This window comes from Mesoplodon bidens, assembly GCF_964165515.1.
Source record: "Mesoplodon bidens genome assembly, chromosome: X".
Taxonomy (NCBI): Eukaryota; Metazoa; Chordata; class Mammalia; order Artiodactyla; family Ziphiidae; genus Mesoplodon; species Mesoplodon bidens.
The window spans coordinates 38,177,791-38,283,497 of NC_138163.1; the positions used below are offsets into that span (position 1 = coordinate 38,177,791).

Genomic DNA, 105,707 nt, shown 5'->3' on the forward strand with positions numbered 1-105,707 from the left:
GGAAAACCACAAAACATTGTTGAAAGAAATTAAAGATCGAAAGAAATGGAAAGATATTTCATCTTCATGAACTGGAAGTCATAATATTGCTAAAGTGGCAATATACAGATTGATCCATGAATTCAGTGTAATTCCTATCATAGTCCCAGCTGGCGTCTTGGTAGAAGTTGACAAACTGATCGTAAAATTCATGTGGAAATGCAGGGGACCCAGAATAGCCAAAACAATCTTGAAAAAAAAGAATGAAGTTTGAAGATTCACACTTCCCAATTTCAAAAGTTATAAAAAGCTACAGAGTCAAGACTGCCTGGTATTGGCATGAGAATAGATATACAGATCAGAATAGAACAGAATTGAGAGGCCAGAAATAAACCCATACATTTATGGTCAATTGATTTTTGACAAGGATAGCAAGACCATTCAGTGGGGGAGAAGAATAGTTTATGCAACAAATGACACAGGGACAACTGTATATCCACATACAAAATAATGAAGGTGGACCTCCTATCTCATACCATGCACAAGAATTAACACAAAATCGACCATAGACCTAAATATAAGAGCTAAAATAATACAACTCTTAGAAGAAATCACAGAAGTAAATATTTGTGACCTTGAGTTAGGCAAAGACTTCTGTGACACCAAAGCACAAGCAACACAGGTAAATTAGAAAACACAGATAAGTTAGACTTCATCGAAGTTTAAATATTTTGTGCATCAAAGGACACTGTCAGGAAAGGGAAAAGACAATCCATAGGATGAGAGAAAATATGTGCAAATCATATATCTGTATCTAGAATACATAAAGTACTTTTATAACTCAATAATAAAAAGACAAATAACCCTATTAAAAATTGGGCAAAAGATCCGAATAGAACTTTCTCCAGGGAAGACATAGAAATGGGCAATAAACACATGAAAAGATGCTCAACATCACTAACCATCAGGAAAATGCAAATCAAAACCACAGTGAGGTACCACTTTATACCTACTAAGATGTCTGTAATAAAAAAGACGGACAATAACCAGTGTTGGGAAGGATATGGAGAAATTCAAATTCTCAAATATTGCTGGTGGGAATATAAAATAATACAGCCACTTTGGAAAACAGTCTGGAATTTCCTCAAAACGTTAAATGCAGAATTACCATACCATGCAAAAATTCCGCTCCTAGGTGAATACCCGAGAGAAATGAAACCATATATCAACGTACAAACTTGTACACGAATGTTCATAACAGCATTATTAGTAATAGCCAAAAAGTGGAAACAACCCAAATGTCCATCAACTGATGGATAGTTAAAAGGAATGAAGTTCTGATACACGCTCTAACATGGATGAAACTTGGGAACATTATGCCACTGAAAGAAGCCAGTCCCAAAAGGCCACATATTGTATGATTTCATTTATAGGAAATGTTCAGAATAGGCAAATCCAGAGAGACCGAAAGTAGAGTAATGGTTGCTGGGAGTTGGGGAAGGAGGAAAAAGGGGGTGACTGCTAATGGGTACAGGGTTTCTTTCATTGTTTTTTTTTTTTTTGGCTGCATGATGCGGCATGCAGGATCTTAGTTCCCAGACCAGGAATCGAACCCATGCCCCCTGCAGTGGAAGCACGGAGTTTTAACCATTGGACCGCCAGGGAAGCCCCCAGGGTTTCTTTTTGAGGAGATTAAAATGTTCTAAAATGATTGTGATGATGATTGTACAACTCTGAATGTATTTTTTTAAAAAAACACGGAATTGTACACCTTAAAAGGATGAATTTTATGGATGCGCACTGTATCACAATAAAGCTGTTTTTTAAAAAAAGAATACTTATGGTATGGATCCATTTATGTAAAGCTCAAACACAGGTGAGACTATATTGTTCAGACATGCATTCAGAGATGATAAAACTAAAAGAAAGCAAGGAAATAGTAAATATATAAATATTAAATCAAGTCAAGGGAGTGGTTACCCTGCGGGTGAGGGAGAAGTTTTGATTGAAAAGAGACCTCCAGAGGGCTTCCGCAATGTTCTGCTCCTGACCTTGATTTGTGGTTACATGGGTGGTTTTTTTTCCTATTTTTAAAAATGTATATGTGTGCTTTATGCACATTTCTGTATAAATGCCCTATTTTGAATAAAACAATAAAATTAAACTCATTCTCATGAGTTTATGTGGACTACACTAAACTGTTAAAATGTTGGACTGAGCCAGGTTATTTATTCCAGATATTTAAAGAAAAGAGTTGCTGTATTAAGTGTCCGTGAGATTCAGAGAGGGTGTAGAGGTGGAGAGGGAGTAGGGTAGAGGAAGAAAGAAGAGGTTTTGACTCTCCTAAGAAGTACTACCCCTTGGGATCCTGAGCAAAGCACTAAAGATGGGGTAATAGTGGTGAAGTATCCAGGCTCTGCAGCCAAAGCAACTAGGTTCAAACTCTGCATCTGCCACTTAGTTCTTAGTTTCTGACTCCTCCTGTGCCTCAGTTTCCACATCTGTAAAGGCGGTTTATAATCGCGTCTAGCTTAAATGTTACCGTGAGGATTAAAGAGTTAACCCTTGTAAGGTCTTGAGAATGGTTTTTGACACACAAGTGCTCAGCAACTATCATTTGTTATTATTTCTTCCTAAAGCTCTTAATAAGGTGAAGAAATTAATTCTGAATCCCTGTTGTATGTCTGCTATTGTCCTACTTTCCATTTTTCGTAGATACATGAAAGTATTAAAATTTCATTTTAAAAATCTACATTGCTGGGCCTCCCTGGTGGCGCAGTGGTTGGGAGTCCGCCTGCCGATGCAGGGGATGCGGGTTCGTGCCCCGGTCTGGGAGGATCCCATGTGCCGCGGAGCGGCTGGGCCCGTGGGCCGTGGCCGCTGGGCCTGCGCATCCGGAGCCTGTGCTCCGCAATGGGAGAGGCCACAGCAGTGAGAGGCCCGCATACCGCAAAAAGAAAAAAAAAAAAAAAAAATCTACATTGCTGACGTTTCACTCTTTCAGACTGGTTCTGCTTCCTCAGCCCAAAGGAGTAGTCAGGTGTTAGACGTATGCCAACTCCCTTAATCCTCAAACCTATGCTGTGAATTGCTACATTCAATAGAAACTGACACTCAGAGAGGTTAAGTAAGAAGCCTAAAGTGGTACAGCTTGGAAGAGATAAGGTCATGTTTTGAAAACAGGTCCATCTAAGTCCAAAGTCCTTGCACTTCCCACTGCATCATGTTGCCATGGGGTTGAACATAACCATTAATCCATAGGATTAATATACTGGGCTTGATTGTTTTTTTCCCTTACCATTGCTAGTGTCAGAGTTGGCCCTTTGTGTAGCTGGAGTAGCCAGCCTCTTCCGTGGCCTGGTGTTGAAGCAGCTTCAGCGTTCCGTTAGCCTGGAACTATTTCCCCTGACATGCTCTATAAACAGGTCAGCCCTGAAATAATAATACTAACATGTATTATGTGTTTACTGGGCCAGGTACTGGGTTAAGCGCTTTGCACGTATTAACTCATTATGTCTCCAATCCCCCCCCGCCCCCGCAGGATGCCGCTCTTATTATTCCTATTTTAACAATGAGGCATCTGAAGTTCAGGTAGATTTTGATATCTTAATTTGGTTCAGGTCCAATATGTTAGAACATTTAAGACATTATGTTCTAGTTCAAATGAGTGTATATGGAGATTTTAAAAGTTGGTTTAATTCTTAAAAAAATAAAAGTGAAAGAAATCAAAATCTAGTATTTCAAGAGTTCAGGAAAATTAATATTTCTTTATCTACTTATATCTATTCTTTTCTGAAAGGGGCAGTCTAATTTGTAGTTATTTTTTAAAATTAATTTATTTAGTTAGTTTATTTTTGGCTGCATTGGGTCTTCATTGCTGTGCGCAGGCTTTCTCTCTAGTTGCAGCGAGCGGGGGCTACTCTTCATTGCGGTGCGCGGGCTTCTCATTGCAGTGGCTTCTCCTGTTGCGGAGCACGGGCTCTAGGCGCGTGGGCTTCAGTAGTTGTGGCAGGAGGGCTCAGTAGCTGTGGCTCGTGGGCTCTAGAGCGCAGTCTCGGTAGTTGTGGCGCACAGGCTTAGTTGCTCTGCGGCGTGTGGCATCTTCCCGGACCAGGGCTCAAACCTGTGTCCCCTGTATTGGCAGGTGGATTCTTAACCACTGCACCACCAGGGAAGTCCTTGTAGTTATTTTTTATCTCTATTTCTATGTTTCCTGATTTTCTGATTGTTGTTGTTGTAATTATTATTTCGATTTTAGACACACACTTTTCACTTTAACTGCCATGCCAACTCAGGATTCAAGATTCTCCTAGGGATTGTCTGTAAAGCTTGGAGTCTCCCTACTGCACTATCATTCTAGAAGACAGAGGAACCAGGAGGATGGCTCCTTCTTTGCCCGGCCTTGTGGGTTTCATATTTTTTAGAACAGTTAACTCCTAGCTAATTCTGACTAATCCTTCAAATTTCAGCTTAAATGTCACATCCTTAGAAAAGTTTTCACTCCCTTTCAAGACTCGGTTGGGTTTCCTTGTTACCTGCTCTCACTGTACCATGAACCTTTCCTTCATGGCAATGATCACATTTAGTATGATTGTTTTTCTGTCTTTACAGTTAGAGTGTAATACAACGTTTTGAGGGGTCCCATCTGCTTTTGCTCCTCAAAGTATCCTCAGTACCTGGCACACTATAGCCACTCAATAAATGTTTGTTGAACGAATGAATGAAAAGATGAAGGTCCAGTTCCATTACAGAAAAGGAGGTTAGCAAAAGAAAACATCAACGAGTAAGTGGTGCCCCTGCAGGCAAAAAGTAAGATATTCTACAGGAGTATCAAAAGTCAGAGCCAGCCAGTGACTCAATCAAAGCCAGGGATTTGGTGGGTCCAGCAAGGAGTTGCGGTCCAGGCCGGAACTTTGATCAGTAGCTACAGGATAGCAGGAGCAGCAGGAAAGATCTCAATTCAGTGCTGGGATGCCGGACTGGAAGCAGTCTGTGGTCAAGGTCAAACCCTTCCGGAAAGAAAGGATGCTACAGAACACGTGCCCCCATGGTTTCTTCATTGGCGACCGATAAATCAAGCTAGCTAAAAAGAATTTGAGGGTGAATTCCCTGGTGGTCCAGTGCTTAGGACTCGGTGCTTTCACTGCCATGGCTCCGGGTTCAATCCCTGGTCGGGAAGCTAAGATCCCGCAAGTCGCAGGGCGTGGCCAAAAAAAAAAAATTCCAGGAAGAACTGTAAAAGACTTTTGAGAGGCGAGGTCTTTCTTGCTGGCTCCAAAATATGTCCGTCACTAAGCGGCTTTCGCAAAGCTGCCATTACAGATTCTACATGCTGCCCCTAGATGGCAGCAGTGCGTTAGTCTTGAGCTGGAAGGTACTGGTGAGCGCTCTGTCTCGCTGGCAGTCCCGTGACTGTCCCATAGTAAGCTTAGATTTAGAGTTTCCTCACCCTGCGCCGTGAAGGCTTGCAATGCGTCTTCTTCTGCGAGTGCCCGCCCCTCCCCCATTTGTCTTTCCCCGGCGCCTGGCTCCCGCGACCCCAACTCTTGAAGTCCTTCTCCTCTCACTGCCATCCCTGAGTGCCCTCCACCCTGATGGAAATCATGACCCGATGGTTCCCTCCAACCATCCACGTCAACATGTCCAGAACAGAATTCTTCTCATCCCCCCCATCCCCGACCCCCCCACTCAAGCCTCCACTTCTCTCTCTCATCTTAAACATCTTCCATCCATTCCTGGTGAGCCCACCTCTAAAAGATTTCGGATCTGCACTCTCCTCTCCAATTTGCCTGGCACAGGAGATCCTCAGCACCTCTCGACTGATCTCCTAACACATCTGCTTGTCTCCATTATCTTCCCCCACAACCCAGCCTGGCACCATGATCTGTGCCTTCACTCAAACTCCTCCAAGGATAAGCATGTCCCCTTTTGTTAATCTCATTAGATTCTACTCACACTTCAAGATGCAGATCAACTAGCACCTTCTTTAAGAAATTTCTCTATCACTCTTTACCCTGCCTGTCTACAGCACTTTATTTGGACCTCTTTTTATAGCTCTAATTTCTAACATTCTGCCTTGCAGACTATTCATTATTTATATAGATGAAGATCTCCCTCCATCCCTTAGCCCAGGGTGGCAACTGTGTGGCACAAATGCTTCAACTCATCTCCCACCAGCACACAGTAAGAGACATCACTATTAGATCCTAGCTGTCTTGCTACTGGGCCCAAATTCAATCTCAAAATCCTTCTCGAAACAGTACTCTAGGCAGAACTGGTCCACAAGATTAAACAAATTTTCCATCCTTGCCCCAGACTATAAGAAACATTAAGACAGAAAGCATGTGCTATTCTTTGAATCCACCACTGCATCTTGCACATAATCTATACTCATTTCAAGGCTTCTTGAATGAATGAATTTAAAAAGTGGAATGGAGCAGACCCTGGCAGCAGGAGTGCTGCTCCCAGATTCCACAGTTCAATTTAATCAGCTTTTTTTTCACTCCAATATATCTACTATATCGTGCTGGTGATAGACATGGTGTATATCAATATTTCCCAATGGTATTCAAAGCAGCAACTTACTGAAAGCTGAATGACTAAGTGTACACTCAGCAGGTTTAAGAAGCACATACTTAACCATGCATAACTTTTCTCGGCCTAATATTCAGACCCATAAGCCTGTTTTTCTACCCTGCTTTCAGATTTTCAGTGCACTTAAAAATATCATGAAGGGGTTGCACCATTTTGGTCTTAATCCATGCTGAAATGCTCTTTCAATATCACATTTCCAATGTGCTTAAATTGGTCCTTATCCTGAGGGAAAAAAATGATACAACACACATATGCTTTGTACTGCCATACGCAAAACCATTTCCTAGACATATTACAAGTTGGCATTTGGTTGCATGTGCGTGTGTATGTGTGTGTGCTCATGCAAGCGTGCAGGGTTTTATTTTCCAAGGAAACCTATGTTCTGGAAGAGCTTTCTAATTTCAAGGCCAAACTTGAGTTTTCACTTCTTTCACAGATGTCATACTGTTCTTATAAAGAATTTCCGGAGTCCAATTGGACACTAAACTTATGTTTAGTCACAGCAATCTGGAAAGGAAAAATAAACTACTTTGTGGTGACAGGACCATATGCATTACTAGATGCCAACATGGTATGGTTTTGAGGGCCAACAATTGTTTGTTGCCAAATCCTTGCCCCTACATATCACGAAGCATCAATATTCAAAAATCCACCATGAGCCTGGTTGGATCCTGATTTGAACAAATTATAGAAAAAAAAATTATGAGACAATTGGGAAAATGTGAACACTGACTGGATATTTGGTAATATTAAGCAATTATTGTTAACTTTTAAGTGTAATAATGGTATTGCAGTTATTTTTTAAATAAAAAGCATCCTTAGTTTTTAGAGATGTATACTGATATGCTTACAGATGAAATGATATAATGTTTGGGTTTTACTTTAAAATAATTCATTTTGTTGGGGGTAGAGAATGGGTGGAGGTATAGATGAAACAAGATTTTCCATGTTGATAATTGTGGAAGCCGGAAGATGGGTACATGGTAAGTCATTTATTGTAACAATCTCTCTACTTTTATGTTTGAACTTTTCTATAATAAAAGATTTTCAAAAATCTACCATGGAAGTGGTAGCATGGTTTTGGGGAGGCTCCTTGTAATATGAACCTTATCCAGGAATAATTATCCACAAACATCTTGGACTTCCTTGACCGCATTAGCAAAGATGAACTGATCAAATGTCTTAAAATGAGGCAGAGGCCAAAAGGAAGAGGAAATGAGGCAGGGCGAGTCTGGAAAGAGAGGAAGTTGGGAAAGGCCTGGAACGTGGACTCTTGCCAGAGTGGACAAGGCACTGCCAGCCACTGAAAGAGAGCATTTGGGGGCGGTAGTAGCTGGAGAGAGAATGCTGGAAGAAAGTAGTAGACTCAAAAGAGGGAAGGTATCTTGCGTATGCATGCTGGTGAGGGCTAGTGGGATGCAGCTGGAACGTCAAAGCTGTAAAACAAACTCACCTTTTGGGTAGAGCTAGCTTCGTCTCCCCTCTAGCGCCTTTGGAAACATCATGGAGATAAGACATTTAAAATTCATTCCTCGTCCAATTCTCAAGTCAAACAATAACTCATAGAATCATTTTCTGTTTTTGTCTACATTTTCAAATCTACAAGTCTTGGGTCAGCTGCTGTTTTTCTATATCTGCTTCCACTGTTGTTCCAAAAACAATCAAACATTATCATTTTATTGATTGTGGAGGTTAGACCTGAAGGGGCTCCTGTAGATCACTTACTCCTTTTCACAGGAGAGAACCAAAACTAAGAGAAAGGAACTGACTTGCCCAGCATCGTGCAGTGCGGGGGCGTGGTAGGTTCTCAAAAAATATCTGTTGAGGGTGGAATTGTTAAACTTGAGTCTTGGAGACTAAGCTGACCGTTCACTGAGTGGAGGGGGGAGGGGCCAGGGAAGGAAGTGCAGAGAGAAGGGTTCTGCGCCCATGAGTCTTTAGACAAGTTCAGATTGTCTAACCATTGTTCTATTTGTCCATTTTAGTTAATGTTGCTGTGTATTAAAGAATAAGCAAGTCCTGGGCTTCTCTGGTGGCGCAGTGGTTGAGAGTCCGCCTGCCGATGCAGGGGACACGGGATCGTGCCCCGGTCCGGGAAGATCCCACGTGCCGCAGAGCGGCTGGGCCCGTGAGCCATGGCCGCTGAGCCTGCGCGTCCGGAGCCTGTGCTCCACAACGGGAGAGGCCACAACAGTGAGAGGCCCGCGTACCGCAAAAAAAAAATTTTTAAATTAAAAAAAAATAGAGGTAGTAAAATAATCCCTTAATAAATGCCCTTTTGTTTGTTTTTAGGAGTGTCTTCTGGGAGTGTCTATGTTAATCCACATCTTGGAGCTAGATGTAGTCCTGTACTTAGCTGAAATGCTGGAGGAGGGGTAGGAGGAAGGGTGAAGGGGAGGGCTCTTGGCTAATATCTCCATATCTAAAAGACAGTTTTAGGTTATAACCACAGGTCTATATTTGCATTTTTTGTAAAGTACCTATGTTTATTATGGACAAGGTTCATTCATTATTTTGCAACATCTAGGCTTGTTAGATGTCCTGAGGTGACAATGTATGATAAAAAGTAGAGCTAGTGAATTAACCGATTTATAAATATCTTTGTTATAGTCGATAAAAAAGCAGCACCTTGGACATGGAATTGTTAAACCATCTCTGAGAAATGTACGTCAGGACTTGTTCATTAGGTTGGCAGCAGAGGGGCAGAAGGAAGTGTAAAGGGAGGGATGTATGTGGATGTGTTCATATTTATATTTTGATGATAACCATTAACATGTATGCGTCTCTTGGCTGTACTATAGGAATACATTGTTAAGTAATTCAATGGAAACATGCCTCCTTGCTAATACTTTAATAGTTTAGATAGGATAATGAATCCTCTTAGAAGCATTATACTTTGCGTACTCTGTTGCTTCATGTCTCCTTTTTAATGGAATATTAAAGGAATGTAGTATCTTAATCATAACTCTGACAATAATTTTATCTAGAAGCCTGTTGCCATTTTTGTCTTCTGTGAAATTTTTGTCACCAAGAAAGACAGGATTGCATTTTTTTCTTCCAGATTGAGTTGGTATAGTGTATTCTTGGTTATCAAAATACTCATAGCTTTGGGACTTTGAAATGGTAAATATTCATGATGTGTGAAAAAGCATGATACATAACTATATGATCTTAATTACATAAAAATGGATGCTTAGTTGTATAAATACACAAATGAGACCTAGAAGCACACATCAAATGGCAAACTGCTTGTGAAGATGGATGACTTTGTTTTTTGCTTCTTGTGTTTTTTGGTTTCCTATTATGCACATGTTAACTTTTAAGAAATAAATGTTATTTTAAAAACCTTAAAAAAATCTGTTGAATCCAGGGTACATACTAGTATGACCCTACCAAGAAATTACAGCTGGCATCAGATCTGATTGGTTGGCGCCCATGTCACATAGTTTTAATACCACTCCTGGTTGAAAAAAATGAATAAATAAATAGAGAAAGCAAAGTTAGATTGTCCCTGACTTACAGGTTTTCTTCCTCTGTAATTCTAGTTCTGGTCTCCTCGGGGCCCCTATGTGCAGGCAGAGCAGCTCTTGGCTGTGAAGGTCACAGCTAATCCAAATCTCCTCTTGGGGCTGAGTTTTGTCAATTATCTGCTAGCCTCCTTAGTGCACTGCACTCCTATCCTGAGAAAATGGTTAGTTGGCCTCCAGACTACCTACTTTACTGTCAAGGAGCAGCTCTCCAGCATTATTTTTCCAGTTTTTAATCTAACCCAGGGGTGAGGGGAGAAAGTGGATCTGTGCAGTTTTTTTCTGACAACTTGAAAAGTAAAAATAGAAAAAAGAAAAACGGAAAAGGAAAGAAAGAAAAAAACTACTTTTGATTTTAAACATTTTTAGAAACAAATAAAAGAGTTAAGATTTGAATTCTAACATTCTAAGATTCTAATATTGCTAAATAGATTTATACCATATTTTTTCCTAAAACAGTGCAATTAGAAAATGTCATACCATTACAAACTCAGTACAATGAAGGTTAATAGTATAATAAGATATTATAAAAGCAAGATATATTGCTGCCACTAGTATTGTCATTTTCACATAAGAAGGAAAAAGGAACTGGTGCCAGAATAACAGTACATACAATCACAGCCATCATTTATTGAAGTTCACTTCACATGGTTTATTTCATCAACATCTCAAAATAATCCTATGAGGTAGGTCCTTTTATCACCATTTTACAGATGAGAACTGAGGCTCAGACAGATCAAGTTAAGGAAACCTCCAAAAAAGTAGAACCAAAAGACAATTAATTGAAACATGAGAGAAAGACATGAAAATTAAAGAATCAGTCCAGGACATCCAATATACAACCAATAGGAGTTCTAGAAATAGAGAAAACAAAAAAGAGATAGTATGTGAGAAACGTCTCAAAAATGAAAGATGAGTTTTTTGATTGAAAGGACTCACAAAAGCCCAGCCCAGTAAATGGAAGAAGACGCAGAAGAAGGCATATCGCTGTTAAATTTTAAAACAATAGAGATCAAAGGAGAACTTTTAAAGCTTGCAGAAAAAAAAGTTACATACAAAAAAAAGAGAAATCAATACAGGATTAGACTTTTCAAAAGCAACACTAGCAGCAAGAACATATTGGAATAATGTTTTCAAAATTCTAAAAGGAAATTGTTTCTAATTAGGAATTCTTCACCTGGTGAAAATGTTAATGATGTATGAAGATATATTCAGACACAGAAGGGTTTTATTAAAATTACCTCCCATGCAATCTTTCTAAGGAAGTTAGTGCAGGATGTGGTCCAGCAAAACTAGGGCATAAAGCAAGAAAGTGGACAAGCTGAGAGCTAGGAAACAGAATCTAACACAGAAGAGAAGCAAAGGGAATTCCCAGGATGACAGCTGGGCAGCAGGCCTAGAGGGCATCCATTCCAGAATGGATCAGGAGGGCAGCAAGCTCCACTAGGGCTGTCTCCAAGAAAAAGAAATGGAACTCGTAGAATCGAGTATGACTAGATTACCTAATATGCTTGACCATACTGAGTGGAGTTTAATGGTTCTGATAGAAAGTTTGAGACTGAAGTCATGGCAGGTGCATAGCAAAACAAATCGAACCAAATGTACAGTGTGGGGAATATAGTCACTAGCTATGTGATATCTTTGTATGGTCACATATTGTAATTAGACTTATCGTGGTGATCAGTTTGAAATGTATAGAAATACCGAAGCACTATGTTGTGTAACAGGAACTAACATAGGTCAATTATACTTCAAAAACAAATAAACTGGGCTTCCCTGGTGGCGCAGTCGTTGAGAGTCCGCCTGCCAATGCAGGGGATACGGGTTCATGCCCGGGTCCGGGAAGATCCCACATGCCACGGAGCAGCTGGGCCCGTGAGCCATGGCCGCTGGGCCTGCGCATCTGGAGCTTGTGCTCCGCAATGGGAGAGGCCATGGCGGTGAGAGGCCTGCATACCGCAAAATAAATAAATAAATAAATAAATAAATAAATAAATAAATACAAACAAAAAAAATAAACTCATGGAAAAAGAGATCATATTTGTGGTTACCAGAGGCAGGGGGTGGGGGGAGTGGGAATTGGATGAAGGCAGTCACAAAGTACAAACTGGCAGTTATAAGATAAAACAAGTACTAGGGATGTAATGTACAACGTGATAAATATAATTAACATGGTTGTATGTTATATGTGAAAATTGTTAAGAGAGTAGATCCTAAGAGTTCTTACCCTAAAAAAAAATTGTTTTTTCCTATTCCTTTAATTTTGTATGTATGTGAGATGATGGATGTTCGCTAAACTTATTGTGGTCATCATTTCATGATGTATGGACATCAAATCATTATGTTGTACACCTTAAACCTATACGTGCTGTCTGTCAATTATATGTCAATAAAACTGGAAGAAAAAATTCAAATCAAACCAAAATAGACTATTTGGGAAAAACAAAATAAAGGAAGTACAGTTAATGGCACTCTACACGGATCAACTGTAAGCAATAATTATATGGTATAATGCAAATATTGAATATTTAAACCAAAATTTGTTGCATCTGTGGAAGAGAATTATGAGTGCACGTGGTGTGTGTTTATGTGTTGGGACGCATATATGAAAGCTAGTTCCTCATCTTCCATAGCAGAAATTTAGAAATAGATAATTTCTAAACCTAAATAAAAATAAGAAATAGCATTAAGTATTAGGGTATTATTCCAAAGTAAAGAGTTATATGTCAAAAGAAACAGCTAAAAATGTTAAAAGCAGTTTTAAACAACACAAATTTATTAGCTCATACTTCTGCAGGTCAGAAGTGCAGCCCAGCATGACTGAATTCTCTGCTCAGGGTCCCACAAGGCTGAAGTCATGACAGGTCGGCCAGCCTGGGCTCCTATCTGGAGGCACTGGGAGAGAGTCTGTTTTCAGGCTCATTCAGGATGCAGGCAGGATGCGGTTCCCTCTGACACTTTCTACATGGCCTCTTCCATCCTCAAGCCGGAAACAGCACTTTGGGTCCTTTCCGTGTTTTGAATCTCTCCTCCTCTTCTGTTTCCAGCCAGAGAAATTTCTCTGCTTTCAGGGGCTCAAATGATTAGATCTGACCCACCCACATAATCCAGGATAATCTCCCCATTTTAAATTATGTCATCTTAATCACATTTGCAAAGTCCTTTTTGCCATGTAAAGTAACATTTTCACAGGTTCCAGGGATTAGGGTGTGAGGATCTCTTCTGGGAGGAGGAATCCGGGGTAAGGAGGGGTGGGGCAGGGGACTGTTTTTTATAAGCCCTGTGGTACTCTTTGACTTTTAAAATTATGTACATGTTTAATTTTGATAAAATGAAACCCCAAAAGTTAAATTCAATGACCAAATTTGCAAGTATTGAATTCAAATGGATTTTAGAGAATGCATCAGATGTAGTCATTATACAAGCAATCTGTATTATACAAAGTCCATTTTTGCATTTCTGGGCAAAATGACCTAAGATCTGCAAAGCATGTCAAGAAATATTTGTTAGGCACAGCCATGGCTGGGCCCTTGTGAAAATTCTGATTTGGGTGAACCACAAGGCTCTTCCAATGTATCAATTCTTTTGTTCTTACTGTTGTATTAAAGGGCCGACTTTGGTTATTTTTGGCAGCTACTGCTAATAGCTAACTACCTCCTATAGCAAGAATAAGAGGTGACCATAAACATATTTTCTTGATATGTAAAACAAAAGTCATCATCTTAATTTTTGCAGGATGTCAGAATAGAGCTAATCTAGTCCAGTCTCATTTTACGGATGAGAACCCTGATGCCCAGAGAGAGGAGGGGACCTGCCCGTGGCATTGCTAGTGCACGTAGCAAAGATCCTCACTTCTAAATGAGCTCTACGACTTATGGCCACTGTTATGAGCCTTGGATGGGATGATATATCACTGTCTAACATCTTCATTTTATAGATGGGGAAGCAGATGCAGATAGGAAGAGATACCTGCCCAAGGTCATTTGGAACTCCTACATTCTAATCCAGGTTTCTTTCCCCGTACAAAGTAGCCTCCCCCTGACTAAACACCTGATACCAAGACAAATCTTATTCACTTCTAAATTCCTAGTGCCTAGCACATTGCCTGGCTCATAGAGGAATGGACACATGAATGAATCTTGACACTGCATAAAGCTCACTTTGCAATTAAATATTTTAAATTCTCAGTCTGTCGGTTGATAAGAAATTTGGCAATAATTTGAAATAAGATGTTTCTTCTTTAGCCTCCTTAGGACAAATAAGTACATCACTGGCTATATTATACAGGCTCTAAAGCCAGGCTGACTTGTTTTCCGGTTCTCTCAGTCACGATCTGTGTGATCTTGCACACATACACTCAATCATTTTATGTCTTGGTTTCTTCATCTGTAACATGAAGATAATAATCAACCTATCTCATGGGACTCATATGGGGATTTAGTGAAATAACACATGTAACTTGGCACACAGTAGCTACTCAATAACTATTAATTTTCTCTTTTTTATATAATGGTCTACCTAATAAATGTTGAAAACTAGCAGTGAAGTATTTTCCTGTTGCTAATGGTAAACTAAAAGTGTGACCATTAGAAAACATGGCTAAAGGCCAAAGAACCTTCAGGAAGAAATCATCTTGGGAATTGATGTCAAAAATATCTAGCACATCCAAATGTCAGTAAAACTGCTCCTTCGCTTAAAGTAAAAGCATGCCAAGATTTCGCTACGGTATTTACAAAGAACTTTATTGCTTGATCTAATCATTAGGGTTTAAAAGAAAATAGAGTCTCTGAAATAAGTGTTCTTGTCCCCTTACTTTCTTCTAAAACTACTAATATTCTAGTAGCATGATATGCTACTCACATGAGCACAAAGCTGTGCTTGTAAAAGAGCAGGACTTCTTGGAAATGACAAAATGGTAAATTACCCTGGAAAGCAAATGGTCTCAGGTCATTCTGGCTCCTCTGCCCTGAGATAAGGTGAACATGTTTGTGGCTACAGGAATTTGTTTTCCATAGATCTCATACAGATGTACAATCTCAAGGGTCCTCAGTTAAATGTTTTCTGTCATAATACTCAGCGTGTTGATGTGTTGAGGACCAAAAGGTGATTTCTTATTCAAAACAAAATGAAAGTATACTTACCTGGAGATGGATTTCCAGATTCTTCTTGGATCATTTTAGATAGTTACAGAAGTAACCTGACCAAGATCAGCACCCCCTACCCATACCCTAGGGCTTGGATCCTGGAAAGATGCAGGGTAATTAACAAATGTTGGGGCTAAAGACGCACTCCTAGAACTTAATACCAATGAGAAGAACCCTCCGTGACATTCAAACCGTTTTGCTGTAGTTACAGAAAACACGAAACTACATTACCATCTCTTAAGAGGGAAGTATTGAAAACTGATTTCCTTAGTCTCAAATCTAACCTGTTTATGTGATTAATTCATAACTAGAGGTCCCTCATCATGTATATACCATGACAGTCTCCTTAAGTACACTGCACTCTATTTGAAGCTTAAAATTAGAAAGGACCAGTTCTCCACTTCCCTTAATTGTCAGAACCACGATTTAGCAAATACTTATGTCCCTTTAGGTACTGTTTGCAAAGGCTGTACTAATACTAAAACAAATGCAGGCCTTTATCAGAAAACACAGGCATGCCGAGAATAGCAGGGAAGCTTATGATACATGGTTGTAAGATAAAATAGCTGTCTTGGAATTTTTTCCCAACTTAGATTCTTTTAAATCCAATTTCTTCTGCCACCCACTCCTCACAACACTTTCCCCAAAATAAGACAAAGGAAAACATTTGGGTGACATACAAAAAGACAATTAATATTTATTTTACTCAAGCTTTTCTGTAAGAAGTTAAACAAAATGATCCCCATTTGAAGGCATTACCAAAAATGTTAACAGTTTCACGTATCCCTTCAGTGTGGGATGAAGAAAACACTTATCTGAATGAAAGAATAAGGATCATCCTTACAGTGGCTTTACTTAGATATGTGGAGAAAACAAATCCATAAAGGTTAGACATAAAATAGCACATAAACCTACTAGTTTCCTACAGGTAGTGGGAATTCCACTGATGTGTTAAAGTCTCCAAGAGCTCTCAAGACCTGGGGATCAGTTTTCAGCATTTATAAAACAGCCATAGGTACTCCCATAATTCACTGCGCACTTTTCCCTCAACTACTTTACCACTAAAAGAGCAAGATGGGAACACCCCCGCTCCCAGCCCACTCCCAGGCTGCAGGACTGGCATCAGTAGTTCTTTGGGTAATCAGAATATCAAAGCATCCCCTCCCCGCACTGCCATCTAAATAGGATGACAGGAAAAATGACTTTGGGTGAAGCATTTAGGTGTTTTGTTTCGCAGAAGTATAAGACCTGGCTAGGAGATAATCTCATCCCTATACAGGAAAGCCAAATATTCTTTCTAGAGAAGAGTAGGACAGAAGAGCACCTCCATGCCCGTCTCCCAGCCTCAATCTGACCTCAAATATAAAAGCAGGGGGAGGAAACACCTTGACATCTGCCATTGCCACGAACTCCAATTTCCTCAGGAAAGCCAGGGCACAGTGCTCCTCCACTGTGCCCAAACCTGAAAAGAGCAGGGATGTCTGATCTCCCTTCCCCTAAGAGCAGGAATTGGAAGTAGCATTATCTTATTAATACAAATGGATGAATGTTTGGAGAACTTGTGATATAGAGTTCTCAAATTTCTACCAGTAATCTGAGTCTATGTGTGTGCGGAGAGAAACATTGGAGGGGACTTCTCATTTCCACACTTTAAATATGGAGGAAGTAGAAGTAGAGGGAATATATATATATGGATACGTTGTGGGGGTGGGTGAAAATGGAGCCTTAACGTATGAAAAAAAAAATACAAACGTTGGAGCCTTGGATGGCTGGTTATCAATATAAGAAACAAAACCTACTAATTACCATTTGTGGGAGTAAGGGAAAAGAGAAAGACACAACTATTCTTTTTTTCTCAAGCAAATAGCAAAGTTCTAGGTGAAGATAATACCTGTTTTCTGTTTATAAAATGCATACAGAAACAGTAAATGCTGAAAAGCTTCAAATAAATGCAGAGTCACACAGAAGTTACAGAATATGCGAGAATTAGTCATTGTTTCTCAGTCTACTCACACTTTTCCTGAGATGCAAATTACTCCCTGCTCCTCTAGGTGCTGTGAGCAGATTTATATTCTAACTGCTCGTGAGAGGTGAAAGACTACACAGAAGAATGAGGGAGATGCAAAAGGGGAAATCGACGTGGGAAGTGGGGTGTTGAAAGGTCTGGAAAATGACTGGTGGAGAAAGAACTGAGGAGCCCCAACTAGACTGTGAATTCTTAGAGGGAGCTGGTGCCTCACACGTGGGGGCCTAACACAATCTGGACGCAGAGTAAATACTTGATTTGAGTAGCGGAGGTGAAGAATAAACAATGCATCATTAGAGACTGTGTCGCTCAAACTCTAATACCCAATAAGTCATTCTGCCTCTACTGCCCTTGAAAGCCTGAAATGGCTTTGAAAGCTCTCAGTAAAGAAGCTGCTTCTGCTTTTTCTGTAGTCACGGCCAACAAGGATGCCTGGGCCTTTCAAAGCACAGGAAAATGCTGCTGAAGGGGATGAAGATTCCGGACTATTAAAGAGTTTTAATAGCCATAGCCCTTACTCAGTGGGATCCCAAACAACAGATAACAGATTTTATCAATTTTGTTTGCTAGATGTTCTCTATGACTCAAGTTTGACTTTTAGCATTTGCACTCAAAATGAGTTCTCCTACAAATACAATTTGTTGGTATTATTTGAGACGAAGAACACAAAGCAGGCACAGGTCCCTCAGGAAGTTGTCACAACTCTTGATAAGATTACCTCGACTGCCATCATCACTTTTTGCTTTTGTCCTCTAGTTTGAAGCCTTAGCAAAAAGACGTCTGCTTTTTATAATTTAACAAAAATGACTCCACTCTTTTCTCCAAAGGGCCCATTATTATTATTAGTTTTTCGGTGCACGACTCAACATAAAGACCTGTGGCTCTTATGAGCTGCCTGTTTTTAAATGGTCCAGTAGTTTCGGATTCCATTTAACAAGTTCCCAGATAACAAATGGAAAATGGAATGAATCTTCACAAGGTCACATTGAAGGTTAAAATAAATTATCCCCATCACTGAGAGACTCTCTTCAGGCTTTCTATCAGCACTACAGAGTCAGTTTCTTCTTTGGTTTGCTTCTCATAGATGTCGTACTTCTTCCAGTGCTGGAAGGGGAGAAAAAACACATACACGATGACTTTTCTAAACAGTGTTCTTTCCCTGAGTACTCGCAGCCAATGCTTATTTTTAGGTTTGTGTGCATGGAACCCTGAGTATATGTTTTCCTGTTTTGTTTGGGGTCTTTTTTTTTTACCTAAGAATCTTCATCTATTTGAACAATCAATTAAACAAAACGATCAGGAATTAACGTTAAAGGTGAAAAACACCATGGAACTGTTATATGATATTTAATAGCTGTCTCAAAAGATAAACAAATGTGGACACCTCCAAAATTGGAAACGAAGTCTTTTGAAGAAGAATAAAAGAGCAGCATGCTTTCCTTACTTCAGCTGTTTCTATCTTTACTTTTTTACCACTCAAATTTGACCATTGCTCCAGAGATGTAATAGGCTCAAAAAGGCATCAAGGTGAATGGCAATATATAAAATGTCCCAAAAGTCTTCGTGCAGGTAAAAGTTTTGAAAGACCCTGCATTAACAGCTTCATGTAACATCATTTGCTAGACAGGGAATTATGCATATAAGGTAAACTCATCTTGAACTCAATTTAAGTGTATCTTATGGTGAAAGCCAATATCCTGGTCCTTGCCTTCCTTCCTTACAAGTCAAAGGAAAGGGTGAAATGGGAGCTCAGTCCCCTCATCTGTAAAATAAAGTTGTTAGACTAAACCAGGGGACTGCAAACCATGGTCTAAGGGCCAAATCCAGCAGGATGCCTGTTTTTTTAAATAAAGTTTTATGGGAACAGAGCCACCCCCATTTGTTTCTGTACTGTCTACGGCTGTTTTCATGCTACAAACAGCAGAGTTGAGTTGCTGTAACAGACCAAAAGGCTTGTGAAACCAAAAATATTTACTACCTGGCTCTTTATAGAAAAAGTTTGCCAATCCCTGCACTAGATTATTTCTAGGCTCCATTTCTGCTCTGTTGTTTTCTGGTTCTATAAGCCTAGAAAAGGAAATGGAAAGAAGGAAAAATAGAAACAAACACCAATGATGATTCAGCTGCCTCAGGTTGTGCAAATGGAGATGAACTCAGCAGGTAAGGAGCATCCAGTCTTAGAGAACGTATGGAGAGATAAGTTGGAAAACACTGCTTAAAATATCCAAATTCTACTCAGCCTGTGCTCTATAGAGCCCATGAGCCACAACCACTGAAGCCTGCACACCTAGAGCCCGTGCTCTGCAACAAGAGAAGCCACCGCAATGAGAAGCCCATGCACTGCAACGAAGAGTAGCCCCCACTCGCCGCAATTAAAGAAAGCCCGTGCACAGCAACGAAGACCCAACACAGCCAAAAATAAATAAATAAATAATTTTTTTAAAAAAAGAAGAAGTATATTATAGGACCAGGGTTGGCAAACTTTTTCTGTAGATGGCCAGATAATAAACATTTTCAGCTTTGAGGGCCATATAGTCTCTGCTGTTGTAGCATGAAAGCAGCCATAGACAATATATAAATGAATAGGCATGGCTGTGCTCCAACAAAACTTTATTTGTGGACACCAAAATTTGAATTTCATATTATTTTCTTCTTTATATTTTTTCAACTACTTAAAAGTGTAAACACCATTCGCAGCTTGCAGCCTGTACACAAACAACTGGCAGGCAGGAGTTGGCCCATGGTCTATAGTTTACAGAGAAATCCTATGAGGAAGGTAGTGGATGGCAGCATAGTTTTTGCATCTCCCCAAATGCCACTATAAAAACCACAAGTAGGAAAGGTAAGTAGGAAAGCAAAGCCAAAATCCACGGACACAATCTGCAACAAGACCAAATGAAAGTGATGCCCCCCTGAACCCTGAAATATGAGTGGGTAGGGACAAATTAGAGATGCTACAAGAGCAAAATGCTTTAGCTATGGGAGAGTATGGAGAGGGAATCAGCAGGGCATCTGATAGATCTGAGAATCCTAAAACAACTCACTCAAGCTTCCGCAAGCTAATTTATGAACAATAAGTGAGTCTGGCAGGGGTCTGCACTGCCAAAAGAGTGACCAAATGCAAGGAGTCCACAGAACAGCCTGAGAGCCACCTGAGCCCTATGAACTCTCAAAACCATCCAAAGCTGCCTTCCTGGGCAAAGTCCCACTCTGAAGAGAAACTGATAGGAACAGACTCCACACTGGCTAGGACACAGACAAGAGACGCAAACTATAAAGTCCAGATAAAAGTAGATGAGGTGAACAGGCAGAGCCAAATTTCAGAAAGGAATTCACTATAGTTTTGAAAAATTGTCAAAAATAATAGAAGATGGAACTCTATAGCCATGAAATTAGAAAAAAAAACTATCCTAAATCAAGTCTCCTTCTAAAACTTTAGGGAAACTAATTTCATGTAAAAATAAGCAACAGAATAATATTCTTATGGAATAAAAGATGCCAGAAAGATGTCCACAAAATATACACAGATGAAAATTATAATCTAATATTTCAAAACTAGCAAAAGTATATTAGGAAAAAGTTATGTGATATGAAAAACTGTGCATGATGTCAAAGAATATAAAAATTCAGAATAAGAACAATTCAGAAATGACATGGTAACACCCAAGAAACAATTAGAAGTAAAAGAAAATAATCATTTCAGAAATGAAGACTAGCTAGAGGAAACACAGGGGCAAATAAACACAACAGATAATACCTTAAGAGAAACAAAAGATGAAAAGAAGGATTTTTTAAATCAAAGAGAAATAAAGATAGATGAAAATTATTTGAAAGGATGTGACAAATATAGAAGACAGGCAAGGAAAATAAGGGAACAGAATAACAAAGTCTATAAGTGAAGACATTTTCACTGAAAAATTTTAAAAAGATTTGAAACTACATACTGAAAAGGCACACTATATACCTTGGAAAATCAACCCAGAATGACTAATACCAAGACATATTCTAGTAAAATTATTGGACTTTGAAGGAAAAAATCTTTTGACAAGCAGGCAAAAAAGACCAAGTGTTTTAATACAGAAAGAATATTATATTGTCAGCAGACCTTGACAACACTTTATGCCAGAAGAAAATGGACGACATATTTAAGATACCCAAGGTAAGAACACGTAAGGCATGGATTTTATATCTAGCTAAAATGAATTTCAATTATTAATGCAGGAAACTCCATCAATATGTAAATAATCCAGGAAATGCTGGTCACATGAATCCTTCCTGAGAAAACTTTTGGAGTTTCAAAAAACCAAAATGACTGGAGAGACATCAACATAAAGATCGGGGGTTAGCATCAAATACATACCATACAGAATTAAGACTAAAGAGGGCTATAGGGAGACGATATAGTATATAATGGTCTTATGCACTGGAAATGTAGATCCTGGACAACTTTAAGAATGGGGAGAGAATGGGAAGAACATATGGAAAAATTGCTGTCTTTAATAATTGTTAAAAATTATTTTATAGTTTGTCAAAAGTTCAGAAATTCCTTCAGTTCCACCTGTTTCCTTTTCATCTGTTAAATTCAAATAAAGATAAATATGAGCATTTTATTAAAACATGTTATATAATTTGTTAAAAGTGTGGACTGGAGGATCAGGAAGCCTGGGTTCAGATCCCAGCTCTAACTCTTGTTAGTTAGATTTAGATACTAGCTCTGCTAGGTAGCAGCAGTGTAACCTCAAACAAGTTACATGTAACCCCTCTGGTGCTTCATTGTCTTCATCTGTATAGTGGAGATAATCCCTGTTGCAGGATGGGGACAAATTAATAAAGGAAGTGCTTCAAAGCTTTTGCACAGCAAAGGAAACCATAAACAAGACCAAAAGACAACCCTCAGAATGGGAGAAAATATTTGCAAATGAAGCAACGGACAAAGGATTAATCTCCAAAATTTATAAACAGCTCATGCAGCTCAATAGCAAAAAAACAAACAACCCAATCCAAAAATGGGCAGAAGACTTAAATAGGTATTTCTCCAAAGAAGATATACAGACTGCCAACAAACACATGAAAGAATGCTCAACATCATTAATCATTAGAGAAATGCAAATCAAAACTACAATGAGATATCATCTCACACCAGTCAGAATGGCCATCATCAAGAAATCTAGAAACAATAAATGCTGGAGAGGGTGTGGAAAAAAGGGAACACTCTTGCACTGCTGGTGGGAATGTGAATTGGTACAGCCACTATGGAGAACAGTATGGAGGTTCCTTAAAAAACTAAAAATAGAACTACCATATGACCCAGCAATCCCACTACTAGGCATATACCCTGAGAAAACCATAATTCCAAAAGAGACATGTACCAAAATGTTCATTGCAGCTCTATTCACAATAACCCGGAGCTGGAAACAACCTAAGTGTCCATCATCGGATGAATGGATAAAGAAGATGTGGCACATATATACAATGGAATATTACTCAGCCATAAAAAGAAACGAAACTGAGCTATTTGTAATGAGGTGGATAGACCTAGAGTCTGTCACACAGAGTGAAGTAAGTCAGAAAGAGAAAGACAAATACCGTATGCTAACACATATATACGGAATTTAAAAAAAAAAAAAAGTCATGAAGGACCTAGGGGCAAAACGGGAATAAAGACACAGACCTACTTGAGAATGGACTTGAGGATATGGGGAGGGGGAAGGGTAAGCTGTGACAAAGCGAAAGAGAGGCATGGACATATATACACTACCAAACGTAAGGTAGATAGATAGTGGGAAGCAGCCACAGAGCACAGGGAGATCAGCTCGGTGCTTTGTGACCGCCTGGAGGGGTGGGATGGGGAGGGTGGGAGGGAGGGAGATGCATGAGGGAAGGGATGTGGGAACAGATGTATATGTATGACTGATTCACTTTGTTATAAAGCAGAAACTAATTAAAAAATTAAAAAAAAAAGGAAGTGCTTAGAAAAGTGTCTAACACATAGCAAAAGTTCAATAAGTATGAACTGCTATTATTATTGTTGTTACTATTATTCCATTTACCAGTAAAAGTGCAGTCAGCCCTCCAGAGGATGTGCATAGGTTATGTGCACATACTACACCATTTTATATAAGGGACTTGAACATCCGTGAATTTGGGTATCCGAGGGGGTCCTGAAGCCAATCCCCCACAGATACCAAGGGACGACTGTATTTCCATTCCTCTATGCTGTTCTCATAACCTTAAAGATGATTATAGCTGGATGACAAGATTAATTTTTCTCTTTTGGTCATCTGTATTTCTCATTTCTTTATAATAAACATATTTCTTTTAAAAGAAAAATTATTTTAATTTAAAAAATGCACCCTGCCCCCTCCCCATATCCAGCCGCATAGCACAGGGAGATCAGCACCGTGCTTTGTGACCTCCTGGAGGGGTGGGATAGGGAGGGTGGGAGGGAGGGAGATGCAAGAGTGAAGAGATATGGGAACAGATGTATATGTATAACTGATTCACTTTGTTATAAAGCAGAAACTAACACACCATTGTGAAGCAATTATACTCCAATAAAGTTGTAAACAAAAATGCACCCTGGGGCTTCCCTGGTGGCGCAGTGGCTGAGAGTCCGCCTGCCAGTGCAGGGGACACGGGTTCGTGCCCCGGTCCGGAGGGATCCCACGTGCCGCGGAGCGGCTGGGCCCGTGAGCCATGGCCGCTGGGCCTGCGCGTCCGGAGCCTGTGCTCCATAACGGGGAGAGGCCACGGCAGTGAGAGGCCCGCGTACCACAAAAAACAACAACAACAACAAAAAATGCACCCTGAATGTTACATTTTCATTGGTTTCTGCTCATTAGACCCAATGCTTAACTGTGTTGGACAGGAAAAAAGCAATCAGAACAATGCAGCAGAAGTGGCTTCTAAGAAAACATTAATTTTTTAATTGCCTTTTTTCATTCCTGAAACTTTGATTACTCTCATTTTCACCCATCATCAGCATCAGGGCCTTTACCTGAGCACTGCTTCTATGAATATGTCTATGTAAGGTAAAAGGGACAAAAGCAAAGGCTCTGACCTGTTATTCAATTTTGTGAATTATAAGTCAGTCTAATTTTAAAATTACTTGTAGAAAAAAAAATCCACAAAATTACAGTCCATAATTCAATTCTTACCCTGCTGATTTTTTTTTTTTTTTTTCTTTTTGCGGTATGTGGGCCTCTCACTGCTGTGGCCTCTCCCGTTGCGGAGCACAGGCTCCGGACGCGCAGGCCCAGCGGCCATGGCTCACGGGCCCAGCCGCTCCGCGGCATGCGGGATCCTCCCAGACCGGGGCACGAACCCGTATCCCCTGCATCGGCAGGCGGACTCTCAACCACTGCGCCACCAGGGAGGCCCACCCTGCTGATTTTTTAAACAAGGTAATCAACAATAGAATAATGGCCAAAGATGAAAAACATCCTAGATGAAAAAAAAATCAGTGTTTGGGTGGTGAACACAACTGGCTTTTAGTTGTTAGTCATCCTAGAAAAATACATGTATGTATATATAATTTTTTTAAAAGAAAGAAACAAAAGTCATAGAATAATGGAACATCAAGTTTCAATTTAAGAGTACCTTCAAGATTTGGTTATTTCCCACAGCGAATTGCCAACAGAGGTGAAGTGGGTTTCATGCACCTAAGCACCACGCAAAACACTGGCCTTGTGTGTACAAGTCAGCTGATTATGTGCCCCCGTCTTCTTTAGAGCAACAGACAAAATAGAAAGTTGTACAATATGAATTGTAGATCCCCACGCCTTAAAAATCACTGCAGCTTAAAAAGAACTTGTTGAATGTGGTGTGGAGGGGACTAATTTGGTACCATTTGAGGTGGCTATCAATTCAAACCCTCACTTTAAAAATTGATAATTAAAGGGAAAGAATTAAACATGTTTCCTACCTTTCTAGCAGAAACCAAATTTCAGAACAACTAAGAAGCCTAGTTGAGGACTGAAAGCAGTGCTTTGTAGGAAAATGTTAGCTTACAAATGTAGATTAAATGATAGATGAGAAAAATCATCATTGTTTCACAACCCCTAATGAGATTATTGATTCAAGCAAGGATACAAATTGGCCAATAAAAAGCATCAGCTGGGGCTTCCCTGGTGGCGCAGTGGTTGAGAGTCCACCTGACGATGCAGGGGACACGGGTTCGTGCCCTGGTCCGGGAAGATCCCACATGCCGTGGAGTGGCTAGGCCCGTGAGCCATGGCCACTGAGCCTGTGCGTCCAGAGCCTGTGCTCTGCAACGGGAGAGGCCACAACAGTGAGAGGCCCATATGCCGGGGAAAAAAAAAAAAAAAAAAAAAGCATCAGCTGAAGAGTTGACAGGGTGCTAACATTAACACCACACAGATTATCTTCAGGTGGCAAGGGGAGGAAATGTGTAGATGGCAGGAGGGGACATGCTATTATCACCTTAAATACAGTGGTCCATCTCACTAATGGTGGGACAACTGGATATTATCTGTCTCCTGACAACTGGGACAGCTGGAAATATTTAAATATGGACTGAGTATTAGGTGATATTAAGGAATTAATAATTTTTAAAGTGCGGCCATGCTATTTTGGCTATGTAGGAAAGCGAGCTTAGCTTTTAAAGATACACACTGAAGTTTAAAAAAAAAATTCAGCAGTATTTGGAAGTCAACTCCAAGTTAAATAGCTGCTTTCCAATCAGGAATTCAAAAATGGCACAGTACTGAAAATGTAATTGGTTTCCAAGAAGCGGAGAAAGAATAGATAATATTTTATGGACGAGAAAGAAATGCAGATGCAGAAGAGAAGCAATTCCCTCCACAAAGCCCCCCTACCCCCCAAATATGGCCAGCAGCCCAATTAGTCACACAGAAAAGGCAAACAGCAAAGCAACAGGAAAAAAATGCTGCTGGCCAAAATGTTACTACAGTGATGAACAAAACATTGTCAAAACAGTAGAAACCTTAAGGAAAATGATACAGAAGATTTAATTTACTGGTGGCCACACCTAAATAAGTTTTTTTTTAACAACCACTACTGATGGTGCAGCGTGGAAGAAGAAATTGTTTAGAAAGGGCATGGATTATTTCTTGGGATTAGAAGTTAGTAAATTTGGGCTACAATGGCTTCTACTTCAGGTTCTGCAATTCTCTCTCTATGTGATAGTCCTTGAGAAATTTCTCCATGGTCCCCAATGTCCCCGTCTTTAAAGTGAGGAGTTGGACTAGAATCTAGAGTTTTGGAAATGTATAGTTAAAGACAACTAAACATGTAAACATACACCTCATTAGATGACCTCTAGGGCAATGTTCAGTCCATAATTATTCATTCCCTAATTCGATGATTCTAGAAGTAAAAGGACAGTCTTTCTGCTGCATATGCAGTTCAATTTTCGAGAACTGCTGCCATGTAGAGAAAGTAGATTATTCATTTGGTTAAAAAGCAAACATGGAAATTTGTTCTATTACCCTTTCCCCTGTCTGGCATTTTTATTATACTTTTAGTTTTAAACACTGGTTTTATTTAATGGTCTGCAACCACCGCAAACAAAAACATCTTATGCTTTTAGTGGTCCATCTTGTCAGTATATCCACCTCACTAAATTATAGAATTATCTGACTCATCAGGACAACATATTATCCTCTAGACAGCGAATTGAAAAAAAAGCAATTTTCCCATCTCTGAGAAAGATAATTGATCTGATTTCACTGTCAATGTTACCATCATTCACTCTATCACCCAGGCTTGAAACCTTGAAATTATTTTTTACTCTCGCCACCTTTCATCACCCACACAGAGTCACCAAGTCGTAATGAGTTTCCTTTAATAATGTGTCTTGCATCAATCTCCTCTGCTACCACCTAAGTTCAAACCCCTATTATCTCACAGACCTGGATGACCACAATATTCTCTTTTCCCTTAATGACTTGTACAGCGTTTCTTTTTATTATAAAAGTAATACATGCTCATTACAGGCAATTTGGAAACTTCAGAAAGGTAGAGAGAGAATAATATCAATTATCCACAATCTTCCTGTCCAGAGATGATTATTTTGACCCATTTCCTTCCACTCATTGTTCTATGTATATATTGATGCGTTTTTTATAAAAATTAGGATTGCAATACACTACACATTTATGATATGTTTCTTACGCTTACACCGTGAGTATTTTGCTAGGACATTAAATGCTTTGAAAATGTAACTTTTCAAAAAACTTATTCTTGATTGTTGATGTTTCCTTAGTTTCTAATTTTTCGTTTTAGAAACAAATGCTGCACTGACCATCCTTGTACCATTGTTGGACTAGTTCCCTAAAATAGATTCCTAAAGAAATAATTATAAGATCAAAGATTCTTGTTACATTTTACCAAGTTGCCCTCCAGAAAGAACACATACCATTTTACAGGCCCACCAGCGTTGCATGAAAAGTGCCAGTTCCCCCATCCACTTGTTAACACTGGATATTATCACTTTTTAGAAATTTATTAAGCTGGAAATTTATATCTCATCAATGCTTTGGTTGTATGTCTTGTATATATCAGTGATTCCAAACATGTTTTCACAGATACTGGACATTTGTGTCATGGCACTTTGACTGTCTTCATTCTGCTAAAAGGGGTAGCAAACTCAAATGCTTTTCAGGGGTCTGGCATGTTAGGTCAACATGTGAAACCACAGTGGGAATTAGGAATGGTAGGGCCTGAGATGAACTGGTAGAGTGCATGCCCTGCTTAAGATCCCAAATTGAAACATTTTAAATACACCATGCTGGCCAAACAAAACATCTGTGGGGCAACTTCAGGACTAGGTTCCCAGTTTGCTACTGTGCTAGCGCCTCCCCTCTCTAATCCATTCCCTCCAGGTTGTTGTCAGAATGATAGGTGTGGAGAGAAGGGAACCCTCCTACACTGTTGGTGGGAATGTAAATTGGTGCAGCCACTATGGACAACAGTATGGAGGTTCCCTAAAAAAACTAAAAATAGAGCTACCATATGATCCTGCAATCCCACTCCTGGGCATATATCTGGAGAAAAACATGGTCTGAAAGGGTACCCCAATGTTCATTGCAGCACTGTATACAATAGCCAGGACATGGAAGCAACCTAAATGTCCATCGCAGAGGAATGGATAAAGAAGATATGGTACACATATACAATGGAATATTACTCAGCCATTAAAAAGAAGGAAAGAATGCCATTTGCAGCAATGTGGATGGACCTAGAGATCGTCATACTGAGTGAAGTAAGTCAAAGACAAATATCGTATGATATCGCTTACATGTGGAATCTAAAAAAAATGATACAAATGAACTTATTTACAAAACAGAAACAGACTCACAGACTTAGAGGAGAAACTTACGGTTACCAGGGGGAAGGGTTGGGGGAGGGATAGTTAGGGAGTTTGGGATTGACATGTACACACTGCTATATTTAAAATGGATAACCAACAAGGACCTACTGTATAGCACAGGGAACTCTGCTCAATATTATGTAACAACATAAATGGGAAAAGAATTTGAAAAAGAATAGATACATGTATATGTACAACTGAATCACTTTGTTGTACAACTGAAACTAACAAAACATTGTTAATCAACTATACGCCAGTATAAAATAAAAAGTTATAAAAACAAAGAATGATATTCCTAATACCTTTTCATATAAGGTCAGCCATAACACGACTCCAAATCTGTTTCTCGGAACTCCCCTATCCCAACCTGGTACTTCTATCATACAGAACTCTAAGGAGGTAGTGAGGTTCTTGAGGACAAACATTCTATCTTACAAAAGGCAATGCAGCATAGTGGAAAGTAAGAGAAAAGTCTAGAATCAGACAGTTCTCGGTCAAATCTCACCTTATTATCTACTAGCTGTGTGGCTGCAGTAAAGTTATTTAACCTCACTGAGGCTCCATTTCCTCATCTGTGAAATGGTACTAACAGCACCTACACCACAGGGTGGTTATGAAGATGGAGCATTTAATACACTGTGTACACATGGTAGACTTCCAATCACTGGTTAGAGGAGCTGTTAGAATACTTGCACAATTCTCAACCTCCAGCATCTGTCTCAGTAGCTGGCAAAATGAAGACACACGGGTGATCCTAAGGAAAATATCTATAACAGTGATTTTCAAAGTGCGCTCCGTGAATGATCTTGCCAGGAGAGGAATCATCTTTGGGCTCCTTTGAAATATGCAGATTCCTGGGACCCATCCCAGAGCTGGTGAATCCGAACTTCTGAAGGTAGGGCCCAGGATTCTATATTCCTACAAGCATTGCAGTTGACTGTGACTCAAAGCTGAAGAAACACCGTCACCTTGGTTACAGTATACCAGCCCTTCATCAGGTACCTGACTTCTGGACCTCCCTGGCTAGTGGTGCCATATCTGGCACAGTTACCCACTGCCCATGCCCATGACTTGGTGAAAAAGTTATCCAGATGGCTCTTCCTCTGACAGCATGGGAGCCTCCCTGCCTTCCTTCCCTAGCCACTGTGTATCACCCGTTATTACAAGAATCGTTTGGGCGTTAAAGATAAATGGAAAGTATTATCAATAGTAATACTAAGCACTAACATTTACTAAGCACCTATAATGTGCCAGACACACTAAGTGGTTTCTATGTATTAAATTAATTGAATCCACATAACAACACTATGAGGCGGGTGCTATCATTACCTCCACTTTTTACAAGTGGGAAAACTGAGGCACAGGAAGGTTAAGGAAGTTACCTAAGGTCAAATAGACGGTAAATGACACAGCATTGATTTGAATCCAAACAATCTGACTCCAGAGCGCAGGCTATTATCTACTATGCTGTACTGTTTCCCTGAATTAACTGCCCTATGCCTGAAATTACTAATTTAAGATATATAAAATAATATTGATATTTATTTCATTTAGTGCCTTCATTATTTTATTTGGGTGAATGTATTTATCAGAGAAGCCTCAAACTCTTTTGTTCCCATAAGGTCTTAGCTTTTCCAGCCACAAATTCTAGCGTGAGAGTCTTCAGCCAACTAACTCTAACAGTTCGGGTGGGTTTGCTCTAGCTCCATGTCTTCGGAGGCCAGCTGTCCAGGCAATAGCATGAACACAATCTATTTCAGTTGTTTACCTTATCTTTATATTTCCCTAAATCAAGTTTTAAAAATTACTCCAGTCAGAAGACCTGCCTATTGGCTTAGTTTCATAAAGGAGGCTCCTCCCCCTGCAGGTTTAGATCAAATATGTTCCCTACCCCAGAGAGAGAATGAAGCCCCGTGATACAACACAGGCGAAGTATTCTGGGAACTTCTTAAATGGTATGCTTGGCCTGAGATACAGCATTTTAAATCAGCTCTTCTTTAATCTTTTAGGTAAAATGTAGTTTAAAATAACCAATTTTGAAATGAAATTCTGACACATGCTACAACATGGATGAACCTTGAAAATGTTATGCTAAGTGAAAGAAGCCAGCCACAAAAGGACAAATATTGTAGGATTCCATTTATATGAGGTACCCAGGTTAGGCAAATTCAGAGAGACAGAAAGCAGAACAGAGGTTACCAGGGGTTGAGGGGAATGGAGAGTTATTGCTTAATGGGTACAGTTTCTGTTTGGGATGATGAAAAAGTTCTGGTAATAGTGAAGATGGTTGCACAACACTGTAAGTGTACTTAATGCCATTGAACTGTATACTTAAAACTGGTTAAAATGGTAAATTTTATGTTTTACCAAATTTTTTTTAAATCCCATAGCCTCCCCGCCAAGAAATCAATTTCAAACTTCACAGAGTCAGTGCTTACCAGGGTATCATCATTCTGGTCTCCAAACATTTCTTTAAAAATCTTGCCAGGATCAGGAATTGGAGGGAATATAATAATCTTGAGCCTTTAAGAAAACAGAGACATTTTTGATCAAACCTTCCATTCCATAGAAATGTCCCACTTAAATACAGCCATATTAAAAGAAGGCTTGGACAAAAGACATGGTACACAGGTCATCTTTAGTGATAATGTAGTTGTGAAAAAATTTCTAAAACAAGCTGAGAAATCGATCTCCTGAAAGTATCAAGTGTGGATAAAGCAGAGGGCCCATCAGTAGCAGACTACTTATACCCTTTCAATGAAAAAAAATTTTTCCAGCTTTACTGCGATATACTTGACAAACAAAAATTGTATAAATTTGAGGTGTACAAAGTGACATTTTAATATATGTGTACATTGTGAAATGATCATCACAATCAAGCTAATTAACACATCTATCACCTCACATAGTTATAATTGTGTGTGTGGCGCTGTGTGTGTTATCCTCTATCATTTAAATAATAATGGTGCTTTACTTATCACAGATCAGATGGGAGCTTGCTGTTTATAATTTTGAAAAAAATAATCTTCCGAGAACAGGGGGCATTCTCTTTAATTTTTCTTCCTTTTTCTTACTTGTCTCCTCTGTTTTTTTTTAATTAAAAAAATTTTTAATTGAAGTATAGTTGATTTACAATGTTGTGTTAATTACTTCTGTACAGCAAAGTGACTCAGTTATACATATATATACATTCTTTTTCACATTCTTTTCCATTATGGTTTATCACAGGATATTGAATATAGTTCCCTGTGCTACACAGTAAGACCTTGTTGTTTATCCATTCTATACATAATAGTTTGCATCTTGGGCTTCCCTGGTGGCGCAGTGGTTGAGAATCCACCTGCCGATGCAGGGGACATGGGTTCGTGCCCCGGTCTGGGAAGAACCCACATACCGTGGAAGCGGCTGGGCCTGTGAGCCATGGCCGCTGAGCCTGCGCGTCCGGAGCCTGTGCTCCGCACGGGAGAGGTCACAACAGTGAGAGGCCCACGTACAGGAAAAAAAAAAAAAAAAATAGTTTGCATCTTATAATCCTAAACTCCCACTCCATCCCTCCCCCACCTCCCTCCCCCTTGGCAACCACCCCAGTCTATTCTCTATGTCTGTGATTCTGTTTCTGTTTCATAGATATGTTCATTTGGGTCACGTTTTCGATTCCACTTATAAGTGATATCTTATGGTATTTGTCTTTCTCTCTCCGACTTACTTCACTTAGTATGATAATCTCTAGTTGCATCCATGTTGCTGCAAATGGCATTATTTCATTCTTTTTTATGGTTGAGTAGTATTCCGTCGTATATATGTACCACATCTTCTTTATCCATTCATCTGTCAATGGACATTTAGGTTGTTTCCATGTCTTGGCTATTGTGAATAGTGCTGCTATGAACGTAGGGGTGCACGTATATTTTAGAATGAAAGTTTTGCCTGGACTCTCTATTTTTGCATCTGATAGTAGTACCCTTTGGTGGACCTACCTCATCTCCTAGGTCTCTAAATGTTGATGTGTCCCAGCATTCTCTTTTGTCCTCTTTATCTCCCTCACTTTATTAGTGCTCTCTTCCAGTCTTAGGGATTTAAATCCATTTACATGCCAAGGACTCCCAAAATTCTATCTCCAGCCCAAACCTCTCCTTTAAACTCCAGATTCATGTATACAAGTACCTATTTAGCATCTCTACTTAGATATCTAATAGGTATCTCAAATTTCTCATGTTCAAAACTGAAGTCCTCACCTTTTCCCTAAAGCCAGCTCTCCTCCCAATCTTCTCCATCTTAGTAAATGGCTCTAGCATTCACTCAGTTGCTGAAGCCAAAAATCTAAGAGTTACCCTTGAATCCTCAATTTCCCTCGCACCTTCGAAGACAAGCAGCCATCAGCAAGCACTATTAATTCCACCTTCAAAATATACTCCACATCAGACTATCTCTTACTACCTCCTAACTAGTCTACCAGCCTCCACTCTTGTCCAAGTCAAGTCTTCACTCAGCAATACAATGATCTTTTACGACAGTAAATCCAATCACATCCCTCCACTGACTAAAACTCTCTCATGTTTCCCCATCATGCTTAGGATAACATTTCAATTCCTTGCCACAGCCTACATGATCTGGCCCCGCCAGCCTCTTCAGCCTCATCTCCTGTTGTTCTCCCCCCTTGCATGCGCTCCTCTAACAAGACACACGGAGTTCATTCCAGCCTCAGGACCTTTGCACTTGCTGTTCCTTTGGCCTAGAATGCTCTTTCTTTGAATATCTGACTGGTTTGCTCCTTTAATTCTGTCCTCAAATGTCACTTTCTCAGAGAGGCCTTCCCTGGCATCCTATGTAAGATGAGCCTCATATCACTTCCTAGCCTTTCTCCCCAGCCCGACTCCACAACTTTACTACTCACTACGTGAAACCATAGATAGGGACTTTGTTCTGTTCATTGCCACAACCCCAGCAATAACAACAGTGCCTGGCACATAAATAGGCACTCAACAAACGTATGTTTAAAGAATACTGAAATAATGATAAAATGTTGATTCTAGAACCAGCTTAACAACCTTATTCCAACTTTAGGTATTTACCAAAAGAGCAAATAATAGCACCAGACTAGTCCTTATGATGAAATCGAGAAAGTAAAACATTCTCAAGGAATGAGTGCTGTAACTTAGAGACAACTTGAAGTTCTCTTTCCTGTAGCATTAAGTAGCAACCTGTTTTGCATTCACACTACACAAGTCATTTAATTGGTAATGGTCTCCATTTCTAAAACTTATGAGCTACCAGCCAACTGTTGACAAATTAGGCATTTGAAAGAGTAGAGTGAACATAGGTCTTATCAACAATTCTAAAAATATACAAAGAGAGCACTGCCTGAGCAGAGCCCTGGGATCCAACACTTTTCTCACCAGAAAATGGGCACAATAATATTTCTTTGCCATGCCATACTACCAAAAAGCCAGGTAGAGCCAAAATGCTTCCAACACACTGGGGAAACATCAAACACACACACAAAGAAGAATAACCATAGCAACCAGGGTAGCAGAAACTGTCAAGCCTTCCTGGGCAGCTGCCTTACCTTTTCAGGTACAGCAGAAGGACTATGATTGCAGCTGCAACAATGATCGGAATGATGAGTAACGTGGTTATGTAAAATGTTGGATTGGCCTTCTGACCTGGAAAATGAAAAACAAAGAGAAAGACATGAGAAATAAAACCCTTTTAGAAATAAACCAAGCAACAGTTGTATTAGACTAATGAGATTACAGATATTTCTGCCCTCTACACCAACATATTTCCCAAAAGTCTTCAATTCTCTTATCTTTTGTTATCTTTTTTTACATCTTTATTGGAGTATAATTGCTTTACAATGGTGTGTTAGTTTCTGCTTTATAACAAAGTGAATCTTTTGTTATCTTAATAGTGAAAAACAAAGTCCTGCTCTGGTGCCTAAAATTCCATGGATGAAAAATCACCTTAAGGATTATCTGAAACCAGGATATCTTAACTGGTTTCAGACACTATTAACAAAGATGTTATATTTGTTAAATATGTCATCTGATTAACAGTGTCTATCTTTTCTTATTGGTTACTTAGCACTATTAGAAGACCTAAAATAATCCTAACAACAACTACCACTACTATTCTTAATTGAGGAACTACTGTATGTCTGATATCATACTAGGTAATTTTGCATGCTTATATCTATGCTAAAGAGATAGATAATATTATTTCCCACTTATACAGATGAGAAGTGTAAGGCTCAGAGAGGTTCAGTGGCTTGTCCAGAGGGTTTAGTAAGTGATGGAGTCAAGCCTCAAACCCAGCACTGTCCAATTCCAAAGACTTTCATTAACTGCCTTGCTACACCTTACACTTAGAATGGCATGTCTATTTATTGGGTTGGCCAAAAAGTTTGTTCAGGTTTTTCCATAACATCTTACAGAAAACCAAAACAAACTTTTTGGCCAACCCAATATATGCTCATCTTTTCCACCAGGGCATGAAAATCTGGAAAGCATCTCAGGGCCTAACATTGTGTTAGGCAGCCTCTAAGATGACTCTAAATGATCCCTGCCTCCTGATATTCACACCCTTGTATAATTTTCTCCCCTTAAGGGTGGGGTGGACTAAATGGGTGAATAGCAACAGTGATGGGATGTCACTTCTGAGATAAGGTTATAAAGGGCTGCAGTTCTCATATTGGGTGTTTTCTCATATGCTCTTTCTTGTTTGGACTACGCACTGGGGGAAGCCAACTGCCATGTCATGAGGTAGCCCTGTGCAGAGATCCAAATGGTAAGGAACTGAGAGAGGCCTCTGTATTAGTTTCCTAGAGCTGCTGTAACAAATCACCACACACTGGTTGGCTTAAAACAGGAGAAATATATTCTCTCATAGCTCTGGAGACTAGAAATCCCAAATCAAGGTATCAGCAGGGACATGCTCCCTCTGAAGGCTCTAGAGTAGACTCTCTCCTTGCGTCTTCCTAGCTTCTGGTGGCTCCCAGGAATCCTTGGCGTTCCTTGGATTGTAGCTGCATCACTCCAATCTCTGCCTTCATCTTCACATGGCCTTCTTCTCTGTGTTTCTGTGTATCCTCTCTTCTTCTGATAAGGATACTAGTCATTGGATTTAGGGCCTGCTCTAAGCTGGTATGACCTCATCTTAACTTGATTACATCTGCAAAAACTCTATTTCCAAATAAGGTCACATTCACAGGTACCAGGAGTTGGAACTTGAACACATCTTTTTGGGGCACATGATGCAACCTGCTACAGCCTCCATCCAGCATCCAGAGTGGAAATGAGGCTTTCCAATGACCATATGAGTGATTTTGCAAGTGGATTCTCCAGCCCCAGTCAAGCCTTCAGATGAGACTGAAGTCCCAGTCAACAGCTTGACTGGAACCTTATGAGAGAACTTGAGCCAGAGGTACCTAGCTAAGCTATGCCCAGATTTTTGAGCCATGGAAACTGTGAGATAGTAAATATGTGTTTTTTTTTTAATCTTTTATTATTTTTTAAAATTTTTTGGCTGCACTGCACAGCACGTGGGATCTTAGTTCCCCAACCAGGGATCGAACCCACGCTCCCTGCATTGGAAGCATGGAGTCTTAACCACTGGACTTCCAAGGAAGTCCCAAATATGTGTTTTTTGTTTGTTTCCTTTTTTAAATTAATTTTTATTGGAGTATGGTTGCTTTACAATGTTGTGTTTTCTTGTTTTTTGTTTGTTTTTTTTAATTAATTTTTATTGGAGTATAGTTGCTTTACAGTGTTGTGTCCAAATATGTGTTTTGTAAGCCACTAATTTTGGAGGTAATTTGTTATGCAGTAATAGATAACTAATACAACCTTGCCTGGCACATAGCTTGTTCAGTCTTTCAATTAATAGGGAATTGACTACTTCAATAACCTGTCTCTGACTGTTAGATAGCTGTTAGAAAGTTCTTAAGTTGGTCCTGTTTTGGCCCATGGAGCCACAAAAAAGATAGCCTATTCCCTCTTCTACCTGACAATACCTCAAATATTAGAATTCAGCAATTATGACTCCCTAAGCTTACTTCGTTGACTGTTCTTCCCCAAATTTTGAGATTCTTCAACGTGATTACCCTTTCAAGGAAAGATTCCAGTCTGCCAATGCACCTCTTACAATGTGGTGCCCAAGATGGAATACTGTATACTTTTGATGTGGCCAGGACACTGTGCCCCACCCTGCAGCATTCCCTTGTTCTGGATGCTGCACTATCACTGCTGCCTATGACTGCAATATGCCTTTGGGGGATATTTAAGGGACCGATGTTGAGTCACTTTGAGCTTACAGTCAAATAAAACCCTATCCCTCACCCCACAGCACACACATCCATAAGGGACACGTCTTTCCAATCCTGTACTTGACCCTGGCAGATCGCTTGCTCAGCCTCTCAATTAATAAATGAAACTGATTTTCTTCAAACCTAGATATGTGTTTATCTCTATAAAATGCCATCAAGGTCATTGCCCTACTCTTGATTCTGTTACCAGCACATAGGATAGTACTCTAGCACTGCACAATCTGCAGATTTAATCATGCCTGCCTTCTATATTTTTGTTCAGGTTGTTAACAAAGATACAGACAGGACAGAAGAGAGGATAGCACCATTTGGACTGCAAATTTTCAAAGAGTTGCATATTGTAAATTAACCCTGAGTGATCTGACAACAGTTAAACAGAAAATACATTTCAATTGTAAGTATCCTCTGGCTGATGTCAAGAATGAAGAACAGGTCTGGGCTATTGTGAATAGAGCTGCAATGAACATTTTGGTACATGTCTCTTTTTGAATTATGGTTTTCTCAGGGTATATGCCCAGTAGTGGGATTGCTGGGTCATATGGTAGTTCTATTTGTAGTTTTTTAAGGAACCTCCATACCGTTCTCCATAGTGGCTGTACCAATTCACATTCCCACCAGCAGTGCAAGAGTGTTCCCTTTTCTCCACACCCTCTCCAGCATTTACTGTTTCTAGATTTCTTGATGATGGCCATTCTGACTGGTGTGAGATGATATCTCATTGTAGTTTTGATTTGCATTTCTCTAATGATTAATGATGTTGAGCATCCTTTCATGTGTTTGTTGGCAGTCTGTATATCTTCTTTGGAGAAATGCCTATTTAAGTCTTCTGCCCATTTTTGGATTGGGTTGTTTGTTTTTTTGCTATTGAGCTGCATGAGCTGTTTATAAATTTTGGAGATTAATCCTTTGTCCGTTGCTTCATTTGCAAATATTTTCTCCCATTCTGAGGGTTGTCTTTTGGTCTTGTTTATGGTTTCCTTTGCTGTGCAAAAGCTTTGAAGTTTCATTAGGTCCCATTTGTTCATCTTTGTTTTTATTTCCATTTCTCTAGGAGGTGGGTCCAAAAGGATCTTGCTGTGATTTATGTCATAGAGTGTTCTACCTATGTTTTCCTCTAAGAGTTTGATAGTTTCTGGCCTTACATTTAGGTCTTTAATCCATTTTGAGCTTATTTTTGTGTATGGTGTTAGGGAATGATCTAATCTCAAACTTTTACATGTCCCTGTCCAGTTTTCCCAGCACCACTTATTGAAGACGCTGTCCTTTCTCCACTGTACATTCCTGCCTCCTTTATCAAAGATAAGTTGGCCATATGTGCGTGGGTTTATCCCGGAGCTGGAAACAACCTAAATGTCCATCATCGGATGAATGGATAAAGAAGATGTGGCACATATATACAATGGAATATTACTCAGCCATAAAAAGAAACGAAACTGAGCTATTTGTAATGAGGTGGATAGACCTAGAGTCTGTCATACAGAGTGAAGTAAGTCAGAAAGAGAAAGACAAATACCGTATGCTAACACATATATATGGAATTTAAAAAAAAATGTCATGAAGAACCTAGGGGTAAAACGGGAATAAAGACACAGACCTACTTGAGAATGGACTTGAGGATATGGGGAGGGGGAAGGGTAAGCTGTGACAAAGCGAAAGAGAGGCATGGACATATATACACTACCAAACGTAAGGTAGACAGATAGTGGGAAGCAGCCGCAGAGCACAGGGAGATCAGCTCGGTGCTTTGTGACCGCCTGGAGGGGTGGGATGGGGAGGGTGGGAGGGAGGGAGATGCATGAGGGAAGGGATGTGGGAACAGATGTATATGTATGACTGATTCACTTTGTTATAAAGCAGAAACTAATAAAAAAATAAAATAAAATAAAATAAAATACAAATGGTTTCTCTACATAAGGGCCTAACAGTGTAAGATGCGGCAGTGTTTTGCAAATATTGGTATGGATTTGATACGGAGTATATGAATTATGGATAATATTCCAAATGATTTGAGGCTATACATTAAACTAGTTTAAAAATTTAAAAAAAAAAAGAATGAAGAACAGGGACTTCCCTGGTGGCACAGTTGTTAAGAATCTGCCTGCCGGGCCTCCCTGGTGGCACAGTGGTTGAGAGTCCGCCTGCCGATGCAGGGGATACGGGTTCGTGCCCCGGTCTGGGAGGATCCCATATGCCGCGGAGCGGCTGGGCCCGTGAGCCATGGCCGCTGGGCCTGCGCATCCGGAGCCTGTGCTCCGCAACGGGAGAGGCCACAACAGTGAGAGGCCCGCATACCGCAAAAAGAAAAAAAAAAAAAAAAAAAAAAAAAGAATCTGCCTGCCAACGCAGGGGACACGGGTTCGAGCCCTGGTCTGGGAAGATCCCACATGCTGCGGAGCAACTAAGCCTGTGCGCCACAACTACTGAGCCCGCACTCTAGAACCCGCGAGCCACAACTACTGAGCCCGTGTGCCACAACTACTGAAGCCTGCACACCTAGAGCCCGTGCTTTGCAACAAAAGAAGCCACCACAATGAGAAGCCCGCACACCACAACGAAGAGTAGCCCCCACTTGTCACAACTAGAGAAAGCCCGCATGCAGCAATGAAGACCCAACGCAGCCAAACATAAATACAATTTTTCAAAAAGAATGAAGAACAGTCCTTTCCCACAATTTTCTGCTTCAACTTAGTTTCCATGCATCAATGGTTTAACTTTTAATAAAATCCCATTCTCTTACCTATACTCATTGCTTGACTCCAATTACTCCAGAGTTTGTCATCCTCATAGCATAACTTATTTGTTTTGACTCTTATTCTGACTGTGTTCAAAGTATCAGGAAGAACACCAGGGACCATGAAACAAATTGTACCCTTAGATATAAAATAAAAGCACACAAGGAATATTACCAGCTTAATCTCTTTCTCTACTTCTGAGTCCTAAATATAATTATCTGCCAAATTTTGTATATGATTAAGACCTTGTATTGCAATACAAATTATCTGACTTTAACTCCTGAAAAAGAAAACTGGCAATAATCCACAGAACAAAGTAGTTTGTTTTTCTCAAAGCAGTTCAGATTTAGCATATGCTCACCCTGCCCCACCCCCAATTACTCTATGAGTTTAAGCCCAAATAGCTAAAATTGAATTTACTGACCTCTAGGTTTCCTTCAGATTCTGAATTCTGACATTTGGCCTCTTCAACCTTGAAAATATAAAAAATTAATACATTCAAAAAGTTTTAAAGACCACACTTTATATCATTTAACCGTTTTAACAAGTTTTCTTTTATGCCATTATCAGAGGACCAGGTGCAGTGAAAAAAAAGGTAGGTTTTTAAAAATAAGTGGTCAATTACATATCCATATGTGGAAAAAAAAAGAATCTTGACCCCTACCTCACACTATTTACAAAGTCAATTCCATATGGATTGCAGATCTAAATGTGAAAGTTAAAATAAATTAATAAATACATAAATACAGCAAGCTTTTAGATGAAAACATACAACAACCTCATGACCTTAAAGTAGGAAGATATCTTAAATAGGACCAAAAAATATTAACCATAAAGGAAAAAATTTTATAAAATAATCTATATTAAAATTAAAAGCTTCTGTTTACCAAAAGATATCCTATTAAGGAAATTCAAAGGTAATGCATAGAGTGAGAAAAGATATTTGTAGTTTCTGACAAAGGACTTCCATATATATATAAAATATATATTTATATATAATATACACACATACATATACCTCATAAATTAATAAGAAAAAGACAGACAACCCAATAGAAAAGTGGCAAAAGACTTGAACAGACATTTCACAAGAGGATATTCAAATTGCCAATAAACATAGGAAAAAGTGCTCAACTTCATTAGTTATCAGGAAAATGCATATTAAATTCACAAGATAACGATATACACACCTACTGGACAATACCAAGTGTTGGTGATGATGTAAAGCATCTAGCACTCTCAATTTCTGCTTTTAGTAGTGTAAATCGGCACAACCATTTGGGAAAACTTATTATCTACTAGAGACAATCATATGTAGCCCTATGGCCCATATATGCGCAACAGAAATGTACACACATGTGCACCAAGAAATAAGTGTGCAAATGTTCATAAAAACTCTATTCATAAAATTCCAAACTGGAAACTATTCAAATGTCTATCAGTGGGAGAATGGATAAATCAAATGTGGTATACTGACATGATGGAATGAATGCAATGAGATGCATCTTCAACCACAGGCAACAATATCAGTGAATATCATAAATATAACATTGCACAAGAGAAGACAGACACACAAAAAAGTTCTATATAACTCGTTTATATAAAGTTTAAAAAGAGGCAACAAAATTAATCTATGGGATTAGAAGTCAGGATAATAATTGTTCTTTGGGAAAGTAGTGACCAAAAGGAGTCATGATTGAGCTTCTAGGGTACTGGTTATGTAAGTGAAAAATCATTGAGCTGTACATAATGACTTCTGCAATTTTTCTATAGTATACTATATATAATAAAAAGTTAAAAAAAGAAAACTATTATGCTCCATTGTTGAGAGTATAATATACCAAAAATGACTGGGTTAGAGAAAAGAAAGTAAAATGCAATTTTCTCCTCTACACAATTTAAGTCACGTGCTGTCTGAAGTAAAGAGAATAACCAGTTCCTAAAATGTAAATATTTCCAAATCAACACAAGAAAATCTGTTGCTTAGTTAAATAGTCTACTTCTGGCCAACAGGTCCATGAAAAGATGTTCAACATCACTAATCATTAGCGAAATGCAAATCAAAACCACAATGAGATATTATCTCATACTTGTTAAGTGGCTATCATCAAAAAGATAAGAGATAACAAGTGCTGGAGAGGGTGTAGATAAAAGGAAACCCTTGTGCACTGTTGGTGGGAATGTAAACTGGTGCAGTGACTTTGGAAAACAGTATGGAGGTTCCTCAAAAAATTAAAAATAGAACTACCATACGACCTAGCAGCCCCAAGGAAATCCTGCCATTTGTGACAACATGGATGAAACTTGAGGGCATTATGCTAAGCGAAATAAGTCAGAGAGAGAAAGACAAATCCTGTATGATCTCACTTGTATGTAGAATCCAAAAAAGTCGAATTCACTGAACTGGAGAGTAGAATGGTAATTGCCAGAGGCTGGGGAGTGAGGAAAGTGGGAAGATGTTGGTCAAGGGTGCAAATTTTCAGTTATATATTCTGGGGATCTAATGTACAGCATGATGATTACAGTTAATAATACTGTATTGTACAGAAACTAACACAACATTGTAAATCTACTATACTCCAATAAAAATTAATAAAAAATACTGTATTGTATACCTGAAGTTTGCTAAGAGAGATCTTAAGTGTTCTCATCACACACACAAAAAAGGTAAGTTTGTGAGGTGATGAATGTGTTAACTTGTTTGTGATAATCATCTCACAATGTATATGTATATTAAATCATGTTGTACACCTTAAAAGAATCACATTGTACAACCTAAATATATACAATTTTTACTTGTAAATCATACCTCAATAAAGATAGAAAAAATAGTCTACTTCTATCAAAGAGATGTTTAAACATGGGACAAAGACCGGAACACACGCTATGATCTTTGGCATTCAAGGTCATTCACTAAATGGTTCCTACCAGCATTTGTGAAGAGTGAAAGGCCAACTGAATGATGAAGAGCCATCCTATCAATATTTCATATAGGGGCAGAGAAAAGGCCACTCGGGGGCTACTGTACACCAGTGCTGGCCATTCGGAATCAGAGGCCTGCTGGGGAATCACAAGTGCCAACTACCACTTGAGGGACCAGGTTGCAGGCTGATGTCCCCCCTCCCCTGGACCATCTCCCAGATATATATATTCCAAAGTCAGCAAATCATTGTGTAAATTGATAGTTCTGGGCTCTTGTTCAAATGTAAATCTCCTTGTGTAGTTTACCAACTGCTCAGATATTTCCATGAGAAAAGGAAAACAAGGACACAGATCACCAAGTAGATAGCTGGCAGGGATGGAGGTAGTCAAAGACAAGTCACTTCTTACTTTATGATTCTGTCATGAGCTACCTCTGACCCAGCACCATGTGATGGCACCAGTTCATGTTCCAGCCTACTTCCCCCTCTTAACTAGAACACCAGGCAAAAGAATTCCTCAAAGAAGTCTTGCAAAAAGAAACAAAAAGGGTCTAACCAGCAGAGCTCAAAATCAGCAAGCACACAAAAAGCTGATGACATTCTAGGGGAAGAAACAGCTGGTGAACATCTGCTAAGAGAGAGAACATTAAACTCAAGTGTATAAACAGAGTTAACTCCAAATCAACTATAGTTCTGGTTTTGATGGATAAATTTCACAGTATAGTGTGCTCTCTGTAAGGCCAACTGGCCCAAGGCAGGGGAACGCAATCAGATTCACAGGTTGCATCAGACTGAAACTCTCCGGACCACCCAGTTCCAGAAACTGACCTGGGGACCTTCCACCCGGCCCAGCTTTCCCACCTTTCGAGGGGCAGGACTAGCGGTCCCAAGACTGATGTAACCAGCACCAGATAGTGCCACGATTCCCAAAGAGACCACTAAATAAGGAATACCCTGCGCTCTCCCAGATTCACCACACCCCTTTCCCTTCTTCCCCTATAAAATCTTGCCCAACCCTCTCCTGGGTGTGACTTCTCTGGCCCCTTTCTCTCGGACCAGTGAACCTCTCCCAGGAGCGCCCCCTAATAAAGCTCACTTGAAGCTTTCCTCTGTTTCGCGATGCCATTTGTTAAGATCCGACCTTACACTCTCTTCAGTTCAGAAGTTTGCAAAAAAAAAAAAAAAAAGAAGGTAACTCAATTCAACAAGAATTTATCAAGTGGTGACTATGCACATGGTCTTATACCAAGTGTTCTTGGTCAAAGCTTAATACATGGAGACCAACCTCTGAAGTCATACTTATAAGCTATGTGGCCTGTAGCAAGTTACTTGACCTCTCTGAGCCTTAGCTGCTCAATAAAATGTAGGTTAAAAGAGAACCTATTTCATCAATCGTTATGAGCTACTGTATAAGAAGTACATAGAAGAGTCTATTTGTAATACATCATAAACAATAAGTGATGGCTGTTACTATTAACAGGAAGTATTGAGGTGTTCCCGGGGGTCAGACTTTTACAGAAATCTTGACTCTATCATTTATAAGAAATGTGACCTTACGAGTAACCTCTGAGACTGAGTTTTCTCATCTGTAAAATGGGGACAAAACAACAGGACCTTGGGACTTCCCTGGTGGTGCAGTGGTTAAGAATCCCCCTGCCAATGCAGGGGACACGGGTTCGAGGCCTGGTCTGGGAAGATCCCACATGCCGCAGAGCAACTAAGCCCGTGTGCCACAACTACTGAGCATGTGCTCTAGAACCCACAAGCCACAACTACTGAGCCCGCGTGCCACAACTACTGAAACCCGCGCGCCTAGAGCCTGTGCTCTGCAACAAGAGAAGCCACCACAATGAGAAGCCCATGCACCGCAATGAAGAGTAGCCCCCGCTCACTTTTGAGGAACCTCCATACTGTTTTCCAGCTAGGGAAACCCCGTGCACAGCAACGAAGACCCAACACAGCCAAAAATAAATAAGTAAATAAATAAATCTATTAAAAAAAACAGGACCTAGATCCTTGGAGTTATTGTGAGGACCAAATGAGACAATTCAAATAAAGTGCTTATTAAAATAGCTAATACATAGTAATTGCTTAATATGTTAGCTGGTATTAGTAGCAGGAATGGCACAAAGTAAACACCACCAACTCCTCCCTACAGGAGCTTATATTTTTTGGTAGAGATCATGGGTAACTACCAGGACATAATTCAGTACCAAGGGAGTAATGCAAGCAGCACGTGTCTCAGGATTTCAGACAGAAGAGAACAGTAAAGGCTGGAATAGTCAAGCATATTCGGCTTTCTGATAACTCACTTGGTTGTAAATTCAAGCCTCACCCCCTCCCCACTTGGAAGCCCTTTGCCTTTTCCTTTGTGGCATTATCTGGGGACTCTGGTTTCTGGTACGAATAATGATTATTCTATTTCAGCAAATGCCTTCATTTGCAAATGTCCAGAAGAGGTCTGCTCAGCTGTGGACCTGGTCACTTCCTCTTGGAGTTACAGCCTGTTAATACCAGCTTATTTTAGTAAATAAAATAATTTAGTTTTTGAAACTCCCATGATGAACTAAAGCAAGTGGACCAAGGAATCTGCCCACATGTGAGATTCAGGACTCCTTTAAAAACCAATATAATACACTTGGTTTCTAACCTCTAAAACTCAGATGCACACAGGGCCCAGGCAGGTGGCACACAAATGAGTGGGGCAGTCCACGTGGTCCTAAGGCGCCACCTTATGGCAACCATACTGTCAGGTACCACAGTTTTAAATCTGGGTAAAAAATTCAAATTTAATGTACAAGCAAACAAAACCCCACTTTGTTTGTGGTCCAAACAAAAATGTTTGAGGCCCGAGTTCATGTCCTCTGCTGTAAAGCGTAACAATGCGACTGAGGCCCTGAGGTTATGCCACATCCTGTTATGCCCAGTGCCCCACAGTGACCTCTAATTAGCATGTTTTGTATTAGAGTACAAATAGTGTAAATGTACATAATCCAAAAAATACTGACTACTCAGTACTGACTACTTTAGTTGCCACAAACTCCAAGAAAACTGAATGGCTGTACTGGAGCCTCCAAGTATCTACATAATCTGACCCCAGCCTCATGCTCAGACATCTCTTCCTACTGTATTTTGGTCACACCAGTCTCCTTTTTCTCACACATGCCAAGTTCATTCCTGCCTCAGAGCCTTTGTACATGCTGTCCCCTCCGCCCCCAGATCACCAAATGGCTAGCTCCTGTGCATCGTTCTGGTCTTATCTCAAGTGTCATCACTTCGGATGACTACCCTACCTAATATTCCCTCAGGACTTCCCATCACCGCCATTTAATTTGCTGCATAACATTCATTCTCTAAAATTAGTTTGCTCATTTACACACTTGTTTTCTAGTAGGTAAGCTTCGTGGGAAAAAAATTCTTTTCGTCAGGTGTCATGTGCACATGAAATAGTGCCTGGCACATGGTAGGCACATAATAAAAAATTTTTGAACAAGTGAATTAATGAATGGCTGGAATCTTGCAGCCAATGCTACCATAAACTGTCAAACCTTTCACCATACTCTATTTCAGAGAACTTTCATCATCATCATCATCATCACCATCATCATCAGATGACAAATCTAAGAGCTACATTTCACTGATATTTCAATTTATTACACTGTAAGAAATTCAAGTGAAAGAAAAATTCCAAATAACAACAACTATCAAAACAAAAACTTACGTAGAAAATATCATGTGTCTCAGCTTGGCTGTTATTGACTTCTACTTCATAAGATAAGCATCTGCTATAAAATTTCTGTGGATTCTTCCATTGCACGTATAAGTCACCATTTCGGAAGGAGAGATTTTTAATATGTGGAGGATCAGGTTTCACTGATAGAAATAGAAGAATACAAATTAGCTTCCAGAGTTTATTTTGATGAGATACACATATGGGTAGAGACAATGAAGGTCACAGAGTAAATCAAAATAGGGCTGATGCTTTTAATGGCCTTACATGATCAGACATACAGTTCTAGAATTTCTGATTAGCCACGATTAATATAGCGAGCTTATTTTAAACTGCCTAGTAAATGTATCTAAGGAGCATCATCGGGGTGTCTGCCAGATGACACGAACTCTGATCTGCATCTGGTTAGGACATGGCTGGGGTATAATCAGGACATCTAGCTGCAACAAGGAGGGTAAAGAAAAGAAGTGCTTAGGTCCAGATATGCCTCTATGTGATGGGTACCGAGGAGCATCAGGTACAAGCGGTTTCCCCAGGCGACACTCACTTATGCCAATCAAAGACCACAATTAAAACATTAGCATAGTTTTCCGTGGGACAACTAAGCCTGTGCGCTGCAACTACAGAGCCCACGCGCTCTGGAGCCCGAGTGTCACAGCAAATGAGCCCGCGTGCCGCAACTAAGACCCAATGCAGCCAATAAATAAATAAATATTAAAAATAAAAAAACAGCATAATTTTGTCACATGCTACAACATGGATGAAACTTGAGGACATTATGCTAAATGAAATAAGTCCATCACAAGAGGACCAACACTGTATCATTCCAGTCATTTGAGGTACCTAAAGTAGTCAGTCATAGAAACAGAAAGTAGGAAGGTGATTACCAGGGGCTGGGGTCGGGAGGAGGGGGACAGAGGGGAGGGGAAATTAGTGTTTCATGGGCATGGAGTTTCAGTATTACAAGATGAGAAAGTTCTAGAGATCTGTTGCACAACAATGTGAATATACTTAACACTACTGAACTGTACACTTGAAAATGGTTAAGATGGTATATTTAATGTTATATAATTATAACCACAATTTAAAAGAAAGTAAAAAACAAAAAATTAGCCTAGTCAATTCAGTTTTTCAGGAGTCAACTATGCTTAAGACCGAGCAACAAAAGAGAATGGATAATTAACAGAAAACAACTTGACAATGTCATCTTCTAGCTGAGAAGGACCTCCCGTTATTTTTTTAATTAATTAATTAATTAATTTTTGGCTGCCTTGGGTCTTCATTGCTGCATGTGGGCTTTCTCTAGTTGTGGCGAGTGGGGGCTACTCTTCGTTGCGGTACGCGGGCTTCTCATTGCGGTGGCTTCTCTTGTTGCAGAGCATGGGCTCTAGGAGCACGGGCTTCAGTAGTTGTGACATGTGGGCTCAGTAGTTGTGACTTGTGGGCTCTAGAGCGCAGTCTCGGTAGTTGTGGCGCACGGGCTTAGCTGCCCCGTGGCATGTGGGATCTTCCCACACCAGGGCTCGAACCCGTGTCCCCTGCGTTGGCAGGCGGATTCTTAAGCACTGCACCACCAGGGAAGCCCAGGATCTCCCTTTATATCACTAGTAATCTCTAGGAAGAAGAGCAGCAAAATGAGCTTAAAAGGTCCAACAAGGACAATCTGCCAAGCCGGGGGGCAGCGGGGGGTGGGCAGAGAAGGGCTTTGCTTCAGATGATCCTACTTGGCAAGTTTCCGCACACCCCCCGCACCCCAACCCCCGCCCCGGCCTACAAATTAGCTGCCCTGCGTGCACCACTAGAATTCATTTCCATGGCTGTCTGAAGCAGCGGTAAACAGTGTTCTACTCAGACTTGGAAACCTCTGTCGATTCATGATTATTTGCCTATAAATTTTCTGTGTACCACTTAGCCAGAATCTGAGCTCTCTGTTGGGATATCACAACAAATAAATAAACATGATGCTTATACTACTCTGCTATAGAGACTTACAAAACGCTTTTATACAGTTCACATCATTTGGACCTTACAACAATCCTTTGAGGTCAAGAGGAACTGTGTACCCCCTTTTACAGATGAGGAAGCACTTAGAGTATATATGCCTTGTCCAAAGTGAAGAAGCTAGGACCTTAAGCAGGTCTCTTAAGTTTTTAAGTCGAGGACTCTTTCTAGTGGGCTGAAACTCAGCTGCACTGGTTGTTCTGATTGATCAGTGCCTGGGTCACCCAGAATGTTAGACAGTTTGAATATCACCCCTGATCACTCCACCTCCAGTCTAAGCTTTTTTTTAACTAAGAGGCAGATTATCCAAGAACCATATTAAGTCACATTTATTCTGCAGCATCATCCTCTGGAGTGTAAGTAAAAGAGAACAGATCTTGAGTCACAGAGCCCAGGTTCTAATCTCGGTTCTGCAACTGACTACTTGCTCTAAGGCTCAGTGTACTCATAAGTAAACAAGGATAAAGCATGTGGCATGTGTGCTGAATAAATATGAGAATTTCCAAGCTTGCTTCTTTAAAAAGGGGCAAAGAAATATATACATAAATATAGTCCCTTTTTTTCTGAGAAGATCTTCAAACCAAAAATCATCATTTTTAATTATTTCTATTGATGTTCAAAAAAAATAACACTTTTATCCACACTGTCTTAGAGGACTTCTAAAACGTACCATGAGAAGTTAAAGGCACTATATTAAAGGATGGTCTGATTTTTCCCGCATTGTCCTTGACCATTACTTGGACACTGTGTTGTTCAAAACTGGAATCCTTCACCTTAGTCAGAGCAAAGGAACAACCAATGTGTTGATCTTCTCTATAGATGTCTTCACACTGAAGAATTTTTCCTAGGCTGCTGTGCCTGCAAGATAAAATAAGACAACCTTCTGCATTATTTTTAACCAGATATTCAAGAAACAAAGGTAGAAGTTTATTTGTTTGGTTGTTTTTAAATGACTGAAGATGTCCATGAAAAGCCATATTTGCAAACTGGCAGGGTAGCATTTTTTAAAGCCCTGTGTTATAATGTGGCTCCATGTCATACTCTAGGAAGAAGTGAATGATCCTTTTTCATGAATATTGGTACTTTCAATAGTTATAGAAACTAGAAGAGTCCTGACTCTTTTTCCTCTTCTGTATGGGAGATAGCATGAGGACAGGATGAGAAATGTTATGCTTCCTGAAAATGCCTCATCTGTTCAATTCCATGGTTCTCCTCTGGTCCCTCTGCCAGTTCCTTCCTTGTTTGCTTGGCTTGCTCCTCTCCTTTCTCCTATTCTCAGAGGATTCATATCCGGTCCTCAGCCCGCTGCATATCCCTGTCTATTTCTTACTCCCTCATCCATTCACCCATTTATCACTTCCACCCCTTGACTAGCATTTCTGCACTGAGGATTCCTAATCCTGACCTCTCGCCTTGGAGCTAGTCCCAGATTTCTAACTGCTCCAACCTCAAATTCAACAGCCAAAACAGATGCCCCCTCTTCCCTGCCAAACTGCCTTTTCTTCTAACCATCCCAGTTTCCAACCGTCAGAGCTCAGTTTCTCTGGGCTCCTCAATTAGAGCCTTTGAAATCACCTCTCTTCACTTTCCCTATATTCTATCACCAAATTTTGTTACTTCTTCCTTTGCAAAGCTTCTGGGATTCTCTCCTATGATATTCCCCTCACCCTGTTTCATGTCCTGATCACTTGAGGCTTCATGGCTTCTCCAGACTGACCTCTCTGACTTTATTAGTGTCCTCCAACCAGTTCCAGATCAATGTTCCAGAACACAATAGCTTTCTAAGTGTCTTACTCTACTGTGTGGCTCTAGATGCTGGTATCTTCTTTCCCATTTCAAAAAACCTCTACATATACCTTTCCCCAATGATCATCTAGCACAGCGCAGGCAGACAATGTGCTCATTACACTTTTTTGTCTAGACTATCAAAGGACTCTGTTTTATAGTAATTGGCAGAAGACACAGAGTCAAGCCTTACATTATCAGTCACAAGGGGAGTTGTGCCAAGGTTCTGCAGAAAAGGAAGACAATTTAGAAAATGAACTAAGAGTGAAGAGTCCCAAACCCTTCACCTGTTTACTTCAGAATCATCTGTGCTCATTTTAAAAATTCAGATTCCTCAAACCTTCTCCCAGAGAACCCTACTTAGAAGGTTTTGTCCAGGGCCTAGGAATAAGCATTTTGACAGCAATTCTCCAGGGGATTGTGCTGCAAAATCCAGTCTTATAAAACTCAGATCTTTCCCATAAATACAGTCAATTGATCTTTGACAAAAGAGCAAAGGCAAGACAATGGAACAAAGACAGTCTCTTCAACAAATGGTGCTGGAACAATTGGATATCCACATGCAAAAAAAATGAATCTAATCACAGACCTTACACTGTTCACAAAACTAAACTTAAACTCACAATGGATCACAGACCTAAATGTAAAGTGCAAAACTATAAATCTCCTAGGAGATAACACAGGAGAAAAGCTAGACAACCTTGGGTATGACGATGACTTTTTAGATAAAACATCAAAGGCATGATCTTTAAAAAAATAATTGATAAGCTGAATTCCATCAAAATTAAAAACTTTTGCAAAAGATAATAACAAGAGAATAAGAAAACAAGCCACATACTGTGAGAAGATATTTGCAAAAGACACATCTGATAAAGGACTGTTATCCAAAATATACAAAGAACTCTTAAAACTCAACAATAAAACAAACAACCCAACTAAAAAATGGGCCAAAGATCTTCACAGACACTCCACCAAAGTAGATATATGGATGGCAAATAAGCATATGAAAAGATGTTCCACATCATATGTTATCAGAGAAATGCAAATTAAAGCAACAAGATACCACTACACACCAATTAGAATGTCCATAATCCAGAACACCAACAACACCAAATGCTGTCGAGGATGTGGAGCAACAGGAACTCTCATTCACTGCTGGTGGGAATACAAAATGGTACAGCCAGGGCTTCCCTGGTGACGCAGTGGTTGAGAGTCCGCCTGCCGATGCAGGGGACACGAGTTCGTGCCCCAGTCTGGGAGGATCCCACATGCCGCGGAGCGGCTGGGCCCATGAGCCATGGCTGCGGAGCCTGCGCGTACGGAGCCTGTGCTCCACAACGGGAGAGGCCACAACAGTGAGAGGCCCACGTACCGCAAAAAAAAAAAAAAAAAAAAAATGGTACAGCCACTTTGGAAGACAGTTTGGCAGTTTCTTACAAAACTAAACATATTCTTACCATATGATCAGCAATCGTGCTCTTTGGTATTTACCTAAAGGAGTTGAAAACTTACGTGCACAAGAAAACCTGCATACAAATGTTTAAAGCAGCTTTATTCATCATTGCCAAAGCTTGGAAGCAACCAAGATGTCCTTCAGTAGGCCAATGGATAAATAAACTGTGGTACATCCAGACAACAAAATATTATTTAGCCTTAAAAAGAAATAAGCTATCAAGCTCTGAAATACATAGAGGAACCTTAAATGCATATTACCAAGTGAAAGAAGCCAATCTGAAAATGCTACATACTGTATGATTCCAACTATACAACATCCTGGAAAAAGTGAAACCATGGAGAATAAAAAAATCAGTGGTTGCCAGGGGTTGGGGTAGGGGAGAGATGAATTGGTGGAACACAGAAGAGTTTTAGGGCAATGAAAATACTCTGTATGATATTATAATGCTGGATATATGTCATACATTTGTCCAAACCCATGAATGTAGAACACCAAGAGTAAGCCCTAATGTAAACTATGGACTTTGGGTGATTATGATGTATTAATGTAGCTTCATCAATTGTAACAAATGTACTACTGGTGGGAATGTTGATAATGGGGGAGGCTATTAATTGTGGGGGCAGTGGGTATATGGAAAATCTCTGTACCTTCCTCCCACTTTTGTTGTAAACGTAGAACTGTTCTAAATAATGTCATTTTTGAAAAAGAAATCAAAAATTCAGATCTAATGTATTTAGTTCTTCAAAAGCTGTGCAAAGAAATGCTTCAATATAGAAAGTGACCTTGTCCCTTAAGAGATAGTGCGTAAGATTTTTCTTGTGGTTGTAGGCCCCTGTGGTTCATGAATGAAACAGTTTTTTAAAAGCTTAGTTACAGCCATGACTAGTTTTTAGATCAGACAGGCCTGAAATGTTCTCCACCCACAGCCAAAAATAAAAAACTGAAGAAACGTATGACATTATTTTTACATAACTAAAGAAAACTATGTAGAAATTAAAATTTTTTTTCCATAATGCAAGGAACTCCTCTAATGGGTAACCTTTGAGATTCCTTTTTCATTTTTGTACCCTGAGTATTTCATATATGCTCATGGACCCCAGATATGAAATAAAAAAAATTTTTTGTTGTTCTTTAGAAAAAAATAGCGAAAGGAAAAATATCGGTTTTGAATAGACAACTTTCAAAATTTTGTGAAAGATTAGATGATAACCTAAGATAGGACGCATTCAAGTGCTTCCTGTTAAAAATCAAACACTGGGATCCACAGAATCATACTGTAGACATAAGGAGGAAATGGACAAATTACAGACTATTTCCCCACTCTGAAGATGATTAATATGGTAAGAAATTCCCGAAAATTCATTGGCATGGCTAGTCTGTAGCTATTAAGGTCAGGCTCCCTTCAATGCCAGACTATCCCTGCAGGACTTCAAGTCATTGCCCCGGGGCTTCAAAATGACTCCGCATTTTCTGACTGGTGATCAGGGAAACAGTCTCCGGCAGTTTGTTTGACAAGATTTAAACTGGTACCTAAACCAATTCTGAGTGCTTGATTATGAAGGAGCCACATGTCTTTCTTTTGTGGTTTTGATTGGAAAGGACCTCTCTAGGGGAGAGCAGGGAGGAAGAGGTATGGGCTAGGCGCTAATTATGCGAGTTTGGGCAAGAGGCCAGCTATGTGTACTGGCTACATCTGCAAGGGAGTGGGGATGAATAATAAAAAAATATATAGCCACCATGTATTTCGTGCTTACTCAATAAATGTTAGCAGTTAGGCACAACTCCCAACACTCTTCATATAACAGCCCTCGCAACATCCTTAAGAAGTAGCACTATTATTACTACCCCCATTTTACAGATTACAAAACTGAGGCTCAGAGAGAAGTGACTTGCCCCAAATCACACTGCTAGTAAGAAAGAGAGCCAGGATTTGAACCCAGGCAATGTGGCTCCAGAAACAAATAAGCTGCGGGGTAGTAAGGGCAAAAGATACAGAATTTATACCAGTACTGTCCAACAACGTTTTCTGGGATTATGGAAACATCTGAGATCTGTGCTGTCTGATTCAGCAGCCACTACTAGCCATATGTGAAACTGGCTACTAAGACTGAGCAACTGAAGTTTTAATTCGATTTAATTTTAATTAATTTAAATTAAAACATAAACAGTCATGTGTGAGTAGTGGCCCTTGTATTGGCCAACACAGGTCTACGTTCCAGAAGGAGTCCATCCACGCTGATGACCAACTCTGGGAACATGTATGACAAGAAGTGGTATTACTCATGCCTAGCCCCCCCCACCCTGGGTGCAGGCAAACCCCCACTCTCAGAGGATGGCTTCTTGCGCCACCTCTCATGGTTGTAGCTTATCCCCTGCACCAAGGCATGAACTAAGGGCTGAAAGCCAGCCCGAGCACCATCTGCTGTCAGCTTTGGAAAGACACTGCATCAGCCCAGAACGCTTCAGCCCAGAGGAAGAACAATGCCTTTCTACTTGGTTGGGCCAGTTTTTTGTAATTTATTCATCAAGAGGGGATACTGGAGAGAAAGCTTCAAGAAGGCGGAGGAGTAAGCCGTGGAGATCACCTTCCTCCCCACAAATACATCAGAAGTACATCTACACGTGGAATAACTCCTACAGAACACCTACTGAACGCTGGCAGAAGACCTCAGACCTCCCAAAAGGCAAGAAAATCCCCACGTATGGGGGTAGGGCTAAAGAAAAAACAGAGACAAAAGAATAGGGACGGGATCTGCACCTCTGGGAGGAAGCTGTGAAGGAGGAAAGGTTTCCACACACTAGGAAGCCCCTTCACTGGCAGAGACTGCAGGTGGTGGAGGGGGGCAGCTTCGGAGCCGCGGAGGAGAGCGCAGCAACAGGGGTGCGGAGGGCAAAGTGGAGAGACTGCCGCACAGAGGATCGGTGCCGACCGGCACTCACCAGCCCGAGAGGCTTGTCTACTCACCCGCTGGGATGGGTGGGGGCTGGGAGCTGAAGTTCAGGCTTTGGAGGTCAGATACCAGGGAGAGGACCGGGGTTGGCTAGGTGAACACAGCCTGAAGGGGGCTAGTGCACCACAGCTAGCCAGGAGGGACTCTGGGAAAAAGTCTGGAACTGCCTAAGAGGCAAGGGAACATTGTTTTGGGGTGTGCGAGGAGAGGGGATTCAGAGCACCACCTAAACGAGCTCGAGAGACAGAGTGAGCCACGGGTACCAGCACGGACCCCAGAGACGGGCATGAGACACTAAGGATGCTGCTGCAGCCACCAAGAAGCCTGTGTGCAAGCACAGGTCACTATCCCCACCTCCCCTCCCGGGAGCCTGTGCAGCCCGCCACTGCCAGGGTCCCGTGATCCAGTGACAACTTCCCTGGGAGAACGCACGGTGCCTCAGGCTGGTGCAACGTCACGCCGGCCTCTGCCGCCACAGGCTCGCCCGCCATCCATACCCCTCCCTCCCCCCGGCCTGAGCGAGCCAGAGCCCCCGAATCAGCTGCTCCTTTAACCCCATCCTGTGTGAGCGAAGAACAGACACCCTCAGGAGACCTACACACAGAGGCGGTTCCAAATCCAAAGCTGAACCCCAGGAGCTGTGCGAACAAAGAAGACAAAGGGAAATCTCTCCCAGCAGCCTCAGGAGCAGTGGATTAAATCTCCACAATCAACGTGATGCACCCTGCATCTGTGGAGTAGCTGAATAGACAATGAATCATCCCAAAATTGAGGCGTGGACTCTGGGAGCAACTGTAGACTTGGGGTTTGCTATCTGCATCTAATTTGTTTCAGGTTTTATGTTTATCTTACTTTAGTATTTAGAGCTTATTATTACTGGTAGATTTGTTTATTGATTTTGTTGCTCTCTTCCTTTTATATATATATATATTTTTTCCTTTTTCTCCTTTTGAGGGTGTGTGTGTGTATGCTTCTTTGTGTGATTTTGTCTGTATAGCTTTGCTTTTACCATTTGTCCTAGGGTTCTGTCTGTACATTTTTTTTTGTATAGTTTTTCACACTTGTTATCATTGGTGGATTTGTTTCTCGGTTTGGTTGCTCTCTTCTCTCTTTCTTTCTTATTAATTTTATATTTTTAATAATATATTAAAATTTTTTTATTTCAATAACTTTATTTTATTTATTTTTCTTTCTTTCCTTCTTTCTTTTTCTCCCTTTTCTTCTGAGCCGTGTGGCTGACAGGGTCTTGGTGCTCCGGCCGGGTATCAGGCCTGTGCCTCTGAGGTGGAGAGCCAACTTCAGGACATTGGTCCACCAGAGACCTCCCAGCCCCACGTTATATAAAATGGCGAAAGCTCTCCCAGAGATCTCCATCTCAATGCTAACACCCAGCTCCACTCAACGACCGGCAAGCTAGAGTGCTGGACACCCTATGCCAAACAACTAGCAAGACAGGAACACAACCACACCCATTAGCACAGAGGCTGCCTAAAATCATAATAAGGTCACAGACACCCCAAAACACACCACCGGACGTGGTCCTGCTCACCAGAAAGACAAGATCCAGCCTCATCCACCAGAATCTAGGCACCAGTCCCCTCCACCAGGAAGCCTACACAACCCACTGAACCAACCTCACCCGCTGGGGGCAGACACCAAAAACAACGGGAACTATGAACCTGCAGCCTGTGAAAAGGAGACCCCAAACACAGTAAGTCAAGCAAAATGAGAAGACAGAGAAATACACAGCAGATGAAGGAGCAAGGTAAAAACCCACCAGACCTAACAAATGAAGAGGAAATAGGCAGTCTACCTGAAAAAGAATTCAGAATAATGATAGTAAAGATGATCCAAAATCTTGAAAATAGAATGGAGAAAATACAGGAAACATTTAACAAGGACTTGAAGAACTAAAGAGCAAACAAACAATGATAAACAACACACTAAATGAAATTAAAAATTCTCTAGAAGGGATCAATAGCAGAATAACTGAGGCAGAAGAACGGATAAGTGACCTGGAAGATAAAATAGTGGAAATAACTACTGCAGAGCAGAATAAAGAAAAATGAATGAAAAGAACTGAGGACATTCTCAAAGACTTCTAGGACAACATTAAACAGACCAACATTCGAATTATAGGGGTCCCAGAAGAACAAGAGAAAAAAGAACGGGACTGAGACAATATTTGAAGAGATTATAGTTGAAAACTTCCCTAATACGGGAAAGGAAATACTCATTAAGGTCCAGGAAAAATAGAGAGCTCCATACAGGATAAATCCAAGGAGAAGCACGCCAAGACACATATTCATCAAACTATCAAAAATTAAATACAAAGAAAAAATAGTAAAAGCAGCAAGGGAAAAACAACGAATAACATACAAGGGAATCCCCATAAGGTTAACAGCTGATCTTTCAGGAGAAATCCTGCAGGCCAGAAGGGAGTGGCAGGACATATTTAAAGTGATGAAAGAGAAAAACCTACAACCAAGATTACTCTACCCAGCAAGGATCTCATTCAGATTCGATGGAGAAATTAAAACCTTTACAGACAGGCAAAAGCTAAGAGAATTCAGCACCACAAACCAGCGTTACAGCAAATGCTAAAGGAACTTCTCTAGGCAGGAAACACAAGAGAAGGAAAAGACCTACAATAACAAACCCAAAACAAGTAAGAAAATGGTAATAGGAACACATATATCGATAACCACCTTAAATTTAAATGGATTAAATGCTCCAACCAAATGACACAGACTGCCTGAATGGATACAAAAACAAGACCCATACATATGCTGTCTACAGGAGACCCACTTCAGACCTAGGGACACATACACACTGAAAGTGAGGGGATGGAAAAAGATATTCCATGAAAATGGAAATCGAAAGAAAGCTGGAGTAGCAATTCTCATATCAGAGAAAATAGACTTTAAAACAAATACAACTACAAGAGACAAAGAAAGACATTACATAATGATCAAGAGATCAATCCGGGCTTCCCTGGTGGTGCAGTGGTTGAAAGTCCGCCTGCTGATGCAGGGGACATGGGTTTGTGCCCCGGTCTGGGAAGATCCCACATGCCGCGGAGCGGCTGGGCCCGTGAGCCATGGCAGCTGAGCCTGCGCATCTGGAGCCTGTGCTCCGCAACAGGAGAGGCCACAACAGTGACAGGCCCGTGCACCGCAAAAAAAAAAAAAAAGAGATAAATCCAAGAAGAACATATAACAATTGAAAATATTTAGGCACCCAACATAGGAGCACCTCAATACATAAGGCAAATGCTAACAGACATAAAAGGGATAATCGACAGTAACACAATCATAGTAGGGGACTTTAACACCCCACTTTCACCAACGGACAGATCACCCAAGATGAAAATAAATAAGGAAACACAAGCTTTAAATGATACATTAAACAAGATGGACTTAATTGACATTTACAGGACATTCCATCCAAAAGTAACAGAATACACTTTCTTCTCAAGTGCTCAAGGAACATTCTCGAGGATAGATCATGTCTTGGGTGACAAATCAAGCCTTGGTAAATTTAAGACAATTGAAATCATATCAAGAATCTTTTCTAACCACAATGCTACGAGACTAGATATCAGTTACAGGAAAAAAAATCTATGAAAAATACAAACACATGAATTCTAAACAATACACTACTAAATAACCAAGAGATCACTGAAAAAATCAAAGAGGAAATCAAAAAATACCTAGAAACAAATGACAATGAAAACACGACGACCCCAAACCTATGGGATACAGCAAAAGCAGTTCTAAGAGGGACGTTTATAACAATACAACCCTACCTCAAGAAACAAGAAATATCTAATAAACAACCTAACGTTAGACCTAAAACAGTGAGAGAAAGAAGAACAAAAAAAGCCCAAAGTTAGCAGAAGGAAAGAAACCATAAAGATCAGATCAGAAATAAATGAAAAGGATATGAAGGAAACAATAGCTAAGATCAATAAAACTAAAAGCTGGTTCTTTGACAAGATAAACAAAATTGATAAACCACTAGCCACACTCATCAAGAAAAAAAGGGGGAAGACTCAAATCAATAGAATTAGAAATGAAAAAGGAGAAGTAACAACTGACACTGCAGGAATACAAAGGTTCATGAGAGATTACTGCAAGCAACTCTATGCCAATAAAATGGACAACCTGGAAGAAATGGACAAATTCTTAGAAAAGCACAACCTCCCGAGACTGAACCAGGAAGAAATAGAAAATATAAACAGACCAATAAGAAGCACTGAAATTGAACCTGTGATTTAAAATCTTCCAAGAAGGGATATGGGAACAGATGTATATGTATAACTGATTCACTTTTTTATAAAGCAGAAACTAATACACCATTGTGAAGCAATTATACTCCAATAAAGTTGTAAGAAAAAAAAAAAACTTCCAAGAAACAAAAGCCCAGGACCAGATGACTTCACAGGCGAATTCTAACAAACATTTAGAGAACAGCTAACACCTATCCTTTTCAAACTCTTCCAAAATATAGCAGAGGGAGGAACACTCCCAAACTCATTCTACAAGGCCACCATCACCCTGATACCAAAACCAGAAAAAGATGTCACAAAGAAAGAAAACTACAGGCCAATATCACTGATGAACATAGCTGCAAAAATCCTCAACAAAATACTAGCAAGCAGAATCCAACAGCACATTAAAAGGATGATACACCATGATCAAGTGGGGTTTATCCCAGGAATGCAAGGATTCTTCAATATATGCACAACAATCAATGTGATACACCATATTAACAAACTGAAGAAGAAAAACCATATGATCATCTCAATAGATAGAGAAGAAGCTTTTGACAAAATTCATCACCCATTTATGATAAAAACTCTCCAGAAAGTAGGCACAGAGGGAACTTACCTCAACATAATAAAGGCCATATATGACAAACCTATAGGCAACATCATACTCAGTGGTGAAAAACTGAAATCATTTCCACTAAGGTCAGGAACAAGACAAGGTTGCACACTCTCACCACTGTTATTCAACATAGTTTTGGAAGTTTCAGCCACAGCAACCAGCAAGGAAAAAAAAATAAAAGGAATCCAAATCAGAAAAGAATTAAAACTGTCACTGTTTGCAGATGACAGATACTATACATAGAGAATCCCAAAGATGCTACCAGAAAACTACTAGAGCTAATCAATGAATTTGGTAAAGTAGCAGGATATAAAATTAATGCATAGAAATCTCTTGCATTCCTATACACTAATGATGAAAAATCTGAAAGAGAAATTATGGAAACACTCCCATTTACCACGGCAAGAAAAATAATAAAATACCTAGGAATAAACCTACCTAAGGAGACAAAAGACCTGTATGCAGAAAACTATAAGACACTGATGAAAGACATTAAAGGTGATACCAGCAGATTCAGAGATATACCATGTTCTTGGATTAGAATAATCAACATTGTGAAAATGACTATACTGCCCAAAGCAATCTACAGATTCAGTGTAATCCCTATCAAACTACCAATGGCATTTTTCACACAAGTAGAACAAAAAAATTTCACAATTTGTATCAAAACACAAAGGACCCTGAATAGCCAAAGCAATCTTGAGAGAGAAAGACGGAGCTGGAGGAATCAGGCTCCTTGACTTCAGACTATACTACAAAGCTACAATCATCAAGACAGTATGGTACTGGCACAAAAAGAGAAATAATAGATCAATGGAACAAGATAGAAAGCCCAGAGTTAAATGCACACAAATAGGGTCACCTTATCTTGGATAAAGGAGGCAAAAATATATAATGGAGAAAAGACAGCCTCTTCAATAAGTGATGCTTGGAAAACTGGACAGCTACATGTAAAAGAATGAAATTAGAACACTCCCTAACACCATACATGAAAATAAACTCAAAATGGATTAAAGACCTAAATGTAAGGCCAGACACTATAAAACTCTTAGAGGAAAACATAGGCAGAACACTCTATGACATAAATCACAGCAAGATCCTTTTTGACCCACCTCCTAAAGAAATGGAAATAAAAACAAAAATAAACAAATGGGACCTAATGAAGCTTCAAAGCTTTTGCACAGCAAAAGAAACCATAAACAAGACAAAAAGACAACCCTCAGAATGGGAGAAAATATTTGCAAATGAAGTAACTGACAAAGGATTAATCTCCAAAATTTCCAAGCAACTCATGCAGCTCCATATCAAAAAAACAAACAACCCAATTCAAAAATGGGCAGAAGACCTAAATAGACATTTCTCCAAAGACATACAGATTGCCAACAAACACATGAACGAATGCTCAACACCACTAATCATTAGAGAAATGCAAATCAAAACCACAATGAGGTATCACCTCACATCAGTCAGAATGGCCATCATCAAAAAGTCTACAAACAATAAGTGCTGGAGAGCGTGTGGAGAAAAGGGAACCCTCTTGCACTGTTGGTGGGAATGTAAATTGATACAGCCACTAGGGAGAACAGTATGGAGGTTCCTCAAAAAACTAAAAATAGAACTACCATATGACCCAGCAATCCCACTACTGGGATTACATATACCATGAGAAAACCATAATTCAAAAAGAGTCATGCACCACAATGTTCATTTCAGCTCTATTTACAATAGCCAGGACATGGAAGCAACCTAAGTGCCCATCGACAGATGAATGGGTAAAGGAGATGTGGCATATATATTCAATGAAATATTACTCAGTCATAAAAAGAAACAAAATTGAGTTATTTGTAGTGAGGTGGATGGACCTAGAGTCTGTCATACAGAGTGAAGTAAGTCAGAAAGAGAAAAACAAATACTGTATGCTAACACATATATATGAAATCTTAAAAAAAAAAGAGTTGTGAAGAACCTAGAGGCAGGACAGGAATAAAGACACAGATGTAGAGAATGGACTTGAGGACCCAGGGAGGGGGAAGGGTAAGCTGGGACAAAGTGAGAGAGTGGCATAGACATATATACACTACCAAATGTAAAATAGCTAGCTAGTGGGAAGCAGCCGCATAGCACAGGGAGATCAGCTCGGTGCTCTGTGACAACCTAGAGGGGTGGGATAGGGAGGGTGGGAGGGAGATGCAAGAGGGAGGGGATATGGGGATATATGTATACGTTAGCTGATTCACTTTGTTATAAAGCAGAAACTAACACACCATTGTAAAGCAATTATACTCCAATAAAGATGTAAAAAAAAAAAAAGCCTATAGTAACAGCTTTCTCCAGACTTCACCACAACATTATCAGGGCCAGGCTACTCCTTTTTAAGGCTTAGTTCTCGGTCCCTTTCACTAGCAGTTCTTTCGGGAGGCAGATGCACTCAATCCTCCTCTGTCTTTATTCATCAACTATAATGCTCTTGAGTTGTTTATCCCTCCCTTCTAAGTCCTCACCCCAGTCCTGAATGTTTTCTAACTTTGGATCCTACCAAACATTCAAAACCTATTTATGGAGCACCTACCATGTATCAGGCACAGGGGGAAACAAGACAGAGCCCCTGCTCTCAAGGGAGATGGCAGTCTGGGGAGGGTGACCACTAAGTAAATGGGAAATACAACACAATGTGCTGAGTATTATGACACAGAAAGTTGCAGGATACCGTGGTACATGATGACTGGGACATATGTAGGCTTGAGAGGTCAAGGAAGGCTTTCTGGAAGGGAAGTGATGTCTGAGCTAAGAAGGACAAATAAGCAGCATCCAGGTGAAAGGGCAAGGCTTGGGCTGTGAGGGAACGCAGAATGCTTCCGCTATTCTGGCTGAACGTTCGGTTTGGCTGCCACTCTTCTGTTTGAGTGTTTGAAGAGCGAGTTTGAGGAACTGGAAGAAGTTCAGTGTGGGCTGGGAGGTAGGTGCAAGAGGGGTGGGGGTACATGGGGGAGACGAGACTGACGCTACAGAGATGGGCAGGAGCTGGAGCACAAAAGGCTTTGTCGGTCACGCTGGTGAGTTTGGACTTTATCCTGCAGCCACCAGGGAGCCACTGAAGGGCTTTAAGTAAAGGAGAAACAACAGGTACCACAAGCGGGCAAGTGAAACTGCAAAACCTCAAGTGAGAATGATCTGTCGTGAGGGGTGGGGGGGACTGAACTGTACGATCTCAGTCTGGCTTCGCCTGCAGTGCTTCTCAACTTGGCCGGGAGCACCTCTGGGGACAGGGGAGGAGAGTGAATGCTACCCCCACCACCGGCAACTTGGGAGGTTTTTGTTAAAAAATTCATGGGATATTTTATACTATAAGCATACTTTTTTTTGTACAGAGTGTTCATTCTTGAATAAAGTAAGTTCAGTGTTGGCTTGTAGATAATAAAAAGAAAGTATTTGATTTTGATTCAATAAATGTTTCTCAATCCTGAAAAAAAATTCAGGTGGTTGTTTGCGTTCTATTGCATGACACAGCCGTGAGTGTTTCCATATACCAAAAATACTTTACAGCAAGTCATCAGGCAAAATGGACATTCCAGGATAAAGGCCATGTTTATACTATAGCTTCAGAAGTCCTGGATGTGGCCTTCCACAGCCCACTCTCTCAGAAACCGTCTGAAGGAGAGATAGACAGGGGGACAGGGGCACGTGCAGGGCAGACTGCCAACACTAGATCTCCTGCTTCCCCTCCTGGAATCACACAGACTCAATGCCCCCAGTCCTCAGACCACTCTTGCCCGGTGCCACCTACAGCCTCGGAGACTCCTCCCCATCCAGGCAGTCCACCCCCTTCACCAAAGCCTCCCAGCCTTGCTCTGTGACCACCCCAAGCTCCACCGTCACTTCCCACAGAATCTGCCTACACTTCTGGAAGCCTCCATCATGCACTCTTATTTCTATATAGGCAATTGTGCCCAGTGCTGTCTCCTCCACATTTGAAGCTTTAGGAGTGAAGAGACATGTTTCTTATCTCTGCTGCCCATTCAGTGCTTTACCCACAATGCGTGCTAAAGTTTTACTGAATTGAATTGATTATCCTGGTCCTTTCTTCCTTGTCCTGTTGTTAATAATTCTAGGCTCTAGAGAGGGCAGAGAGCAGAAGCAAGAAGAACTACAATCCTGCAGCCTGTGGAACAAAAACCACATTCACAGAAAGATAGACAAGATGAAAAGGCAGAGGGCTATATACCAGATGAAGGAAAAAGATAAAACCCCAGAAAAACAACTAAATGAAGTGGAGATAGGCAACCTTCCAGAAAAAGAATTCAGAATTATGATAGTGAAGATGATCCAGGACCTCAGAAAAAGAATGGAGGCAAAGATCGAGAAGATGCAAGAAATGTTTAAGAAAGATCTAGAAGAATTAAAGAACAAACAAACAGAGATGAACAATAAAATAACTGAAATGAAAACTGCACTAGAAGGAATCAATAGCAGAATAACTGAGGCAGAAGAACGGAAAAGTGACCTGGAAGACAGAATGGTGGAATTCACTGCTGCGGAACAGAATAAAGAAAAAAAAAGAATGAAAAGAAATGAAGACAGTCTAGGAGACCCCTGGGACAACATTAAACACAACAACATTTGCATTATACGGGTCCCAGAAGGAGAAGAGAGAGAGAAAGGACCCGAGAAAATATGTGAAGAGATTATAGTCGAAAACTTCCCTAACATGGGAAAGGAAATAGCCACCCAAGTCCAGGAAGCTCAGAGAGTCCCATACAGGATAAACCCAAGGAGAAACACGCTGAGACACAGTAATCAACTTGGCAAAAATTAAAGACAAAGAAAAATTATTGAAAGCAGCAAGGGAAAAACGACAAATAACATACAAGGGAATCCCCATAAGGTTAACAGCTGATTTCTCAGCAGAAACTCTACAAGCCAGAAGGGAGTGGCATGATATACTTAAAGTGATGAAAGGGAAGAACCTACAACCAAGATTACTCTACCCGGCAAGGATCTCATTCAGATTCGACAGAGAAATCAAAAGCTTTACAGACAAGCAAAAGCTAAGAGAATTCAGCACCAACAAACCAGCTCTACAACAAATGCTAAAGGAACTCCTCTAGGCAGGAAACACAAGACAAGAAAAGGGCCTACAATAACCAACCCAAAACGATTAAGAAAATGGTCATAGGAACATACAGATCGATAATTACCATAAATGTGAACGGATTAAATGCTCCAACCAAAAGACACAGGCTTGCTGAATGGATACAAAAACAAGACTCATATGTATGCTGTCTACAGGAGACCCACTTCAAACCTAGGGAATGAAAGCGAGGGGATGGAAAAAAGATAATCCAAGCAAATGGAAATCAAAAGAAAGCTAGAGTAGCAATTCTCATATCCGAGAAAATAGACTTTAAAACAAATAGAACTACAAGAGACAAAGAAGGACATTACATAATGATCAAGAGATCAATCCAAGAAGAACATGTAACAATTGTAAATATTTATACACCCAACATAGGAGCACCTCAATACATAAGGCAAATGCTAAGACATAAAAGGGGAAATCGACAGTAACACAAACAGTGTAGGGGACTTTAACACCCAACTTTCACCAATAGACAGATCATCCAAAATGAAAATAAAAAAGGAAACAGAAGTTTTAAATGACACAATAGACCAGATAGATTTACTTGATATTAATAGGACATTCCATCCAAAAACAGCAGATTACACTTTCTTCTTAAGTGCGCATGGAACATTCTCCAGGATAGATCACACCTTGGGTCACAAATCAAGCCTCAGTAAATTTAAGAAAATTGAAATCATATCAAGCATCTTTTCTTACCACCACGATATGAGATTAGAAATGAATAACAGGGAAGAACATGTAAAAAAAACAAACACATGGAGGCTAAACAATACATTACTAAATAACCAAGAGATCACTGAAGAAATCAAAGAGGAAATCAAAAAATACCTAGAGACAAATGACAATGAAAACACGATGATCCAAAACCTATGGGATGCAGCAAAAGCAGTTCTAAGAGGGAAGTTTATAGCTATACAAGCTTACCTCAAGAAACAAGAAAAATCTCAAATAAACAATCTAACGTTACACCTAAAGGAACTAGAGAAAGAAGAACAAACAAAACCCAAAGTTAGCAGAAGGAAAGAAATCATCAAGATCAGAGCAGAAATAAATGAAATAGAAACAAAGAAAACAATAGCAAAGATCAATAAAACTAAAAGCTGGTGCTTTGAGAGGATAAACAAAATTGATAACCCATTAGCCAGACTCATCAAGAAAAAGAGGGAGAGGACTCAAATCAGTAAAATTAGAAATGAAAAAGAAGTTACGACACCGCAGAAATACAAAGCATCCTAAGAGACTACTACTACAAGCAACTCTATGCCAATAAAATGGAAGAAATGGACAAATTCTTAGAAAGGTATAACCTTCCAAGACTGAACCAGGAAGAAACAGAAAATATGAACAGACCAATCACAAGTAATGAAATTGAAAGTGTGATTAAAAATCTTCCAACAAACAAAAGTCCAGGACCTGATGGCTTCACAGATGAATTCTATCAAACATTTAGAGAAGAGCTAACACCCATCCTTCTGAAACTCTTCCAAAAAACTGTGGAGGAAGGAACACTCCCAAACTCATTCTACGAGGCCACCATCACCCTGATACCAAAACCAGAAAAAGATACTACAAAAAAAGAAAACTACAGACCAATATCACTGATGAACATAGGTGCAAAAATCCTCAACAAAATACTAGCAAACAGAATCCAACAACACATTAAAAGGATCATACACCATGATCAAGTGGGATTTATCCCAGGGATGCAAGGATTCTTCAATATATGCAAATCAATCAATGTGATACACCATATTAACAAATTGAAGAATAAAAACCATATGATCATCTCAATAGATGTAGAAAAAGCTTTTGACAAAATTCAACACCCATTTATGATAAAAATTCTCCAGAAAGTAGGCATAGAGGGAACCTTCCTCAACATAATAAAGCCCATATACGACAAACCCACAGCAAACATCATTCTCAATGGTGAAAAACTGAAAGCATTTCCTCTAAGATCAGGAAGAGGACAAGGTTGTCCACTCTCACCACTCTTATTCAACATAGTTTTGGAATTTTTAACCACAGCAATCAGAGAAGAAAAAGAAATAAAATGAAGCCAAATGAGAAAAGAAGAATTAAAACTGTCACTGTTTGCAGATGACATGATACTATATGTAGAGAATCCTAAAGAGGCTGCCAGAAAACTACTAGAGGTAATCAATGAATTTGGTAAAGTCGCAGGATACAAAATTAATGCACAGAAATCTCTTGCATTCCTATACACTAATGATGAAAAATCTGAAAGAGAAATAAAGGAAACACTCCCATTTACCACTGCAACAAAAAGAATAAAATACCTAGGAATAAACCTACCTAGGGAGACAAAAGACCTGTATGCAGAAAACTATAAGACACTGATGAAAGAAATTAAAGATGAAACAAATAGATGGAGAGATATACCATGTTCTTGGATTGGAAGAATCAATATTGTGAAAATGACTATACTACCCAAAGCAGTCTACAGATTCAATGCAATCCCTATCAAACTACCAATGGCATTCTTTACAGAATTAGAACAAATAATCTTAAAATATGTATGGAGACAAAAAAGACCCCGAATAGCCAAAGCAGTCTTGAGGGAAAAGAACGGAGCTGGAGGAATCAGACTCCCTGACTTCAGACTATACTATAAAGCTACAGTAATCAAGACAATATGGTACTGGCACAAAAACAGAAACGTAGATCAATGGAACAGGATAGAAAGCCCAGAGATAAACCCACGCACCAATGGTGAACTAATCTATGACAAAGGAGGCAAGGATATACAATGGAGAAAAACAGTCTCTTCAATAAGTGGTGCTGGGAAATCTGGACAGCTACATGTAAAAGAATGAAATTAGAACACTCCCACTCCCTCACACCATACACAAAAATAAACTCAAAATGCATTAAAGGGGCTTCCCTGGTGGCGCACTGGTTGAGAGTCCACCTGCCGATGGAGGGGACACGGGTTCGTGCCCCGGTCTGGGAAGATCCCACGTGCCACGGAGCGGCTGGGCCCGTGAGCCATGGCCACTGAGCGTGCGCATCCGGAGCCTGTGCTCCACAATGGGAGAGGCCACAACAGTGAGAGGCCCACGTAACACACACACACACACACAAAAAATGGATTAGAGACCTAAATGTAAGACCAGACACTATAAAACTTTTAGAGGAAAACATAGGAAGAACACTGTTTGACATAAATCACGGCAAGATCTTGTTTGATCCACATCCTAGAGTAATGGAAATAAAAACAAATATAAACAAATGGGACCTAATGAAACGTCAAAACTTTTGCACAGCAAAGGAAACCATAAACAAGACGAAAAGACCACCCTCAGAATGGGAGAAAATATTTGCAAACGAATCAATGAACAAAGGATTAATCTCCAAAATATATAAATAGTTCATGCAGCTCAAAATTAAAAAAACAAACAACCCAATCCAAAAATGGGCAGAAGACCTAAAATAGACATTTCTCCAAAGAAGACATGCAGGTGGCCAAGAAGCGCATGAAAAGCTGCTCAACATCACTAATTATTAGAGAAATGCAAATCAAAACTACCATTACGTATCACCTCACACCAGTAAGAATGCGCATCATCAGAAAATCTACAAACAACAAATGCTGGAGAGGGTGTGGAGAAAAGGGAACCCTCTTACACTGTTGGTGGGAATGTAAATTGATACAGCCACTATGGAGAACAGTATAGAGGTTCCTTAAAACACTAAAAATAGAATTACCATATGATCCAGCAATCCCACTACTGGGCATATACCCGGAGAAAACCGTAATTCAAAAAGACACATGCACCTCAATGTTCATTGCAGCACTATTTACAATAGCCAGGTCATGGAAGCAACCTAAATGCCCATCGACAGATGAATGGATAAAGAAGATGTGACACATATATACAATGGAATATTACTCAGCCCTAAAAAGGAATGAAATTGGGTCATTTGTTGAGATGTGGATGGATCTAGAGACTGTCATACAGAGTGAAGTAAGTCAGAAAGAGAAAAACAAATATCGTATATTAACGCGTATACGTGGAACCTAGAAAAATGGTACAGATGAACCGGTTTGCAGGACAGAAATAGAGACACAGATGTAGGGAGCAAACGTATGGACACCAAGGGGGGAAAGTGGCGGGGGGTGGTGGTGGTGGTGGTGGGATGAATTGGGTGATTGGGATTGACATGTATACACTAATATGTATAAAATTGATGACTAATAAGAACCTGCTGTATAAAAAAACAAATATAATTAAATTAAAAAATAAAAAAAATTCTAGGCTCTAAAGAAAGGAAATGATGAAAGATTAATTTAGAAAAGAAAGAAAATTTTAACAAATTTTGTAGATATAGTCACAAACATGAAATGTAAGTTATTTTGTGGGGAACTAAACTACTTTTTTTTTTTTTTTTTGCAGTACACAGCCCTCTCACTGTTGTGGCCTCTCCCGTTGTGGAGCACAGGCTCCGGATACGCAGGCTCAGCGGCCCTGGCTCACGGGCACAGCCGCTCTGCGGCATGTGGGATCTTCCTGGACCGGGGCACGAACCCGTGTCCCCTGCATCGGCAGGCGGAGTCTCAACCACTTTGCCACCAGGGAAGCCCTAAACTAGTTTTTAACCCTGGGAATGATTTAAGTTTCCTTTTGAGAGGTAGATACCAATCACTCAGACATTGTTGATGGGAATGTAGAATGGTACAGCCACTCTAGAAAATAGTTTGGCAGGTTTTTTTATGAAACTAGATATGCAATTACCATATGATCCAGCAATTACACGCTAAGGCATTTATTCCAGGGAACTGAAATGTGATGTTCACATAAAAACCTGAATATGAATATTTATAGTAGTTTTATTCATGCTTGCAAAAAATTAGAAACACTTGAGATATCCTTCAATGAATAAAAGGTTAAACAAACCAATACATCCGTATCATGGAACACTACTCAGCAAGAAAAGGGAATGAACTATTGATACACACAACAGCTTGGATGGATCTCCAGGGTATTAGGCAGAGGCTAAAAAAGATAAAGTCAGCCTCAGACAGTTATATGCTGTATGATTCCATTCCAGTTACATTCTTGAAATGACAGAGGTTAGAGACTTGGGGGAGAGGAGTGTGGGGAGAGGGTGTGCAGCAGGGAGGTGGGTGTAGCTATAAAAGGGCAACTCAAGGGATCCTTGTGGTAATGGAGCTATTCTGTATCTACGCATATGATAAAACTGCATAGACCTACACACACACACACACACACACACACACACACACACACACACACACACACACACACACACACACCCAAATAACTGGATGAAACACCAGTGAAATTTGAATAAGGTCAGTGGACTGTACCAATGTCAATTTTCTGGTTTTGATATTGCACTCTGGTTATACGAGATGTTACCATTGGAAGAAACTGGGTGAAGGGTAGATGAGATCTCTTTGTATATATTTCTGCAATCTAATTTTGCGGATCTATAATTTTTTTAACATTTTTGTTGGAGTATAATTGCTTTACAATGGTGTGTTAGTTTCTGCTTTACAACAAAGTGAGTCAGCTATATGTATACATATGTCCCCATATCCCCTCCCTCTTGCGTCTCCCTCCCACCCTCCCTATCCCACCCCTCTAGGTGGTCACAAAGCACCGAGCTGATCTCCCTGTGCTATGCGACTGCTTCCCACTAGCTAGCTATTTTACATTTGGTAGTGTATATATGTCCATATACACACTACCACTCTCTCACTTTGTCCCAGCTTACCCTTCCCCCTCCCTGTGTCCTCAAGTCCATTCTCTAGTAGGTCTACATCTTTATTCCCGTCTTGCCCCTAGGTTCTTCATGACCATTTTTTTTAGGTTCCATATATATGTGTTAGCATACAATGGAATATTACTGAGCCATAAAAAGAAACGAAGCTGAGTTATTTGTAGTGAGGTGGATGGACCTAGAGTCTGTCATACAGAGTGAAGTAAGTCAGAAAGAGAAAAACAAATACCGTAGGCTAACACATATATATGGAATCTATAATTATATTTTAAGAGTTTGGTTTTTTTTTTAAATGAGACACCAAAAGCAGATACATTTTCCAATGAAGCAATGTGTAGAAAAGAATAGGCTGGTCCGTTTTTGGGTTTAACTAGGTTAGGTGCAAAGGCTCCCAACGCAGTCACAGTCAGTCCCTCTCCAGTAAGTCTCCTGTGCATACTCACCAATAGTAGAGAGTATAGTTAGTGTCAGGATTTGTATTCCTTCCAGGGAGCCAAGCGCACTTCATGTAGCTCAGGTTATACCAAATGCATCGTAGCTCAGTAACAGCGGACTCAGGATCGCCTGGAATATGCAGCCATGAGTTTAGGACCCTTGTCTCCTTGCCCTGCGAGCTGGCCAGTCACTAGGGGCTAGGGGATGGCAAGCGTGCTTCCAGCTGCTTCTCCGGAAAGCTAATCCCTAACTTCTCACCCCATTTGACCCAGAAGGCACCCAGGCGGAAGAAAACCCAAATCTACCTTGTTCACAACTTTCTCTCTTTACTATCACTGAGGGACCCTAACTCCTGTATTCCTAACTGGAGAGAGAGTCTGAAGGTCAAATAATATTTCAGTCATAGGAAATGACTATGGAATTTCCCAAATGAACGTGAAAATATAAACAACCATTATATCTACCTGTCTTTAAAAAAAAAACAAGTGTTCTGAGTTATAATTTACCTTGTCTTTTGAGCAATACTGACACACCTTGTTTTAAAAATTAAACAAACCTTCCTCCTGAGGCAATTTGGGGAAAGGTAAGTAAAACGTAACTCTTCATAGTTGTCTATTGGGGCTATGGCCTTAGGAGCCCTAAAATCTTGATGATCTGAAATCTCTACCTTTATAAAGCCTTTTAAGTTAAGACATCACATCTCTAAATTAAATGCCTATGTTTAAAATTCAAACCTGTTATCCCTCGTGTTCCTTAAAGGCGTACTGTGCTGAGCCATCACCACCCACCTTTTCGTCATAATACAATTTAGTTTCTTTCAGATTATTAAACTCCTCAAGAAACGAGTATGGGGGGGTAACTTGCTGTAAACCATGCTCCCAGCCTCCTAGCAGTACTGAATTTTATAACTTTACAAATATTACTTCATATACTTTTGATCTGTGCATACAGAGAGAATGGTCTAGAAAACAAGTCATGTAGTGTTAAGGTTTGGAGGTAGGAGATGGGACCTTGCCCAACCTAAGGGCAACATGATATGAATAGATAATATGTATCTAGCATTTACTGTCTGCCAGGCACTATTCTCAGCACCTCATATGTACTGATTGATGTAATCCTTTCAACATTCCTGGGAGGTAAGTACTATCATCATCCCTTTTTACAGGTGAGGAAAGTGAAGAGAGAAGGGGCTAAGTGATCTGCCTAAGGTCACACAACTAGAAGCTGGCAGTGCTGAGATTTAAACTTGGACATCTGGGCTCTGGTAGCCCTGCTCTTCCTGAGTATATGCTACTCCCTGCATGTAACATAAGAGCCAGAAGGACACTGGCTGATGGGTGGGAAGGGAGCTGGGGGACAATGATCAACCTGACTACTTGACAGCTTTTTCTAGGCCTAGTCTTGAGTCAGAGCTGGGCCAACATGCCCACTTTCCTCTTTTAACATCTTTCCCCAAATATATCCTGTATATCAATCTAATCTCTCTATATAATGAGTAAGACACTATCAATATTTTCATTTGTTTAAGGCACTAGACCTGGGACCTGAAGATCTACAGCAACTCACTCAGTTCCCTTCTTCCTCACAAAACAGATCAGGGTAATAATACATGCCTTGCTCATTTCACCGAATAAGCTTGAGAAGCTCAATTTAGGGGAGAGGTGTATGTGTGCGCACATGCGTGTGTGTGTGTGTGTGTGTCACTTTCCAAATTATTAAGTACTCTATAACTATCAGGCATTGTTATTCAAGTTGTCTGTGAGCTCCTCGAAGGCAAAGATGTTCTGACAGTTATTGGTGTGTTGTCAGCATCTAATACTGGTGCCTGAAAATTATTAGACTCAACAAATATTTGAAAATTAAATGAATTAATGAACACTGAACATAAGCATATGGATAATTTGGATTTATTCTCTAAATGCCAAGAGACAGTGCTTTTAGCTGTTACCTTCAGGGGGCGAGATGCACTTTTCCACCAAAATGCTAGGCTTTTCACTTTCGTTGGTGCTACACTGGGACCCCACTTGCAGACAAATCCTCTCATTCAGGGGCACTTCTTTTGAACGATAAGTTTCTGGAGCAATTTTCTAAGATAAGGAAATTTAAAAAGGCATTCAGTAGCAAACACACAGAAATACATTTGTGTAAAGAAAATGGAAAGTTATCAAATGGTATACAGTTCAGTGATTCTCTGCTTTGGGTGATTCTCTTCTCCCATTCCCGGGGGACATTTGTTAATGTCTAAGAACATTTTTAGTTGTCATAATTTGGGAGGGGGCTGCTACTGGCATCTACTGGGTAGAGGCCAAGGATGCTGCCAAACATCCTATAATGCACAAGACAGCCTTCCCTACCCCAACAACAAAAAATTATCCCGCATCAAATGTCCGTAGTGCCACCATTGAGAAACCGTGGTATAGATAAAAGACCGTTTCCCACATTTTCAATGTATAAACATCATGACATTTACTACAAACCTACCATGCTAACACATATGTGTAAGAGCAACTTCAAAGGAAACACAATAAGCTTATCAAAATTCAATTCCAAGTAGATGCAGTATAACATCAAGATCAAGGTAAAAAGGACTGCTTTAAGAATCTGGCAATCCTGGTCACCTCTGAGGAGAGGAAGTAAAGAAGGGGAGCCTGAGGGCTGAGGAGAGACTTTTCAGGAAACACCTTTCTGCACTGTTTGACCATTTTGACTATCTCACATACACATATGAATTATAAGGGTTGATATTATACACACTGAGTATAGCACGCTCTTATTCTGAAAGGTAGATAAGCTTTGTGGAACCACAGAAAGCCAACTTATACACAGCTTACGGATAACAATCACAAGCCTGGTTATTATGATTTAGAATAATGAGATTAAAGGCTCTTGAGGAAATTAACAATTTCCAAGGTGACAGAGTTGGGATAATTAAGAACAGAGGTGCTTTTAATCAGAGCTCCAAGGAGCTTCCTGTTTTGCAATAGTTTCTGACTCAAGTTAGAGACAGCCACTTCCTTTTATATACGTGCTGATAGCCATGAAGGGAAGTTTTGTCAGAGTTACCTTTATCTACCACCCTAAGGGGTACTCTGCCATTTCACATGCCTGCTGCCAACTGAGCATGAGGGCAACTGTGAGAGACTCTCAAAACCAGGACACAAGGATGTCCTCTGAGAGGTAGCCAGCAAATCATCAATTAACGAACCACAGCAAAGACATGGGGAAGAAAACAACACTTTGTACAGACTGAACAGCTCTTAGGCCCAGGCAAGACAGCACTCTAAAAAAGGAGTTAGCTGGTCAGCCCTGGAAGAAGAGAAAAAGAAATGTCTGCAAACAAAATTCTGACAGGGAGAAAAGAGAGGGTGATTCAGCTCCATGGACATTGATTATTTTTGTCCCAGCAGCAAAGCCCTGCCCACCCTCAGTGGGGCCTCCAGTTATTCTGAGTCAAGTACATATTAACAAATTCCTGATTCCTTGCCAAGAAACCTACTTATCATTTGGCTCTCCATATAGCTGCTGCCTGCAGGAATGGAACATACCAATTGTGCCAAGAGAAGGCTCTCGAGAATGTTTCACCATTATAGCTCTCATGGCAAAGTAAGGAAACTGGCCCTTAATTGATGAATGTGTGCTGAGGAAACAAGGATTGTTGGTAATGGTGGCAGGAAAGCTCCGAATGCAAATTTCACCAACCACACAATTTTACTAAGCAAAAGTCCCATATACCCCTGAAGGAGCCACCCTGACCCAAGAATCCTTGATAATTCTTGTGTGGAAGCTGCATTTGCCCTCTGAGGACACCCAGGGGTAAATGTACGGTCAAATGCCATAAATTAGAATCATTATGGAAAAATCCCAGTTCTCTTATTACATTAGATATTGTTCCAGTGAGAGGGCTGAGGAGTTTTATTACACAAGTATTTTTAATAAATGGAATTTCTTAAAAACATACTTTAGCACCTAAATCTGAACCTTTTTTTTAAAAAAAAGAACTTCATTTTCAAAGTTAATCAGTTATTGATTCAGACCCTTTATTAGTTTATTTATTTTGGGCTGCGTTGGGTCTTCATTGCTGCGTGGGTTTTCTCTAGTTGTGGCGAGCGGGGGCTACTCTTTGTTGCGGTGCGCAGGCTTCTCATTGCGGTGGCTTCTCTTGTTGCGGAGCACGGGCTCTAGGCACGCGAGCTTCAGTAGTTGTGGCACGTGGGCTCAGTAGTTGTGGCTCACGGGCTTAGTTGCTCCGCCCCATGTAGGATCTTTCTGGACCAGGGCTTGAACCCGTGGCCCCTGCATTGGCAGGCGGACTCTTAACCACTGTGCCATCAGGGAAGCCCTAAACCTGAACCTTTTGTTTTGGGCATATGAATAAAAAATAACTTAGAAAAGACATGGTAGGGGGAAAGATAAAATACTTTTTAAAAATCTCTTTCAAAGCTCAAGGCAAATAATATTAAATTGGCATGAATAAAGTAGGAACCCCAATTGTCAATGATCGCCAAGTGAAGTGCACCTCTCTGTATCAGACAGGGAACTAAATCCCTCCCAGAAGACCTTGATGAAGTATGTATGATAGCTCCCACGTGACTTTCGGCTGTGGTGACTCATTCCACTGGTAGCTGCTGTATGACATTATGCTCCACCTGTCAGAGAATCTGGGCTACTTTGAAAATTTATCAAAAATCAAGGCCAGAGTCCTGAACCGATCCCTCCCCCTCAAGACCAAAGTTCATTTGGCTAGATTGCAGCTTTCCCAATTGCTAATCCTTTCTCAGAAGGAAAGGGGAGTCAGCTTCAGCTTCAGTCTCTTTGGATGCCTAGACAGAACAACATCCTTTTAATTTATTCACCTAGTAAGACTTGCCTATCTCTTGGTGATGAAAGAGATCTAAAATCTGATGCCAGATCCTTCTTCTAATTGCCAGATTACACATTGCTAAAACAATGGTGAAGGGCAGCCACTTAAGCTAGTCTTGTATTGAATTTTTTTTTAATCATCTATGGGGCTTCCCTGGTGGCGCAGTGGTTGAGAGTCTGCCTGCCGATGCAGGGGACGCGGGTTCGTGCCCCGGTCCGGGAAGATCCCACATGCTGTGGAGCGGCTGGGGCCGTGAGCCATGGTCGCGGAGCCTGCGCGTCTGGAGCCTGTGTTCCGCAGCGGGAGAGGCCACAACAGTGAGAGGCCCGCATACCGCAAAAAAAAAAAAAAAAAAACATCTATGATTCCATATCTCTCATCTTAATGGTCCTCCAATCTGAAGATTGAAAATGACCTCAAGGATTTACCTCATTTAGCAATTTGGGACTGTCAGACAGTCATAAAAGCCCCATAACATGTACAAACTATCATAATGCCACTGCTTCAACATGCTTCAAAGCATATATACACCCCAGTGTGGTCTGATGACATTAATGCTGTGTCCAAAGGACAGAAAGAGGGAAGGAAAACCACTCCTCCCACTGATTCTCAGTCTCAGGATTGTAAACTTCAAAAAGGTCCAGATAGGAAATCCCCCATCACTGATTGGAAAGAATAATCTGTGTTTATCACAACTGCCACATTGGCAGCCTTCAAAGCTGTCAAATGGCTGGAATAAATGAGCAGGCCTTAGGCAGAGGCCACCCTTTATGGTCTCCATCTGGTCTCTTCAGGGGCAAAACGGAGGGACCAAGATTAAACGATAATATTAGGTTGAACCATATAATATGACCTATAAAGGCAACAATTTCATATGGTTGAATCTAACAACAGTAATAATAATAAAAGCTAACAATTATTGAACACTAACTCTGTGCCAGGTGTATCACAAACATTATCTCCTTTAACAAACACACACCATTCATATAAAGTAGGTACTTTTACTAGCCTTTCCCCCCAGCATTCTACAAACAAGGAAATGGAGGCTCAGGCTCAGATAGGTTAAATGACTTGCCTAAGGCCACAAAACTTGAAAGGGAAAGAGACAAAATTTCAAACCCAATTCTATCTGATTCCACTGCCTCCTAAAGTTACTTTCAAGTCTAAATTTCTGTAACTATACTGAGGAGTTAGCCCCATTTCTAGACTAGCTTATCAGCATGTCTACCTGACTGATCCTTGAGCGTGGTTGACGGGCTAATGAATAAGGACATGTTAGAAAGATGGTGACCTCTCCTGGGGGTTTCAGTTAGATACTTAGGTGACGCACTAAAGGGTCTTTCCTGGAATTTCTCAAGGCTGAACTACCAAAAGTTGCCACTAAGACTCCAACTGTCTAAGGCCCCTCCTTAGGAACAAGAGGAAGCCAACAGTGTGAAAAGGGGAACTGGCCTACCAGAGTTTCACAGGCTTCTGCATTTGGAGGACCTCTTTTAAAACACAAATATTTCTGACCAGCCTCAATTCCTTATCAATCAACACCTAAACTATAATTAACACCTCTGCAGGAAAGCAGGAAGGCAGATTAGCAAGTTTCCCTCTAGAGGAAGAGCCCATTCCACCCTCACTTCATTAAGTTTCCCATACATTATTTTTGGTGGACCAGCAAGCCAGAGATGTGAGTAGAGCCACACTTTACACACGAGGAAATGAAGGCTCAGAGAGGTTAAGGAATTTATCCCAGGCCACTGAGCTAGCTGAATGGTGCACTAACTAGTTCTCCAGACTCTTCCTGCCACCAAACTGCTTGAACATGGTGATTCCACAGTTCACTGAGCCAAAGTACTGTCATTAATAACAACTTCTCATTGGCCTTCTCAAAATCCGGGACAAATTCAACCCCAAACATCCTCCACCTCCCCCACCCACACGCTGAAAGAAGATACAGTCAGTCATCCCTCTTACACCCGAGGGGCATTGGTTCCAGGACCCACCACGGACACCAAAATGCATGGATGCTCAAGTCTTTATTTAAAATGGTGTAGTGTTTGCATATGACCTAGGCACATCCTCTCCTATATTTTACATCACTCTAAATTACTTATAATACCTAGTGCAACGTAAATGATATGTAAATAGTTGCCAGTACGAGGCATTCAAGTTTTGCTTTTTGGAATTTTCTGGAATTTTTTTCCCTAATATTTTCCATCTGCAGTTGGCTGAATCCACAGGTGCAGAACCCAAGGACTGTATAAAGATATAAAACAGTTCTGAACAGACGATATGATGCTTTGAGGAACCTGTCAATTAGCAGGGGCTACAAACCAATAAGGCTCAAAAGGAACTTCCATTGAATAAGACTACCATAAAGAATCCAAAATTATCCAATCTTGTTAACAAAAATTCACTTAAATTGGTCACACATCCGACTGGAAAGGCTGAAAGTTTCTCTCATTTTTCCCCAAGCATCAGGGAACTGTCTGGTCAACCCCACCTGCTACTGACATCTTATTTTTTCATTTTCCATATGGCCATTTACTTTTGCATCACATAGTTCTTGCATATCTATCTGTGCATGTGATTAGTGAGATGGTAAATGTGAAAATTCCCTGAGAAATGGAAAGTGTTATATAAATACAAGGCTTCAGGCAGCAACACAGAAACCAATGTTAACATAATTAATTATTCACTGGGTGCCTACAGGAACCAACTTTAACATAATTCATTATTTACTGAGTGCCTAGTATCTCCTAAAAGAGTAATAATCTCAACTGTATTTGATTGGCAAATATTTTCTAATGTTCAATTTTGTCAACAGTTGTTTCCATAATTTTCCCAGTTAAAAACTTTGGACACAAGTCAAAAATAAAAATCCCACTTTGAAGTAAGATTAGAATTTGGCTTATTCTTAGCTCCAACTCACAGTGTTCACTTTACCTTATCAATGCAGTACGTTCCAGAAAACTTACCTTATCTTGTTTGTTGCCAAAATGACTAAAATACTTTAGACTACAATTCGGGCTGGCTCCCTCAGGAGGATTCCATGTCCATGTGACTGTGCAGAGGTTTTCAACAGACACACTCAAATTCGTCACAGGTGGCTGAGTTTCTGTTCAAATCAAGCACAAGAAATAAATTTATCCAGAGCAGCCAGTGTTTTCAGTGGTTAATTTAATCCATCCCTCCAAGTCCTGGAGACCAAGAATCATAAACCTGAGTTATCAAGAGCTAACATTTATTGAGCCAGGCAGCATTCTAAGTGCTCTCCACATGTTAATCTCAATCCTCACAACCTTATGAGACAGGGACTCTCAGCCTCATGTAAAGATGAGGCGATTGAGGCACAGGGACATTGAGTCACTGACCCCATATCCCACGGCCAGTCAATGGCAGAGCTGAGGTGCAAACCTCACACGCCGCATTCTTTTTTTTTTTTTTTTTTTTTTTTTGCGGTACGCGGGCCTCTCACTGTTGTGGCCTCTCCCGTTGCGGAGCACAGGCCCAGGATGCGCAGGCTCAGCGGCCATGGCTCACGGGCCCAGCCGCTCCGCGGCATGTGGGATCCCCCCGGACCGGAGCACGAACCCATGTCCCCTGCATCGGCAGGCGGACTCTCAACCACTGCACCACCAGGGAAGCCCCCCAGGCTGCATGCTTAACCACTTGCTATAGTGTGAACACAGAGGAGAGTATATTCTTAAATGTCCAAGTTTTCCTCCGGTAGGTATTTGGGGTCCCCTACACTGCGCGCCCAGGCCCACTCAATACAGACAGTTCAATCCCAGCAGTTCTGCGAGTGAGTTTAAGCGGCTCATCTTTAACCGTGCTTGCTAACGTGACCTGGCAATTGTTCTTATAACTTTTCCAAAGTAGTACTGAGAAAGAGATCTAACAACCCTGTTGCTCCCCTGAGGTCTGACATTAAACAACTGGAACTGTAGCTTTGACAAATCTGAAGAGGGATGAAAAGAGGAGAAACTGTGAACCAGTGTCTTAAAAAATGTGTTTCATTTTGAGAAAACCCACCACTGTCTCCACCAAATATTTCCTGGCTCTATTATCTTGGACCCAGCTTTAGGATCGGGGATAGGAGTTTTCATGCTTCTGCCAAATGCAGGGAAGCACATATAGAGGAGGGAAAGGAAACATCATTTCAAACTTTCCCGAGAACTTCTCCTGAGGCCAGGACTACCAAAATCGTCCCCCGGAAACTGGATGAGGGCTCCTCTGTCCTATCTTTGCAACTTTTCTGTAAGTCGAAATTTATTCCAAAGTAAAGTTTATTAAACTAATTTTAAAAACAATCCCCCCAAACTGTCTAAAGTGGCAAACTTAATCATTATTAATTACTTAAGGACTATAGGCTCTAGGCGCATGGGCTTCAGTAGTCGTGGCACACGGGCTCAGTAGTTGTGGCTCGTGGGCTCTAGAGCGCAGGCTCAGTAGTTGTGGCACACGGGCTTAGTTGCTCCATGGCATGTGGGATCTTCCCGGACCGGGGCTCGAACCCATGTCCCCTGCATTGGCAGGTGGATTCTTAACTACTGCGCCACCAGGGAAGTCCTGTAACACCTCTCTTAATCATCCCGATCACACTAATGTGCTCTGCTGGGCCCCGTGCGCCAGGCAGACCTATAGCAGTAAGGCACGGGCCTGGACAGAAGGCGTGCACAGCACATCTTTCTAGTGACCACCTCCAACCCTCGATCCCTGCGTTGCTTCGCACTCCAGTGATTCCCCACACTCAGTCAAGTCTCCCTGCTGGCTTCTCCTCCAGGGTCACTTCCCTCACGCTGCGCCCCACTCAGCTTCAAGGGCAAATGAAGCCCTTCCGCCTGGACTGATTTTGCCAATGCACCCTCCTGCCAAGCTGGGTTCCTCGCTGAGCACAAAAGGGTACCCTCACCCTTACCTCTGGGCCTCTGTAGCTGCTATTCCCCCCAACTGGGAATAACTTCTCCTCCACCTACTCAAATGTCACCCACCCTAAAAGTCTAGCTCAAACTTTAGCTCTTCCACGACACTCCCAGCCCTCAGTTTCCCCTCTTCTGAACGCCTACAGTACTTATTGTTTGGACTACACAGTCTGGCAATTATAAAGCAAGTCTCCAATACATGATCATTCACTTCATACCAATGGCCTGTACATACTTGCATGGGTACCCACCACTCCTGCCCTGCTACTCTGGGAGGGGCCCAGCTCCTCTCCCAGCCAAGGACTCCCTTCACTTCTGCAGAGAGAGGCACTGAATACAGTGGTTAGGAGCACGGCCTCTGGAACCAGGCTGCCAGGGTCGGAAGCCTAGCTCCTCCACTCTATCACCTATGAGAGCTCTGGGCCTTGCTGTGCCTCAGCTTCCTCACATACAAAACAGGACTAATAACAGCACCTACAGGAGGGCTTTGTGTAAAAATTAAATGAAATAGTTCAAGTGGAAAACTTAGAACGCTGCCCAGCGTTCTAACAATGCTAGTTGTTATTAAGACATGCCACAATGTGAGCTACCAATCTAAACAGACTGAACTGGTAACCTAATCTTTTATAAACACTCAAAAGATTAGCGTTGGAAGAGCCCTTAAAACTTATGGAGTTCAACCTCCTGTCACAGATGAGAAAGCTGCTGTACAAGGGAGGGGAAATGACAAGCCCTGAAGTCCCACACCTGGGAAATGTCAGACCACTAACACTCAAGTCCCCTGACTGTTTTTTTTTCTCTTTTTTTTTTTACCATGCAATTCTATCAATATTTCCAATGGGAAAAAAAGTTTTGCTATTTCTAAGTAACCAAGCTACTAATGAACTTCTGTGACAAAACTGATTAAGTTGGGGGTTGCCAGTATTACTAGAGGGCCAGCTGTTTGTTGTTCCAGGTGCGTGGGGGGGAGGAAGTCTGTAGGAGGGAGGGGGTTAGAGTAGCACTGTGAAAATCAGGAAACTAATGAGATGGGTGACCCCCTCCCTTCTCTGGACTGCAGCTGCCCCATATGATTACGGGAATCAGATCCCCTCAAGTGAACTGGGGGCAACGATTACGCAGTATACTCTAAGGTTCTAAGCCAACCTACAGAGCCTGGCTCAGTACTAAGCAAGGCAGGCACTTGAATCATTGACTGTCAAACTTCAAACCTCCCTCAAGTCTCTACTCAAATGCCACCTTTTCAGTGGAAGTCTTCCTACTCCACCCTATTTACAATGGCAAACCCCTTCCCTGCTTTGTTTTTCTCCATAGTACTTATCGCCATCTGACATACCTTATACTTTACTCCCCCGCCCCCCCCACCCCTTCCTCTGACTGCCAACAGCATATAAACTCCAAAGGGCAGGGACTTAACCTGTTTTGCTCACGGCTCCACTCTCTGCCCCTAGAACACTGCCCAGCACAGAGGAGACTGTGCATACGTTTTGTTGACTGAAACAATAGAGGCCATGGAGGTTTCTAATCAACATTTCAACTTGGGTTTCAAAGCACCACACACTGGTTGAAAATGCAATAAACAAATTGTGGGTGTTTGTGTCAATGTGACAATAAAACCTATCGAATTGGGGGCTAGAATTTGGAGCTACTCTCGTCACCAAAAATGTCCAGAAGGCCGCTCATGGCAAAGCTGGCCGTGAGGAATTCATTAGCCCTCAACTTTTCACAGTAACTCTAGTTGATTAATTTAAATTGCCACACCAGGGTGAGGGGTATACGAGAACTCTCTACACTATCTTTGCAACTTTTCTGTCAATCGAAAATTATTCCAAAATATAAAAGTTAATAAAGGAAAAGGAAAAAAAGGCATCCACGTGGATGCTGCTCCGAGATTCCCACTGGATTTCTTGGAAGCCAGAGGTGGCCGCGACCCTCACGTCCTTTTCCTACAGGGACTAGGAGCTTTAGAGGTTCCCTTCGACTCCCACCCCCTCGCTGGACCGGCCGCGCAAGAAGCCCCGGCGCGTCCCAGCTCGCCCGGACCTCGCTCACCGTCCCCGCGGCCTGCCGGCCCCTCATCCCCTCCCGGGGGCACCGGCGACATTCCCGCTCCCGACCCCGCGGCCCTCCGATGCCACGGACTCGTTTCGGCCCCGGGCCCCAGCGCTAGGCTCCTCGGCGCTTCCCGACGGCCTAGGGAAGTGCGGCGACACGTCGTCGTCGTCCGGCCCCGCCGCCGCCCCCGCCGCCCGGGATCTGGGAAAGACCGGCCGCTCCGGTTCCCCCACCTCTAGCCGGGCGAGGGAGGCGGCGGCGGCCGCGGGCGCAGGGCGTCGTGGGGATGGCCCCCGGCGCCCACCCCCGCCGCGGCGGCCCCGGAGCGCCCCTGCTGGCCTCTCGGCCGCGACCCGCGCCGCCCCGGGCCCCGGGGGCCGCACTCACCCGCGGGCGCGGCCACCCCGCCGCCGCCGGCGCAGAGCAGCAGCGCCCACAGCGCGCAAAGCCGCGCCGGCCTCTCCATGCAGTCCCTCGCTCGGAGCCCGGCCGGGCTCCAGCCGCGGCAGTCTCCGCCTTCTTCGCTCCCTCTCCCACTTCCCGGCTCCGCCGCCCTGGAGGCCGGGGGCCGGCGCAGACTGGAAGGGCCGCCCCGCCCACAGGCCGCAGGTAACCCCAGGCGGTCAGCGAGGGCAGAGGGGCGGGGCGCCCGCGGCTCCCGCGGCGCGACGCCTGGCCCCGCGGCAGCCGAGCCGCCACCACGCCCCCGGAGTCCGATCGTGGGCCAGACAGAACTTCCCCGACCGTGTTGCTACGCGGCCCCCGCGCCGCCTGGCCCGGTGCTGGCTGTGCAACCTGGCTGAGCCTCGGACAGGCCCGGGGCTGTGCCCTGCCGGGCACCGGGGCAGGGCGGTCTCGGGGAAGGAGCCTTGGCCTGGGAGTCTGGAGACGAGGCTTCCAATTGTTGGCCTCTGAGCCCTTGTTTCCTAAATTCTGACTCCGGGGTTAGTGAACCCAGGCCTGACCTCACAGGGAGGACTTGGAAGACCAAGGAGGGGACTTGGCGGGAGTGTGCTTTGTCAACGGGACAAAAGGTATATTTGAAAGCTGGTGAGACATAATGTTGAGTCGAAGAAAAAAAAGAAAAAAAGAAAAATTCTAAATATGAGGGACAGTGCCATACTATGTACTTCGATTTTTCAAAGCTCACAAAGAACTTTCTTCATCTTTCTTTTTGATAGATATATATTGAGAGACGGAAGGTGAGCGGGAAGGATACACATTGAATACGTTGAAAGAGGGTGACTATGAAGATTAATGACGCTGAGGGTGGAGGAAAACGGGAACCCTTTAGTTTCCTGTGCCTGCTGTAACAAATTACCACAAATTTAGTGACTTAAAACAACCCAGCTCTATTATATTAGAGTTCTGGAAGTCAGAAGTCTCACTGGGCTAAAATCTAGGTGTAGGCAGAGCTGCATTCCTTCTGGAGGTTCTAAGGGAGAATCTATTTCCTTGCCTTTTCCAGCTCCTAGAGACTGCCTACATTCCTTGGCTCGTTCCTGTACCACTCAGACCCCTGAGGCTTCCCTTGTCACATACTCTGACCTTCCTGCCTTCCTTTTACATTTATAAAAACCCTTGTGATTTGATTGGACCTACCAGATACAGAGAAGGAACTAGTGGTTGGGGGAGCCATAAAGGGGTGGGGGAGTGGGAGGTACAAACTACTGGGTGTAGATAGGCTATAAGGATGTATTCTACAACACGGGGAGTATGGCCAATATTCTGTAATAGATGTAAACGGAGTGTAACCTTTTTAAATTGTGTACAAATTTGAAAAAATTGGGGGGTGGGAGATTTCCCTGGTGGTCCGGTGGTAAAGAGTCCGCCTTCCAGTGCAGGGGACGCAAGTTCGATCCCTGGTCGGGGAACTAAGATCCCACATGCCTGCGGGGAAACTAAGGCTGCACGCCACAACTACTGGGTTCAAGCACCTCAACTAGAGAGAAGCCCACGTGTGCGGCGAAGATCCCGCATGCCGCAACTAAGACCTGATGCAGCCAAAAATAAATTTTTAAAAAAAATTTTAAGGAAAAAAATAGATTTGGACCTACCAGATAATCCATGATAATCTCCCTATCTCAAAATCCTTGATTAATAACTAATAAGAACCTACTGTATAGCACAGGGAACTCTACTCAATATTCTGTAATGACCTGTATGGGAAAAGAATCTTAAAAGGAGTGGATATACGTATATGTATAACTGATTCACTTTGCTGTACACCTGAAACTAACACAACATTGTAAATCAACTATACTCCAATAAAAATGAATTTTGAAAAATCCTTGATTTAATCACACCTGCAGCGTCACTTGTGCCATATAAGGTAACAAACATATTCACAGTTGTCTGGGATTAGGTCATGTACGCCACTGGGGGGCGATTATTCTGGCACTATCCTCCCCAGAAAAGTGTCATATCTGGATGGATGATGAGACCCACTAACTAGGGTGTATTTTGGTTGAATTAAGCCAATGGACACACATGAAATCTTTTGCAAAAATATAACAATAAAATTGCAGATAATACAGCTAGTCTAGACCCTACTCAAAGAGCCTGGGGATGTTTAACCTATCCGAAACAAAGGCCTCACTCTTGGAATTAAGGCCCTCAAGTTCAATAAATATTATTGTCCTTCTAGAAACTGCAGTAGACACTCATTAAAAGCAGGCCCTGCCAACAAAGAGCTGCAGCCAGTGTGAGGGGCAATCATAAGGGCAAGAACAGGGAACTGTGGGACACAAAGAAGGGACAACCTATGGGAGGGCAGAGTCAGGAGAGGCTTCTAGAAGGCAGGCCTGCCCGCGCTGAATTTTGAGATACTGAGTCTTGCACTCCAAAGTTCAGAATGAATCCTTGCCTGTGTATATTACCAAACAAAATAATGTTTATGAAAACACTGTGTACACCATTGAATCCAGCAGAACTGAGAGAGATTACTATTATTTCTAAGTCGCCCCACAAATAGGCTAGCCACTCTCTAACCTAAGACCTCCCCTTCCCCATCACCACACACATACACTTGTTGACATTTGCTATAAACATTATACAATAAGTTTATAATAATGTTTCCAAAATGATTATGTCATCTGCCTTTTAAGAAGTCTCCAGTTGGAACAGGAGCCCCTGGGGACTGGCTGAGTGCCATCGTGGGCACTGCCTGGCATAGATTGAGCAAGTCCTTAATGAAATGAACAGTAATGGCTGCAAACGATTAGAAAAATAAGGGTCACGACTTGTCATTAGCCTTCAGAAAAGGCCCTGAAAATGTGCACATTGTGAGGAAAAACAACCAAGCATGGTGGCATGGCCTCGACAGTCCTGGCCTGCTGTCATGGGTAAGACTCTCACAGTCAGTTCCATTTCCTCTAGACCCTAAACGTCATACAACATTTGAAAAAAAGAATTTTTTATAGGGCTAGGCGAGGGTTAGGAATGCTGTTTCTTCAACATCAAACTTTTATTTGTGATCTCTGTGTACTTTTACTCAAAGAACATCTTGACTGAGTTAGGCCACTGCCCCCGCGTGCAAGAAGATGAAGACAGATGCAAGGCTTTCCAGGAACTGTAATAAACAAAGAGCTCTCATTTTGGCTTTGTGTAATCAAAGTCCTGATGAGTCAACATCAAGTTTAGCTTTAACCTTTAATCCATTGAGCCCTGATGACTTGGGTGTGAGATTCCCAGTTGCAGTTCTTTTCGCTTTGGCTGGACGTGGCTTGAGTTCTGGGCTGACTGGTCCATCCAGTTGGCTTTCTTGATCTTTACCCTTCTCACCAAGGCTTTCTTCTTTTCTGTAAATGGAGTTAGAAAGGGGCACAAACAAGAAAGTATCTGGGGGGAGAGAATGATGTCCCCCTTTCCAAAGTCAGATCTCCTTCCAGCCAGCTAGAGGCCCCCTGCTGAGTTCATAAAGGACACAGGCCCGGGCTTCCCTGGTGGCGCAGTGGTTAAGAATCCACCTGCCAATGCAGGGGACACCGGTTCGAGCCCTGGTCTGGGAAGATCCCACATGCTGCGGAGCAACTAAGCCCATGCGCCACAACTACTGAGCCTGCGCTCTAGAGCTCACGAGCCACAACTACTGAGCCCACGTGCTACAACTACTGAAGCCCGCACGCCTAGAGCCCGTGCTCCGCAACAAGAGAAGCCACCACAGTGAGAAGCCCGTGCACTGCAATGAAGAGTAGCCCCTGCTCACCACAACTAGAGAAAGCCCGTGCGCAGCAATGAAGTCCCAATGCAGCCCCAAATCAATAAAATTAAAAAAAAAAAAGACACAGACCCCAGCACTGACCAAGGGCTTAGTCAAGAATTCTGGCTCCTTAGGCAAAAATCTCAGAAAAGGTCTTCTACCTTTTACTAAGCGAAACCAGAACAGACCCTCAGCGCCACTGCAATGCAAAGAAAAAAGGGAAGTAGCAAACAGGGAATTTCCCTCCTGACACTAGAGATGGTTCCCAAACAGGGGAGATTTTGCCTCTGCGGGGGAAGCAAAATCTGGAGACATTTTTGGCAGTCACAACTTGAGGGATCTAGTGGGTAGAGGCCAAGGATGCTGTGAAACATCCAACAATGCACAGGATGGCCCCCCAGAACAGACTTCCCCGGCACAAAATGACAATAATTGAGAAATTCTGAGCTAGCGTACTTTGTTATCTTTTGTACTTTATCCCTACCCAGCCACTGTCCTCATGCCCACCAAAAATCAGTGAGAGATTAATGCTAAAACTTATCCTTGACACCTCCTTTCCCTATATCTAGTGTACATAGTCTGCCCACCCCACCAATTAGCCATGAGGTCACTTAGATGGGAAAACATCTCTCAGATCTACTCTTTCCCCCTCCTCACCTCCACTGTTCTGTTCAGGTTCTTATCGTCTTGCCCTTATAGATCACAGTGGTCTTCAAATCCACCCTCCAGGAGACAGACCTTCCCAACGTGAAAATCTGACCATTTCACTCCCAGCTTAAGCTTCTTCAGTGACACCCCCTCCCCTCAAATGCCACAAAAGTCAGTCCCAACTCCTTTGCCTGCAGGCTTGTTTCTTTGTGACTGATTCCCCAAACTCTCCCCAGCTTTATGTCCAGCCAGACTCCCCAAGTCACTGGGAGCTCTAGCCCTCCTAGCTGCTGGCCACCTTCAGGCTGAATGTCCCTTGCAGGCAATTTTGTTTGGTTCACATCATGTTTGTATTTATTTAGATGTAGATGTCAGAAATGAAGAAAAAAAATAAACAGGCGATTTTGCATAACCCCCCAGATCTTTAGCTTCTCTTAAGAAACCAGAAGTTCTGATAACACTGGGCCTGCGTTTAACTGTACCAGCTGTCAGAGGGCGCTAAACAGGGCTGCCACCTCATCAAGAGGGCACGTGCCTCCTGTCTGCACAGGCCCTAAGCTCCCTGGCCTGGCCTACTTCCCTTACTTATTACTTGTTCGTCACCTCTGGTATTTTCTCACTACAGACCTTTCCTCTTGCTGTTCTGCTGCCCAGAAAGCTTTTCCATTCTTCAAATGTCACTTATTCTTTTAGCTTCTTTAACCCCCAAGTGCAAAATACTTTACTCCCTCCTATATGTGTGCCCGTAGCACTCAACAAATTCCTCTACCATAGCAAATAATACAGAGGTTTGTGTGCATGTCAATTTCTGTCACTGGATTTACATTCCTGGAGGCTGGAGACTCTCTCCAGGGTGACCCCAGGATTTCCACCTAGGAGGAGCTTAGGGCCAGCAATCTGATTGGAGGCCATGTGTACAACATGCAAGCACACTGCTCTGACTTAGGTTATAAGTTGATTTGGGGTGGCTGTAGGGAAGACAGCGTCTGGCACCACAGAGAATATGAAGATGAATGTAACATGATCAGCCCGGATTTAATTGACTTAAAGGTTCTTGCTCTTCAGCAGGTGGTTTTCTTCTAGAAGTTTCACAGGGTGCACTCAAGGAAGTGCTGTTTGCACAAGAGGCCTGTGACAGCACTGTGGCCGCTCCTCACACAGGCCAAGCGCACTCCTGCCTCAGGGCCTTTGCCCTGCCTATTTCTGCTGCTACTTGCCCCACTCCCTCACCTCATTCAGATAGCTCATTGAGGCCTGCTCTGGCCGCCTCATCAAAAATTGCAAACCCCACCAACACTCCCTATCTCCCTTCCTGGGTCACTCTGTCTCTCTAACACTCGAATGTAAGCTTCAGGAGGGCAGGGAATTTTTCCTGCTTTTTTTCCCCCAGCTGTATCCCCAGCACTCAGAACTGTACCTGACACATAGTACATACTCAATAAATATGTTTGAATGAATGAATAAGCTATACTTTGATAGGTGCTATGAGGGATACCAACCAACCAACCAAGCAACAAAAGACAACAGTTCTTGCTGTTGCCCTTGGGAAACTTCCAGCCTAAGTATGCAAAGGTATATAAAACAATTAGAGGAAATGGAACAAACAAACATAAATGGCAAAAATGCTCTTTTGTGGTACAGGTTTCAGAGAAAGGCAAGACAGACCAGTATGGTTGGAATTGCTTTTGAAGGCTTCTTGGAGTAGATGGGAGTTGAACTAGACCTTGAAGGATGACCAGAACTTAGGGAAAGGGGTGGGGCGAAAGGGAGGGAGGGAGAGGGAGGGGGAGGGAGGGACAGAGAGCACATAAGCGAACAGCAGTCAGCTCAAGGCTAGATCTCAGAAGCAATAAGGAGACTTTTACCAGCAAGGTGGTGACATACATAATAAAAGTGGTGTTTAGGAGATCTGGTGGTCTAAGAGGAATCATCAAGACTTCCATAGTTCTTGCCCAGAGGGAAGAAGGCTAGGGAAAGACTATTTGACGCTTGGCGGTCAGGGACAGGGTCAGCCTCTAGGCAAACTGCGGGCTCCACCACCAGACGCCCGGGGCTGTGAGGTCAATTCCTCCCTGGGCCAAACAACTTGGGGCGCTGTGTTGCAAAGAGCATACCCCTGGGGCCTGGCACCCCTACTCTCTCTCTCTCTCTCTCTCCCCTTGAGAGCATTCGATATCCCTTTCAGGGACCCCGTGGCCTCACTCCCTTCAGACCGCAAACCCTCCGTCTACGGAGCTGGCCCGTTCTGCTTTCGGACACTTTGGAGGAAGGGCCTCTGTGCCTTGTCAGGAATCCGGGGCTCCTCCTTTGGCCTCAGGTTGGGGTGTTGTCGTTGCGGCCGCTACCCCAGCATCTCAGCCAGGATTCCTGCAACCTTCTCACTGTACCCTCTCCACCCTGCATGTAAGACCCTATTCGGTCCTGGCCCCTTCCCTGGCCCAGGCAGGGCCAATCTTTGCACACGGCCAAGCGCAGCTTTTCAACAGCCCCATCTGTGCTATCGCCTCGCCACTCAGGACTCTTCAGTCTAAAGATTCAAATGCATCATTTGCATGTTAGTTGCCTGCATCTTTTTGTCCTGAAAAGTCTCCATTGTTTGTCTTGAATGCGTAGGGTAGTTACTATTTACATTTGAACATAGAGCCGTCCAGTCCCTCTAGCCTCAGTCTATGGTGCCTCCCAGAGGACTGGCTAAGGAATCAGTGCTCGAATTTGCACATCCCCAGAGGTCACTGCCTATCTGGCTGTTGCACAGTTCCCTCTCAGGGACTGAGGCCTCACTTTGCACTTGGAAAACACCAGGCTTGGGGGAGGGCGGGGGAGCAGCAAAACCCATTTCGATTTAGTTCCTGAATTATGCCATATCGCCCACAGCCCTTTACCTGGATGGCCCTTTCTGACTGGACTGCTTAGAGCAGGATGACTGCAGCACGACCACGTAGTGGGTAGCATTCCTGGAGCTGGGCCATCCGTGGCTGTGTGCATTCTGGGCCATCCTCCCCACTTCTCTCCCACGGAGGCAAAGGCCGGAACTTAACTTCCCTGCATCCCCACTTCCCAGGATGGTAGCAAGCCTTGCGGATTTGATGAGGTTTGCTTTATGACCCAATGTTTACTTCATTTTTGTAAGTGTTTCATGGGTGTTTGAGGAACAATTCTCCAAGTATTGGGCCAGATGTTCTACATGTCTCCGTTATATCAAGTTTGTGGATTGTGTTGGTCAAATCCATGTACTTGCTGAGTTTTTTTTTTCTCCTGTTGGACCTGTTACTGAGACGTGTTAAAATCTGCCACCATCATACTATGATGGTGGATCTGTCAAGTTCTCCTTATAATTCTGTTGATTTTTGCTTTATATATATGTATTTTTGAGGCTATTTCATCAGATGCATGCACCTAGAACTGTTATAGCTTCATAGTAAACCAAGTCAATAATCATTATGAAGTAACTTTCATTAATCTATGAATGCTTTTGGCCTCAGGGTCTATTCTGACTAATATTAGTATAACTTCATAAGCTTTCTTGTAGCCAGTAGTATGTGCCCCGTACGTTTTCCCCGCATCCTTACTTTCCTGTTCCTGCTATTATGTTTTAGATGTGCTCTTGGAAACAACATATAGTGCAAATTTGTTTCTTTTCTGTCTGATAGTCAATCATTGTCTTTTTTTTAAATAGATCTTTATTGGAGTATAATTGCTTCACAGTACTGTGTTAGTTTCTGTTGCACAACAAAGCAAATCAGCCATATGCGTACACATGTCCCCATATCCCCTCCCTCTTGAGCCTCCCTCCCACCCTCCCTATCCCACCCCTCTAGGTGGTCACAAAGTAGCGAGCTGATCTCCCTGTGCTATGCTGCTGCTTCCCACCAGCCAACTATTTTACATTCAGTAGTGTACATATGTCGATGCTACTCTCACTTTGCCCCAGCTTCGCCATCCCACCCCATGTCCGCAAGTCCATTCTCTATGTCTACCTCTTTATTCCTGCCTTGCAACTAGGCTCATCAGTACCATTCTTTTTTTTAGATTCCTTATACGTGCATTAGCATATGGTATTTATTTTTCTCTTTCTGACTTACTTCACTCTGTATGACAGACTCTACGTCCATCCACCTCACTACAAATAACTCAATTTCGTTTCTTTTTATGGCTAACTAATATTCCATTGTATATATGGGCCACATCTTCTTTATCCATTCATCTGTCGATGGACACTTAGGTCACTTCCATGTCCTGGATATTGTAAATAGTGCTGCAATGAACATTATGGTACATGTCTCTCTTTTTTTTAATTAATTAATTTCTTTATTTATTTTTGGCTGAGTTGGGTCTTCATTGCTGTGCGTGGGCTTTCTCTAGTTGTGGCGAGCAGGGGCTACTCTTCGATGCGGTGTGTGGGCTTCTCATTGCAGTGGCTTCTCTTGTTGAGGAGCATGTGCTCTAGGTGCACAAGCTTAGTAGTTGTAGTGCACGGGCTTAGTTGTTCCGCAGCATGTGGGATCTTCCCGGACCAGGGCTTGAACCCGTGTCCCCTGCATTGACAGGCGGATTCTTAACCACTGAGCCACCAGGGAAGCCCCTATGTCTCTTTTTGACTTCTGGTTTTCTCAGGGTATATGCCCAGTAGTGGGATTGCTGGGTCAGATGGTAGTTCTATTTTTAGTTTTTTAAGGAACCTCCATACTGTTTTCCATAGTGGTTGTATCAACTTACACTCCCACCAAGAGGGCAAGAGGGTTCCCTTTTCTCTACACCCTCTCCAGCATTTACTGTTTCTAGATTTTTTTATAATGGCCATTCTGACCGGCATAAGGTGATACCTCATTGTAGTTTTGATTTGCATTTTTCTAATAATTAGTGATGTTGAGCATCTTTTCATGTGCCTCTTGGCCATCTGTATGTCTTCCTTGATGAAGTGTCTATTTCAGTCTTCCACCCATTTTTTAACTGGATTGTTTGTTTTTTTGATATTGAGCTCCATGACCTGTTTGTATATTTTGGAGATTAATCCTTTGTCTATTGTTTCACTTGCAAATATTTTCTCCCATTCTGAGGGTTGTCTTTTTGTCTTGTTTATGGTTTCCTTTGCTGTGCAAAAGCTTTTAAGTTTAAGTCCCATTTGTTCATTTTTGTTTTTATTTCCGTTACTCTAGGAGGTGGGTCCAAAAAGATCTTGCTGTGGTTTATGTCAAAGAGTGTTTCTCCTATGTTTTCCTCTAAGAATTTTATAGTGTCTGGCCTTATATTTAAGTCTTTAATCCATTTGGAGTTTATTTTTTGTATGGTGTTACCTAGTGTTCTAATTTCATTCTTTTACATGTAGCTGTCCAGATTTCCCAGCACCACTTATTGAAGAGGCTGTCTTTTCTCCACTGTATGTTCTTGCCTCCTTTGTCATAAATTAGGTTCCCATATGTATGTGGTTTTATCTCTGGGCTTTCTATCCTGTTCCACTGATCTATATTTCCGTTTTTGTGCCAGTACCATACTGTCTTGATTACTGTAGCTTTGTGGTATAGTCCGAAGTCAGGGAGCCTGATTCCTCCATCTCCATTTTTCTTTCTCAAGATTGCTTTGGCTATTCGGGGTCTTTTGTGTTTCCATATGAACTGTAAAATTTCTTGTTCTAATTCTGTAAAGAATGCCACTGGTAGTTTGATAGGGATTGCATTGAATCTGTAGATTGCTTTGGGTAGTATAGTCATTTTCGCAGTATTGATTCTTCCAATCCAAGAACATGGCATATCTTGCCATCCATTTGTATCACCTTTAATTTCTTTCATCAGTGTCTTATAGTTTTCTGCATACAGGTCTTTTGTCTCCTTAGGTAGGTTTATTCCTAAGTATTTTATTCTTTTTGTTGCAATGGTAAATGGGAGTGCTTCCTTAATTTCTCTTTCTGATTTTTCGTTGTTGGTGTATACAAATGCCAGAGACTTCTCTGCATTAATTTTGTATCCTGTAACCTTACCAAATTCTTTGATTAGTTCTAGTAGTTTTCTGGTGGCATCTTTAGGATTTTCTATGTATAGTTCATGTCATCTGCAAAGAGTGACAGTTTTACTTCTTCTTTTCCAATTTGTATTCCTTTTATATCTTTTTCTTCTCTGATTGCCATGGCTAGGACTTCCAAAACTATGTTGAATAAGAGTGGCGATAAGCTTCCCTCGTGGCGCAGTGGTTAAGAATCCGCCTGCCAATGCAGGGGACACAGGTTCGGGCCCTGCTCCAGGAAGATCCCACATGCTGTGGAGCAACTAAGCCCATGTGCCACAACTACTGAGTGTGCATGCTGGAGTCCCCGAGCCACAACTACTGAGCCCAAGTGCCACAACTACTGAAGGCTGCGCGCCTAGAGCCCATGCTCTGCAACAAGAGAAGCCACCCAATGAGAAGGCTGTGCACCGCAATGAAGAGTAGCCCCCGCCCGCTGCAACTAAAGAAAAGCCCACATGCAGCAGCAAAGACCGAACGCAGCCAAAAATAAAAAATTAAAATAAAAAAATTAAAGAGTGGCAAGAGTGGACATGCTTCTCTTGTTCCTGATCTTAGTAGAAATTATTTCAGATTTTCACCATTGAGTATGATGCTTGCTGTGTGTTTGTCATATATGGCCTTTATTATGTTGAGGTAGGTTCCCTCTCTGCCCATTTTCTGGAGAGTTTTTATCATAAACACGTGTTGAATTTTGTCAAAAGTTTTTCTGCATCTATTGAGATGATCATATGGTTTTTATTCCTTAATTTGTTAATGTGGTGTATCACATTGATTGATTTGCATATATTGAAGAATCCTTGCATCTCTGGGATAAATCTCACTTGATCATGTTGTATGATCCTTTTAATGTGCTGTTGGATTCTGCTTGCTAGTATTTTGTTCAGTATTTTTGCATCTATGTTCATCAGTGGTATTGGTCTATAATTTTCTTTTTTTGTGATATCTTTTTCTGGTTTTGGTATCAGGGTGATGGTGGCTTCGTAGAATGAATTTGGGAGTGTTTCTCCCTCTGCAATTTTTTGGAAGAGTTTGAGAAGGACCAGTGTTAGCTCTTCTCTAAATATTTGATAGAATTCGCCTGTGAAGCCATGTGGTCCTGGACTTTCGTTTGTTGGAAGATTTTTAATTTCATTGCTTGTGATAGGTCTGCTTATATTTTTTAATTCTTCCTGGTTCTGTCTTGGAAAATTGTACCTTTCCAAGAATTTGTCCATTTCTTTGTGGTCGTCCATTTTATTGGCATATAGTTGTTTGTACGAGTCTCTTATAATCCTTTGTATTTCTTCAGTGTCAGTTGTGATTTCTCCTTTTTCATTTCTAATTTTATTGATGTGCGTCCTCTCCCTTTCTTTCTTGATGAGTCTGGCTAAGGGTTTATCAGTTTTGTTTATCTTCTCAAAGAACCAGCTTTTCATTTTATTGATCTTTGCTCTTGTTTTCTTCATTTCTATTTCATTTATTTCTGCTCTTATCTTTATGATTTCTTTCCTTCTACCAACTTTGGGTTTTCTTTGCTCTTCTTTCTCTAGTTGTTTTACGTGTAGGGTTTGATTGTTTATTTGAGATTTTTCTTGTTTCTTGAGGTGAGATTGAATTGCTATAAACTTCCCTCTTAGAGCTTCTTTTGCTGCGTCCCATAGGTTTTGGGTCACCATGTTTTCACTGTCATTTGTTTCTATGTATTTTTTTATTTCTTCTTTGATTTCTTCAGCCATCTCTTGGTTATTTAATAGTGCACTCTTTAGCCTCCATGTATTTGTGTGGTTTTTACAGTTTTTTTTTTCCTGTAATTGATTTCCAATCTCATAGCGTTGTGGTCAGAACATCTTGGGTCACAAATCAAGCCTCAGAAAATTTAAGAAAATTGAAATCGTATCAGTCTTGTCTTTTAACTGTACAGTTTAGCTCTAGTATGTTTATACTTATTTCTACCATCTGATTTTGTGCCTTCTGTTTGTCCCTTTTTTTTCTGTTTCTTTTTATCCTCTCCTCTTTTGACTTCTTTTAAATGTTGTGTGTGTATGTGGGGGGTTGTTTTTTCATTTCAAGAGCATGTTTTATTTTTCATAAAATATTCATAATAATACTGCCTGCCACAGGTTTTTTGGTAAGGATTAAATGAGATGAAGAAACTCACATAAAATATTTATCCAGTGCCTAACACATAGTAAGCACTACTAAATGGGAACTATTATTAGAAGTTCTAGTACTCTTTCATATGTAGGGTTGCCTTGTCTCTTGCAGTTCCGCTTCTGTTGTTCTCCTTTCTGCTGACAATATTCCATTTTTTTCTCAGTCCCTTTTCTTTCATTTCTCCTTTCCTGCCATTTGATTTCCTGTTTCTGCTCACCCTTTCATCCCCAAGCCAGCTCCATGTGCAAGCTGCAGTGGCGAAGCCCCTTGGGGAAGAGAGTCAGCGTGGAGGGGCTCTGTGGCACAGCAGGGGCAGGAGGAGAGACAGTGGTGCTTTGTCCACTGATTCCCATTCCACAAGGTGACAAAGGTACTGCCCGACATGCGGCCGAATCTGTGTGTCACTCCTGGCTGGCCATGGTGAAACTGGATCAGCTGCGATCATCAGTTTCTGTGAAATAGGTATAAGGCCAGAGAACTCACCAGCTAGGATACAGTTTAATTCCTTTGCACCTGTGCCTAGAGAGGATGGCCGGATCCTCACTGTCTGCTCTCAAGAAGGAGTCCTGCTGTGGGACAGTGCGTGTCACCTCACTAGGAATTTGCATATGTACTAACCAGAGCCTGGAAAGAGGAAGCATTTTTACTCAAACACATTGTGGTCAGAGGAAAATTTTGTCACCATTGTTGTGACAGAACTGCAACTAAATTTAGCAAGCTACGTACTTTGTGTGTGTGTGAGTGTGATGCTTGGAGAAAGCAACACATTATGTTTCCAAAAAGCAAAAACTCCCCAGACCAAAAAGAAAGCCCTCTTCTCATCTCGTATTTGATTGCCATGATGATTCCTTACTCCACCTACTTCAGATCTTTACTTTTTCTGTGTCCTTTGTAGCATGACATTCTTCCAAGAGAGATTATGTCACCAGAGGAACATTGGAACTTGGTTGAGTTTTGGGTATTTTTCGGTTCTCTGGTGGTTTCTGTACTTGGATTGAAATAAGCAGAGGTGTTGATCATCCATATTTTGAATGGGCCTCACGGAAATATGAGAGTCTAATCTTTTGGCAATTCAGCATATACTTTTATTCTTCACAATAAACTTTAAATAGATGCTGTTGGTATTTTTTGAAATTTCTTTATTACAAAAGTGCAATTTCAACTTACAATGTAAATGAAATGCAGTACATCCCTGTCAGCATACACAATAACAAAATGCCTCTCTGTGATTCAGAAGTTCTAAAACAACAAACTATATATAATGTATTGTATCTATCTTCATCAAAGAGAAGGCTACTGCCAGCATGGAAACAGGAGCAGTTTAATTTCTTGCAATCCACAGAAAAGGTCTGGAGGAGAAGGTGAGATAAACATATGCTGGAGACAGGGATGCAGACTGAAACACATCAAGGAAAGTGAGAGAGTTTTAGGATAAAGTGGGAAAAGGAATGAAGGTCAGAGAGAGAGAGAGAGAGACAGAGAGATTGGAAATGGGAGAGAGGGTCTTCCAATTTTAGTAGTCAGGTAAATATTTGATTGATTGATTCATTGATTTTTTGAATTTATTTTTTATAAGCAGGTTCTTATTAGTTATCAGTTTCATACATATTAGTGTATATGTGTCAATCCCAATCTCCCAATTCATCCCACCCCCCGCTTTCCCCCCCTTGGTGTCCACACGTTTGTTCTCTACATCTGTCTCTGTTTCTGCCCTGCAAACCGGTTCATCTGTACCATTTTTCCAGATTCCACATATATGCGTTAATATACGATGTTTGTTTTTCTCTTTCTTACTTGCTTCACTCTGTACGACAGTCTCTAGGTCCATCCACATCTCTACAAATGACCCAATTCTGTTCCTTTTTTGTGGCTGATATTTGATTTAAAGTGACTCTGAGGGGGTTTTACCTCACCTAGTATGCTCTAGACTGTGGATCTCAAATTTTTTGATCTCAGACCCCTTTAAACTCTTAAAAATTATCGAGGACCCCTCTCCCACAGCTGTTCATCCCAAGGGCACTCCTTACTTAACAGCCTGCACTCTGAACTGTCTCAGAGTTCACTTCCTGGGGGAACTTAACCTGTGACAAGTGTCCAGCACAGGACCTACCATATTTATGCTTAAAGTATTGCAGCAATTAGTTTCCTCAGCTACATGTGGGGATTATTCATTTTGTAAAGGGTTTTTTTAAATCTCTTAAGGTATTTCTTGGATAATAGGATTTATGAAAAATAAGGTATAATCATTAGGGAAATGCAAATTAAAACCACAGTGATGTACCACATGACACACATTAGGATGGCTATTATTAGAAAAAGAAAGAAAAGAAACAAGTTTTGGCAAGGATGTGGAGAAGTTAGAATGCTTGTGCATTGCTGCTGGGAATATAAAATTGTGCAGCTGCTGTGGAAGACAGTGTAGCAGTTCCTCAAAAAGTTAAACATAGAGTTGTCATACGATCCAACAATTCTACTTCTGGGTATATATCCAAAAGAATTGAGAGGAGTGACATGAACAGATTTTTGTACATCCATGTTTATAGCAGCATTATTCACAATAGCTGAAACATGGAAGCAACTCAAGTATCCACAGACAGATGAACGGAAGCAAAATGTGGTGTGTTCATACAATAGAATATTATTCCGTCTTAAAAAGGAAGGAAATTCTGAGACATGCTACAACAGTGATGAACATTGAAGACGTTATGCTAAGTGAAATAAGCCAGTAACAAATGAACAAATACTATATTATTCCTCTTATATGAGGTATCTAGAAGAATCAGATTGATAGAAAGTACAGTGGTAGTTGCCAGAAGCTGTGGGGAGGGGAGAATGGGGTGCTATTGCTTAATGCATACAGCATTTCAGTTTGGGATGATGAAAAAGTTCTGGAGATGGATAGTAGTGATGGTGGTATAATAATGTGAATATACTTAATGTCTCTGATTTGTACACTTAAAAATGGTTAAGGGGCTTCCCTGGTGGCACAGTGGTTGGGAGTCCGCCTGCCGATGCAGGGGACACGGGTTCGTGCCCCGGTCCGGGAAGATCCCACATGCCGCGGAGTGGCTGGGCCCGTGAGCCATGGCCGCTGAGCCTGTGCGTCCGGAGCCTGTGCTCCGCAATGGGAGAGGCCGCCACAGTGAGAGGCCTGCATACCGAAAAAAAAAAAAAAGGTTAAAATGGAAATGTTTATGTTATGAATATTTCACCTCAAAAAGTTTTTTAAAAATTAAGTATAAGGGGCTTCCCTGGTGGTGCAGTGGTTGAGAGTCCGCCTGCCGATGCAGGGGACATGGGTTCGTGCCTCGGTCCGGGAAAATCCCACATGCCGCGGAGTGGCTGGGCCTGTGAGCCATGGCTGCTGAGCCTGCGCATCCGGAGCCTGTGCTCTGCAATGGGAGAGGCCACAACAATGAGAGGCCCGTGTACCACAAAAAAATATCTATCTATCTATCTATCTATCTATCTATCTATATATATATATATATACTCAGATTTATCATTTCCCCCTTTCGGTTGTGCTTTTTATTGTTTAAAAAATCTTACCCTATTAGTGGTTATGAATTCTCAGAGGAACTCTATTTTTCTGCCCAGAACCCAGGCCTAGGTAGGCAATCTTTCATTTAGTCTCCTCTGCCAGTGGACAGGTTTTTTCCTAATTTGCCATTTCACTGAGGGGATAACTAATTGATGGTCCAACACTAATATAAGGTTCTTGGTTCCAAAGCCTTGGCTCCTCTCTCTGCATGTGCATTGTACTGATTAGTATTAGGTTCCACTGAGAGCAACAGAGCTCCAAAATAATAGAGGCATAAGTGAGAGAAAAATTGTCTCATATAACAGTCCAGAGTAAGGCAGTCCATGCCAGCATGGAGTGTTTGTCCCTACCATGTTCTCAGGTACCCAGGCTCTTTCTATCTTGTTGTTCCAGTCCATGTGGTCTCTGTATCTCAGGTCACCTCATGGTCCAAGATGGCTGCTCCAGCTCTAGCCTTCGCTTGTATATTCCAGCCAGCAGAAAAGAGTAAGAGGTCAAGAAGAAGGGACATGGCAGCTGTCTTTTAAGGAAGATCCTCAGTAGCTTCCAAATAACATTTTCTTTTATATCCCATTGGTCAGAACTTAGTCATGGTAGTCTTTATTCTGTGTAACTGTGTCCAACTAAAAATTAGGAGTTCTGTTATAGATACAGAGGAGAATGGATATTGGGGGATAACAGTCTTGGCCACAGTGGTCGAATCTCAAGTCATTAGATGACAAGTTACCCATATACCACTACAGTTTTTAGTTCTCTCATCTTTTCTGACACCTTATTTTCTTGTACTCTCAACTGTGCCTTTCAGACAGTCATTCAATAAATATTTATTGAGCATCTACTATGGAAACAGGAACTGTTTTCAGAGCGGGAATTACACCAGTGAACAAGGCAAAAGCCCTGCCCTCATGAAGCTTACATTCTAATTGAAGGAGGCAGACCACAAACAAACCAGAAAATACAATACTATAATGTCAGAGGGTATGAATTGGGATGGAGAAAAGTAAAGCATGTTTACTAAGGGGATGGGGAGTGCTGGGAGTGGAGTGAGCAGTTATTATTTCAGGGAAAGCCGACATTTGGGTAGAAACCTAAATGAAATGAGGAAGAAAGCTACGACATTATTTTGGGTGAGAGCATTTCAGGCAGAGGTAAGAGCCAGTGCAAATGCCCTGAGGTGGAAGTGGACATGGTATGTTCAAGGAACCGCAAGGAGGCCTGTGTGACTGGAGCATGGCTGGAAAGTGGAGAGAGAGAGAGCAGCAGTACACCAGAGGTTCCAAAGTGCCAGATCAGCCAGAGCTTCGAAGGATTTTGCTTTTATTGGAGTGAGAAGAGAGGCCATTGGAAGGTTGTTTTTCTTTTTTTTAATATAATTTAATTTAAAAAATTTTTATTTATTCATTTATTTATTTATTGGCTGTGTTGGGTCTTCTTTGCTGTGCTCAGGCTTTCTCTAGTTGCGGCGAGTGGGGGCTGCTCTTCGTTGCGGTGCGTGGGCTTCTCATTGCGGTGGCTTCTCTTGTTGTGCAGCATGGGCTCTAGGTGCACGGGCTTCAGTAGTTGTGGCACGCGGGCTCAGTAGTTGTGACACGTGGGCTCAGTAGTTGTGGCTCGCGGGCTCTAGAGCGCAGGCTCAGTAGTTGTGGCGCACGGGCTTAGTTGCTCCTCAGCATGTGGGATCTTCCCTGACCAGGCCTCGAACCCGTGTCCCCTGCATTGGCAGGTGGATTCTTAACCACTGCACCACCAGGGAAGCCCAGAACATTCTCTTCTTATTCCTTTTTTTTTCAGTGAAATCAGTAGAAAAATCATTTGCTAACAGTGACATGGTAGAGAGAAAACTGGAGGTTTGAGGAGAGGGGAGAGGTGTGAAATATCTTTTTTTTAAATATAGTATATTATGCAACATTATGCAAAGTAGGATTATAAGGTAGAATCAAGGAACAGACAGTGAAGATGCTGCTTTATTTTTTTTAATAAATTTTTTAATTTGTTTATTTTTGGCTGCGTTGGCTCTTTGCATGCTGGCTTTCTCTAGTTGTGGTGAGCAGAGGCTGCTCTTCATTGTGGTATGTGGGCTTCTCATTGCAGTGGCTTCTCTTTATTGTGGAGCATGGGCTCTAGGTGTGCAGGCTCAGTAGTTGTGGTGCACAGGCTTAGTTGCTCCATGGCATGTGGGATCTTCCTGGACCAGGGCTCAAACCCATGGCCCCTGCACTGGCAGGCAGATTCTTAACCACTGCACCACCAGGGAAGTCCTGAAATATCTACTTGTGATGTTGTATTTTGTACAACATTTCTAGGTGTTCATTGTGGGAGGGACTTTTGCGTCATCCAATGAGCAGTTTGCTGTTGTAGCTCACTTTTATGATGAGGGAAAAAGGTCATTTTAAATTAAAAGACATGTAGGTACTTACAATCATCCTAACCAAAATAAGCCAAAAGATGCTTTACTTAAGAAACGGACATATTAGACAACATAGAAAAAAGAAACAATCAAAAATCTAAAATGTTTCTTACAGACTCACAGACATAGAGAACAGACTTGTGGTTGCCAAGGGGGAGGGGGGTGGGGGAGGGAAGGACTGGGAGTTTGGGATTAGCAGATGCAAACTATTGCATAGAGAATGGATAAACAAGAAGGTCCTACTCTATAGCACAAGGAACTATTTTCGGTATCCTGTGATAAACCATAGTGGAAAAGAATATGAAAAAAAATGTATGTAAGTATAACTGAATCACTTTGCTGTACAGCAGAAATTAACCCAACATTGTTAATCAACTACACTTCAATAAATTTTTTTTTAAATCTAAAATGTTTCTTAAATTCCAGAAAGTGAAAAAAATAGAAACTAAATTGGCTTTCCCCTTTATTTATGTGGGAGGTGTGACATCAGAGAGTGATTTGCCTAACGTCTCTTGCTCCCACCAAGACTTGGTGACTGTCATCATACAGGCAGGGTGAACTCCCGTGATGTTTGGCCACTGGGCTCGTCTCCAGAGAAGAACACTGCTGCTGTCCAATGCCACACTGAAAACATAGGGCAGAGGACTAGAAATTGAGGACCAATGCCTCAGATGTCTTGGGTAGATTAGCTGAGTCCTAGCCACCAGCAGACGGTTTGGCCCCAAGCTAAAGCAGGTCTGAATGTCCAGTCTGGAGACCAGTGGAGACAAGGGCCAGACCTAGTCCAGCCGGTCCCTGAGGTTAGACAGAGCCAGCATGCACTCAAGTGCTCGCTCCCATTCTCTGCTTCGTAGTCCCTTTCACTGGGACTAGATTACAGAGCATCATTCACCCTCCTCTCCCAGGCCACCTTATGAAACAGTGGCAGACATTAATAGATTGTTTCTCCAGCACCAGGTGAAGGAAGAGGCAAACTAATCTGTAGTTTATGCTTCACACTATGAGGAACTTAAAAAACCTGGGAAGGGACATGTGCTTCCACCTACCATAGTTATAGAGGATTTTTCTTTGCAGTCTTCAACTTTAACTGTCCATGTCAGAAAGCAATATGGACAAGTACCTGAATTAAAACGGTGTAGATATGGATGAAGAGGTGGGACAGATTCGAGAAGTATTTAGGAAGTGAGTTCTGTAGGACTTGCCCGATTAGATGTGGGAAGGAAGGTGAGGATTCTAGAGCAACAAAATTCAGCCCACTTACTTCTGTACGACCCATGACCTAAGAATGGATTTTACAGTTTTAAATAGTTGGCAAAAATCAAAAGAAGACTATTTTGTAACATATGAAAATTATGTGAAAATATTGCAGTGCACCTAACTGCAGATTTATTGGAACTCAGCCCCACCCATTTGCTACATGCTGTCTATGGCTGCTTTCATTCTGCAATGGCAGGGTTGAGTAGTTGTGACAGAGACCATATGGCCTGCAAAGCCTCAAATATTTCCTATTTGGCCCTTCATGGAAAACGTACGCCGACCTAGATGACTTATGGGTTTGTGGCCTGGGTGACTGGATGGGAGATGTCATCACTGAGACGGGGAACACAGGAAGAGGAGCAGGCTTCTAGGGAAGAGGAGGAGGTCGGGTGGGGGCATGGCGATCCTGAGGTGCCCATGGGCCTCCAAGGTGAGAAGCCCAGCAAGCAGCTGGGTATAAGGCTCTAGAAATTGGGAGAGAGGCCCGGGCAGGACACCGAGCTGGTGAATACTGGCGCCCTTCCCCTTCTCCAGAAGTAAATGCCCCAAATCCCACAGTCTCTTCCCACTATTTTGGTAGGGGCCTTAGAATTCCCAGTTTTTCCTCAATTTCAGTGTTTGCTTTAGCCATAAAGCTGTAATCTCTTTTAGAACCCTAAAGATGTGGCATGGTGCAGGTGAAGACTAGAGGGCTTTTAAGAATTTATTTGAGAACTGGAATTATCTTCAGTTTAGTCTCCAGTCTTCCTAGGATGTAAGGCCTTTTCTTGTTTAACTTACAGCTAAATGGTGAGGTGGGAGGGAGCATAGGTAGATCTTTTGATTTTGCTGCTCTAGGTTGTGCTTCGGCAGAGGGGAGAAAAACAAACCCAAAAGGCAGCATTTTGGTATTCCTGAATTCACATGGATTCCTTCTGAAAACAATTGTTTCTCCCAATATGAAAATAACATTAGAATATGACTCAGCCATAAAAAAGAATGGAATAATGCCATTTGCAGCAACATGGATGCAACTAGAGATTATCATAGTAAGTGAAGTCAGTCAGACAGAGAAAGACAAATATGATATCGCTTATATGTGGAATCTAAAAAAATGGTACAAATGAACTTATTTACAAGACAGAGTCACAGATGTAGAAACAAACTTATGGTTACCAGGGGGGAAAAGGGAGGAGGGGGATAAATTGGGAGATTGGGATTGACATATACACACTACTATATATAAAATAGATCACTAAAATGGACCTACTGTATAGCACAGGGAACTCTACTCAGTACTCTGTAATGACCTACATGGGAAAAGAATCTAAAAAAGAGTGGATATATGTATATATCTAGCAACTGCCTTCCAACGTCAGGAAACTGAGGCTTTCCTCCTCTTTCCTTCCTTCCTCATCTTTTTATGCTCCAGCATGTCTCTTCTTTTTTCCCTTGATTCATCTCAGTGTGGTGGCTCAGAGTGTGAATTTTTACACCAGATTCCCTGGGTTCAAACTCCAGCTCTGCCACTTATTGTGTGATCTCAAACAACTTATCTAGCTTCACTGTGCCTCAGTTTCCCCAGTCATAAGACAGTGGGTAATATTAGTAATTGTCTCACAAATTTGTAGTGAGAATGAAATGAATTCTTGTATGCAAAGCACTCATAACAGTGCCAGGCACATATTTAAGTACTGTCTGAGTTATTATTAATGTCATCATTCCCTTCCACATCCTTTTTTTCTCCTTTCCTCATTGTTTACTGTCCTGCAATGATCCCACTTGGATTACTGCCTAGGCTTGAGTTTCCTTTCGTGAGTGCTGCGGTTGTTGTGTTTTTCTTCAATGTGGAACCTCACAGAGGTGAATCCTCACCTGAATCAGTCAATGCCAGGTGTCAGTCACCTTGGTAAGATGCCTGTCTCTCAAAGCAAAAACAAACAACCAACTTGCACTGGGCAGGAGAACCTTCATTGGCATATCTATTGGGACACTGACTCTCCATCTTCCCCAGGAAGATGCCACAGTGTCTAGGAGGGACCCCCTGGGCTGAGAAGTAGGCTGTGGGTGGTGAGAAGCAGGGAGAAAAAGCGAGGACCCCAGGTTAAGGTGTCTCTGAAGTTGTGCCAGTCTTTTTTAAGACTAGATGTCTCAGATGTTTACTTCCTTTTTGTTCCTCCTTAGAGTTTAATAAAGATGTCCTTCCTTCCTCCTTTGACTGTTATTGTTTTAATTTACATTTCTTTAATAAGAAAGTTGAACATTTGTTCATATATTTATCAACCATTTGTGTTTTCCCTCCTGCAAATTGCCTATTCATGTTCTTTACCCATTTTCCTATTAGAAAATTCATCTTATTGATTTGTAAGAATGCTTTTTATATTAAGGATATTTGTAATCTATCACAGAGCTGAAAATATTTTACTCAGTTATTTTTCTTTTGACTCTACTTATAATGGTTTTAATTTAAAATTTTGGGGGGACTTCCCTGGCAGTCCAGCGGTTAAGACTCCGCGCTCCACTGCAGGGAGCATGGGTTTGATCCCTGGTTGGGGAAGTAAGATCCCGCACACTGTGGCGCGGCCAAAAAAAATAAAATTAAAGATAAAATAAAAATAAAAATAAACACAATTTGGGGGATCGAATTTATCAGTTGCTTATCCTTTTCGACTTCTGAATTCTGAGTCTTCGTTGGAAAGACCTTCCCAACCTCAAGACTGTACACATAGCAATACATGTTCAGTTCTAGCTCTTTAAAGGTCTTGTTTTTTAACATTTAAATCTATGATCAATTTGAAATTGATTTTTGTGTAAATAGTAAGGTAGTGATCCCTTAACTTTTGTGCAGATACTTAGCTGATTATTATAATACTATTTATTGAATAATCCCAACATGATTTATTGGTTTATTTTTTGAAATTAAAGCTTTGTCATATAGATTTTTTTATATA

General features: G+C 41.4%; 1 protein-coding gene across 1 annotated transcript; it reads right to left on the minus strand.

Annotated features, from left to right (window-relative positions):
• Positions 1-15,916: 15,916 nt before the first annotated feature.
• On the minus strand, positions 15,917-83,205 carry IL13RA1 (interleukin 13 receptor subunit alpha 1). Its single transcript, XM_081221293.1, has 11 exons — positions 82,978-83,205; positions 78,589-78,728; positions 72,707-72,845; positions 70,767-70,887; positions 49,001-49,188; positions 46,321-46,472; positions 40,103-40,150; positions 39,684-39,816; positions 34,190-34,286; positions 31,062-31,146; positions 15,917-18,374 (listed from the first exon to the last, which is right to left on the minus strand). The coding sequence occupies exons 1-11, from the start codon at positions 83,054-83,056 to the stop codon at positions 18,282-18,284; spliced, it is 1,275 nt and encodes a 424-aa protein (XP_081077419.1). The 5' UTR covers positions 83,057-83,205; the 3' UTR covers positions 15,917-18,281.
• Positions 83,206-105,707: the final 22,502 nt, after the last annotated feature.

Coding starts and splice junctions, on each gene's coding strand:
- IL13RA1 (XM_081221293.1), bottom strand. CDS start 83,056: ATGGAGAGGCCGGCGCGGCTTTGCGCGCTGTGGGCGCTGCTGCTCTGC. Junction 49,189..70,766: donor AACTATACTCTCTACTATTG/GTGAGTATGCAC, acceptor TTTATCTTGCAG/GCACAGCAGCCTAGGAAAAA. Junction 40,151..46,320: donor AGACACATGATATTTTCTAC/GTAAGTTTTTGT, acceptor TATATTTTCAAG/GTTGAAGAGGCCAAATGTCA.